Here is a 144,179-nt window from a genome sequence, read left to right on the forward strand (position 1 = left end):
ACAATCTTCCTCAGGGTCCGGTCTCCTCTTCTCGTTGTACAGCGTTTTCTGCCACATTGTTTCCTTCCAACAGACTTACCATTGAGGTGCCTTGATACAGCACTCTGGGAACAGCCTATTTGTTGAGAAATTTCTTTCTGGGTCTTACCCTCTTGCTTGAGGGTGTCAATGATGGCCTTCTTGACATCTGTCAGGTCGCTAGTCTTACCCATGATGGGGGTTTTGAGTAATGAACCAGGCAGGGAGTTTATAAAAGCCTCAGGTATCTTTTGCATGTGTTTAGAGTTAATTAGTTGATTCAGAAGATTAGGGTAATAAGTCGTTTAGAGAACCTTTTCTTGATATGCTAATTTATTGAGACAGGTTTTTTGGGTTATCAGGAGTTGTATGCCAAAATCATCAGTATTAAAACAATAAAAGACCTGACAAATTTCAGTTGGTGGATAATGAATCTATAATATATGAAAGTTTAATTGTAATCATTACATTATGGTAAATAATGAAATTTAACACTATATGCTAATTTTTTGAGAAGGACCTGTATTGCCTTTTAGGACAAAGATGCCTAGATGGTCCTCCTCAGCGTCCGAAAGAAAGGTTAACAGATGTCTCATGTGCAATGCCAGATTCCCAAAGAGCTACGACATGAAGCTCTGTGAAGGATGCATTTCCAAATTACTTAAGAAAGAACAAACTCTACTACTGGCCAGTATAAAAACCATGATTAGGGAAGAGGTACAGAGTACAGTTTCCCCTCTAATGCCGTCTCAATCCCCCATCCTAAGAGACCCAGATGGGACATGGACTCAAGTACAGAGGAAGGAGTAGTGTCTGGCTATTCTGATCCGAACTCTGGAGAAGGCGAGGGTTCCTCAGTAGTGGTTCCTAAGGAAATGAAAAGATATTTGTTTTCCTCTGAAAACACGGACGTACTCCTGCAAGCCATTAGGGGCACCATGAAAATTTAGAACACTGAACCACTGACGGTCCAGGATGAAATGTTTGGGGGCCTTAGAACCCGTAGGAACAGGATCTTTCCAGTTCATAATCATATAACAGCAATGATACTGGAAGAGTGGGAGGACGTAGGGAAAAAGCTAGTGATCCCAAGGCATTTTAAGGACCACCTCCCTTTTGATCCAGAAGAGACCAAGGTACGGGAGACGGTACCAAAAATTGACATACAATGCCTTGCGAAAGTATTCGGCCCCCTGGAACTTTTCAACCTTTTCCCACATATGCGTCAAACATAAAGATACCAAATGTAAATTTTTGGTGAAGAATCAACAAGTGGAACACAATTGTGAAGTTGAACTAAATTTATTGGTTATTTTAAATTTTTGTGGAAATTCAAAAACTGAAAAGTGGGGCGTGCAATATTATTCGGCCCCTATAACTTAATACTTTGTTGCGCCCCTTTTGCTGCGATTACAAGTCGCTTGGGGTTTGTCTCTATCAGTTTTGTACATCGAGAGACTGAAATTCTCGCCCGTTCTTCCTTGGCAAACAGCTCGAGCTCAGTGAGGTTGATGGAGATCGTTTGTGATCAGCAGTTTTCAGCTCTTCCCACAGATTCTCCATTGGATTAAGGTCTGGACTCTGACTTGGCCATTCTAACACCTGGATACGTTTATTTGTGAACCATTACATTGTAGATTTTGCTTTATGTTTGGGATCATTGTCTTGTTGGAAGACAAATCTCCGTCCCAGTCTCAGGTCTTTTGCAGACTCCAACAGGTTTTCTTCAAGAATGGTCCTGTATTTGGATCCATCCATCTTCACATCAATTTTAACCATCTTCCCTGTCCCTGCTGAAGAAAAGCAGGCCCAAACCATGATGCTGCCACCACCATGTTTGACAGTGGGGATGGTGTGTTCCAGGTGATGCGCTGTGTTGCCTTTACGCCAAACATATCGTTTGACATTGTTGCCAAAAAGTTTGATTTTGGTTTCATCTGACCAGAGCACCTTCTTCCACATGTTTGGTGTCTCCCAGGTGGCTTGTTGCAAAGTTTAAAGGGACTCTGGCACCTGAATTTGGAGGGAACAATCTTCAGCCATAGGAACGGGGTTTTCGGGTGTTTGATTCACCCTTTCCTTACCCGCTGGCTGCATGCTGGCTGCAATATTGGATTGAAGTTCATTCTCTGTCCTCCGTAGTACATGCCTGCACAAGGCAATCTTGCCTTGCGCAGGCGTGTACTATGGAGGACAGAGAATGAACTTCAATCCAATATTGCAGCTAGCATGCAGCTAGCGGGTAAGGAAAGGGTGAATCAAACACCCGAAAACCCCGCCCCTGTGACTGAAGATTGTTCCCTCCAAATTCAGGTGACAGAGTCCCTTTAAACAACACTTTTATGGATATGTTTGAGAAATGGCTTTCTTCTTGCCACTCTTCCATAAAGGCCAGATTTGTGCAGTGTACGACTGATTGTTGTCCTATGGACAGACTGTCCCACCTCAGCTGTAGATCTCTGCAGTTCATCCAGAGTGATCATGGGCCTCTTGGCTGCATCTCTGATCAGTCTTCTCCTTGTTTGAGATGAAAGTTTAGAGGGACGGCCGGGTCTTGGTAGATTTGCAGTGGTATGATACTCCTTCCATTTCAATATGATCGCTTGCACAGTGCTTCTTGGGATGTTTAATGTTTTGGAAATCATTTTGTATCCAAATCCGGCTTTAAACTTCTCCACAACAGTATCACGGACCTGCCTGTTGTGTTCCTTGGTCTTCATGATGCTCTCTGTGCTTCAAACAGAACCCTGAGACTATCACAGAGCAGGTGCATTTATACGGAGACTTTATCACACACAGGTGGATTATATCTATCATCATTAGGCATCTAGGACAACATTGGATCATTCAGAGATCCACAATGAACTTCTGCACTGAATGTAAAGGGGCCGAATAATATTGCACGTCCCTCTTTTCGGTTTTCGAATTTCCACAAAAACTTAAAATAACCAATAAATTACGTTCAAACTTCACAATTGGGCAGCACGGTGGCACAGTGGTTAGCACTGCAGCCTTGCAGCGCTGGAGTCCTGGGTTCTAATCCCACCCAGGACATCTGCAAAGAGTTTGTATGTTCTCTCCGTGTTTGCGTGGGTTTCCTCCGGCACTCCGGTTTCCTCCCACATTCCAAAGACATACTGATAGGGAATTTAGATTGTGAGCCCCATTGGGGACAGTGAAGATAATGTGTGCAAACTGTAAAGCGCTGCGGAATATGTTAGCGCTATATAAAAATAAAGATTATTATTATTATTATTATTATTATTAATTGTGTTCCACTTGTTGTTGATTCTTCACCAAAAATTAACGTTTGGTATCTTTATGTTTGAAGCATGATATGTGGGAAAAGGTTGAAAAGCTCCAGGGAGCGGAATACTTTCGCAAGGCACTGTACCTGTAGCAAGGGTTTCTAAGAAGACAGCTATTCCCTTTGAGGACTCCTCTGGCCTTAAGGATCTGATGGACAAAAGATCAGAGGACCTCCTTAAGAAGGCCTGGGAATCGTCTGCAGCTATTACGATAACAAACGCTCATCAGGAGGGCGTTAAACTAGAAGACGAGGGGACGGGAAGAAAAACATTAGACTCGACCAAAGAAGATCCAGGAAAACATACTCAGAAGGGAGGTAAGAACATTTCTAAAACAATCCACAGCGAGGAGATTGGAACAAAACAAAATCCTCTAAACTGCATGCTCGCAAACACCAGAAGCCTGACAAACAAGATGGAAGAACTAGAAGCAGAAATATCTACAGGTAACTTTGACATAGTGGGAATAACCGAGACATGGTTAGATGAAAGCTATGACTGGGCAGTTAACTTACAGGGTTACAGTCTGTTTAGAAAGGATCGTAAAAATCGGAGAGGAGGAGGGGTTTGTCTCTATGTAAAGTCTTGTCTAAAGTCCACTTTAAGGGAGGATATTAGCGAAGGAAATGAGGATGTCGAGTCCATATGGGTCGAAATTCATGGAGGGAAAAATGGTAACAAAATTCTCATTGGGGTCTGTTACAAACCCCCAAATATAACAGAAACCATGGAAAGTCTACTTCTAAAGCAGATAGATGAAGCTGCAACCCATAATGAGGTCCTGGTTATGGGGGACTTTAACTACCCGGATATTAACTGGGAAACAGAAACCTGTGAAACCCATAAAGGCAACAGGTTTCTGCTAATAACCAAGAAAAATTATCTTTCACAATTGGTGCAGAATCCAACCAGAGGAGCAGCACTTTTAGACCTAATACTATCTAATAGACCTGACAGAATAACAAATCTGCAGGTGGTCGGGCATCTAGGAAATAGCGACCACAATATTGTGCAGTTTCACCTGTCTTTCACTAGGGGGACTTGTCAGGGAGTCACAAAAACACTGAACTTTAGGAAGGCAAAGTTTGACCAGCTTAGAGATGCCCTTAATCTGGTAGACTGGGACAATATCCTCAGAAATAAGAATACAGATAATAAATGGGAAATGTTTAAGAACATCCTAAATAGGCAGTGTAAGCGGTTTATACCTTGTGGGAATAAAAGGACTAGAAATAGGAAAAACCCAATGTGGCTAAACAAAGAAGTAAGACAGGCAATTAACAGTAAAAAGAAAGCATTTGCACTACTAAAGCAGGATGGCACCATTGAAGCTCTAAAAAACTATAGGGAGAAAAATACTTTATCTAAAAAACTAATTAAAGCTGCCAAAAAGGAAGCAGAGAAGCACATTGCTAAGGAGAGTAAAACTAATCCCAAACTGTTCTTCAACTATATCAATAGTAAAAGAATAAAAACTGAAAATGTAGGCCCCTTAAAAAATAGTGAGGAAAGAATGGTTGTAGATGACGAGGAAAAAGCTAACATATTAAACACCTTCTTCTCCACGGTATTCACGGTGGAAAATGAAATGCTAGGTGAAATCCCAAGAAACAATGAAAACCCTATATTAAGGGTCACCAATCTAACCCAAGAAGAGGTGCGAAACCGGCTAAATAAGATTAAAATAGATAAATCTCCGGGTCCGGATGGCATACACCCACGAGTACTAAGAGAACTAAGTAATGTAATAGATAAACCATTATTTCTTATTTTTAGTGACTCTATAGCGACAGGGTCTGTTCCGCAGGACTGGCGCATAGCAAATGTGGTGCCAATATTCAAAAAGGGCTCTAAAAGTGAACCTGGAAATTATAGGCCAGTAAGTCTAACCTCTATTGTTGGTAAAATATTTGAAGGGTTTCTGAGGGATGTTATTCTGGATTATCTCAATGAGAAGAACTGTTTAACTCCATATCAGCATGGGTTTATGAGAAATCGCTCCTGTCAAACCAATCTAATCAGTTTTTATGAAGAGGTAAGCTATAGGCTGGACCACGGTGAGTCATTGGACGTGGTATATCTCGATTTTTCCAAAGCGTTTGATACCGTGCCGCACAAGAGGTTGGTACACAAAATGAGAATGCTTGGTCTGGGGGAAATTGTGTGTAAATAGGTTAGTAACTGGCTTAGTGATAGAAAGCAGAGGGTGGTTATAAATGGTATAGTCTCTAACTGGGTCGCTGTGACCAGTGGGGTACCGCAGGGGTCAGTATTGGGACCTGTTCTCTTCAACATATTCATTAATGATCTGGTAGAAGGTTTACACAGTAAAATATCGATATTTGCAGATGATACAAAACTATGTAAAGCAGTTAATACAAGAGAAGATAGTATTCTGCTACAGATGGATCTGGATAAGTTGGAAACTTGGGCTTAAAGGTGGCAGATGAGGTTTAACAATGATAAATGTAAGGTTATACACATGGGAAGAAGGAATCAATATCACCATTACACACTGAACGGGAAACCACTGGGTAAATCTGACAGGGAGAAGGACTTGGGGATCCTAGTTAATGATAAACTTACCTGGAGCAGCCAGTGCCAGGCAGCAGCTGCCAAGGCAAACAGGATCATGGGGTGCATTAAAAGAGGTCTGGATACACATGATGAGAGCATTATACTGCCTCTGTACAAATCCCTAGTTAGACCGCACATGGAGTACTGTGTCCAGTTTTGGGCACCGGTGCTCAGGAAGGATATAATGGAACTAGAGAGAGTACAAAGGAGGGCAACAAAATTAATAAAGGGGATGGGAGAACTACAATACCCAGATAGATTAGCGAAATTAGGATTATTTAGTCTAGAAAAAAGACGACTGAGGGGCGATCTAATAACCATGTATAAGTATATAAGGGGACAATACAAATATCTCGCTGAGGATCTGTTTATACCAAGGAAGGTGACGGGCACAAGGGGGCATTCTTTGCGTCTGGAGGAGAGAAGGTTTTTCCACCAACATAGAAGAGGATTCTTTACTGTTAGGGCAGTGAGAATCTGGAATTGCTTGCCTGAGGAGGTGGTGATGGCGAACTCAGTCGAGGGGTTCAAGAGAGGCCTGGATGTCTTCCTGGAGCAGAACAATATTGTATCATACAATTATTAGGTTCTGTAGAAGGACGTAGATCTGGGGATTTATTATGATGGAATATAGGCTGAACTGGATGGACAAATGTCTTTTTTCGGCCTTACTAACTATGTTACTATGTTACTATGTAAACATAGCAGCCACCTCAGTAACAGATTTCATGGCAGACATTTCAGCAGTCAATCCGCTTTGCAGCAAGAAATAATGCGTTCTCAAATGCGGCAAGGCAGGCCTTGAGGCTAAGATCATGGACAGGGGATACCCAGTCATTAAAAAAAGAAGTTATGCTCGATAACCTTCTCTGGCCTACACGTGTTCAGACCAGTTCTGGATGAGTTGCTTGAAAAAGCATCTGATAAAAAGAAGGGCTTCACCGAAGAAAAACCAGAGAGAATGCTGACCTTTCGGAGGACTCACTCTCATCCCAGGCAGGACTATAGCAGGTAGGGGAAGTCGGGCAGGTGGAGCTACCCCAAGGGTGGCAGAGGTAGAGGCTCCTTTCAGGACCATGAACCAGCAGACAATGATGCCAGAGGCATCGGTGGAAGACTTCAGTGCTTCCTGGGAGGCTGGCAGGAAAATTCCAAAAATCCATGGATTCTGCAGACAGTCGCTCAGGAGTACAGGATAGAGTTCATCCGGTCACCTCCCAGGAGATGCTGTCTAACTTCTACCCAGTCTCCAGCAGTCCACCAGAGACCCCTAAAAGATATAGCAGAACTTAAAAGAATTGCGAGTCATAATTCAGGTGCCACATTCCCAACAATTCCAGGGACATTATTCCAGTCTGTTTTTCATAAAAAACCAGGAGGGGAACACCGAACAACGATCAACCTGAAACCACTAAACCGGTGGGTGGTCTACAAACAGTTCAAAATGGAGTCACATGCGAACCGAGTGGGGCCGGGTGTCAGATGATGTACGTCACGGACCACTCCCGGCACTTTAACCCCCGGAACACTGCGATCAAACAAGATCGTAGCGTCCCTGTGGCATAGAGGAGCCCCCTTCCCTGCGCGCTTCCCTGAGACCCTCAGAACAACGCGATGTGATCATGTTGTTCTGAGGTTCTCCCTGCCTGCAGACTCCGGATCCAAGATGGCCGCAGGGTCCTTCCGGGTCCTGCAGGGAGGTGGCTTGTCAGTGCCTGTTGAGAGCAGGACCTGAGAAGCCTCCTTCACTGCCTGTGAGATCGCTGATCTGACACAGTGCTCTGCAAAGTGTCAGATCAGCGATCTGACTTTATACAGTGATGTCCCACCATGGGACAATGTAAAAAAGTAAAAAAAAATATTATACTGTATAAAAATATTTAAAAAAAATCCTAAATAAAAAAAAATATATATTGTTCCATTAAATACATTTCTTTATGTAAATACAAAAAAACCCACAATAAAAGTACACATATTTAGTATCGCCGCGTCAGTAACGACCCGACCTATAAAACTGTCCCACTAGTTAACGCCTTTAGTGAACCCCATAAAAAATAAAAAAAAACCAACAAGGCACAAAAACAACGCTATATTATTATACCGCCGAACAAAAAGTGGAATAACACGCGATCAAAAAGATGGATATAAATAACCATGGTACCGCTGAAAACGTCATCTTGCCCTGCAAAAAACGAGCCGCCATACAGCATCACAAAAAAAAAAAAAAAAGTTATAGCTCTCAGAATAAAGCGATGCAAAACAATTATTTTTAATTTAAAATAGCTTTTATTGCATAAAAGCGCCAAAACATAAAAATGATATAAATGAGGTATCGCTGTAATCGTACTGACCCGAAGAATAAAACTGCCTTATCAATTTTAACACACGCAGAACGGTATAAACGCCCCTCAAAAGATATTCATGAATTGCTGGTTTTTGTTCATTCTGCCTCCCAAAGAGCGTAATAAAAAGCGATCAAAAAATGTCATGTGCCCAAAAACGGTACCAATAAAAACGTCAACTCGTCCCGCAAAAAAAGACCTCACATGACTCTGTGGGCCAAAATATGGAAAAATTATAGCTCTCAAAATGTGGTGATGCAAAAACTATTTTTTGCAATAAAAAGCGTCTTTCAGTGTGTGACAGCTGCCAATCATAAAAATCCGCTAAAAAACCCGCTATAAAAGTAAATCAAACCCCACTTCATCATCCCCTTAGGGAAAAAATAATAATATAATTTTTTTTTAATTTATTTCCATTTATGGTTGGGGCTAAAGTAAGGATTAGTATTGGGATTTCATTCACAGTTGGGATTAGGGTTGAGATTAGGGGTGTGTCACGTTAGGGGTGTGGCTAGGGTTATGGTTGGGATTAGGGGTGTGTTGGTGTTGGGGGGGGTGTTGGCCTTAGGGTTGTGATTAGGGTTAGGGGTGTGGTTACGTTTAGGGTTGGGATTAGGGTTAGGGGTGTGTTGGGGTTAAGGTTGGAGTTAGAATTGGGGGATTTCCACTGTTTAGGCACATCATGGGCTCTCCAAACGCGACATGGCGTCTGATCTCAATGCTGCGTTGAAAAAGTCAAACGGTGCTCCTTCCCTTCCGAGCTCTGCCGTGCGCCCAAACAGTAGTTTATCCCCACATATGGGGTATCGGCGTACTCAGGACAAATTGGACAACAACTTTGGTGGTCCAATTTCTCCTGTGAACCTTGTGAAAATAAAAAAATTGGGGGTTAACAATCTTTTGTTGTGGAATAAAATGTTTTCTTTTCACGGTTCTGCGTTATAAACTTTAATGAAACACTTGGGTGCTCAAAGTTCTCACAACACATCTAGATAAGTTCCTTGGGGGGGTCTAGTTTCCAAAATGTGGTAACTTGCGGGGGGGTATCTGCTGTTTAGGCACTTCAGTGGCTCTGCAAACACAACATAACACCCGCAGACCATTCCATCAAAGTCTGCATTCCAAAACAGCGGTCCTGGCCTTCTGAGCTCTGCCATGCGTCCAAACAGTAGTTTCCCCCACATGAGGTATCAGCGTACTCAGGACAAATTGCTCAACAACTTTGGGGGTCTAATTTCTCCTGAGACCCTTGTAAAAATAAAAAATTGGGGGCTAAAATATTTTTGTGGAAAAAACATGATTTTATTTTTACGTCTCTACGTTATAAACTTCTGTGAAGCACTTGGGGGTTCAAAGTGCTCACCACACATCTAGATAAGTTTCTTGGGGGGGGGTCTAGTTTCCATAATGGTGTTACTTGTAGGGAGTTTCCACTGTTTAGGCACATCAGGGGCTCTCCAGACGCGACATAGTGTCCGATCTCAATTCCAGCCAATTCTGCATTGAAAAAGTCAAACGGTGTTCTTTCCCTTCCGAGCTCTGCCGTGCGCCCAAACAGTGGTTTACCCCCACATATGGGGTATCGGCGTACTCAGGACAAATTGCACAACAAATTTTGTGATTCATTTTCTCTTTTTACATTTGTGAAAAAAAAAAAAAAAACTGGTTCTGACAAAATGTGAAAAAAGTTAAATGTTCATTTTTGCCTTCCACATTGCTTCAGTTCCTGTGAAGCACGTAAAGGGTTAATAAACTTCTTGAATGTGATTTTGAGCACCTTGAGGGGTGCAGTTTTTAGAATACTGTCACTTTTGGGTATTTTCTATCATAAGGAAAGGAAGAAAAACTTAGTTCCAGCTCCAAATTCTTTAAAATTCCAACTTGATGCTTTATTAATTAAACGTAAAAACAGTGGCTGTAACGCTCTCCAGAGCACATCGGGAAACGAGCAACGCATTTCGATCTTTGCAGATCTTTATCAAAGCTACCAGTACATAGACAAAACTATTTTCTATCATATAGACCCCTCAAAGTGACTTCAAATGTGATGCGTCCCTAAAAAAAAAAAATGGTGTTGTAAAAATGAGAAATCGCTGCTCGACTTAACTCTTCTAACTTCCTAACAAAAAAAAATTTGTTTCCAAAATTGTGCTGATGTAAAGTAGACATGTGACAAAAAGGGCACATATAAGGGCATAAAAATTCAAAGTTTGAATATTGCAAAAATTTATAAATTTATCAGATTTCCGTTCTTTCATAAAAAAAAGTCATATCAAAGAAATGTTACCGCTAACATGAAGTACAATATGTCACAAAAAAACATTCTCAGAATCACCGGGATCCGTTAAAGTGTTTCAGAGTTATAACCTCATAAAGTGACAGTGGTCAGAATTGTAAAAATTGGCCCGGTCATTAAGCTGCAAATTGGCTCCGTCACTAAGGGGTTAATCAGCACTGACCAAATGTCAGTATTATTGAATTAATCGCATTGTATTGGTCAGAGCCTTCCCTCCAAGCACTAGGGGTGTCAAGTGTTCCTTTCTTCTTGGCCTTAGCTAGACCTCCTGGTGAGATATGGAGACACAATTTCTACTAGTCCCAAGGAAGTACCTGTTAACACCTAGGTGTGACTTGCTTTCAGGACAGATGTTACATTATCACTGGTCACACATATAACCCTAGACATATGTCACTACACACATGTAGATATATATACACACATATTTCACCACATCCCACTTTTCAGTTTTTGAATTTCCGCAAAAATGTAAAATAACCAATAAAATTTCGTTCAACTTCACAATTGTGTTCCACTTGTTGTTGATTCTTCACCAAAAATTTACATTTGGTATCTTTATGTTTGAAGCATGATATGTGGGAAAAGGTTGAAAAGTTCCAGTGGGCCGAATATTTTCGCAAGGCACTGTATGAATATTCACGGCTTCTCTATTCGTTCTTGCTTCCTGCTTCATTTATCCCCAGCTGGGATATTCTTTCTCCATTTCTCTTTGAGCCCCTATATTTTTGTCCTTAGTTTTGCAGGTCACCTCTTCTTCCTTCTCTCTCTCTCCGCTTTTACCTTCCTCTTTCTTTGTTCTCTGTGACATTTTCACTTACTTTCTCATATTCCCGCGCTCTAATCCCTATTGCGCATGTCTCGTTTCTTATGTTTGTGACTAGTGATGAGCGAGCGAGCTCAGATCCTGCACGTCTGGCGGCTGTTAGGTAATCCCCGCACGTTTCCCGGCTGTTAGGTAATCCCCACACGTCTCCCGGCTGTTAGGTAATCCCCACACGTCTCCCGGCTGTTAGGTAATCCCCACACGTCTCGCGGCTGTTAGGTAATCCCCACACGTCTCGCGGCTGTTAGGTAATCCCCGCACGTCTCGCGGCTGTTAGGTAATCCCCGCACGTCTCACGGCTGTTACGTAATCCCCGCACGTCTCGCGGCTGTTACGTAATCCCCGCACGTCTCGCGGCTGCTAGGTAACCCCCGCACGTCTCGCGGCTGTTAGGTAACCCCCGCACGACTCGCGGCTGTTAGGTAACCCCCGCACGTCTCGCGGCTGTTAGGTAATCCCCACACGTCTCGCGGCTGTTAGGTAATCCCCGCACGTCTCGCGGCTGTTAGGTAATCCCCGCACGTCTCGCGGCTGTTAGGTAATCCCCGCACGTCTAGCGGCTGTTAGGTAATCCCCGCACGTCTCGCGGCTGTTAGGTAATCCCCGCACGTCTCGCGGCTGTTAGGTAATCCCCGCACGTCTCGCGGCTGTTAGGTAATCCCCGCACGTCTAGCAGCTGTTTGGTAATCCCCTCACGTCTCGCGGCTGTTAGGTAATCCCTTCACGTCTCTCGGCTGTTAGGTAATCCCCGCATGTCTCACGGCTGTTTGGTAATCCCCTCACGTCTCGCGGCTGTTAGGTAATCCCCGCACATCTCGCGGCTGTTAGGTAATCTCCGCACGTCTCCCGGCTGTTAGGTAATCTCCGCACGTCTCCCGGCTGTTAGGTAATCCCCGCATGTCTCCCGGCTGTTAGGTAATCCCCACACGTCTAGCAGCTGTTTGGTAAGCCCCTCAGGTCTCACGGCTGTTAGGTAATCCCCGCACGTCTCGCGGCTGTTTGGTAATCCCTGCACGTGTCGCGGCTGTTAGACAATCCCTGCACATGTCGTGGCTTTCGAACAGCCACAAGACATGCAGCAGCGGGAACATATTATTGCACTAGGACACTAGTTTAGCACCCGAGCATGCTCAGATAACACCTTATCCGGGCATCACCATGCACCTCTGTTCGGCTTCTTTCGGCCTCGTTCGTTGTCCGCTCATGCACACAATGACATCAGCAAAGTCACACGACGAGTCAGTGGAAGTTCAGGTAACAAGTCACAGCCTCCTCTTCCCTTTAAAACCTGGAATCCACATCTGGAGACACCACGCAGCATGTCCATACACGCCACCCGCACCGAGGCACCAACGCAGCCACAACAGGTCCACCACGCGCCCTCTGCAGTCCGCTGGCATACACCCACGTTGTAGCATGTGTAGTTACACCCTCGGTCTTTTTTTTAATAACATGTTCTAGTGTCCAGATGCCCATGGTGGCCCCTACGGCTTTAATTAGCTTGTTCATTGTCCTTTATGGGAAACCACGGCCTGCGCCCCGTACCACTGTCACGGGATGAGGAGGAAGAGGAGTCCGATTCGTCTCTATCTTCAGATATTATGGAATGATCTGAGTCCGTTGTCTGTCGGTTCGATTCCTTCTCTCCTTCTGAATCAGTGTTTTGATGGACTCAACCTTGAAAAACATGGCAGCTATCTTCCAAAACAGCGCCACTCTGTTCTTCAGGTTGTATTTGGTATTACAGTCCATGAACAATAAACTGAGTTGAAATACCAGACACAACCTACAGCCAGGGGTGGCGCTGTTTGTGGAGGAAAAGCAGCCAATGTCTGCCAATCCCGTGAGAGCTGTGCCCCTGTGACACCCGGCTTTGCCAATATCAGATATACCGGATTGTTGGAACCTGACAACGGGGTGAAGACGTCTCCAGGCTGCCCGGAATGAGAGCGGACACTTTAGCATGAGGTCGGACGTCCAGGAGTGTTTATTGAGCGTTCTCTTTATTCCTTGAACAATTCATGGACATAACCGTCCGCTGTACACCGGGTTATAGAAAAGTCGCCGTCGACTCGTCCGGCACAATAATAAGAATAAAAAAAATAAATTAAAATTTGGATGGGATTGAATAAAAAGAAACTCCGAAGCCGGAAGCTTCCAACGTGACGGGTCCAACCTCTGTGCAGCTAATAAACTCGAGCAGACAACGAATTCACGGTGCGGCGAGAGTCAACCGGAAAGTTTACTAAAATCTTACCCAAACTACCCGACCCTGATTGGGGGCAAGATGGCAAGACAAGATGGGAGGAAATAAAGAAAAAGTTTCCAATTGAAAACCCCGGGCAGGTGGGATGGGAACTGCAGCGGAGGTGGACGGTCAGTGTGTCCCCCGCCGCTCCCCAGTGTACGGTAATGGAGGAGAACCCGAGGCGGCACAAGGTGGATGGTCAGTGTGTCCCCCGCCGCTCCCTGATGTAGGGTAATGGAGGAGAACCAGAGGTGGCAGAAGGTGGATGGTCAGTGTGTCCCCCGCCGCTCCCCAGTGTACGGTAATGGAGGAGAACCAGAGGTGGCAGAAGGTGGATGGTCAGTGTGTCCCCCGCCGCTCCCTGATGTAGGGTAATGGAGGAGAACCCGAGGCGGCACAAGATGGATGGTCAGTGTGTCCCCCGCCGCTCCACAGTGTGGGGTAATGGAGGAGAACCTGAGGCGGCACAAGATGGATGGTCAGTGTGTCCCCCGCCGCTCCCCAGTGTGGGGTAATGGAGGAGAACCCGAGGCGGCACAAGATGGATGGTCAGTGTGTCCCCCACCGCTCCCTGATGTAGGGTAATGGAGGAGAACCAGAGGTGGCAGAAGGTGGATGGTCAGTGTGTCCCCCGCCGCTCCCCAGTGTGGAGAAATGGAGGAGAACCAGAGGTGGCAGAAGGTGGATGGTCAGTGTGTCCCCCGCCGCTCCCCAGTGTGGGGTAATGGAGGAGAACCAGAGGTGGCACAAGATGGATGGTCAGTGTGTCCCCCGCCGCTCCCCAGTGTGGGGTAATGGAGGAGAACCCGAGGCGGCACAAGATGGATGGTCAGTGTGTCCCCCGCCGCTCCCCAGTGTGGGGTAATGGAGGAGAACCCGAGGCGGCACAAGATGGATGGTCAGTGTGTCCCCCACCGCTCCCTGATGTAGGGTAATGGAGGAGAACCAGAGGTGGCAGAAGGTGGATGGTCAGTGTGTCCCCCGCCGCTCCCCAGTGTGGGGTAATGGAGGAGAACCAGAGGTGGCAGAAGGTGGATGGTCAGTGTGTTCCCCGCCGTTTTCCAGTGTGGAGTAATGGAGGAGAACCCGTGGCGGCACAAGATGGATGGTCAGTGTGTCCCCCGCCGCTCCCCAGTGTATGGTAATGGAGGAGAACCCGAGGCGGCACAAGGTGGATGGTCAGAGTATCCCCCGCCGCTCCCCAGTGTGTGGTAATGGAGGAGAACCCGAGGCGGCACAAGATGGATGGTCAGTGTGTTCCCCGCCGCTCCCCAGTGTGTGGTAATGGAGGAGAACCCGAGGCGGCACAAGATGGATGGTCAGTGTGTCCCCCGCCGCTCCCCAGTGTACGGTAATGGAGGAGAACCCGAGGCGGCACAAGATGGATGGTCAGTGTGTTCCCCGCCGCTCCCCAGTGTACGGTAATGGAGGAGTACCCGAGGCGGCACAAGATGGATGGCCGGTGTGTCCCCCGCCGCTCCCCAGTGTACGGTAATGGAGGAGAACCCGAGGCGGCACAAGATGGATGGTCAGTGTGTTCCCCGCCGCTCCCCAGTGTACGGTAATGGAGGAGAACCCGAGGCGGCACAAGATGGATGGTCAGTGTGTTCCCCGCCGCTCCCCAGTGTACGGTAATGGAGGAGAACCCGAGGCGGCACAAGATGGATGGCCGGTGTGTCCCCCGCCGCTCCCTGGTGTGTGGTAATGGAGGAGAACCAGAGGTGGCAGAAGGTGGATGGTCAGTGTGTCCCCCGCCGCTCCCCAGTGTGGGGTAATGGAGGAGTACCCGAGGCGGCACAAGATGGATGGTCAGTGTGTCCCCCGCCGCTCCCCAGTGTGGGGTAATGGAGGAGAACCCGAGGCGGCACAAGGCGCTGACGCATTTCAGTGGTTGAGGGAAGAACTAAACACAGATTCCATGTTGTGCCAAATAAAAAATACAGACGATACGGCGCTATAAATAAATAATACAACAACCGGCAATTCTCCAGAGCGGCGACTAACACTGCGGAGAAAAGCGTCCCAGCAGCTCCAGGGGCTAAAACAAAAAAAAGGGAAAAAAAACCCCAAGAAAAATCCAGAGAGGGCGCCGCCGGCAACACTGCCTCCTCTCCAGATGGTGCCGGGAACTTGGGAAGTGGTGGAGACGGCTCATTCCAGCCCCAGGATATAGTTAATGCCCTGCACCAGTCCAATAATGACGGGCTGCCATGCCACCAGGTACCGTAACCAGTCCAGCAGCTGTCCGTACATGACGTGAGGCCGCTCCCAGCTGCACGCACGAGTCAAGGAGGCAAAATCTCTACCTGGAAAAATGCAGCCATGTATTTCTGATGCTGGACCGCCCCTTTAACCCCCACCACAATTATGTAGGATCTCGCCCCTCCACCCTCTGCTGTCAGTACAGGGTCCCCAATAATTCTCCCCTATGACCGTGTTCAGATGTGACGGACAGATCACCAGCAGAGACATCTGCGACGGAACAATACGCCGGTTACTTTCCATCACGTCTGACCACGGCCTCCACCACAGACCCCCGGAGCTTAGGATACGGGTTACTGAACATCCGCTTCAGGTCCACCTTCTCCTTGCAGTACGGACACGTCTGTTTCTTCCCCACGATGCACCAGCCACGGATACAGAACTCATGGAAGCTGAAGATGGTGACGTTAAGGCAAACACCAGCAGGTTAAGAGTACATACAGACACAGAACAAGCCCCCAGGATGCCCCCTCACCTCCCTGAACCCAACCCTCCGGCCACAGTGCCTCTCTGACCGCCACCCTCCAGCCCCAGAGCAGCCACAATCCCAAACACAACCCTGCAGGGCCCCAGCGCCTTTCCAGCCCCTTCTGACCCTCCAGCCCTGGAGCAGCAACAATCCCAAACCTTCTGAGCCCTGGGCGCCTTCTCATCCCCGAGTCTCTGGCCCCAGGCACCTTCCCAATCCCGACCCTCCCTATGCCCCCGTGCCTTCCCAACCTCGCCGCTGCAGGGCCTCGGCTCATTTCCAGCCCCTTCCGAACCTTGACCTTAAAGACCCTGGCATCCCCACAACCATTAGGGCCCCAGTGCCTCCCTGACACCAACCCTACAGGCCCCGGCACTAGTGCGTTCCCGACCCCAGCCAAGGTGCCTCTCTGACCCCGACCCACCAGGCCCTGGCGCCTCCCTGACCTCCAGCACCTTCCCACGCCAGACTTCTCCCTGACGCTAAGTGCTTTCGCCATATCTCCAGCCCAGGCGCCAACTTCGACCCTGTGAGGCCCCAGCACCTTTCGAACCTCGAGCCTCCGTGCCCCTGCACCCCCACGACCCTTAGGGCCCCGATGCATCTCCAAGCCACAGTGCCTTCCTGACCCCTCAGCCAAGGCGCCTCTCTGACCTCAACCCACCAGGTCCCTGCGTTTCTCTGACCCTGAGCACCTCCCCAACTCTCCAGCCCAAAAGCCTCCCTGACCCTCAGCACCTACCCGACCCTCTAACCCAGGCGCCTCCCTGACTCTCAGCATCTTCCCGACTCTCCAGCCCAGGTGCTTCCCTGACTCTCAACACCTTCCTGACCCTACAGCCCAGACGCCTCCCTGACCCTCAGCACCACCCTGACTCTCCAGCCCAGGCGCCTCCCTGACCCTCAGCACCTCCCCGACCCTCCAACCCAGGTGCCTCCCTGACCCTCAGCACCTCCCCGACCCTCCAACCCAGGTGCCTCCCTGACCCTCAGCACCTTCCTGACCCTACAGCCCAGGCGCCTCCCTGACCCTACAGCCCAGACGGCTCCCTGACCCTCCACACCCTCCTGACCCTACAGCCCAGGTGCCTCCCTGACCCTCAGCATCTTCCTGACCCTACAGCCCAGGCGCCTCACTGACCCTCAGCACCTCCCCGACTCTCCCGCCCAGGCAGCTCCCTGACCCTCAGCACCCTACAGACCAGGCGCATCCCTGACCCTCAGCACCTTCCCGACTCTCCAGCCCAGGCGCCTCCCTGACCCTACAGCTCAGGCGGCTCCCTGACCCTCCACACCCTCCTGACCCTACAGCCCAGGTGCCTCCCTGACCTTCAGCACCTTCCTGACTCTCCAGCCCAGGCGCCTCCCTGACCCTCCACACCCTCCTGACCCTACAGCCCAGGCACCTCCCTGACCCTCAGCACCTTCCTGACTCTCCAACCCAGGCGCCTCCCTTACCCTCAGCACCTTCCTGACTCTACAGCCCAGGCACCTCCCTGACCCTCAGCACCTTCCTGACCCTACAGCCCAGGCACCTCCCTGACCCTCAGCACCTTCCTGACCCTACAGCCCAGGCACCTCCCTGACCCTACAGCCCAGGCACCTCCCTGACCCTCAGCACCTTCCTGACCCTACAGCCCAGGCACCTTCCTGACCCTACAGCCCAGGCACCTCCCTGACCCTCAGCACCTTCCTGACCCTACAGCCCAGGCACCTTCCTGACCCTACAGCCCAGGCACCTCCCTGACCCTCAGCACCTTCCTGACCCTACAGCCCAGGCGCCTCCCTGACCCTACGACACATCTTAAGTCTCTCTTGCAACAGCTGTTCTACACCCCCAGCCATGGTCACCAGCCCATATTTCGCTGAGTTTAGCTGACATTCCCCCAGTATGCGGCGTGCCACGCTGGGTGTCTTTGGTGTGATGACCGTCCCCGTCCTCTCCAGCAGGGGGCAGAGCAGGTGTAAGGATACACGTGGTTGCAGGACAGTCTGTATGTGTTCTCGATGATTCCTTCTTCATTCACATCTACGAAGATCCTCTGTCCGCACACGGCGCACACGCTGTCTGAGAGGTGCTTGGTCGGCATCCCCGACGCACTGTAAAACTGAGCGGACAACACAAAGTCACCACAACCCTGCACTACAAGTCCCAGAATACAGCACGGAAGGTGCGGCCAGTAATGACTGCACAGAAATCAACAGAAAACTTACACCTATGGTGGATGCCATGTAATCTGCGCACATCTCCGCGAAGTCCCGGCCCAGCACCCCGTAATACAGTCCATAGAAGAGCAGGGAGATGCCGAAGTCCATGGCGTCCTCAGGTTTTATGCTGCAAGGCAAAAGCCAGAAGAGCATGAACAGTTACACCAATACGTCCCGTATGGTGGAGGATGGGGGGTGAAGGCGGCACGCGGTCAGAGCTCGGGGGGTGACGGCGGCACGCGGTCAGAGCTCGGGGGGTGACGGCGGCACGCGGTCAGAGCTCGGGGGGTGACGGCGGCACGCGGTCAGAGCTCGGGGGGTGACGGCGGCACGCGGTCAGAGCTCGGGGGTGACGGCGGCACGCGGTCAGAGCTCGGGGGTGACGGCGGCACGCGGTCAGAGCTCGGGGGTGACGGCGGCACGCGGTCAGAGCTCGGGGGTGACGGCGGCACGCGGTCAGAGCTCGGGGGTGACGGCGGCACGCGGTCAGAGCTCGGGGGTGACGGCGGCACGCGGTCAGAGCTCGGGGGTGACGGCGGCACGCGGTCAGAGCTCGGGGGTGACGGCGGCACGCGGTCAGAGCTCGGGGGTGACGGCGGCACGCGGTCAGAGCTCGGGGGGTGACGGCGGCACGCGGTCAGAGCTCGGGGGTGACGGCGGCACGCGGTCAGAGCTCGGGGGTGACGGCGGCACGCGGTCAGAGCTCGGGGGTGACGGCGGCACGCGGTCAGAGCTCGGGGGTGACGGCGGCACGCGGTCAGAGCTCGGGGGTGACGGCGGCACGCGGTCAGAGCTCGGGGGGTGACGGCGGCACGCGGTCAGAGCTCGGGGGTGACGGCGGCACGCGGTCAGAGCTCGGGGGTGACGGCGGCACGCGGTCAGAGCTCGGGGGGTGACGGCGGCACGCGGTCAGAGCTCGGGGGGTGACGGCGGCACGCGGTCAGAGCTCGGGGGGTGACGGCGGCACGCGGTCAGAGCTCGGGGGTGACGGCGGCACGCGGTCAGAGCTCGGGGGTGACGGCGGCACGCGGTCAGAGCTCGGGGGTGACGGCGGCACGCGGTCAGAGCTCGGGGGGTGACGGCGGCACGCGGTCAGAGCTCGGGGGTGACGGCGGCACGCGGTCAGAGCTCGGGGGTGACGGCGGCACGCGGTCAGAGCTCGGGGGTGACGGCGGCACGCGGTCAGAGCTCGGGGGTGACGGCGGCACGCGGTCAGAGCTCGGGGGTGACGGCGGCACGCGGTCAGAGCTCGGGGGTGACGGCGGCACGCGGTCAGAGCTCGGGGGTGACGGCGGCACGCGGTCAGAGCTCGGGGGTGACGGCGGCACGCGGTCAGAGCTCGGGGGTGACGGCGGCACGCGGTCAGAGCTCGGGGGTGACGGCGGCACGCGGTCAGAGCTCGGGGGTGACGGCGGCACGCGGTCAGAGCTCGGGGGTGACGGCGGCACGCGGTCAGAGCTCGGGGGTGACGGCGGCACGCGGTCAGAGCTCGGGGGTGACGGCGGCACGCGGTCAGAGCTCGGGGGTGACGGCGGCACACGGTCAGAGCTCGGGGGTGATGGCGGCACGCGGTCAGAGCTCGGGGTTGATGGCGGCACGCGGTCAGAGCTCGGGGGGTGATGGCGGCAAGCGGTCAGAGCTCGGGGGGTGATGGCGGCAAGCGGTCAGAGCTCGGGGGTGATGGCGGCACGCGGTCAGAGCTCGGGAGTGATGGCGGCACGCGGTCAGAGCTCGGGAGTGATGGCGGCACGCGGTCAGAGCTTGGGGGGTGATGGCGGCACGCGGTCAGAGCTCGGGAGTGATGGCGGCACGCGGTCAGAGCTCGGGGGGGGGGGAGGGGGTTGGCGGCACGCGGTCAGAGCTTGGATGCCGCATTCTCCATAAGATTCCCAGGGCTTCAGGCTCCACACTGCCCCTGGTGTACAGCAGCAGACATAGCAAGCCTGCTCTAAGTGGCAGAGAGGAGACCTCTAGTGGAGAGAAGACGTATCGCATCTGAAGATCAAGAAATCAATTGTTCGAAGATTCTGCTCCAGAAAATGAGAAATGTCGGCAGACACAGACTTACCGGAACAACAGGTTCAGACCGAAGAGCGTAAACATCACAGCCATGTATCCCACAATGCCCGTGGCATAGCTCATCTTATACAGCAGCAAGAACCATTTATACACCAGCCTGGAAGGGAAAGTACAGAAAGCAGAATAGTGAGTGCAGCTCTGGGGTATAATACAGGATGTAACTCAGGATCAGTAATGTAATGTATGTACACAGTGACTGCACCAGCAGAATAGTGAGTGCAGCTCTGGAGTATAATACAGGATGTAACTCAGAATCAGTAATGTAATGTATGTACACAGTGACTGCACCAGCAGAATAGTGAGTGCAGCTCTGGGGTGTAATACAGGAGGTAACTCAGGATCAGTAATGTAATGTATGTACACAGTGACTGCACCAGCAGAATAGTGAGTGCAGCTCTGGAGTATAATACATTACTGATCCTAAGTTACATCCTGTATGTACACAGTGACTGCACCAGCAGAATAGTGAGCGCAGCTCTGGAGTATAATACAGGATGTAACTCAGGATCAGTAATGTAATGTATGTACTCAGTGACTTCCCCAGCAGAATAGTGAGTGCAGCTCTGGAGACTAGAAAAATATTTAGAATTGAGAGTCCTCAGCGGTTGATACCTTTTAATGGCTAACTGAAAAGATGGTAACAAATTGCAGCTTTCTAGACTACACAGGTCTCTTCATCAGGCAAAGACTGAAAGAAACCTGTAAAACCTGTCCATTTATAATGACCACGGACAAGATAAAGATCCCCAACTCACATCAGGACTACAAGATCCCAGGTACTTTCAGCTGCGTCACTTCTAATGTGGTGTACCTAATTATTTGTACTAAATGTCCAACTGGGGGTCTGTATGTGGGGGAGACAGGGCAGAAACTGAGAACAAGGATGAACTCTCATCTCCACACAATAAGAGAAAAATGAATGGATCTATCTGTGGCCACATATTTGTCTCCCAAATCATAACATTATAGACATGAAATTACTTGTGTTAAAAGGTAACTTCAATTTTCAGAGAGACAGAAGAGTCTGGGAATATAAACTAATGATGACCTTTGACAGTCTCAGTGCAGGAATGAATGTGTCGCACGGATTTATGTCTTTTTACATCAACTAAGGAACTTGCCCCTCAGACTATGAGGGGTCATCACGACAGAACCAGACCCCAATCAGAGGATGTCACGATATGGTATGAAATATCATATAAGTAGTTTCTCTTGCTAGCAGGCTGTGGGCTAAACCCCCCCCCCCCTTCCCTTTCACTCAGCCAAGAGCTTTCCTTTCCAAGGTATGGGGGAAGATGAGTTTATTACCTCTAGATCGGAGAGCAAAGGTATTTACGACGGGCATCGCTGCAGTGGAAAGTGACAGGCTAGAACTGGATTATAAGTCTCTAGAATCCATGGAAGTTCTTTGTTCTGTTTTTGTAAGATATTACGCAAACCATTTAAGATAAGAACAGGAAAATACATATTCTTAATCTCCCTCGGTGGATCTATCCACCACGATAAACCTGAGCTTCTAACTCCATCTGGTAAAGAAGTAGGGATTTCTCTGTAAATATGTATCACAGATAGGACATATTTGATCTCATTAGAATGCCCACGTTAATCCGAGATGAATGCTGGGTTTGTTATGACTATGACATGTTTTGTAGCGGAGTTATAGAAATTAGATAAAAGTTAGGGTAAAATTAGTTAACTGAAGAGGTAGGAGGGACGAGGTGATCCAACCCCTTTCTGGGATGTCACAGGCTGCAGCTATAACTGTCTGCCCAGATCCCAGCAGTTTCTTCTTGCCTTATTCCTGGAGAGCCCTTAGCACGTCCAATGAACTGGGACGTATGGGAGCTCCACTAGCCTGGTTGCTAGCAATGCAACCAACTGAGAACATGTGAGTGTTATCTTTTCTCCTTTAATCCCCTTTATGTTATAACTACCTTGTACATATTTGCAATTGTCTCATTTGTAACATCTTGGTAAAATATTTTGATAAAGCACTGCCTAAATTTTGTGGGGTATATTATGTAATACCAGTTCTTTCTCCATGCTCTAAAACCGTACCCTAAGTCTTCTGAAGGGAATTACGCTACTGTGTAGGGTTAGCTTCGGACCCGTTTAATCAAAGCTGGTGGCAGCGATACCGTGTGCAGGCTTTTGGGGTGATGTTGTAGCGACTGCGGCGTTGATAATTATTGTTCCTGCCTGAGTGGGAGTAGTTTATCGCGTCGCTGCAGCGTGCCCAATAGCCAGTACATAGCAGGCAGCCTTTCTGGCGACTAATTACCCTAGGTGCAGTACCTAATCTGACCTGAGAGTAAGGGGGGCGCCAGAGAGCTGCAAGTGTTAAGTGGAACTGTAAGCGGGATATACATAAATCCCTGCAGTTCGTGGTATATTGAAGTGCAGTGGGATACCTACAATAAGCCCCTGCTGTAAACTAAGAGGTCAATAGCCTTGTGTGTGTTTTTTCATCACATTGTGAAGTGGAGGGATAAATAAGATAAGCCCCCCTGAACATGTGATAGCCGTCTGTTGGCCTAAAGTCACCCCGACCCGTGACGTAGGGGTGACGGTCACAGTGTGAATCGTGACAGAGGACAATAAAACATTTCTTATCTACGAACTGGTCCAATATTTATGGACATAACTGTTTATCACTCATGGTAATTCTGCTTCATGTCACCTGTCTTATCCATGTTTTTTTTTTTCCTGTGCTATGTTGTGCATAAATATGTGATTCTTCAGAATTTGTTTTAGTCTTTGCCTGATGAAGAGACCTGTGTAGTCTCTGAAGCTGCAATTTGTTCCCATCTTTTCAGTTAGCCATTAAAAGGCATCAACCACTGAGGACTCTCAATTCTAAATATTTTTCTATCTACTGGCTAACACGGTACCAAGATATATATCTTTCCTGTATCGCACTGGAGGCTGTAATACAGGATCATTATAAGTAATGTATGGAGACAGTTAACCCTTCATGTGCTGTGTAATGTTACAGAGAGGCGGACATGCCGCTGAATGACCCATCTCATTTCTGGTCGCCTGGTCCCTGCACCACCCTGTACCTAGAAGGGTCTCCGCTTGCAGCCTGCGGCGCTCACCTGGGGGTGGTTTGTTCCAGTGGTTTCCTTGTGGCTTTGTAGGTGATAAATGCGGTGACCAGAGAGAAGAGGATCCAGATTCCCAGGAATCTCCACCAGTGCAGCTTCACTGTGAAATACACAGGAACGATCCACATCTGGAACAGCGTCACCATCTGCGAGAGGCGAGAACACACAGAGCCCAAGATGTGATCAACCAACCGGTCACATCCAGAGCTGCAGTTATGGCAAACCTCCAGCTGAGCAGAGGCTGCAGCTCCAGATGTGACTGGAGTATAACAGCTGTCGGCGGTGTCCAGGCTGCAGACCACTGCTCTGACTCCTGCCCCAGACTGGCACAGGACGCGTCACCTCATGGGGCCGGTGCGGGCAGCGACGGGGGTCCGTGAGCTGCACAGCGCTGCAGACACCCCCCTCTTACCGTACGTGAGCTCTTACATTGTAGGAGCGCGGGTGTCGCTGCTTCCACTGCACCAGCAGCAGCTGCGCCACCACCAGCGTGGCGATGAGGATGAGGACCATCTCCGCGTGCATCGCCTCGTGGCCACGGTGTTTGGCGTGCATCCTGGCGTGCTCCACCCTGCAATCACACAGACGTAATAGCACAGCATCTACTACTGCCGACAACCCCTGCACATCCTGCGCAAGAGGCGGTCAGCCCCGTCCACCACGGCCTGGTCCGTACAGTCACTGCCGCATATAAAGGGAATAACGATGTCTCACCTCCATCGCTCCTCCGGGGCGAGGTCAGACAGGTCCACCTGCTGGGAAGAAAGCGACAGTGAAGCCCCCGAAACAGAGAGGTCCGAGCGTCCTCCTACATGAGACCCCACTGCCAAGTATTAAGACGCAGCACATTATAACAGAGGATCATCACAAGCTCCGGAGCCAGAAGGGTACAGCGCAGTTCACACTCCACAATCAGCAGAGGGAGAGCAAACATCCCCAGCGACAAGACAACAACCAGCAGCGTCCTCACTACCACACTCATCCGCTCAGACACAGCAGAGATCGGAGCACAACCAGCAGCGTCCTCACTACCACCCTCATCCGCTCAGACACAGCAGAGATCGGAGCACAACCAGCAGCATCCTCACTACCACCCTCATCCACTCAGACACAGCAGAGATCGGAGCACAACCAGCAGCGTCCTCACTACCACCCTCATCCACTCAGACACAGCAGAGATCGGAGCACAACCAGCAGCGTCCTCACTACCACCCTCATCCACTCAGACACAGCAGAGATCGGAGCACAGCCAGCAGCGTCCTCACTACCACCCTCATCCACTCAGACACAGCAGAGATCGGAGCACAGCCAGCAGCGTCCTCACTACCACCCTCATCCACTCAGACACAGCAGAGATCGGAGCACAACCAGCAGCGTCCTCACTACCACCCTCATCCACTCAGACACAGCAGAGATCGGAGCACAACCAGCAGCATCCTCACTACCACCCTCATCCACTCAGAGACAGCAGAGATCGGAGCACAACCAGCAGCATCCTCACTACCACCCTCATCCACTCAGACACAGCAGAGATCGGAGCAAAACCAGCAGCGTCCTCACTACCACCCTCATCCACTCAGAGATAGCAGAGATCGGAGCACAACCTGCAGCGTCCTCACTACCACCCTCATCCACTCAGAGATAGCAGAGATCGGAGCACAACCAGCAGCGTCCTCACTACCACCCTCATCCACTCAGAGATAGCAGAGATCGGAGCACAACCAGCAGCGTCCTCACTACCACCCTCATCCACTCAGAGACAGCAGAGATCGGAGCACAACCAGCAGCATCCTCACTACCACCCTCATCCACTCAGAGATAGCAGAGATCGGAGCACAACCTGCAGCGTCCTCACTACCACCCTCATCAACTCAGAGACAGCAGAGATCGGAGCACAACCAGCAGCGTCCTCACTACCACCCTCATCCACTCAGAGACAGCAGAGATCGGAGCACAACCAGCAGCGTCCTCACTACCACCCTCATCCACTCAGAGATAGCAGAGATCGGAGCACAACCTGCAGCGTCCTCACTACCACCCTCATCCACTCAGAGATAGCAGAGATCGGAGCACAACCAGCAGCGTCCTCACTACCACCCTCATCCACTCAGAGATAGCAGAGATCGGAGCACAACCTGCAGCGTCCTCACTACCACCCTCATCCACTCAGAGACAGCAGAGATCGGAGCACAACCAGCAGCATCCTCACTACCACCCTCATCCACTCAGAGATAGCAGAGATCGGAGCACAACCTGCAGCGTCCTCACTACCACCCTCATCCACTCAGAGACAGCAGAGATCGGAGCGCAACCAGCAGCGTCCTCACTACCACCCTCATCCACAGCAGAGATCGGAGCACAACCAGCAGCATCCTCACTACCACCCTCATCCACTCAGAGACAGCAGAGATCGGAGCACAACCAGCAGCATCCTCACTACCACCCTCATCCACTCAGAGACAGCAGAGATCGGAGCACAACCAGCAGCATCCTCACTACCACCCTCATCCACTCAGAGATAGCAGAGATCGGAGCACAACCTGCAGCATCCTCACTACCACCCTCATCCACTCAGAGATAGCAGAGGTCGGAGCACAACCAGCAGCGTCCTCACTAACACCCTCATCCACTCAGAGACAGCAGAGAACGGAGCACAACCAGCAGCATCCTCACTACCACCCTCATCCACTCAGAGATAGCAGAGATCGGAGCACAACCTGCAGCGTCCTCACTAACACCCTCATCCACTCAGACACAGCAGAGATCGGAGCACAACCAGCAGCATCCTCACTACCACCCTCATCCACAGCAGAGATCGGAGCACAACCAGCAGCGTCCTCACTACCACCCTCATCCACTCAGACACAGCAGAGAACGGAGCACAACCAGCAGCATCCTCACTACCACCCTCATCCACTCAGAGACAGCAGAGATCGGAGCACAACCTGCAGCGTCCTCACTACCACCCCCATCCGCTCAGACACAGCAGAGATCGGAGCACAACCAGCAGCATCCTCACTACCACCCTCATCCACTCAGACACAGCAGAGATCGGAGCACAACCAGCAGCAACCTCACTACCACCCTCATCCACTCAGACACAGGAGAGATCGGAGCACAACCAGCATCGTCCTCACTAACACCCTCATCCACTCAGAGACAGCAGAGAACGGAGCACAACCAGCAGCGTCCTCACTACCACCCTCATCCACTCAGAGACAGCAGAGATCGGAGCACAACCAGCAGCATCCTCACTACCACCCTCATCCACTCAGAGACAGCAGAGATCGGAGCACAACCAGCAGCATCCTCACTACCACCCTCATCCACAGCAGAGATCGGAGCACAACCAGCAGCATCCTCACTACCACCCTCATCCACAGCAGAGACAGCAGAGATCGGAGCACAACCAGCAGCATCCTCACTACCACCCTCATCCACAGCAGAGATCGGAGCACAACCAGCAGCGTCCTCACTACCACCCTCATCCACTCAGACACAGCAGAGAACGGAGCACAACCAGCAGCATCCTCACTACCACCCTCATCCACTCAGAGACAGCAGAGATCGGAGCACAACCTGCAGCGTCCTCACTACCACCCCCATCCGCTCAGACACAGCAGAGATCGGAGCACAACCAGCAGCATCCTCACTACCACCCTCATCCACTCAGACACAGCAGAGATCGGAGCACAACCAGCAGCAACCTCACTACCACCCTCATCCACTCAGACACAGGAGAGATCGGAGCACAACCAGCAGCGTCCTCACTACCACCCTCATCCACTCAGACACAGCAGAGAACGGAGCACAACCAGCAGCATCCTCACTACCACCCTCATCCACTCAGAGACAGCAGAGATCGGAGCACAACCTGCAGCGTCCTCACTACCACCCCCATCCGCTCAGACACAGCAGAGATCGGAGCACAACCAGCAGCATCCTCACTACCACCCTCATCCACTCAGACACAGCAGAGATCGGAGCAAAACCAGCAGCAACCTCACTACCACCCTCATCCACTCAGACACAGGAGAGATCGGAGCACAACCAGCAGCGTCCTCACTACCACCCTCATCCACTCAGACACAGCAGAGAACGGAGCACAACCAGCAGCATCCTCACTACCACCCTCATCCACTCAGAGACAGCAGAGATCGGAGCACAACCTGCAGCGTCCTCACTACCACCCCCATCCGCTCAGACACAGCAGAGATCGGAGCACAACCAGCAGCATCCTCACTACCACCCTCATCCACTCAGACACAGCAGAGATCGGAGCACAACCAGCAGCAACCTCACTACCACCCTCATCCACTCAGACACAGGAGAGATCGGAGCACAACCAGCAGCGTCCTCACTACCACCCTCATCCGCTCAGACACAGCAGAGATCGGAGCACAACCAGCAGCGTCCTCACTACCACCCTCATCCACAGTAGAGATCGGAGCACAACCAGCAGCGTCCTCACTACCACCCTCATCCACTCAGAGACAGCAGAGATCGGAGCACAACCAGCAGCAACCTCACTACCACCCTCATCCACTCAGACACAGGAGAGATCGGAGCACAACCAGCAGCGTCCTCACTACCACCCTCATCCGCTCAGACACAGCAGAGATCGGAGCACAACCAGCAGCGTCCTCACTACCACCCTCATCCACTCACAGCAGAGATCGGAGCACAACCAGCAGCATCCTCACTACCACCCTCATCCACAGCAGAGATCGGAGCACAACCAGCAGCGTCCTCACTACCACCCTCATCCACTCAGAGACAGCAGAGATCGGAGCACAACCAGCAGCGTCCTCACTACCACCCTCATCCACTCAGACACAGCAGAGATCGGAGCACAACCAGCAGCGTCCTCACTACCACCCTCATCCGCTCAGACACAGCAGAGATCGGAGCACAACCAGCAGCGTCCTCACTACCACCCTCATCCACTCAGAGACAGCAGAGATCGGAGCACAACCAGCAGCGTCCTCACTACCACCCTCATCCACTCAGAGACAGCAGAGATCGGAGCGCAACCAGCAGCATCCTCACTACCACCCTCATCCACTCAGACACAGCAGAGATCGGAGCACAACCTGCAGCATCCTCACTACCACCCTCATCCACTCAGACACAGCAGAGATCGGAGCACAACCAGCAGCATCCTCACTACCACCCTCATCCACTCAGAGACAGCAGAGATCGGAGCGCAACCAGCAGCATCCTCACTACCACCCTCATCCACTCAGACACAGCAGAGATCGGAGCACAACCTGCAGCGTCCTCACTACCACCCTCATCCACTCAGAGACAGCAGAGATCGGAGCAAAACCAGCAGCATCCTCACTACCACCCTCATCCACTCAGAGACAGCAGAGATCGGAGCGCAACCAGCAGCATCCTCACTACCACCCTCATCCACTCAGACACAGCAGAGATCGGAGCACAACCAGCAGCGTCCTCACTACCACCCTCATCCACTCAGACACAGCAGAGATCGGAGCACAACCAGCAGCGTGTCCTCACTACCACCCTCATCCACAGCAGAGATCGGAGCACAGCCAGCAGCGTCCTCACTACCACCCTCATCCACTCAGAGACAGCAGAGATCGGAGCAAAACCAGCAGCATCCTCACTACCACCCTCATCCACTCAGAGACAGCAGAGATCGGAGCACAACCAGCAGCGTCCTCACTACCACCCTCATCCTCTCACAGCAGAGATCGGAGCACAACCAGCAGCGTCCTCACTACCACCCTCATCCACTCAGAGACAGCAGAGATCGGAGCACAACCAGCAGCGTCCTCACTACCACCCTCATCCACTCAGACACAGCAGAGATCGGAGCACAACCAGCAGCATCCTCACTACCACCCTCATCCACTCAGAGACAGCAGAGATCGGAGCACAACCAGCAGCGTCCTCACTACCACCCTCATCCACTCAGAGACAGCAGAGATAGGAGCACAACCAGCAGCGTCCTCACTACCACCCTCATCCACTCAGAGACAGCAGAGATAGGAGCACAACCAGCAGCGTCCTCACTACCACCCCCATCCACTCAGACACAGCAGAGATCGGAGCACAACCAGCAGCGTCCTCACTACCACCCTCATCCACTCAGAGACAGCAGAGATAGGAGCACAACCAGCAGCGTCCTCACTACCACCCTCATCCACTCAGAGACAGCAGAGATAGGAGCACAACCAGCAGCGTCCTCACTACCCCCCTCATCCTCTCAGACACAGCAGAGATCGGAGCACAACCAGCAGCATCCTCACTACCACCGTCATCCACTCAGATACAGCAGAGATCGGAGCACAACCAGCAGCATCCTCACTACCACCGTCATCCACTCAGATACAGCAGAGATCGGAGCACAACCAGCAGCGTCCTCACTACCACCCTCATCCACTCAGATACAGCAGAGATCGGAGCACAACCAGCAGCGTCCTCACTACCACCCTCATCCACTCAGAGACAGCAGAGATCGGAGCACAACCAGCAGCGTCCTCACTACCACCCTCATCCACTCAGAGACAGCAGAGATCGGAGCACAACCAGCAGCGTCCTCACTACCACCCTCATCCTCTCACAGCAGAAAGATCGGAGCACAACCAGCAGCGTCCTCATTACCACCCTCATCCACTCAGACACAGCAGAGATCAGAGCACAACCAGCAGCATCCTCACTACCACCCTCATCCACACAGACACAGCAGAGATCGGAGCACAACCAGCAGCGTCCTCACTACCTCCCTCATCCACTCAGACACAGCAGAGATCGGAGCACAACCAGCAGCGTCCTCACTACCACCCTCATCCGCTCAGACACAGCAGAGATCGGAGCACAACCAGCAGCGTCCTCACTACCACCCTCATCCACTCAGACACAGCAGACATCGGAGCACAACCAGCAGCGTCCTCACTACCACCCTCATCCACTCAGAGACAGCAGAGATCGGAGCACAACCAGCAGCGTCCTCACTACCACCCTCATCCACTCAGACACAGCAGACATCGGAGCACAACCAGCAGCATCCTCACTACCACCCTCATCCACTCAGACACAGCAGAGATCGGAGCACAACCAGCAGCATCCTCACTACCACCCTCATCCACTCAGACACAGCAGAGATCGGAGCACAACCAGCAGCGTCCTCACTACCACCCTCATCCACTCAGACACAGCAGAGATCGGAGCACAACCAGCAGCATCCTCACTACCACCCTCATCCACTCAGACACAGCAGAGATCGGAGCACAACCAGCAGCATCCTCACTACCACCCTCATCTACTCAGACACAGCAGAGATCGGAGCACAACCAGCAGCGTCCTCACTACCACCCTCATCTACTCAGACACAGCAGAGATCGGAGCACAACCAGCAGCATCCTCACTACCACCCTCATCCACTCAGACACAGCAGAGATCGGAGCACAACCAGCAGCATCCTCACTACCACCCTCATCCACTCAGACACAGCAGAGATCGGAGCAAAACCAGCAGCGTCCTCACTACCACCCTCATCCACTCAGAGACAGCAGAGATCGGAGCACAACCAGCAGCGTCCTCACTACCACCCTCATCCACAGCAGAGATCGGAGCACAACCAGCAGCGTCCTCACTACCACCCTCATCCACTCAGACACAGTAGAGATCGGAGCACAACCTGCAGCGTCCTCACTACCACCCTCATCCACTCAGACACAGCAGAGATCGGAGCACAACCTGCAGCGTCCTCACTACCACCCTCATCCACTCAGACATCGGAGCACAACCAGCAGCGTCCTCACTACCACCCTCATCCACTCAGACATCGGAGCACAACCTGCAGCGTCCTCACTACCACCCTCATCCACTCAGACATCGGAGCACAACCAGCAGCATCCTCACTACCACCCTCATCCACTCAGAGACAGCAGAGATCGGAGCACAACCAGCAGCATCCTCACTACCTCCCTCATCCACTCAGACAGCAGAGATCGGAGCACAACCAGCAGCATCCTCACTACCACCCTCATCCACTCAGACACAGCAGAGATCGGAGCACAACCAGCAGCATCCTCACTACCACCCTCATCCACTCAGAGACAGCAGAGATCGGAGCACAACCAGCAGCGTCCTCACTACCACCCTCATCCACTCAGAGACAGCAGAGATCGGAGCACAACCAGCAGCATCCTCACTACCTCCCTCATCCACTCAGACACAGCAGAGATCGGAGCACAACCAGCAGCGTCCTCACTACCACCCTCATCCACTCAGAGACAGCAGAGATCGGAGCACAACCAGCAGCGTCCTCACTACCACCCTCATCCACTCAGACACAGCAGAGATCGGAGCACAACCAGCAGCGTCCTCACTACCACCCTCATCCACTCAGACACAGCAGAGATCGGAGCACAACCAGCAGCGTCCTCACTACCACCCTCATCCGCTCACAGCAGAGATCGGAGCACAACCAGCAGCATCCTCACTACCACCCCCATCCGCTCACAGCAGAGATCGGAGCACAACCAGCAGCGTCCTCACTACCACCCTCATCCACAGCAGAGATCGGAGCACAACCAGCAGCGTCCTCACTACCACCCTCATCCACTCAGAGACAGCAGAGATCGGAGCACAACCAGCAGCGTCCTCACTACCACCCTCATCCACAGCAGAGATCGGAGCACAACCAGCAGCGTCCTCACTACCACCCTCATCAACAGCAGAGATCGGAGCACAACCAGCAGCGTCCTCACTACCACCCTCATCCACTCAGAGACAGCAGAGATCGGAGCACAACCAGCAGCGTCCTCACTACCACCCTCATCCACTCAGAGACAGCAGAGATCGGAGCACAACCAGCAGCGTCCTCACTACCACCCTCATCCACTCAGAGACAGCAGAGATCGGAGCACAACCAGCAGCATCCTCACTACCACCCTCATCCACTCAGACACAGCAGAGATCGGAGCACAACCAGCAGCGTCCTCACTACCACCCTCATCCACTCAGAGACAGCAGAGATCGGAGCACAACCTGCAGCGTCCTCACTACCACCCTCATCCACTCAGACACAGCAGACATCGGAGCACAACCAGCAGCATCCTCACTACCACCCTCATCCTCTCACAGCAGAGATCGGAGCACAACCAGCAGCATCCTCACTACCACCCTCATCCACTCAGACACAGCAGAGATCGGAGCAAAACCAGCAGCATCCTCACTACCACCCTCATCCACTCAGAGACAGCAGAGATCGGAGCACAACCAGCAGCGTCCTCACTACCACCCTCATCCACTCAGACACAGAAGAGATCGGAGCAAAACCAGCAGCATCCTCACTACCACCCTCATCCGCTCAGACACAGCAGAGATCGGAGCACAACCAGCAGCGTCCTCACTACCACCCTCATCCACTCAGACACAGCAGAGATCGGAGCACAACCAGCAGCATCCTCACTACCACCCTCATCCACTCAGAGACAGCAGAGATCGGAGCACAACCAGCAGCGTCCTCACTACCACCCTCATCCACTCAGAGACAGCAGAGATCGGAGGACAACCAGCAGCATCCTCACTACCACCCTCATCCACTCAGACAGCAGAGATCGGAGCACAACCAGCAGCGTCCTCACTACCACCCTCATCCACTCAGACACAGCAGAGATCGGAGCACAACCAGCAGCATCCTCACTACCACCCTCATCCACTCAGAGACAGCAGAGATCGGAGCACAACCAGCAGCGTCCTCACTACCACCCTCATCCACTCAGAGACAGCAGAGATCGGAGGACAACCAGCAGCATCCTCACTACCACCCTCATCCACTCAGACAGCAGAGATCGGAGCACAACCAGCAGCATCCTCACTACCACCCTCATCCACTCAGACAGCAGAGATCGGAGCACAACCAGCAGCGTCCTCACTACCACCCTCATCCACTCAGACACAGCAGAGATCAGAGCACAACCAGCAGCGTCCTCACTACCACCCTCATCCTCTCACAGCAGAGATCGGAGCACAACCAGCAGCATCCTCACTACCACCCTCATCCACTCAGACACAGCAGAGATCGGAGCAAAACCAGCAGCGTCCTCACTACCACCCTCATCCACTCAGAGACAGCAGAGATCGGAGCACAACCAGCAGCGTCCTCACTACCACCCTCATCCACTCAGACACAGTAGAGATCGGAGCACAACCTGCAGCGTCCTCACTACCACCCTCATCCACTCAGACACAGCAGAGATCGGAGCACAACCAGCAGCATCCTCACTACCACCCTCATCCACTCAGACACAGCAGAGATCGGAGCACAACCAGCAGCATCCTCACTACCACCCTCATCCACTCAGACAGCAGAGATCGGAGCACAACCAGCAGCATCCTCACTACCTCCCTCATCCACTCAGACAGCAGAGATCGGAGCACAACCAGCAGCATCCTCACTACCACCCTCATCCACTCAGAGACAGCAGAGATCGGAGCGCAACCAGCAGCGTCCTCACTACCTCCCTCATCCACTCAGACAGCAGAGATCGGAGCACAACCAGCAGCATCCTCACTACCACCCTCATCCACTCAGAGACAGCAGAGATCGGAGCACAACCAGCAGCATCCTCACTACCTCCCTCATCCACTCAGACAGCAGAGATCGGAGCACAACCAGCAGCATCCTCACTACCACCCTCATCCACTCAGAGACAGCAGAGATCGGAGCGCAACCAGCAGCGTCCTCACTACCACCCTCATCCACTCAGGGACAGCAGAGATCGGAGCACAACCAGCAGCATCCTCACTACCTCCCTCATCCACTCAGACACAGCAGAGATCGGAGCACAACCAGCAGCATCCTCACTACCACCCTCATCCACTCAGACACAGCAGAGATCGGAGCAAAACCAGCAGCGTCCTCACTACCACCCTCATCCTCTCACAGCAGAGATCGGAGCACAACCAGCAGCATCCTCACTACCACCCTCATCCACTCAGACATCGGAGCACAATCAGCAGCGTCCTCACTACCTCCCTCATCCACTCAGACACAGCAGAGATCGGAGCACAACCAGCAGCATCCTCACTACCACCCTCATCCACTCAGACAGCAGAGATCGGAGCACAACCAGCAGCATCCTCACTACCACCCTCATCCACTCAGACACAGCAGAGATCGGAGCACAACCAGCAGCGTCCTCACTACCACCCTCATCCACTCAGACACAGCAGAGATCGGAGCACAACCAGCAGCGTCCTCACTACCACCCTCATCCACTCAGACACAGCAGAGATCGGAGCACAACCAGCAGCGTCCTCACTACCACCCTCATCCACTCAGAGACAGCAGAGATCGGAGCACAACCAGCAGCGTCCTCACTACCACCCTCATCCACTCAGACACAGCAGAGATCGGAGCACAACCAGCAGCGTCCTCACTACCACCCTCATCCACTCAGACATCGGAGCACAACCAGCAGCGTCCTCACTACCACCCTCATCCACTCAGACACAGCAGAGATCGGAGCACAACCTGCAGCGTCCTCACTACCACCCTCATCCACTCAGACATCGGAGCACAACCAGCAGCGTCCTCACTACCACCCTCATCCACTCAGACACAGCAGAGATCGGAGCACAACCAGCAGCATCCTCACTACCACCCTCATCCACTCAGACACAGCAGAGATCGGAGCACAACCAGCAGCATCCTCACTACCACCCCCATCCACTCAGAGACAGCAGAGATCGGAGCACAACCAGCAGCGTCCTCACTACCACCCCCATCCACTCAGACACAGCAGAGATCGGAGCACAACCTGCAGCGTCCTCACTACCACCCTCATCCACTCAGACATCGGAGCACAACCAGCAGCGTCCTCACTACCACCCTCATCCACTCAGAGACAGCAGAGATCGGAGCACAACCAGCAGCGTCCTCACTACCACCCTCATCCACTCAGAGACAGCAGAGATCGGAGCACAACCAGCAGCGTCCTCACTACCACCCTCATCCACTCAGACACAGCAGAGATCGGAGCACAACCAGCAGCGTCCTCACTACCACCCTCATCCACTCAGAGACAGCAGAGATCGGAGCACAACCAGCAGCGTCCTCACTACCACCCCCATCCACTCAGAGACAGCAGAGATCGGAGCACAACCAGCAGCGTCCTCACTACCACCCTCATCCACTCAGACACAGCAGAGATCGGAGCACAACCAGCAGCGTCCTCACTACCACCCTCATCCACTCAGAGACAGCAGAGATCGGAGCACAACCAGCAGCATCCTCACTACCTCCCTCATCCACTCAGACACAGCAGAGATCGGAGCACAACCAGCAGCGTCCTCACTACCACCCTCATCCACTCAGACACAGCAGAGATCGGAGCACAACCAGCAGCGTCCTCACTACCACCCTCATCCACTCAGACACAGCAGAGATCGGAGCACAACCAGCAGCGTCCTCACTACCACCCTCATCCACTCAGACAGCAGAGATCGGAGCACAACCAGCAGCATCCTCACTACCACCCTCATCCACTCAGACACAGCAGAGATCGGAGCACAACCAGCAGCATCCTCACTACCACCCTCATCCACTCAGACAGCAGAGATCGGAGCACAACCAGCAGCGTCCTCACTACCACCCTCATCCACTCAGAGACAGCAGAGATTGGAGCACAACCAGCAGCATCCTCACTACCACCCTCATCCACTCAGAGACAGCAGAGATCGGAGCACAACCAGCAGCGTCCTCACTACCACCCTCATCCACTCAGACACAGCAGAGATCGGAGCACAACCAGCAGCGTCCTCACTACCACCCTCATCCACTCAGAGACAGCAGAGATCGGAGCGCAACCAGCAGCGTCCTCACTACCACCCTCATCCACTCAGACACAGCAGAGATCGGAGCACAACCAGCAGCATCCTCAATACCACCCTCATCCACTCAGAGACAGCAGAGATCGGAGCACAACCAGCAGCGTCCTCACTACCACCCTCATCCACAGCAGAGATCGGAGCACAACCAGCAGCGTCCTCACTACCACCCTCATCCACTCAGAGACAGCAGAGATCGGAGCACAACCAGCAGCGTCCTCACTACCACCCTCATCCACTCAGATACAGCAGAGATCGGAGCACAACCAGCAGCATCCTCACTACCACCCTCATCCACTCAGAGACAGCAGAGATCGGAGCACAACCAGCAGCGTCCTCACTACCAACCTCATCCACTCACACACAGCAGAGATCGGAGCACAACCAGCAGCGTCCTCACTACCACCCTCATCCACTCAGAAACAGCAGAGATCGGAGCACAACCAGCAGCGTCCTCACTACCACCCTCATCCACTCAGACACAGCAGAGATCGGAGCACAACCAGCAGCATCCTCACTACCACCCTCATCCACTCAGACACAGCAGAGATCGGAGCACAACCAGCAGCGTCCTCACTACCACCCTCATCCACTCAGAAACAGCAGAGATCGGAGCACAACCAGCAGCATCCTCACTACCACCCTCATCCACTCAGACACAGCAGAGATCGGAGCAAAACCAGCAGCGTCCTCACTACCACCCTCATCCACTCAGACACAGCAGAGATCGGAGCACAACCAGCAGCTTCCTCACTACCACCCTTATCCACAGCAGAGATCGGAGCACAACCAGCAGCGTCCTCACTACCACCCTCATCCACAGCAGAGATCGGAGCACAACCAGCAGCGTCCTCACTACCACCCTCATCCACTCAGACACAGCAGAGATCGGAGCACAACCAGCAGCGTCCTCACTACCACACTCATCCACAGCAGAGATCGGAGCACAACCAGCAGCGTCCTCACTACCACCCTCATCCACTTAGACACAGCAGAGATCGGAGCACAACCAGCAGCGTCCTCACTACCACCCTCATCCACTCAGAGACAGCAGAGATCGGAGCACAACCAGCAGCATCCTCACTACCACCCTCATCCACTCAGACAGCAGAGATCGGAGCACAACCAGCAGCGTCCTCACTACCACCCTCATCCACTCAGACACAGCAGAGATCGGAGCACAACCAGCAGCGTCCTCACTACCAACCTCATCCACTCAGACACAGCAGAGATCGGAGCACAACCAGCAGCGTCCTCACTACCACCCTTATCCACTCAGAGACAGCAGAGATCGGAGCACAACCAGCAGCGTCCTCACTACCACCCTCATCCACAGCAGAGATCGGAGCACAACCAGCAGCGTCCTCACTACCACCCTCATCCACTCAGAAACAGCAGAGATCGAAGCACAACCAGCAGCGTCCTCACTACCACCCTCATCCACTCAGACACAGCAGAGATCGGAGCACAACCAGCAGCGTCCTCACTACCACCCTCATCCACTCAGACATCGGAGCACAACCAGCAGCATCCTCACTACCACCCTCATCCACTCAGACAGCAGAGATCGGAGCACAACCAGCAGCGTCCTCACTACCACCCTCATCCACTCAGACACAGCAGAGATCGGAGCACAACCAGCAGCATCCTCACTACCACCCTCATCCACTCAGAGACAGCAGAGATCGGAGCACAACCAGCAGCGTCCTCACTACCACCCTCATCCACTCAGACACAGCAGAGATCGGAGCACAACCAGCAGCATCCTCACTACCACCCTCATCCACTCAGAGACAGCAGAGATCGGAGCACAACCAGCAGCGTCCTCACTACCACCCTCATCCACTCAGAGACAGCAGAGATCGGAGCACAACCAGCAGCATCCTCACTACCACCCTCATCCACTCAGAGACAGCAGAGATCGGAGCACAACCAGCAGCGTCCTCACTACCACCCTCATCCACTCAGACACAGCAGAGATCGCAGCACAACCAGCAGCATCCTCACTACCACCCTCATCCACTCAGAGACAGCAGAGATCGGAGCACAACCAGCAGCGTCCTCACTACCACCCTCATCCACTCAGACACAGCAGAGATCGCAGCACAACCAGCAGCATCCTCACTACCACCCTCATCCACTCAGAGACAGCAGAGATCGGAGCACAACCAGCAGCGTCCTCACTACCACCCTCATCCACTCAGACACAGCAGAGATCGCAGCACAACCAGCAGCATCCTCACTACCACCCTCATCCACTCAGACACAGCAGAGATCGGAGCACAACCAGCAGCGTCCTCACTACCACCCTCATCCACTCAGACACAGCAGAGATCGGAGCACAACCAGCAGCGTCCTCACTACCACCCTCATCCGCTCACAGCAGAGATCGGAGCACAACCAGCAGCATCCTCACTACCACCCCCATCCGCTCACAGCAGAGATCGGAGCACAACCAGCAGCGTCCTCACTACCACCCTCATCCACAGCAGAGATCGGAGCACAACCAGCAGCGTCCTCACTACCACCCTCATCCACAGCAGAGATCGGAGCACAACCAGCAGCGTCCTCACTACCACCCTCATCCACTCAGAGACAGCAGAGATCGGAGCACAACCAGCAGCGTCCTCACTACCACCCTCATCCACAGCAGAGATCGGAGCACAACCAGCAGCGTCCTCACTACCACCCTCATCCACAGCAGAAATCGGAGCACAACCAGCAGCGTCCTCACTACCACCCTCATCCACTCAGAGACAGCAGAGATCGGAGCACAACCAGCAGCGTCCTCACTACCACCCTCATCCACTCAGAGACAGCAGAGATCGGAGCACAACCAGCAGCGGTCCTCACTACCACCCTCATCCACTCAGACAGCAGAGATCGGAGCACAACCAGCAGCGTCCTCACTACCACCCTCATCCACTCAGAGACAGCAGAGATCGGAGCACAACCAGCAGCATCCTCACTACCACCCTCATCCACTCAGACACAGCAGAGATCGGAGCAAAACCAGCAGCATCCTCACTACCACCCTCATCCACTCAGACACAGCAGAGATCGGAGCACAACCAGCAGCGTCCTCACTACCACCCTCATCCACTCAGACACAGAAGAGATCGGAGCAAAACCAGCAGCGTCCTCACTACCACCCTCATCCACTCAGACACAGCAGAGATCGGAGCACAACCAGCAGCATCCTCACTACCACCCTCATCCACTCAGAGACAGCAGAGATCGGAGCACAACCAGCAGCGTCCTCACTACCACCCTCATCCACTCAGACACAGCAGAGATCAGAGCACAACCAGCAGCGTCCTCACTACCACCCTCATCCACAGCAGAGATCGGAGCACAACCAGCAGCGTTGTCACTACCACCCTCATCCACTCAGACACAGCAGAGATCAGAGCACAACCAGCAGCGTCCTCACTACCACCCTCATCCTCTCACAGCAGAGATCGGAGCACAACCAGCAGCATCCTCACTACCACCCTCATCCACTCAGACACAGCAGAGATCGGAGCACAACCAGCAGCATCCTCACTACCACCCTCATCCACTCAGACACAGCAGAGATCGGAGCACAACCAGCAGCATCCTCACTACCACCCTCATCCACTCAGAGACAGCAGAGATCGGAGCACAACCAGCAGCGTCCTCACTACCACCCTCATCCACTCAGACACAGCAGAGATCAGAGCACAACCAGCAGCGTCCTCACTACCACCCTCATCCTCTTACAGCAGAGATCGGAGCACAACCAGCAGCATCCTCACTACCACCCTCATCCACTCAGACACAGCAGAGATCGGAGCAAAACCAGCAGCGTCCTCACTACCACCCTCATCCACTCAGAGACAGCAGAGATCGGAGCACAACCAGCAGCGTCCTCACTACCACCCTCATCCACTCAGAGACAGCAGAGATCGGAGCACAACCAGCAGCGTCCTCACTACCACCCTCATCCACTCAGACACAGCAGAGATCGGAGCACAACCTGCAGCGTCCTCACTACCACCCTCATCCACTCAGAGACAGCAGAGATCGGAGCACAACCAGCAGCATCCTCACTACCACCCTCATCCACAGCAGAGATCGGAGCACAACCAGCAGCGTCCTCACTACCACCCTCATCCACTCACAGCAGAGATCGGAGCACAACCAGCAGCGTCCTCACTACCACCCTCATCCACTCAGACACAGCAGAGATCGGCGCACAACCAGCAGCATCCTCACTACCACCCTCATCCACTCAGAGACAGCAGAGATCAGAGCACAACCAGCAGCATCCTCACTACCACCCTCATCCACTCAGACACAGCAGAGATCGGAGCACAAACAGCAGCATCCTCACTACCACCCTCATCCACTCACAGCAGAGATCGGAGCACAACCTGCAGCGTCCTCACTACCACCCTCATCCACTCAGACATCGGAGCACAACCAGCAGCATCCTCACTACCACCTTCATCCACTCAGAGACAGCAGAGATCGGAGCACAACCAGCAGCATCCTCACTACCACCCTCATCCACTCAGACAGCAGAGATCGGAGCACAACCAGCAGCATCCTCACTACCACCCTCATCCACTCAGAGACAGCAGAGATCGGAGCACAACCAGCAGCGTCCTCACTACCACCCTCATCCACTCAGAGACAGCAGAGATCGGAGCACAACCAGCAGCGTCCTCACTACCACCCTCATCCACTCAGACACAGCAGAGATCGGAGCACAACCTGCAGCGTCCTCACTACCACCCTCATCCACTCAGAGACAGCAGAGATCGGAGCACAACCAGCAGCGTCCTCACTACCACCCTCATCCACTCAGACACAGCAGAGATCGGAGCACAAACAGCAACGTCCTCACTACCACCCTCATCCACTCAGAGACAGCAGAGATCGGAGCACAACCAGCAGCGTCCTCACTACCACCCTCATCCACTCAGACACAGCAGAGATCGGAGCACAACCTGCAGCGTCCTCACTACCACCCTCATCCACTCAGACATCGGAGCACAACCAGCAGCGTCCTCACTACCACCTTCATCCACTCAGAGACAGCAGAGATCGGAGCGCAACCAGCAGCATCCTCACTACCACCCTCATCCACTCAGACACAGCAGAGATCGGAGCACAACCAGCAGCGTCCTCACTACCACCCTCATCCACTCAGAGACAGCAGAGATCGGAGCACAACCAGCAGCGTCCTCACTACCACCCTCATCCACTCAGACACAGCAGAGATCGGAGCACAACCAGCAGCATCCTCACTACCACCCTCATCCACTCAGAGACAGCAGAGATCGGAGCACAACCAGCAGCGTCCTCACTACCACCCCCATCCACTCAGAGACAGCAGAGATCGGAGCACAACCAGCAGCATCCTCACTACCACCCTCATCCACTCAGAGACAGCAGAGATCGGAGCACAACCTGCAGCGTCCTCACTACCACCCTCATCCACTCAGACACAGCAGAGATCGGAGCACAACCAGCAGCATCCTCACTACCACCCTCATCCGCTCAGAGACAGCAGAGATCGGAGCACAACCAGCAGCGTCCTCACTACCACCCTCATCCACTCAGAGACAGCAGAGATCGGAGCACAACCAGCAGCGTCCTCACTACCACCCTCATCCACTCAGACACAGCAGAGATCGGAGCACAACCAGCAGCGTCCTCACTACCACCCTCATCCACTCAGAGACAGCAGAGATCGGAGCACAACCAGCAGCATCCTCACTACCACCCTCATCCACTCAGAGACAGCAGAGATCGGAGCACAACCAGCAGCGTCCTCACTACCACCCTCATCCACTCAGAGACAGCAGAGATCGGAGCACAACCAGCAGCGTCCTCACTACCACCCTCATCCACTCAGAGACAGCAGAGATCGGAGCACAACCAGCAGCGTCCTCACTACCACCCTCATCCACTCAGACACAGCAGAGATCGGAGCACAACCAGCAGCGTCCTCACTACCACCCTCATCCACTCAGACACAGCAGAGATCGGAGCACAACCAGCAGCATCCTCACTACCACCCTCATCCACTCAGCGACAGCAGAGATCGGAGCACAACCAGCAGCGTCCTCACTACCACCCTCATCCACTCAGACACAGCAGAGATCGGAGCACAACCAGCAGCATCCTCACTACCACCCTCATCCACTCAGAGACAGCAGAAATCAGAGCGCAACCAGCAGCGTCCTCACTACCACCCTCATCCACTCAGACACAGCAGAGATCGGAGCACAACCAGCAGCATCCTCACTACCACCCTCATCCACTCAGAGACAGCAGAGATCGGAGCACAACCAGCAGCGTCCTCACTACCAAACTCATCCACTCAGACACAGCAGAGATCGGAGCACAACCAGCAGCGTCCTCACTACCACCCTCATCCACTCAGACACAGCAGAGATCGGAGCACAACCAGCAGCGTCCTCACTACCACCCTCATCCACTCAGACACAGCAGAGATCGGAGCACAACCTGCAACGTCCTCACTACCACCCTCATCCACTCATCCACAGCAGAGATCGGAGCACAACCAGCAGCGTCCTCACTACCACCCTCATCCACTCAGACACAGCAGAGATCGGAGCACAACCAGCAGCATCCTCACTACCACCCTCATCCACTCAGAGACAGCAGAGATCGGAGCACAACCAGCAGCGTCCTCACTACCACCCTCATCCACTCAGAGACAGCAGAGATCGGAGCACAACCAGCAGCGTCCTCACTACCACCCTCATCCACTCAGACACAGCAGAGATCGGAGCACAACCAGCAGCATCCTCACTACCACCCTCATCCACTCAGAGACAGCAGAGATCGGAGTACAACCAGCAGCGTCCTCACTACCACCCCCATCCACTCAGAGACAGCAGAGATCGGAGCACAACCAGCAGCATCCTCACTACCACCCTCATCCACTCAGAGACAGCAGAGATCGGAGCACAACCTGCAGCGTCCTCACTACCACCCTCATCCACTCAGACACAGCAGAGATCGGAGCACAACCAGCAGCATCCTCACTACCACCCTCATCCGCTCAGAGACAGCAGAGATCGGAGCACAACCAGCAGCGTCCTCACTACCACCCTCATCCACTCAGAGACAGCAGAGATCGGAGCACAACCAGCAGCGTCCTCACTACCACCCTCATCCACTCAGACACAGCAGAGATCGGAGCACAACCAGCAGCGTCCTCACTACCACCCTCATCCACTCAGAGACAGCAGAGATCGGAGCACAACCAGCAGCATCCTCACTACCACCCTCATCCACTCAGAGACAGCAGAGATCGGAGCACAACCAGCAGCGTCCTCACTACCACCCTCATCCACTCAGAGACAGCAGAGATCGGAGCACAACCAGCAGCGTCCTCACTACCACCCTCATCCACTCAGAGACAGCAGAGATCGGAGCACAACCAGCAGCGTCCTCACTACCACCCTCATCCACTCAGACACAGCAGAGATCGGAGCACAACCAGCAGCGTCCTCACTACCACCCTCATCCACTCAGACACAGCAGAGATCGGAGCACAACCAGCAGCGTCCTCACTACCACCCTCATCCACTCAGACACAGCAGAGATCGGAGCACAACCAGCAGCATCCTCACTACCACCCTCATCCACTCAGACACAGCAGAGATCGGAGCACAACCAGCAGCGTCCTCACTACCAAACTCATCCACTCAGACACAGCAGAGATCGGAGCACAACCAGCAGCGTCCTCACTACCACCCTCATCCACTCAGACACAGCAGAGATCGGAGCACAACCAGCAGCGTCCTCACTACCACCCTCATCCACAGCAGAGATCGGAGCACAACCAGCAGCATCCTCACTACCACCCTCATCCACTCAGACACAGCAGAGATCGGAGCACAACCAGCAGCATCCTCACTACCACCCTCATCCACTCAGAGACAGCAGAGATCGGAGCACAACCAGCAGCGTCCTCACTACCACCCTCATCCACTCAGACACAGCAGAGATCGGAGCACAACCAGCAGCGTCCTCACTACCACCCTCATCCACTCAGACAGCAGAGATCGGAGCACAACCAGCAGCGTCCTCACTACCACCCTCATCCACTCAGACACAGCAGAGATCGGAGCACAACCAGCAGCGTCCTCACTACCACCCTCATCCACTCAGACACAGCAGAGATCTAAGCACAACCAGCAGCATCCTCACTACCACCCTCATCCACTCAGAGACAGCAGAGATCTAAGCACAACCAGCAGCATCCTCACTACCACCCTCATCCACTCAGACAGCAGAGATCGGAGCACAACCAGCAGCATCCTCACTACCACCCTCATCCACTCAGACACAGCAGAGATCGGAGCACAACCAGCAGCATCCTCACTACCACCCTCATCCACTCAGACACAGCAGAGATCGGAGCACAACCAGCAGCATCCTCACTACCACCCTCTTCCACTCAAACACAGCAGAGATCGGAGCACAACCAGCAGCGTCCTCACTACCACCCTCATCCACTCAGAGACAGCAGAGATCGGAGCACAACCAGCAGCATCCTCACTACCACCCTCATCCACTCAGAGACAGCAGAGATCGGAGCACAACCAGCAGCGTCCTCACTACCACCCTCATCCACTCAGAGACAGCAGAGATCGGAGCACAACCAGCAGCATCCTCACTACCACCCTCATCCACTCAGACACAGCAGAGATCGGAGCACAAACAGCAGCATCCTCACTACCACCCTCATCCACTCACAGCAGAGATCGGAGCACAACCAGCAGCATCCTCACTACCACCCCCATCCACTCAGACATCGGAGCACAACCAGCAGCATCCTCACTACCACCTTCATCCACTCAGAGACAGCAGAGATCGGAGCACAACCAGCAGCATCCTCACTACCACCCTCATCCACTCAGACAGCAGAGATCGGAGCACAACCTGCAGCGTCCTCACTACCACCCTCATCCACTCAGAGACAGCAGAGATCGGAGCACAACCAGCAGCGTCCTCACTACCACCCTCATCCACTCAGACACAGCAGAGATCGGAGCACAACCTGCAGCGTCCTCACTACCACCCTCATCCACTCAGACATCGGAGCACAACCAGCAGCGTCCTCACTACCACCTTCATCCACTCAGAGACAGCAGAGATCGGAGCGCAACCAGCAGCATCCTCACTACCACCCTCATCCACTCAGACACAGCAGAGATCGGAGCACAACCAGCAGCGTCCTCACTACCACCCTCATCCACTCAGAGACAGCAGAGATCGGAGCACAACCAGCAGCGTCCTCACTACCACCCTCATCCACTCAGACACAGCAGAGATCGGAGCACAACCAGCAGCATCCTCACTACCACCCTCATCCACTCAGAGACAGCAGAGATCGGAGCACAACCAGCAGCGTCCTCACTACCACCCCCATCCACTCAGAGACAGCAGAGATCGGAGCACAACCAGCAGCATCCTCACTACCACCCTCATCCACTCAGAGACAGCAGAGATCGGAGCACAACCAGCAGCATCCTCACTACCACCTTCATCCACTCAGAGACAGCAGAGATCGGAGCACAACCAGCAGCATCCTCACTACCACCCTCATCCACTCAGACAGCAGAGATCGGAGCACAACCAGCAGCATCCTCACTACCACCCTCATCCACTCAGAGACAGCAGAGATCGGAGCACAACCAGCAGCGTCCTCACTACCACCCTCATCCACTCAGAGACAGCAGAGATCGGAGCACAACCAGCAGCGTCCTCACTACCACCCTCATCCACTCAGAGACAGCAGAGATCGGAGCACAACCTGCAGCGTCCTCACTACCACCCTCATCCACTCAGACATCGGAGCACAACCAGCAGCATCCTCACTACCACCTTCATCCACTCAGAGACAGCAGAGATCGGAGCACAACCAGCAGCATCCTCACTACCACCCTCATCCACTCAGACAGCAGAGATCGGAGCACAACCAGCAGCATCCTCACTACCACCCTCATCCACTCAGAGACAGCAGAGATCGGAGCACAACCAGCAGCGTCCTCACTACCACCCTCATCCACTCAGAGACAGCAGAGATCGGAGCACAACCAGCAGCGTCCTCACTACCACCCTCATCCACTCAGACACAGCAGAGATCGGAGCACAACCTGCAGCGTCCTCACTACCACCCTCATCCACTCAGACATCGGAGCACAACCAGCAGCGTCCTCACTACCACCTTCATCCACTCAGAGACAGCAGAGATCGGAGCGCAACCAGCAGCATCCTCACTACCACCCTCATCCACTCAGACACAGCAGAGATCGGAGCACAACCAGCAGCGTCCTCACTACCACCCTCATCCACTCAGAGACAGCAGAGATCGGAGCACAACCAGCAGCGTCCTCACTACCACCCTCATCCACTCAGACACAGCAGAGATCGGAGCACAACCAGCAGCATCCTCACTACCACCCTCATCCACTCAGAGACAGCAGAGATCGGAGCACAACCAGCAGCGTCCTCACTACCACCCCCATCCACTCAGAGACAGCAGAGATCGGAGCACAACCAGCAGCATCCTCACTACCACCCTCATCCACTCAGAGACAGCAGAGATCGGAGCACAACCTGCAGCGTCCTCACTACCACCCTCATCCGCTCAGAGACAGCAGAGATCGGAGCACAACCAGCAGCATCCTCACTACCACCCTCATCCGCTCAGAGACAGCAGAGATCGGAGCACAACCAGCAGCGTCCTCACTACCACCCTCATCCACTCAGACACAGCAGAGATCGGAGCACAACCAGCAGCGTCCTCACTACCACCCTCATCCACTCAGAGACAGCAGAGATCGGAGCACAACCAGCAGCATCCTCACTACCACCCTCATCCACTCAGAGACAGCAGAGATCGGAGCACAACCAGCAGCGTCCTCACTACCACCCTCATCCACTCAGAGACAGCAGAGATCGGAGCACAACCAGCAGCGTCCTCCCTACCACCCTCATCCACTCAGAGACAGCAGAGATCGGAGCACAACCAGCAGCGTCCTCACTACCACCCTCATCCACTCAGACACAGCAGAGATCGGAGCACAACCAGCAGCGTCCTCACTACCACCCTCATCCACTCAGACACAGCAGAGATCGGAGCACAACCAGCAGCATCCTCACTACCACCCTCATCCACTCAGCGACAGCAGAGATCGGAGCACAACCAGCAGCGTCCTCACTACCACCCTCATCCACTCAGACACAGCAGAGATCGGAGCACAACCAGCAGCATCCTCACTACCACCCTCATCCACTCAGAGACAGCAGAGATCAGAGCGCAACCAGCAGCGTCCTCACTACCACCCTCATCCACTCAGACACAGCAGAGATCGGAGCACAACCAGCAGCATCCTCACTACCTCCCTCATCCACTCAGACACAGCAGAGATCGGAGCACAACCAGCAGCATCCTCACTACCACCCTCATCCACTCAGAGACAGCAGAGATCGGAGCACAACCAGCAGCGTCCTCACTACCAAACTCATCCACTCAGACACAGCAGAGATCGGAGCACAACCAGCAGCGTCCTCACTACCACCCTCATCCACTCAGACACAGCAGAGATCGGAGCACAACCAGCAGCGTCCTCACTACCACCCTCATCCACAGCAGAGATCGGAGCACAACCAGCAGCATCCTCACTACCACCCTCATCCACTCAGACACAGCAGAGATCGGAGCACAACCAGCAGCATCCTCACTACCACCCTCATCCACTCAGAGACAGCAGAGATCGGAGCACAACCAGCAGCGTCCTCACTACCACCCTCATCCACTCAGACACAGCAGAGATCGGAGCACAACCAGCAGCGTCCTCACTACCACCCTCATCCACTCAGACAGCAGAGATCGGAGCACAACCAGCAGCATCCTCACTACCACCCTCATCCACTCAGACACAGCAGAGATCTAAGCACAACCAGCAGCATCCTCACTACCACCCTCATCCACTCAGACACAGCAGAGATCGGAGCACAACCAGCAGCGTCCTCACTACCACCCTCATCCACTCAGACAGCAGAGATCGGAGCACAACCAGCAGCATCCTCACTACCACCCTCATCCACTCAGACAGCAGAGATCGGAGCACAACCAGCAGCATCCTCACTACCACCCTCATCCACTCAGACACAGCAGAGATCGGAGCACAACCAGCAGCATCCTCACTACCACCCTCATCCACTCAGACACAGCAGAGATCGGAGCACAACCAGCAGCATCCTCACTACCACCCTCATCCACTCAGACACAGCAGAGATCGGAGCACAACCAGCAGCGTCCTCACTACCACCCTCTTCCACTCAAACACAGCAGAGATCGGAGCACAACCAGCAGCGTCCTCACTACCACCCTCATCCACTCAGAGACAGCAGAGATCGGAGCACAACCAGCAGCATCCTCACTACCACCCTCATCCACTCAGAGACAGCAGAGATCGGAGCACAACCAGCAGCGTCCTCACTACCACCCTCATCCACTCAGAGACAGCAGAGATCGGAGCACAACCAGCAGCATCCTCACTACCACCCTCATCCACTCAAACACAGCAGAGATCGGAGCACAACCAGCAGCGTCCTCACTACCACCCTCATCCACTCAGACACAGCAGAGATCGGAGCGCAACCAGCAGCATCCTCACTACCACCCTCATCCACTCAGAGACAGCAGAGATCGGAGCACAACCAGCAGCATCCTCACTACCACCCTCATCCACTCAAACACAGCAGAGATCGGAGCACAACCAGCAGCATCCTCACTACCACCCTCATCCACAGCAGAGATCGGAGCACAACCAGCAGCATCCTCACTACCACCCTCATCCACTCAAACACAGCAGAGATCGGAGCACAACCAGCAGCATCCTCACTACCACCCTCATCCACTCAGAGACAGCAGAGATCGGAGCACAACCAGCAGCGTCCTCACTACCACCCTCATCCACAGCAGAGATCGGAGCACAACCAGCAGCGTCCTCACTACCACCCTCATCCACAGCAGAGATCGGAGCACAACCAGCAGCGTCCTCACTACCACCCTCATCCACTTAGACACAGCAGAGATCGGAGCACAACCTGCAGCGTCCTCACTACCACCCTCATCCACTCAGAGATAGCAGAGATCGGAGCACAACCAGCAGCGTCCTCACTACCACCCTCATCCACAGCAGAGATCGGAGCACAACCAGCAGCGTCCTCACTACCACCCTCATCCACTCAGAGACAGCAGAGATCGGAGCACAACCAGCAGCGTCCTCACTACCACCCTCATCCACAGCAGAGATCGGAGCACAACCAGCAGCGTCCTCACTACCACCCTCATCCACTTAGACACAGCAGAGATCGGAGCACAACCTGCAGCGTCCTCACTACCACCCTCATCCACTCAGACACAGCAGAGATCGGAGCACAACCAGCAGCATCCTCACTACCACCCTCATCCACTCAGACACAGCAGAGATCGGAGCACAACCTGCAGCATCCTCACTACCACCCTCATCCACTCAGACACAGCAGAGATCGGAGCACAACCAGCAGCGTCCTCACTACCACCCTCATCCACTCAGAGACAGCAGAGATCGGAGCACAACCAGCAGCGTCCTCACTACCACCCTCATCCACTCAGACACAGCAGAGATCGGAGCACAACCTGCAGCGTCCTCACTACCACCCTCATCCACTCAGAAACAGCAGAGATCGGAGCACAACCAGCAGCGTCCTCACTACCACCCTCATCCACAGCAGAGATCGGAGCACAACCAGCAGCGTCCTCACTACCACCCTCATCCACTCAGACACAGCAGAGATCAGAGCACAACCAGCAGCGTCCTCACTACCACCCTCATCCTCTCACAGCAGAGATCGGAGCACAACCAGCAGCGTCCTCACTACCACCCTCATCCACTCAGACACAGCAGAGATCGGAGCACAACCAGCAGCGTCCTCACTACCACCCTCATCCACAGCAGAGATCGGAGCACAACCAGCAGCGTCCTCACTACCACCCTCATCCACTCAGACACAGCAGAGATCAGAGCACAACCAGCAGCGTCCTCACTACCACCCTCATCCTCTCACAGCAGAGATCGGAGCACAACCAGCAGCGTCCTCACTACCACCCTCATCCACTCAAACACAGCAGAGATCGGAGCACAACCAGCAGCGTCCTCACTACCACCCTCATCCACTCAGAGACAGCAGAGATCGGAGCACAACCAGCAGCGTCCTCACTACCACCCTCATCCACTCAGACACAGCAGAGATCGGAGCACAACCAGCAGCGTCCTCACTACCACCCTCATCCACTCAGAGACAGCAGAGATCGGAGCACACCCAGCAGCTTCCTCACTACCACCCTCATCCACTCAGACACAGCAGAGATCGGAGCACAACCAGCAGCATCCTCACTACCACCCCCATCCACTCAGAGACAGCAGAGATCGGAGCACAACCAGCAGCATCCTCACTACCACCCTCATCCACAGCAGAGATCGGAGCACAACCAGCAGCATCCTCACTACCACCCTCATCCACTCAAACACAGCAGAGATCGGAGCACAACCAGCAGCATCCTCACTACCACCCTCATCCACTCAGAGACAGCAGAGATCGGAGCACAACCAGCAGCGTCCTCACTACCACCCTCATCCACAGCAGAGATCGGAGCACAACCAGCAGCGTCCTCACTACCACCCTCATCCACAGCAGAGATCGGAGCACAACCAGCAGCGTCCTCACTACCACCCTCATCCACTCAGACAGCAGAGATCGGAGCACAACCAGCAGCGTCCTCACTACCACCCTCATCCACTCAGACACAGCAGAGATCGGAGCACAACCAGCAGCGTCCTCACTACCACCCTCATCCACTCAGAGACAGCAGAGATCGGAGCACAACCAGCAGCGTCCTCACTACCACCCTCATCCACTCAGACAGCAGAGATCGGAGCACAACCAGCAGCGTCCTCACTACCACCCTCATCCACTCAGACACAGCAGAGATCGGAGCACAACCAGCAGCATCCTCACTACCACCCTCATCCACTCAGACACAGCAGAGATCGGAGCGCAACCAGCAGCATCCTCACTACCACCCTCATCCACTCAGAGACAGCAGAGATCGGAGCACAACCAGCAGCGTCCTCACTACCACCCTCATCCACTCAGAGACAGCAGAGATCGGAGCACAACCAGCAGCGTCCTCACTACCACCCTCATCCACTCAGACAGCAGAGATCGGAGCACAACCAGCAGCATCCTCACTACCACCCTCATCCACTCAGACAGCAGAGATCGGAGCACAACCAGCAGCATCCTCACTACCACCCTCATCCACTCAGACACAGCAGAGATCGGAGCACAACCAGCAGCGTCCTCACTACCACCCTCATCCACTCAGACACAGCAGAGATCGGAGCACAACCAGCAGCTTCCTCACTACCACCCTCATCCACTCAGAGACAGCAGAGATCGGAGCACAACCAGCAGCATCCTCACTACCACCCCCATCCACTCAGAGACAGCAGAGATCGGAGCACAACCAGCAGCATCCTCACTACCACCCTCTTCCACTCAGAGACAGCAGAGATCGGAGCACAACCAGCAGCGTCCTCACTACCACCCTCATCCACTCAGAGACAGCAGAGATCGGAGCACAACCAGCAGCATCCTCACTACCACCCTCATCCACTCAAACACAGCAGAGATCGGAGCACAACCAGCAGCGTCCTCACTACCACCCTCATCCACTCAGACACAGCAGAGATCGGAGCGCAACCAGCAGCATCCTCACTACCACCCTCATCCACTCAGAGACAGCAGAGATCGGAGCACAACCAGCAGCATCCTCACTACCACCCTCATCCACTCAAACACAGCAGAGATCGGAGCACAACCAGCAGCATCCTCACTACCACCCTCATCCACAGCAGAGATCGGAGCACAACCAGCAGCATCCTCACTACCACCCTCATCCACTCAAACACAGCAGAGATCGGAGCACAACCAGCAGCATCCTCACTACCACCCTCATCCACTCAGAGACAGCAGAGATCGGAGCACAACCAGCAGCGTCCTCACTACCACCCTCATCCACAGCAGAGATCGGAGCACAACCAGCAGCGTCCTCACTACCACCCTCATCCACAGCAGAGATCGGAGCACAACCAGCAGCGTCCTCACTACCACCCTCATCCACTTAGACACAGCAGAGATCGGAGCACAACCTGCAGCGTCCTCACTACCACCCTCATCCACTCAGAGACAGCAGAGATCGGAGCACAACCAGCAGCGTCCTCACTACCACCCTCATCCACAGCAGAGATCGGAGCACAACCAGCAGCGTCCTCACTACCACCCTCATCCACTCAGAGACAGCAGAGATCGGAGCACAACCAGCAGCGTCCTCACTACCACCCTCATCCACAGCAGAGATCGGAGCACAACCAGCAGCGTCCTCACTACCACCCTCATCCACTTAGACACAGCAGAGATCGGAGCACAACCTGCAGCGTCCTCACTACCACCCTCATCCACTCAGACACAGCAGAGATCGGAGCACAACCAGCAGCATCCTCACTACCACCCTCATCCACTCAGACACAGCAGAGATCGGAGAACAACCTGCAGCATCCTCACTACCACCCTCATCCACTCAGACACAGCAGAGATCGGAGCACAACCAGCAGCGTCCTCACTACCACCCTCATCCACTCAGAGACAGCAGAGATCGGAGCACAACCAGCAGCGTCCTCACTACCACCCTCATCCACTCAGACACAGCAGAGATCGGAGCACAACCTGCAGCGTCCTCACTACCACCCTCATCCACTCAGAAACAGCAGAGATCGGAGCACAACCAGCAGCGTCCTCACTACCACCCTCATCCACTCAGACACAGCAGAGATCGGAGCACAACCAGCAGCGTCCTCACTACCACCCTCATCCACTCAGACACAGCAGAGATCAGAGCACAACCAGCAGCGTCCTCACTACCACCCTCATCCTCTCACAGCAGAGATCGGAGCACAACCAGCAGCATCCTCACTACCACCCTCATCCACTCAAACACAGCAGAGATCGGAGCACAACCAGCAGCGTCCTCACTACCACCCTCATCCACTCAGAGACAGCAGAGATCGGAGCACAACCAGCAGCATCCTCACTACCACCCCCATCCACTCAGAGACAGCAGAGATCGGAGCACAACCAGCAGCATCTTCACTACCACCCTCATCCACTCAAACACAGCAGAGATCGGAGCACAACCAGCAGCGTCCTCACTACCACCCTCATCCACTCAAACACAGCAGAGATCGGAGCACAACCAGCAGCATCCTCACTACCACCCTCATCCACAGCAGAGATCGGAGCACAACCAGCAGCATCCTCACTACCACCCTCATCCACTCAAACACAGCAGAGATCGGAGCACAACCAGCAGCATCCTCACTACCACCCTCATCCACTCAGAGACAGCAGAGATCGGAGCACAACCAGCAGCGTCCTCACTACCACCCTCATCCACTCAGACACAGCAGAGATCGGAGCACAACCAGCAGCATCCTCACTACCACCCTCATCCACTCAGACACAGCAGAGATCGGAGCGCAACCAGCAGCATCCTCACTACCACCCTCATCCACTCAGAGACAGCAGAGATCGGAGCACAACCAGCAGCATCCTCACTACCACCCTCATCCACTCAAACACAGCAGAGATCGGAGCACAACCAGCAGCGTCCTCACTACCACCCTCATCCACTCAGAGACAGCAGAGATCGGAGCACAACCAGCAGCATCCTCACTACCACCCTCATCCACTCAGAGACAGCAGAGATCGGAGCACAACCAGCAGCATCCTCACTACCACCCTCATCCACTCAAACACAGCAGAGATCGGAGCACAACCAGCAGCGTCCTCACTACCACCCTCATCCACTCAGAGACAGCAGAGATCGGAGCACAACCAGCAGCATCCTCACTACCACCCTCATCCACTCAGAGACAGCAGAGATCGGAGCACAACCAGCAGCGTCCTCACTACCACCCTCATCCACTCAGAGACAGCAGAGATCGGAGCACAACCAGCAGCATCCTCACTACCACCCTCATCCACTCAGACACAGCAGAGATCGGAGCACAACCAGCAGCATCCTCACTACCACCCTCATCCACTCAGACACAGCAGAGATCGGAGCGCAACCAGCAGCATCCTCACTACCACCCTCATCCACTCAGACACAGCAGAGATCGGAGCACAACCAGCAGCGTCCTCACTACCACCCTCATCCACTCAGACATCGGAGCACAACCAGCAGCGTCCTCACTACCACCCTCATCCACTCACAGCAGAGATCGGAGCACAACCAGCAGCGTCCTCACTACCACCCTCATCCACAGCAGAGATCGGAGCACAACCTGCAGCGTCCTCACTACCACCCTCATCCACTCAGACACAGCAGAGATCGGAGCACAACCAGCAGCGTCCTCACTACCACCCTCATCCACTCAGACACAGCAGAGATCGGAGCACAACCAGCAGCATCCTCACTACCACCCTCATCCACTCAGAGACAGCAGAGATCGGAGCAAAACCAGTAGCGTCCTCACTACCACCCCCATCCACTCAGACACAGCAGAGAACGGAGCAAAACCAGCAGCGTCCTCACTACCACCCTCATCCACTCAGAGACAGCAGAGATCGGAGCACAACCAGCAGCGTCCTCACTACCACCCTCATCCACTCAGAGACAGCAGAGATCGGAGCGCAACCAGCAGCGTCCTCACTACCACCCTCTTCCACTCAGACACAGCAGAGATCGGAGCAAAACCAGCAGCGTCCTCACTACCACCCTCATCCACTCAGAGACAGCAGAGATCGGAGCACAACCAGCAGCGTCCTCACTTCCACCCTCATCCACTCAGAGACAGCAGAGATCGGAGCAAAACCAGCAGCGTCCTCACTACCACCCTCATCCACTCAGAGACAGCAGAGATCGGAGCACAACCAGCAGCGTCCTCACTACCACCCTCATCCACTCAGAGACAGCAGAGATCGGAGCACAACCAGCAGCGTCCTCACTACCACCCCCATCCACTCAGACACAGCAGAGATCGGAGCACAACCAGCAGCGTCCTCACTACCACCCTCATCCACTCAGACACAGCAGAGATCGGAGCACAACCAGCAGCATCCTCACTACCACCCCCATCCGCTCAGACACAGCAGAGATCGGAGCACAACCAGCAGCGTCCTCACTACCACCCTCATCCACTCAGAGACAGCAGAGATCGGAGCACAACCAGCAGCGTCCTCACTACCACCCCCATCCGCTCACAGCAGAAAGATCGGAGCACAACCAGCAGCGTCCTCACTACCACCCTCATCCACTCAGAGACAGCAGAGATCGGAGCAAAACCTGCAGGGTCCTCACTACCACCCCCATCCACTCACAGCAGAAAGATCGGAGCACAACCAGCAGCGTCCTCACTACCACCCTCATCCACTCAGACACAGCAGAGATCGGAGCACAACCAGCAGCGTCCTCACTACCACCCTCATCCACAGCAGAGATCGGAGCACAACCAGCAGCGTCCTCACTACCACCCTCATCCACTCAGAGACAGCAGAGATCGGAGCACAACCAGCAGCGTCCTCACTACCACCCTCATTCACTCAGACATCGGAGCACAACCAGCAGCGTCCTCACTACCACCCTCATCCACTCAGAGACAGCAGAGATCGGAGCACACCCAGCAGCATCCTCACTACCACCCTCATCCACTCAGAGACAGCAGAGATCGGAGCACAACCAGCAGCATCCTCACTACCACCCTCATCCACAGCAGAGATCGGAGCACAACCAGCAGCATCCTCACTACCACCCTCATCCACTCACAGCAGAGATCGGAGCACAACCAGCAGCGTCCTCACTACCACCCTCATCCACTCAGAGACAGCAGAGATCGGAGCACACCCAGCAGCATCCTCACTACCACCCTCATCCACTCAGACACAGCAGAGATCGGAGCACAACCAGCAGCGTCCTCACTACCACCCTCATCCACAGCAGAGATCGGAGCACAACCAGCAGCATCCTCACTACCACCCTCATCCACTCACAGCAGAGATCGGAGCACAACCAGCAGCGTCCTCACTACCACCCTCATCCACTCAGAGACAGCAGAGATCGGAGCACAACCAGCAGCGTCCTCACTACCACCCTCATCCGCTCACAGCAGAAAGATCGGAGCACAACCAGCAGCGTCCTCACTACCACCCTCATCCACTCAGACACAGCAGAGATCGGAGCACAACCAGCAGCATCCTCACTACCACCCTCATCCACTCAGAGACAGCAGAGATCGGAGCACAACCAGCAGCATCCTCACTACCACCCTCATCCACTCAGAGACAGCAGAGATCGGAGCACAACCAGCAGCATCCTCACTACCACCCTCATCCACTCAGACACAGCAGAGATCGGAGCACAACCAGCAGCATCCTCACTACCACCCTCATCCACTCAGACACAGCAGAGATCGGAGCACAACCAGCAGCGTCCTCACTACCACCCTCATCCACAGCAGAGATCGGAGCACAACCAGCAGCGTCCTCACTACCACCCTCATCCACTCAGAGACAGCAGAGATCGGAGCACAACCAGCAGCGTCCTCACTACCACCCTCATCCACTCAGACACAGCAGAGATCGGAGCACAACCAGCAGCATCCTTACTACCACCCTCATCCACTCAGACACAGCAGAGATCGGAGCACAACCAGCAGCGTCCTCACTACCACCCTCATCCACTCAGACACAGCAGAGATCGGAGCACAACCAGCAGCATCCTCACTACCACCCTCATCCACTCAGACACAGCAGAGATCGGAGCACAACCAGCAGCGTCCTCACTACCACCCTCATCCACTCAGACACAGCAGAGATCGGAGCACAACCAGCAGCATCCTCACTACCACCCTCATCCACAGCAGAGATCGGAGCACAACCAGCAGCGTCCTCACTACCACCCTCATCCACTCAGACACAGCAGAGATCGGAGCACAACCAGCAGCATCCTCACTACCACCCTCATCCACTCAGACACAGCAGAGATCGGAGCACAACCAGCAGCGTCCTCACTACCACCCTCATCCACTCAGACACAGCAGAGATCGGAGCACAACCAGCAGCATCCTCACTACCACCCTCATCCACTCAGACACAGCAGAGATCGGAGCACAACCAGCAGCATCCTCACTACCACCCTCATCCACTCAGACACAGCAGAGATCGGAGCACAACCAGCAGCGTCCTCACTACCACCCTCATCCACTCAGACACAGCAGAGATCGGAGCACAACCAGCAGCGTCCTCACTACCACCCTCATCCACTCAGACACAGCAGAGATCGGAGCAAAACCAGCAGCATCCTCACTACCACCCTCATCCACTCAGACACAGCAGAGATCGGAGCACAACCAGCAGCATCCTCACTACCACCCTCATCCACTCAGACACAGCAGAGATCGGAGCACAACCAGCAGCGTCCTCACTACCACCCTCATCCACTCATCCACAGCAGAGATCGGAGCACAACCAGCAGCGTCCTCACTACCACCCTCATCCACTCAGACACAGCAGAGATCGGAGCACAACCAGCAGCATCCTCACTACCACCCTCATCCACTCAGACACAGCAGAGATCGGAGCACAACCAGCAGCGTCCTCACTACCACCCTCATCCACTCAGAGACAGCAGAGATCGGAGCACAACCAGCAGCGTCCTCACTACCACCCTCATCCACTCAGACACAGCAGAGATCGGAGCACAACCAGTAGCATCCTCACTACCACCCTCATCCTCTCAGACACAGCAGAGATCGGAGCACAACCAGCAGCGTCCTCACTACCACCCCCATCCACTCAGACACAGCAGAGATCGGAGCACAACCAGCAGCGTCCTCACTACCACCCTCATCCACTCAGAGACAGCAGAGATCGGAGCACAACCAGCAGCATCCTCACTATCACCCCCATCAGCTCAGAGACAGCAGAGATCGGAGCACAACCAGCAGCGTCCTCACTACCACCCTCATCCTCTCAGACACAGCAGAGATCGGAGCACAACCAGCAGCGTCCTCACTACCACCCCCATCCACTCAGACACAGCAGAGATCGGAGCACAACCAGCAGCGTCCTCACTACCACCCTCATCCACTCAGAGACAGCAGAGATCGGAGCACAACCAGCAGCGTCCTCACTACCACCCTCATCCACTCAGACACAGCAGAGATCGGAGCACAACCAGCAGCGTCCTCACTACCACCCTCATCCGCTCACAGCAGAGATCGGAGCACAACCAGCAGCGTCCTCACTACCACCCTCATCCACTCAGAGACAGCAGAGATCGAAGCACAACCAGCAGCATCCTCAATACCACCCTCATCCACTCACAGCAGAGATCGGAGCACAACCAGCAGCGTCCTCACTACCACCCTCATCCACTCAGAGACAGCAGAGATCGGAGCACAACCAGCAGCGTCCTCACTACCACCCTCATCCGCTCACAGCAGAGATCGGAGCACAACCAGCAGCGTCCTCACTACCACCCTCATCCACTCAGACACAGCAGAGATCGGAGCACAACCAGCAGCATCCTCACTACCACCCTCATCCACTCAGAGACAGCAGAGATCGGAGCACAACCTGCAGCGTCCTCACTACCACCCCCATCCGCTCAGAGACAGCAGAGATCGGAGCACAACCAGCAGCATCCTCACTACCACCCTCATCCACTCAGACACAGCAGAGATCGGAGCACAACCTGCAGCATCCTCACTACCACCCTCATCCACTCAGACACAGCAGAGATCGGAGCACAACCAGCAGCGTCCTCACTACCACCCTCATCCACTCAGACAGCAGAGATCGGAGCACAACCAGCAGCGTCCTCACTACCACCCTCATCCACTCAGACACAGCAGAGATCTAAGCACAACCAGCAGCATCCTCACTACCACCCTCATCCACTCAGAGACAGCAGAGATCGGAGCACAACCAGCAGCTTCCTCACTACCACCCTCATCCACTCAGAGACAGCAGAGATCGGAGCACAACCAGCAGCGTCCTCACTACCACCCTCATCCACTCAGAGACAGCAGAGATCGGAGCACAACCAGCAGCGTCCTCACTACCACCCTCATCCACTCAGAGACAGCAGAGATCGGAGCACAACCAGCAGCATCCTCACTACCACCCTCATCCACTCAGACACAGCAGAGATCGGAGCACAACCAGCAGCGTCCTCACTACCACCCTCATCCACTCAGACACAGCAGAGATCGGAGCACAACCAGCAGCATCCTCACTATCACCCACATCCACTCAGAGACAGCAGAGATCGGAGCACAACCAGCAGCGTCCTCACTACCACCCTCATCCGCTCAGACACAGCAGAGATCGGAGCACAACCTGCAGCATCCTCACTACCACCCTCATCCACTCAGACACAGCAGAGATCGGAGCACAACCTGCAGCGTCCTCACTACCACCCTCATCCACTCAGACACAGCAGAGATCGGAGCACAACCAGCAGCATCCTCACTACCACCCTCATCCACTCAGACACAGCAGAGATCGGAGCACAACCAGCAGCGTCCTCACTACCACCCTCATCCACTCAGACACAGCAGAGATCGGAGCACAACCAGCAGCGTCCTCACTACCACCCTCATCCACTCAGACACAGCAGAGATCGGAGCACAACCAGCAGCGTCCTCACTACCACCCTCATCCACTCAGAGACAGCAGAGATCGGAGCACAACCTGCAGCGTCCTCACTACCACCCTCATCCACTCAGACACAGCAGAGATCGGAGCACAACCAGCAGCGTCCTCACTACCACCCTCATCCACTCAGACACAGCAGAGATCGGAGCACAACCAGCATCGTCCTCACTACCACCCTCATCCACTCAGAGACAACAGAGATCGGAGCACAACCAGCAGCGTCCTCACTACCACCCTCATCCACTCAGAGACAGCAGAGATCGGAGCACAACCAGCAGCGTCCTCACTATCACCCCCATCCGCTCAGAGACAGCAGAGATCGGAGCACAACCAGCAGCATCCTCACTACCACCCTCATCCACTCAGACACAGCAGAGATCGGAGCACAACCAGCAGCGTCCTCACTACCACCCTCATCCACTCAGACACAGCAGAGATCGGAGCACAACCAGCAGCGTCCTCACTATCACCCACATCCGCTCAGAGACAGCAGAGATCGGAGCACAACCTGCAGCGTCCTCACTACCACCCTCATCCACTCAGACACAGCAGAGATCGGAGCACAACCAGCAGCGTCCTCACTATCACCCACATCCGCTCAGAGACAGCAGAGATTGGAGCACAAACAGCAGCGTCCTCACTACCACCCTCATCCACTCAGACACAGCAGAGATCGGAGCACAACCTGCAGCGTCCTCACTACCACCCTCATCCACTCAAACACAGCAGAGATCGGAGCACAACCAGCAGCGTCCTCACTACCACCCTCATCCACTCAGACACAGCAGAGATCGGAGCACAACCAGCAGCGTCCTCACTACCACCCTCATCCACTCAGAGACAGCAGAGATCGGAGCACAACCAGCAGCGTCCTCACTATCACCCACATCCGCTCAGAGACAGCAGAGATCGGAGCACAACCTGCAGCGTCCTCACTACCACCCTCATCCACTCAGACACAGCAGAGATCGGAGCACAACCTGCAGCGTCCTCACTACCACCCTCATCCACTCAGACACAGCAGAGATCGGAGCACAACCAGCAGCGTCCTCACTACCACCCTCATCCACTCAGACACAGCAGAGATCGGAGCACAACCAGCAGCGTCCTCACTACCACCCTCATCCACTCAGACACAGCAGAGATCGGAGCACAACCAGCAGCGTCCTCACTATCACCCACATCCGCTCAGAGACAGCAGAGATCGGAGCACAACCTGCAGCATCCTCACTACCACCCTCATCCACTCAGAGACAGCAGAGATCGGAGCACAACCAGCAGCGTCCTCACTACCACCCTCATCCACTCAGACACAGCAGAGATCGGAGCACAACCAGCAGCGTCCTCACTACCACTCTCATCCACTCAGACACAGCAGAGATCGGAGCACAACCAGCAGCGTCCTCACTACCACCCTCATCCACTCAGACACAGCAGAGATCGGAGCACAACCAGCAGCATCCTCACTATCACCCCCATCCGCTCAGAGACAGCAGAGATCGGAGCACAACCAGCAGCGTCCTCACTACCACCCTCATCCACTCAGACACAGTAGAGATCGGAGCACAACCTGCAGCATCCTCACTACCACCCTCATCCACTCAGACACAGCAGAGATCGAAGCACAACCAGCATCGTCCTCACTACCACCCTCATCCACTCAGAGACAGCAGAGATCGAAGCACAACCAGCATCGTCCTCACTACCACCCTCATCCACTCAGACACAGCAGAGATCGGAGCACAACCTGCAGCATCCTCACTACCACCCTCATCCACTCAGACACAGCAGAGATCGGAGCACAACCTGCAGCATCCTCACTACCACCCTCATCCACTCAGACACAGCAGAGATCGGAGCACAACCAGCAGCGTCCTCACTACCACCCTCATCCACTCAGAGACAGCAGAGATCGGAGCACAACCAGCAGCATCCTCACTACCACCCTCATCCACTCAGACATCGGAGCACAACCAGCAGCGTCCTCACTACCACCCTCATCCACTCAGACACAGCAGAGATCGAAGCACAACCAGCAGCGTCCTCACTACCACCCTCATCCACTCAGACACAGCAGAGATCGGAGCACAACCAGCAGCATCCTCACTATCACCCCCATCCGCTCAGAGACAGCAGAGATCGGAGCACAACCTGCAGCGTCCTCACTACCACCCTCATCCACTCAGACACAGTAGAGATCGGAGCACAACCTGCAGCATCCTCACTACCACCCTCATCCACTCAGACACAGCAGAGATCGAAGCACAACCAGCATCGTCCTCACTACCACCCTCATCCACTCAGAGACAGCAGAGATCGAAGCACAACCAGCATCGTCCTCACTACCACCCTCATCCACTCAGACACAGCAGAGATCGGAGCACAACCTGCAGCATCCTCACTACCACCCTCATCCACTCAGACACAGCAGAGATCGGAGCACAACCTGCAGCATCCTCACTACCACCCTCATCCACTCAGACACAGCAGAGATCGGAGCACAACCAGCAGCATCCTCACTACCACCCTCATCCACTCAGACACAGCAGAGATCGGAGCACAACCAGCAGCGTCCTCACTACCACCCTCATCCACTCAGAGACAGCAGAGATCGGAGCACAACCAGCAGCGTCCTCACTACCACCCTCATCCACTCAGACACAGCAGAGATCGGAGCACAACCAGCAGCGTCCTCACTACCACCCTCATCCACTCAGACACAGCAGAGATCGGAGCACAACCAGCAGCGTCCTCACTACCACCCTCATCCACTCAGACACAGCAGAGATCGGAGCACAACCTGCAGCGTCCTCACTACCACCCTCATCCACTCAGACACAGCAGAGATCGGAGCACAACCAGCATCGTCCTCACTACCACCCTCATCCACTCAGAGACAGCAGAGATCGGAGCACAACCAGCAGCGTCCTCACTACCACCCTCATCCACTCAGAGACAGCAGAGATCGGAGCACAACCAGCAGCGTCCTCACTACCACCCTCATCCACTCAGACACAGCAGAGATCGGAGCACAACCTGCAGCATCCTCACTACCACCCTCATCCACTCAGACACAGCAGAGATCGGAGCACAACCAGCAGCATCCTCACTACCACCCTCATCCACTCAGAGACAGCAGAGATCGGAGCACAACCAGCAGCATCCTCACTACCACCCTCATCCACTCAGAGACAGCAGAGATCGGAGCGCAACCAGCAGCGTCCTCACTACCACCCTCATCCGCTCACAGCAGAGATCGGAGCACAACCAGCAGCGTCCTCACTACCACCCTCATCCACTCAGAGACAGCAGAGATCGGAGCACAACCTGCAGCATCCTCACTACCACCCTCATCCACTCAGACACAGCAGAGATCGGAGCACAACCTGCAGCATCCTCACTACCACCCTCATCCACTCAGACACAGCAGAGATCGGAGCACAACCAGCAGCGTCCTCACTACCACCCTCATCCGCTCACAGCAGAGATCGGAGCACAACCAGCAGCGTCCTCACTACCACCCTCATCCACTCAGAGACAGCAGAGATCGGAGCACAACCTGCAGCATCCTCACTACCACCCTCATCCACTCAGACACAGCAGAGATCGGAGCACAACCTGCAGGATCCTCACTACCACCCTCATCCACTCAGACACAGCAGAGATCGGAGCACAACCAGCAGCATCCTCACTACCACCCTTATCCACTCAGACACAGCAGAGATCGGAGCACAACCAGCAGCGTCCTCACTACCACCCTCATCCGCTCACAGCAGAGATCGGAGCACAACCAGCAGCGTCCTCACTACCACCCTCATCCACTCAGAGACAGCAGAGATCGGAGCACAACCTGCAGCATCCTCACTACCACCCTCATCCACTCAGACACAGCAGAGATCGGAGCACAACCAGCAGCGTCCTCACTACCACCCTCATCCACTCAGACACAGCAGAGATCGGAGCACAACCAGCAGCATCCTCACTACCACCCTTATCCACTCAGACACAGCAGAGATCGGAGCACAACCAGCAGCGTCCTCACTACCACCCTCATCCGCTCACAGCAGAGATCGGAGCACAACCAGCAGCGTCCTCACTACCACCCTCATCCACTCAGAGACAGCAGAGATCGGAGCACAACCTGCAGCATCCTCACTACCACCCTCATCCACTCAGACACAGCAGAGATCGGAGCACAACCAGCAGCATCCTCACTACCACCCTCATCCACTCAGACACAGCAGAGATCGGAGCACAACCAGCAGCGTCCTCACTACCACCCTCATCCACTCAGACACAGCAGAGATCGGAGCACAACCAGCAGCGTCCTCACTACCACCCTCATCCACTCAGAGACAGCAGAGATCGGAGCACAACCAGCAGCATCCTCACTACCACCCTCATCCACTCAGAGACAGCAGAGATCGGAGCGCAACCAGCAGCATCCTCACTACCACCCTCATCCACTCAGAGACAGCAGAGATCGGAGCACAACCAGCAGCGTCCTCACTACCACCCTCATCCACTCAGACACAGCAGAGATCGGAGCAAAACCAGCAGCATCCTCACTACCACCCTCATCCACTCAGAGACAGCAGAGATCGGAGCACAACCAGCAGCATCCTCACTACCACCCTCATCCACTCAGACACAGCAGAGATCGGAGCACAACCAGCAGCGTCCTCACTACCACCCTCATCCACTCAGACACAGCAGAGATCGGAGCAAAACCAGCAGCATCCTCACTACCACCCTCATCCACTCAGAGACAGCAGAGATCGGAGCACAACCAGCAGCATCCTCACTACCACCCTCATCCACTCAGACACAGCAGAGATCGGAGCACAACCTGCAGCGTCCTCACTACCACCCTCATCCACTCAGACACAGCAGAGATCGGAGCACAACCTGCAGCGTCCTCACTACCACCCTCATCCACTCAGACACAGCAGAGATCGGAGCACAACCTGCAGCGTCCTCACTACCACCCTCATCCACTCAGACACAGCAGAGATCGGAGCACAACCAGCAGCATCCTCACTACCACCCCCATCCACTCAGACACAGCAGAGATCGGAGCACAACCTGCAGCGTCCTCACTACCACCCTCATCCACTCAAACACAGCAGAGATCGGAGCACAACCAGCAGCATCCTCACTACCACCCTCATCCACAGCAGAGATCGGAGCACAACCAGCAGCATCCTCACTACCACCCTCATCCACTCAGAGACAGCAGAGATCGGAGCACAACCAGCAGCATCCTCACTACCACCCTCATCCACTCAGAGACAGCAGAGATCGGAGCGCAACCAGCAGCATCCTCACTACCACCCTCATCCACTCAGAGACAGCAGAGATCGGAGCACAACCAGCAGCGTCCTCACTACCACCCTCATCCACTCAGACACAGCAGAGATCGGAGCAAAACCAGCAGCATCCTCACTACCACCCTCATCCACTCAGAGACAGCAGAGATCGGAGCACAACCAGCAGCATCCTCACTACCACCCTCATCCACTCAGACACAGCAGAGATCGGAGCACAACCAGCAGCGTCCTCACTACCACCCTCATCCACTCAGACACAGCAGAGATCGGAGCAAAACCAGCAGCATCCTCACTACCACCCTCATCCACTCAGAGACAGCAGAGATCGGAGCACAACCAGCAGCATCCTCACTACCACCCTCATCCACTCAGACACAGCAGAGATCGGAGCACAACCTGCAGCGTCCTCACTACCACCCTCATCCACTCAGACACAGCAGAGATCGGAGCACAACCTGCAGCGTCCTCACTACCACCCTCATCCACTCAGACACAGCAGAGATCGGAGCACAACCTGCAGCGTCCTCACTACCACCCTCATCCACTCAGACACAGCAGAGATCGGAGCACAACCTGCAGCGTCCTCACTACCACCCTCATCCACTCAGACACAGCAGAGATCGGAGCACAACCTGCAGCGTCCTCACTACCACCCTCATCCACTCACAGCAGAGATCGGAGCACAACCAGCAGCATCCTCACTACCACCCTCATCCACTCAGACACAGCAGAGATCGGAGCACAACCTGCAGCGTCCTCACTACCACCCCCATCCACTCAGACACAGCAGAGATCGGAGCACAACCTGCAGCGTCCTCACTACCACCCTCATCCACTCACAGCAGAGATCGGAGCACAACCAGCAGCATCCTCACTACCACCCTCATCCACTCAGACACAGCAGAGATCGGAGCACAACCAGCAGCGTCCTCACTACCACCCTCATCCACTCAGACACAGCAGAGATCGGAGCACAACCAGCAGCATCCTCACTACCACCCTCATCCACTCACAGCTCGACCAGGGAATGGACATCTAACTTCATGCTGTAGATTTAACCTTCTCAGCGCTGATTAGATCTCTGCTTGCTGTCCGCAAATGAAAATGTTCCAGCTGACATCCAGAGGCTGAAAATACTTCCTGCCCCAATCCTGCTCTCAGCTGAGGGTTTGTTACAGTTGTATCTAGTCTGGATAATCCTCTGTCACCAACTGATACATTGTAACAAACAAACTACTAGGAGAACATGTATCCCCTTCCCCGCTGACAGACAGGTGCAGGGTCACGCTCCCCCGCAGTGACCGAACTCCCAACCCTCCAAGAGGATTGTCGGAGCTGCATCCACCTGTAACAAACCTTCAGCTGTGAGGAGTATTAGGACTGTTCAGGTTCTGCCACCATTCACTGCAAGCAGAGATCATGAGCGTTAGGCGGGGTGGGGGGGGGAGGGCGAGGAGGATGAGGGGTCTGTAGGGAGTGACAGGACCGAGGGAGGGGGATGAAGGGGCAGTGGAGAGTGACAGCACCGGGGGAGGGGGGAGTGACAGCACCGGGGGAGGGGGAGGAGGGGTCAGTGGAGAGTGACAGCACCGGGGGAGGGGGGAGTGACAGCACCGGGGGAGGAGGATGAGGGGTCAGTGGGGAGTGACAGGACCGGGGGAGGGGGGGATGATGAGGGATCTGTAGGGAGTGACAGGACCGGGGGATGAACGGGCAGTGGGGAGTGACAGCAGCTGGGGGGAAAGGGATGAAGGGTCAGTGGGGAGTGACAGGACCGGGGGATGAGGGGTCAGTCGTGAGTGACAGGACCGGAGAAGAGGAATGAGGGGTCAGTAGGGAGTGACAGGACCGGGGGAGGGGGATGAGGGGTCAGTGGTGAGTGTCAGGACCGGCGGAGGGGGATGAGGGCCGTGGTGAGTGTCAGGACCGGGGGAGGGGGATGAGGGCCGTGGTGAGTGTCAGGACCGGGGGATGAGGGGGCAGTGGGGAGTGACAGGACTGGGGGAGGGGAATAAAGGGTCAGTGGGGAGTGACAGGACCGGGGGAGGGTAATGAAGGGTCAGTGGGGAGTGACAGGACCGGGGGAGGGGGATGAAGGGGCAGTGGGGAGTGACAGGACTGGGGGAGAGGAATGAAGGGTCAGTGGGGAGTGACAGGAACGGGGGAGGGGGATGAGGGGTCAGTGGGGAGTGACAGGACCGTGGGAGAGGAATGAGGGGTCAGTGGGGAGTGACAGGACCGTGGGAGAGGAATGAGGGGTCAGTGGGGAGTGACAGCAGCGAGGGATGAGGGGTCAATGGGGAGTGACAGGACAGGGGGAGAGGAATGAGGGGTCAGTGGGGGTGACAGGACCGGGGGATGAGGGGTCAGTGGTGAGTGACAGGACCGGGGGAGAGGAATGAGGGGTCAGTGGGGAGTGACAGTAGAGGAGGGGAATGAAGGGTCAGTGGGGAGTGACAGGACCGGGGAAGGGGAATGAGGGGTCAGTGGGGAGTGACAGCAGCGGGGGATGAGGGGGTCAGTGGGTGAGTGACAGGACCGGGGGAGGGGGATGAAGGGTCAGTGGGGAGTGACAGGACTGGGGGAGGGGAATGAGGGGTCAGTGGGGAGTGACAGTAGAGGAGGGGAATGAAGGGTCAGTGGGGAGTGACAGGACTGGGGGAGAGGGATAAGGGGTCAATGGGGAGTGACAGGAGCGGGGGATGAGGGGTCAGTGGTGAGTGACAGGACCGGAGGAGAGGAATGAGGGGTCAGTAGGGAGTGACAGGACCAGGGGAGGGGAAAGTAGGGTCAGTGGGGAGTGACAGGACTGGGGGAGGGGGATGAGGGGGGAGTGGTGAGTGATGGGACCGGGGGAGGGGGATGAAGGATCAGTGGGGAGTGACAGGACCGGGGGAGGGGAATGAAGGGTCAGTGGGGAGTGACAGCACAGGTGGAGGGGGAAGAGAGGTCTGTAGGGAGTGAAAGGACCGGGGGAGGGGGATAAAGAGTCAGTGGGGAGTGACCACAGCGGGGGAGGGGGATGAGGGGTCAGGAGGGAGTGACAGGACCGAGGGAGGGGAATGAAGGGCCAGTGGGGAGTGACAGGACCAGGGGAGGGGGGTCAGTGGAGAGTGACAGGACCGGGGGAGGGGGGTCAGTGGAGAGTGACAGGACCGGGGGAGGGGGGTCAGTGGAGAGTGACAGGACCGGGGGAGGGGGGTCAGTGGAGAGTGACAGGACCGGGGGAGGGGGGTCAGTGGAGAGTGACAGGACCGGGGGAGGGGAATGAAGTGTCAGTGGGGGGTGACAGGACCGGGGGAAGGGGATGAGGGGTCAGTGGTGAGTGACAGGACCGGGGGAGAAGAATGAGGGACAGTGGGGAGTGACAGGACCGGGGAAGGGGAATGAGGGACAGTGGGGAGTGACAGGACCGGGGAAGGGGAATGAGGGGTCAGTGGGGAGTGACAGCAGCGGGGGATGAAGGGTCAGTGGTGAGTGACAGGACCGGGGGAGAGGAATGAGGGGTCAGTGGGGAGTGACAGAATCGGGGGATGAGGGGTCAGTGGTGAGTGACAGGACCGGGGGAGGGGGATGAAGGGTCAGTGGGGAGTGACAGGACCGGGGGAGGGGGGTGAAGAAGCAGTGGGGAGTGACAGGACCGGGGGAGGGGGATGAAGGGTCAGTGGGGAGTGACAGGATCGGGGGAGGGGAATGAAGGGTCAGTGGGGAGTGACAGGACCGGGGGAGAGGGATAAGGGGTCAATGGGGAGTGACAGGACCGGGGGATGAGGGATCAGTGGTGAGTGACAGGACCGGGGGATGAGGGGTCAGTGGTGAGTGACAGGACCGGGGGATGAGGGGTCAGTGGTGAGTGACAGGACCGGGGGATGAGGGGTCAGTGGTGAGTGACAGGACCGGGGGATGAGGGGTCAGTAGTGAGTGACAGGACCGGGGGATGAGGGGTCAGTGGTGAGTGACAGGACCGGGGGATGAGGGGTCAGTGGTGAGTGACAGGACCGGGGGATGAGGGGTCAGTGGTGAGTGACAGGACCGGGGGATGAGGGGTCAGTGGTGAGTGACAGGACCGGGGGATGAGGGGTCAGTGGTGAGTGACAGGACCGGGGGATGAGGGGTCAGTGGTGAGTGACAGGACCGGGGGATGAGGGGTCAGTGGTGAGTGACAGGACCGGGGGATGAGGGGTCAGTGGTGAGTGACAGGACCGGGGGATGAGGGGTCAGTGGTGAGTGACAGGACCGGGGGATGAGGGGTCAGTGGCGAGTGACAGGAACGGGGGATGAGGGGTCAGTGGTGAGTGACAGGACCGGGGGAGGGGGATGAGGGGACAGTGGTGAGTGATGGGACCGGGGGAGGGGAATGAAGGGTCAGTGGGGAGTGACAGCAACGGGGGAGGGGGATGAGGGGTCAGTGGGGAGTGACAGGACCGGATGAGAGGGATGAGGGATCAGTGGTGAGTGACAGGACCGGGGGAGAGGAGTGAGGGGTCAGGAGGGAGTGAAGGGCCAGTGGGGAGTGACAATACCGGGGGACGGGGGTCAGTGGAGAGTGACAGGACCGGGGGAGGGGGGTCAGTGGAGAGTGACTGGACCGTGGGAGGGGGATGAGGGGTCAGTGGGGAGTGACAGGACCGGGGGAGAGGGATGAGGGGTCAGTGGGGAGTGACAGACAGGACCGGGGGAGAGGGGTGAGTGGGGAGTGACAGGACCAGGGAAGGGGAATGAGGGGTCAGTGGGGAGTGACAGCAGCAGGGGATAAGGGGTCAGTGGTGAGTGACAGAATCGGGGGATGAGGGGGTCAGTGGGTGAGTGACAGGACCGGGGGAGGGGGATGAAGGGTCAGTGGGGAGTGACAGGACTGGGGGAGGGGAATGAGGGGTCAGTGGGGAGTGACAGTAGAGGAGGGGAATGAAGGGTCAGTGGGGAGTGACAGGACCGGGGGAGGGGAATGAGGGGTCAGTGGGGAGTGACAGTAGAGGAGGGGAATGAAGGGTCAGTGGGGAGTGACAGGACTGGGGGAGAGGGATAAGGGTTCAATGGTGAGTGACAGGACCGGAGGAGAGGAATGAGGGGTCAGTAGGGAGTGACAGGACCAGGGGAGGGGAAAGTAGGGTCAGTGGGGAGTGACAGGACTGGGGGAGGGGGATGAGGGGGGAGTGGTGAGTGATGGGACCGGGGGAGGGGGATGAAGGATCAGTGGGGAGTGACAGGACCGGGGGAGGGGAATGAAGGGTCAGTGGGGAGTGACAGCACAGGTGGAGGGGGAAGAGAGGTCTGTAGGGAGTGACAGGACCGGGGGAGGGGGATAAAGAATCAGTGGGGAGTGACCACAGCGGGGGAGGGGGATGAGGGGTCAGGAGGGAGTGACAGGACCAAGGGAGGGGAATGAAGGGCCAGTGGGGAGTGACAGGACCAGGGGAGGGGGGTCAGTGGAGAGTGACAGGACCGGGGGAGGGGGTTCAGTGGAGAGTGACAGGACCGGGGGAGGGGGGATCAGTGGAGAGTGACAGGACCGGGGGAGGGGGGTCAGTGGAGAGTGACAGGACCGGGGGAGGGGAATGAAGTGTCAGTGTGGGGTGACAGGACCGGGGGAAGGGGATGAGGGGTCAGTGGTGAGTGACAGGACCGGGGCGGGGGAGAAGAATGAGGGACAGTGGGGAGTGACAGGACCGGGGAAGGGGAATGAGGGGTCAGTGGGGAGTGACAGCAGCGGGGGATGAAGGGTCAGTGGTGAGTGACAGGACCGGGGGAGAGGAATGAGGGGTCAGTGGGGAGTGACAGAATCGGGGGATGAGGGGTCAGTGGTGAGTGACAGGACCGGGGGAGGGGGATGAAGGGTCAGTGGGGAGTGACAGGACCGGGGGAGGGGGGTGAAGAAGCAGTGGGGAGTGACAGGACCGGGGGAGGGGGATGAAGGGTCAGTGGGGAGTGACAGGATCGGGGGAGGGGAATGAAGGGTCAGTGGGGAGTGACAGGACTGGGGGAGAGGGATAAGGGGTCAATGGGGAGTGACAGGATCGGGGGATGAGGGATCAGTGGTGAGTGACAGGACCGGGGGATGAGGGGTCAGTGGTGAGTGACAGGACCGGGGGATGAGGGGTCAGTGGTGAGTGACAGGACCGGGGGATGAGGGGTCAGTGGTGAGTGACAGGACCGGGGGATGAGGGGTCAGTGGCGAGTGACAGGAACAGGGGATGAGGGGTCAGTGGTGAGTGACAGGACCGGGGGAGGGGGATGAGGGGACAGTGGTGAGTGATGGGACCGGGGGAGGGGAATGAAGGGTCAGTGGGGAGTGACAGCAACGGGGGAGGGGGATGAGGGGTCAGTGGGGAGTGACAGGACCGGATGAGAGGGATGAGGGATCAGTGGTGAGTGACAGGACCGGGGGAGAGGAGTGAGGGGTCAGGAGGGAGTGAAGGGCCAGTGGGGAGTGACAATACCGGGGGACGGGGGTCAGTGGAGAGTGACAGGACCGGGGGAGGGGGGTCAGTGGAGAGTGACAGGACCGTGGGAGGGGGATGAGGGGTCAGTGGGGAGTGACAGGACCGGGGGAGAGGGGTGAGTGGGGAGTGACAGGACCAGGGAAGGGGAATGAGGGGTCAGTGGGGAGTGACAGCAGCAGGGGATAAGGGGTCAGTGGTGAGTGACAGGACCGGGGGAGAGGAATGAGGGGTCAGTGGGGAGTGACAGAATCGGGGGATGAGGGGGTCAGTGGGTGAGTGACAGGACCGGGGGAGGGGGATGAAGGGTCAGTGGGGAGTGACAGGACTGGGGGAGGGGAATGAGGGGTCAGTGGGGAGTGACAGTAGAGGAGGGGAATGAAGGGTCAGTGGGGAGTGACAGGACCGGGGGAGGGGAATGAGGGGTCAGTGGGGGAGTGACAGTAGAGGAGGGGAATGAAGGGTCAGTGGGGAGTGACAGGACCGGGGGAGGGGAATGAAGGGTCAGTGGGGAGTGACAGGACTGGGGGAGAGGGATAAGGGGTCAATGGGGAGTGACAGGAGCGGGGGATGAGGGGTCAGTGGTGAGTGACAGGACCGGAGGAGAGGAATGAGGGGTCAGTAGGGAGTGACAGGACCAGGGGAGGGGAAAGTAGGGTCAGTGGGGAGTGACAGGACTGGGGGAGGGGGATGAGGGGGGAGTGGTGAGTGATGGGACCGGGGGAGGGGGATGAAGGATCAGTGGGGAGTGACAGGACCGGGGGAGGGGAATGAAGGGTCAGTGGGGAGTGACAGCACAGGTGGAGGGGGAAGAGAGGTCTGTAGGGAGTGACAGGACCGGGGGAGGGGGATAAAGAGTCAGTGGGGAGTGACCGCAGCGGGGGAGGGGGATGAGGGGACAGTAGGGAGTGACAGAATCGGATGAGAGGGATGAGGGGTCAGTGGTGAGTGACAGGACCGGGGGAGAGGAGTGAGGGGTCAGGAGGGAGTGACAGGACCGAGGGAGGGGAATGAAGAGCCAGTGGGGAGTGACAGGACCAGGGGAGGGGGGTCAGTGGAGAGTGACAGGACCGGGGGAGGGGTGTCAGTGGAGAGTGACAGGACCGGGGGAGGGGGTCAGTGGAGAGTGACAGGACCGGGGGAGGGGAATGAAGTGTCAGTGGGGGGTGACAGGACCGGGGGAGGGGGATGAGGGGTCAGTGGTGAGTGACAGGACCGGGGGAGAAGAATGAGGGATCAGTGGGGAGTGACAGGACCGGGGGAGAGGAATGAGGGGTAAGTGGGGAGTGACAGAATCGGGGGATGAGGGGTCAGTGGTGAGTGACAGGACCGGGGGAGGGGGATGAAGGGTCAGTGGGGAGTGACAGGACCGGGGGAGGGGGGTGAAGAAGCAGTGGGGAGTGACAGGACCGGGGGAGGGGGATGAAGGGTCAGTGGGGAGTGACAGGATCGGGGGAGGGGAATGAAGGGTCAGTGGGGAGTGACAGGATCGGGGGAGGGGAATGAAGGGTCAGTGGGGAGTGACAGGACTGGGGGAGAGGGATAAGGGGTCAATGGGGAGTGACAGGACCGGGGGATGAGGGGTCAGTGGTGAGTGACAGGACCGGGGGATGAGGGGTCAGTGGTGAGTAACAGGACCGGGGGATGAGGGGTCAGTGGTGAGTGACAGGACCGGGGGATGAGGGGTCAGTGGTGAGTGACAGGACCGGGGGATGAGGGGTCAGTGGTGAGTGACAGGACCGGGGGATGAGGGGTCAGTGGTGAGTGACAGGACCGGGGGATGAGGGGTCAGTGGTGAGTGACAGGACCGGGGGATGAGGGGTCAGTGGTGAGTGACAGGACCGGGGGATGAGGGGTCAGTGGTGAGTGACAGGACCGGGGGAGGGGAAAGTAGGATCAGTGGGGAGTGACAAGACTGGGGGAGGGGGATGAGGGGACAGTGGTGAGTGATGGGACAGGGGGAGGGGAATGAAGGGTCAGTGGGGAGTGACAGCAACGGGGGAGGGGGATGAGGGGTCAGTGGGGAGTGACAGGACTGGGGGAGAGGAGTGAGGGGTCAGGAGGGAGTGAAGGGCCAGTAGGGAGTGACAAGACCGGGGGACGGGGGTCAGTGGAGAGTGACAGGAGCGGGGGAGAGGGGTCAGTGGAGAGTGACAGGACCGTGGGAGGGGGATGAGGGGTCAGTGGGGAATGACAGGACCGGGGGAGAGGGGTGAGTGGGGAGTGACAGGACCGGGGGAGAGGGATGAGGGGTCAGTGGGGAGTGACAGAAAGGACCGGGGGAGAGGGATGAGGGGTCAGTGGGGAGTGACAGACAGGACCGGGGAAGAGGGGTGAGGGGTCAGTGGGGAGTGACACGACCGGGGAGGGGAATGAAGGGTCAGTGGGGAGTGACAGGACCGGGGGAGGGGGGGGGAGGGGTCAGTGGGGAGTGACAGGACCGGGGGAGAGGGATGAGGGGTCAGTGGGGAGTGACACAGGACCGGGGGAGAGGGGTGAGGGGTCAGTGGGGAGTGACACGACCGGGGAGGGGAATGAAGGGTCAGTGGGGAGTGACAGGACCGGGGGAGAGGGATGAGGGGTCAGTGGGGAGTGACAGAAAGGACCGGGGGAGAGGGGTGAGGGGTCAGTGGGGAGTGACACGACCGGGGAGGGGAATGAAGGGTCAGTGGGGAGTGACAGGACCGGGGGAGGGGGGGAGGGGTCAGTGGGGAGTGACAGGACCGGGGGAGGGGGGGGAGGGGTCAGTGGGGAGTGACAGGACCGGGGGAGAGGGATGAGGGGTCAGTGGGGAGTGACAGACAGGACCGGGGGAGAGGGATGAGGGGTCAGTGGGGAGTGACAGACAGGACCGGGGGAGAGGGGTCAGTGGGGAGTGACAGCAGCGGGGGAGAGGGGTGAGGGGTCAGTGGGGAGTGACAGGACCGGGGAAGTGGGGTGAGGGGTCAGTGGGGAGTGACAGGACCGGGGGAGGGGGATGTGGAGTCAGTAAGAGGTGACAGCATATGGCATTGGGTGGTCTTGAGGTGAAGTGGATGGAGGAGTGGGCGCAGTGTGACAGACATGGTGGTGTGCGGGGGTCTGTGCCCACCCGGCCTCTCCTCACCTCCTCCGCTGCCTCCCTCAGCCCGGCTTCCCCGACTTCCACCTCCAGCACCGCCGCAGCCATCTTTCGCCACGACTGCTTGTTCCGGGAGACATGAACCAATCAGAGAACATCTTCCGGCGCCGCCGCGCATCCAATCACAGGGCACACAGCAGGTTCCCGGCACGTGACCCCTGACCACGACTGATGACGTCACGAGGCAGCCATGTTGGTACACCCAGGCCGGTTCACCTTGTTACCGAGGTGTGAATGGCGTTTTCTGTGCGTTACTTTGCTGGAGACCAATTCATTGTACAATCATCAGCCGGACTGTGTTCTGCATCATGGCGCCGAGTCCGGAGACAAACGGAGACCCTGAGTGCGGGCTCTGGTGGGCGGGGTGTGGAGGCGTGGCATAGGGGACGTCGGGGGCGTGGCTGCGGGCTGAGCGCGGGGATTTCAGCCTTGTACAGCTGTGGAGGCGCAGACTCCGGGGCAGGTGCGTAATAACAGGGTCCTGGAGTGTCAGCGGTGCAGGGACCCCCGGGGTCATCGTGTGCGACCCCCGACTCAATGCAGGAGTCACTAACCCATCCCAGACAGATGTCTGTCCAGCCTGTGTGTGAAGAATTCCATTGAAGGAGAACTCACCACCTCTCATGGCCGCCTGTTCCACTCATTCACGCCCTCACTAGTCGGTGTCGTCCTCAGACTCCGGGGTCCGGTGTGTGGTCGGTGCCGTCCTCAGAGACTCCGGGGTCCGGTGTGTGGTCGGTGTCCTCAGAGACTCCGGGGTCCGCTGTGTGGTCGGTGCCGTCCTCAGAGACTCCGGGGTCCGGTGTGTGGTCGGTGCCGTCCTCAGAGACTCCGGGGTCCGGTGTGTGGTCGGTGTCGTCCTCAGAGACTCCGGGGTCCGCTGTGTGGTCGGTGTCCTCAGAGACTCCGGGGTCCGCTGTGTGGTCGGTGTCGTCCTCAGAGACTCCGGGGTCCGGTGTGTGGTCGGTGCTGTCCTCAGACTCCGGGGTCCGCTGTGTGGTCGGTGCCGTCCTCAGAGACTCCGGGGTCCGGTGTGTGGTCGGTGTCGTCCTCAGAGACTCCGGGGTCCGGTGTGTGGTCGGTGCCGTCCTCAGAGACTCCGGGGTCCGGTGTGTGGTCGGTGTCCTCAGAGACTCCGGGGTCCGCTGTGTGGTCGGTGTCGTCCTCAGAGACTCCGGTGTGTGGTCGGTGTCGTTCTCAGAGACTCTGGGGTCCGGTGTGTGGTCGGTGTCGTCCTCAGAGACTCCGGGGTCCGGTGTGTGGTCGGTGCCGTCCTCAGACTCCGGGGTCCGGTGTGTGGTCGGTGCCGTCCTCAGAGACTCCGGGGTCCGGTGTGTGGTCGGTGTCGTCCTCAGAGACTCCGGGGTCCGGTGTGTGGTCGGTGCCGTCCTCAGACTCCGGGGTCCGCTGTGTGGTCGGTGCCGTCCTCAGAGACTCCGGGGTCCGGTGTGTGGTCGGTGTCGTCCTCAGAGACTCCGGGGTCCGGTGTGTGGTCGGTGCCGTCCTCAGAGACTCCGGGGTCCGCTGTGTGGTCGGTGTCGTCCTCAGAGACTCCGGGGTCCGGTGTGTGGTCGGTGCCGTCCTCAGAGACTCCGGGGTCCGCTGTGTGGTCGGTGTCGTCCTCAGAGACTTCGGGGTCCGCTGTGTGGTCGGTGTCCTCAGAGACTCCGGGGTCCGCTGTGTGGTCAGTGTCGTCCTCAGAGACTCCGGGGTCCGGTGTGTGGTCGGTGTCGTCCTCAGACTCTGGGGTCCGCTGTGTGGTCGGTGTCGTCCTCAGAGACTCCGGGGTCCGGTGTGTGGTCGGTGCTGTCCTCAGAGACTCCGGGGTCCGGTGTGTGGTCGGTCTCATCCTCAGACTCCGGGGTCCGGTGTGTGGTCGGTGCTGTCCTCAGAGACTCTGGGGTCCGGTGTGTGGTCGGTGTCGTCCTCAGAGACTCCGGGGTCTGCTGTGTGGTCGGTGTCGTCCTCAGAGGGTCCGGGGTCCGGTGTGTGGTCGGTGTCGTTCTCAGAGGGTCCGGTGTGTGGTCGGTATCGTCCTCAGAGACTTCGGGGTCCGGTGTGTGGTCGGTGTCGTTCTCAGAGACTCCGGGGTCCGGTGTGTGGTCGGTGTCGTCCTCAGAGACTCCGGGGTCCGGTGTGTGGTCGGTGTCGTCCTCAGAGACTCCGGGGTCCGGTGTGTGGTCGGTGTCGTCCTCAGAGACTCCGGGGTCCGGTGTGTGGTCGGTCTCGTCCTTAGACTCTGGGGTCCGGTGTGTGGTCGGTGTCATCCTCAGAGACTCCGGGGTCCGGTGTGTGATCGGTGTCGTCCTCAGAGACTCCGGGGTCCGGTGTGTGGTCGGTCTCGTCCTTAGACTCTGGGGTCCGGTGTGTGGTCGGTGTCATCCTCAGAGACTCTGGGGTCCGGTGTGTGGTCGGTGTCGTCCTCAGAGACTCCGGGGTCTGCTGTGTGGTCGGTGTCGTCCTCAGAGGGTCCGGGGTCCGGTGTGTGGTCGGTGTCGTTCTCAGAGGGTCCGGTGTGTGGTCGGTGTCGTCCTCAGAGACTTCGGGGTCCGGTGTGTGGTCGGTGTCGTTCTCAGAGACTCTGGGGTCCGGTGTGTGGTCGGTGTCGTCCTCAGAGACTCCGGGGTCCGGTGTGTGGTCGGTGTCGTCCTCAGAGACTCCGGGGTCCGGTGTGTGGTCGGTGTCGTCCTCAGAGACTCCGGGGTCCGGTGTGTGGTCGGTCTCGTCCTTAGACTCTGGGGTCCGGTGTGTGGTCGGTGTCATCCTCAGAGACTCCGGGGTCCGGTGTGTGATCGGTGTCGTCCGTCCGCGTTCTCTCTCTCCTTCCCCGGCTGCAGATGTTTCTTCTCACTGCTGTAGGCGCCGTGTTCACACCTGACCTGTTCCCGCTGGATTCCCTTTTTCTCTGGTGACTGTGATTTCCGGCCTCATTGTCTTTTTCCCTTTTATTGCAGAGTCCAGGAGCCGCGTCCCCAGGATGGCGCCGGTCACAATCCGTCACATCGTGTCCTTCAGCTCACAGGTGCGCGGCTGCTGGCAGTGACTGTGAGCACAACATGGCGCGCTGTCTAAACCCACCGGGATTGTGGTCGCCCTAAGGTGGGCCGAGAGCTGCTCCTGGTACAGGTGGATGCCGGCAGTGTAGCACAGCTGACCTCTGCAGCTCCTGAGGCCGCGCCCAACGTGTCCATGATTTGTTTAAGCAATAGTTCTTATTTTTAGGGCTAAACCTCGGTCTCTCAGGCTCACACGACTCACTTGTTGCTTAATTTTTTTTGTTTTTTTAATTGAGCAAAACCCCCCTAATATTTCCATCTTCTGGTGTGTTACTTTTGGCCACTAGATGGCAGCACATACACTGCAGGCTGATTAACAGGACCCGCTCGCTTTACTGCCTGCTGTGACAGTATTTTTTTTTTCGTGTTTATGATCCCAGTTTCGCTCTTCACGTGGCCCCGACGTTCTGCTCTCCTATTTGTATCGCAGGAGCCTCGACGCGCAGGTTAAACGCTTCTCTTTCCACCTGTTGCAGGACCCCAAACATCCGGTGGAGAATCTCCTGATGGACAACCTCACCCAGCCGTGGCTCAGCTGTCCCCGGGACCGCAGCCGGCAGCTCCGGGTGGAGTTACAGTTGGACCGAGCCTGTCACATCGGCTACATTGATATAGGTGCCGCAGTTGGAGCAGATCTTGGTGTTCCAGCTTGTGTGTGACTGGGTGTCTCTACTCATGTGTTGTGTCCTCCCCCGTGAACAGGAAACAGTGGTTCGGCCTTCCTACAGATCGACGTGGGACGTTCCATCTGGGCTCTGGATAAGGGGTTCACCACTCTCCTCCCCACGACCACGCTGATGCCACCAGCAGACGCCAGACTGATGAAGAACCACAGAGGGGTGCGGATGTTCAAAGAGGGTAAAGGAAAATGGTGACAGCAGCTCTAGATGTGACTGGTGCAGAAAATGTAATTTTTTATGTATTGCAGCTTTAGGTGTGACTGTAGTACGGCAACATGTAAAAGTTTGGGCACCCCTGGTCAAAATTACTGTTGTTGTGAACTGTGCTGGCCAAAAGAGGAGATGGAAGCTGCAGATGTGAAGACACGAGAGCTCCTCACAATGCATGGAGGTCTCCACCCTAAGTCTAACACCCAAAGATTGTACGCCAGCAGAAAGGAGGGTGGTGGAGGCCTGATAAGCATCCAAGCCACCATCACGGATGAAACCAGGAGTATCCAGGAATACATCAGGAAAATGGCTGCAAAAGATGAGATGCTGAGAGCCTAAGACAGCAACAGATCTGGAAGGAGCAGGACCATGAAGCACCGTGGCAAGACAAGCCGCTGCATGGGACGCACCATCGACAGATAATGGAGGCGGCCGACATGCAGAAAGCTGGACTCCGAGACAGAGGCACTGATCATAGCGGCAATAGAGCGAGCACCAAGGACCGGATCCATAGGAGCCGGAATGTACAAGACAAGACCCAAGGTGCGGACTATGCAAAGAAACCTCAGAAACCGTCCAGCACACAATGGCAGGACGCAAAATGCAGGAGCAGCGTCTACCGAACGCCACAACCAAGGAGCGGGAACTGTATACAGGAACATCTGCACAGCGTATGGGCTACGTCCAGGCGGGAGACCCCTGAGAAATGGTGGAGAACGAAAGGGCTAAAATCCTGTGGGACCTAAAGACCCAGATGGATAAGCAGGTGTTGGCGAACCAACCAGACATTGTGATAGACAAGGACCAGAGGACAGCAATGATAATAGATGAGGCAGCAACATCAGAAAGAAGGAATATGAGAAGCTGGAGAAACACCAGGGCCTCGGAGGAGAACTGGAGAAGGTGTGGAGGCAGCAGTGATTCCAGTGGTGATCGGAGCACGTGGAGCAGTGACCCCCTAAGAGGAAGAATGGCTGCAACAGATCCCAGGAGCAACATCTGAGCTCTGTCCAGAAACAGCTAAGATCCTGCGCAGAACCCTCAAACTCCCAGGAGGACTCGAGAATAAGGAAGGACAACAAAGACCACCCCCATTTGGGGTGAGAAGGAATATATATATATATTAGATGGTGGCCCGATTCTAACGCTTTGGGTATTCTAGAATATGCATGTCCACGTAGTATATTGCCCAGTCACGTAGTATATTGCCCAGCCACATAGTATATTGCCCAGCCACGTAGTATATTGCCCAGCCAGGATTGTAACAGGTTAAAAAATAAACATATACTCATCTTTCCGAGGGCCCCTTGTAGTCCACGGCAGCTTCCGGTCCCAGGGTTGGTATGAGCGCAGGACCTGTGATGACGTCGTGGTCACATGACCGTGACGTCATGGCAGGTCCTTCTCCCATACCATCTTTGCCACCGTAACCTGCAACGGAAGATGGCGGCCGGCGCGAGCGACTACGGAGGGTGAGTATAGCAGGTTTTTTTTTTTTTTTTTAATTATTTTTAACATTACATTTTTTACTATTGATGCCGCATAGGCAGCGTCAATAGTAAAAAGTTGGGGACACACAGGGTTAATAGCGGAGGTAACGGAGTGCATTACCCGCTGCATAGCGCGGTCCGTTACCGCCGGCATTAACCCTGTGTTAGCAGTGACCGGAGGGGAGTATGTGGGCGCCGGGCACTGACTGCGGGGAGGAAGGAGCGGCCATTTTCTTCCGGACTGTGCCCGTCGCTGATTGGTCGCGGCAGCCATGACAGACAGCTGGCGAGACCAATCAGCGAATGAATATCCGTGACAGACAGACGGATATATATATACAGTGGGGCAAAAAAGTATTTAGTCAGTCAGCAATAGTGCAAGTTCCACCACTTAAAAAGATGAGAGGCGTCTGTAATTTACATCATAGGTAGACCTCAACTATGGGAGACAAACTGAGAAAAAAAAATCCAGAAAATCACATTGTCTGTTTTTTTAACATTTTATTTGCATATTATGGTGGAAAATAAGTATTTGGTCAGAAACAAACAATCAAGATTTCTGGCTCTCACAGACCTGTAACTTCTTTTTTAAGAGTCTCCTCTTTCCTCCACTCATTACCTGTAGTAATGGCACCTGTTTAAACTTGTTATCAGTATAAAAAGACACCTGTGCACACCCTCAAACAGTCTGACTCCAAACTCCACTATGGTGAAGACCAAAGAGCTGTCAAAGGACACCAGAAACAAAATTGTAGCCCTGCACCAGGCTGGGAAGACTGAATCTGCAATAGCCAACCAGCTTGGAGTGAAGAAATCAACAGTGGGAGCAATAATTAGAAATGGAAGACATACAAGACCACTGATAATCTCCCTCGATCTGGGGCTCCACGCAAAGTCCCACCCCGTGGGGTCAGAATGCTCACAAGAACGGTGAGCAAAAATCCCAGAACCACGCGGGGGGACCTAGTGAATGAACTGCAGAGAGCTGGGACCAATGTAACAAGGCCTACCATAAGTAACACACTACGCCACCATGGACTCAGATGCTGCAGTGCCAGACGTGTCCCACTGCTTAAGCCAGTACATGTCCGGGCCCGTCTGAAGTTTGCTAAAGAGCATTTGGATGATCCAGAGGAGTTTTGGGAGAATGTCCTATGGTCTGATGAAACCAAACTGGAACTGTTTGGTAGAAACACAACTTGTCGTGTTTGGAGGAAAAAGAATACTGAGTTGCATCCATTAAACACCATACCTACTGTAAAGCATGGTGGTGGAAACATCATGCTTTGGGGCTGTTTCTCTGCAAAGGGGCCAGGACGACTGATCCGGGTAGAATGGGGCCATGTATCATGAGATTTTGAGTGCAAACCTCCTTCCATCAGCAAGGGCATTGAAGATGAAACGTGGTTGGGTCTTTCAACATGACAATGATCCAAAGCACACCGCCAGGGCAACGAAGGAGTGGCTTTGTAAGAAGCATTTCAAGGTCCTGGAGTGGCCTAGCCAGTCTCCAGATCTCAACCCTATAGAAAACCTTTGGAGGGAGTTCAAAGTCCGTGTTGCCAAGCGAAAAGCCAAAAACATCACTGCTCTAGAGGAGATCTGCATGGAGGAATGGGCCAACATACCAACAACAGTGTGTGGCAACCTTGTGAAGACTTACAGAAAACGTTTGACCTCTGTCATTGCCAACAAAGGATATATTACAAAGTATTGAGATGAAATTTTGTTTCTGACCAAATACTTATTTTCCACCATAATATGCAAATAAATTGTTAAAAAAACAGACAATGTGATTTTCTGGATTTTTTTTCTCAGTTTGTCTCCCATAGTTGAGGTCTACCTATGATGTAAATTACAGACGCCTCTCATCTTTTTAAGTGGTGGAACTTGCACTATTGCTGACTGACTAAATACTTTTTTGCCCCACTGTATATATATATATACCCCGTATAATCCAACTGGATTGAAAATCTCGGCGTATACACGGTAATTTCATCTTTTATATTTTCAAAATTACAAAAAGGACAATTGGCTGACGCAAAGGTTTGTGCACCCTTGGATATAGGTGTGCTCAGATAACTTTCAGACCTTAATTAGCCTGTTAAGGTTATGGCTTCTTCACTATCATTGTTAGGAAAGGCAGTGATGGAAATTTCCCAGCTTTATAAAAACCCAGCCTCCTCTAACCAAAAAACAGCAGCCTTGGATTCTTCTAAACGGCTGCCTAGCATTCTGAAAAGGAAAATGGTGGAGCCCACAAAGCAGTAGAAGGCTATAAGAAGATGGAAAAGGGTTTTCATGTTGCCTTTTCCTCATTTAGTAATGTAGTTAAAAAATGGCAGTTACCAGAAGCAGTGGAGGTCAAGATAAGGTCTGGAAGACCAAGGAAAATTTCATCAAGAGCTGCTCATAGGATTGGTAGAGAAGCAAATCAGAACTCCCACTTGGCTGCAAAAGACCTTCAGAAAGATCGAGCAGACTCTGGAGTTGTGGAACATTGTTCTACTGCTCAGAGACATCTAAACAAGCCTGATTCATTTTGGAAACAAGTCCTGTGGACCCATGAGGATAAAATAGAACTCTGACCACAATGATAAAAGGTGGAGAAAAAAGGGCACAGAATGTCCGGAAAATAACATCCCGCCAACCATTAAGCATGGGGGAGGATCATTCTTTGCACTCTGTGGCAGCCAATAGCGTGGGGAAAATTTCATGGGTAGAGTGAAGAATGGATTCAATGAAATTTCAACAAATTCTTGAAGCAAACAAAAAAACATCTGTAAAAAAAAGGTGAGAAGAGGATGGCTGCTACACATGGAGAATGGTCCTAAACACACGTCGCAATCCACAATAGACGACCACAAAAGGCGCAAGATGAAGGTTTTACAATGGCCCTCACAGTCCCCTGATCTCAGCATCATTGAAAATCTGTGGCGAAACTTCAAAACCGCAGAGTAAGCAAGACGCCCAGGAATCTCACAGAACTGGAGGAATTCTCCAGGGAAGAACGGAGGAAAAGCCCTCACAGAAGAACTGAAAGACTCTTGTCTGGATACAGAAAGCGATTACAGGCTGATACTTGGAAAAGGAGGCGCTACTAGGTACTAACCATGCAGGATGGACAAACTTTTGCATCAGCCCGATTTCCTTTTTGTAAATTTTAAAATGTAAAAGATGAAAAAAATAAAATATATATAATTTTATTTAACCCCTTCCCGACCTTTGACGCATACGCTGCGTCATGAAAGTCGGTGCCATTCCGACCCATGACGCAGCATATGCGTCATGGAAAGATCGCGTCCCTGCAGATCAGGTGAAAGGGTTAACTCCCATTTCACCCGATCTGCAGGGACAGGGGGAGTGGTAGTTTAGCCCAGGGTGGCTACGATCGCTCTGATTGGCAGTTTCACTTTCAACAGCCAATCAGTGCGATTTATAATATTTCACCTAAAAAAATGGTGAACTATTACAATCCAGCCATGGCCAATGCTGCAATATCATCGGCCATGGCTGGACACACTAATGTGCACCCACCCCACCCCTCCGATCGCCCCCCCAGCCCCCCGATCTGCGGTCTGCTCCCCTCGGTCCTGTGCTCCGCTCCCCCGTCCTCCTGCCCGCTCCCCCCGTGCTCCAATCACACCCCCCGTGCTCCAATCACACCCCCCGTGCTCCAATCAAACCCCCCCGCACTCCGATCCCCCCTCCGCACAGCGATTTTCCCCCCCCGCACAGCGATTCCCCCCCCCCCCCCCCCCCGCACAGCGATTTTCCCCCCCCGTGCTCCGATCCACCCGCCCGCACAGGGATCCCCCACTCCGTGCTCCAATCCACCCCCCCGTGTTCCGGTCCACCCCCCCCCCCCCGTGCTCCGACGCCCCCCCCGTGCCCTGATCTCCCCCCCCTTATACTTACCTGGCCTCCCGGGGACCGTCCGTCTTCTTTCCTGGGCGCCACCATCTTCCAAAATGGCGGGCGCATGTGCAGTGCGCCCGCCGAATCTGCCGGCCGGCAGATTCGTTCCAGAGTGAATTTTGATCACTGAGATAGGTTATATCTCAGTGATCAAAATAAAAAAAATAATAAATGACCCCCCCCCCCCTTTGTCACCCCCATAGGTAGGGACAATAAAAAAAATATATTTTTTTTTTTTCCACTAAGGTTGGGGTAAGAACTAGGGTTAGGGTTAGGGTTAGGGTTTCGGTATGTGCACACGTATTCTGGTCCTCTGTGGATTTTTCCGCTGCGGATTTGATAAATCCGCAGTGCTAAACCGCTGCGGATTTACCATGTTTTTTCTGCGCATTTCAATGCGGTTTTACAACAGCGATTTTCTATTTGAGCAGTTGTAAAACCGCTGCGGAATCCGCAGAAAGAAGTGACATGCTGTGGAATGTAAACCGCTGCGTTTCCGTGCAGTTTTTCCGCAGCATGTGTACAGCGATTTTTGTTTCCCGTAGGTTTGCATTGAACTGTAAACTCATGGGAAACTGCTGCGGATCCGCAGCGTTTTCTGCAGCATGTGCACATACCTTTAGAATTAGGCTATGTGCACATGGTGCGGATTTGGCTGCTGATCCGCAGCAGTGTTCCATCAGGTTTACAGTACCATGTAAACCTATAGAAAACCAAATCCGCTGTGCCCATGGTGCGGAAAATACCGCGCGGGAACGCTGCGTTGTATTTTCCGCAGCATGTCAATTCTTTGTGCGGATTCCGCAGCGTTTTACACCTGTTCCTCAATAGGAATCCGCAGGTGAAATCCGGACAAAAAACACTGGAAATCCGCGGTAAATCCGCAGGTAAAACGCAGTGCCTTTTACCCGCGGATTTTTCAAAAATGGTGCTGAAAAATCTCATACGAATCCGCAACGTTGGCACATAGCCTTAGGGTTAGGGTTGGAATTAGGGTTGTGATTAGGGTTAGGGGTGTGTTGGGGTTAGTGTTGGAGTTAGAATTGAGGGGTTTCCACTGTTTAGGCACATCAGGGGGTCTCCAAACGCAACATGGCGCCACCATTGATTCCAGCCAATCTTGTATTCAAAAAGTCAAATGGTGCTCCCTCACTTCCGAGCCCCGACGTGCACCCAAACAGTGGTTTACCCCCACATATTGGGTACCAGCATACTCAGGACAAACTGCGCAACAATTATTGGGGTCCAATTTCTCCTGTTACCCTTGTGAAAATAAAAAAATGCTTGCTAAAACATCATTTTTGAGGAAAGAAAAATGATTTTTTATTTTCACGGCTCTGCGTTGTAAACGTCTGTGAAGCACTTGGGGGTTCAAAGTGCTCACCACATATCTAGATAAGTTCCTTGGGGGGTCTAGTTTCTAAAATGGGGTCATTTGTGGGGGGTTTCTACTGTTTAGGCACACCAGGGGCTCTGCAAACGCAACGTGACGCCCGCAGACAATTCCATCAAAGTCTGCATTTCAAAAGTCACTACTTCCCTTCTGAGCCCCGACGTGTGCCCAAACAGTAGTTTACCCCCACATATGGGGTACCAGCATACTCAGGACAAACTGGACAACAACTTTTGGGATCCAATTTCTCCTGTTACCCTTGGGAAAATAAAAAATTCTGGGCTAAATAATTATTTTTGAGGAAAGAAAACGTATTTATTATTTTCACGGCTCTGCATTATAAACTTCTGTGAAGCACTTGGGGGTTCAAAGTGCTCACCACACATCTAGATAAGTTCCTTTCGGGGTCTAGTTTCCAAAATGGGGTCACTTGTGGGGGGTTTCTACTGTTTAGCCACATCAGGGGCTCTGCAAACGCAACGTGACGCCCACAGAGCATTCCATCAAAGTCTGCATTTCAAAACGTCACTACTTCAATTCCGAGCCCCCACGTGTGCCCAAACAGTGGTTTACCCCCACATGTGAGGTATTGTTGTACTCGGGAGAAATTGCCCAACAAATTTTATGATCCATTTTATCCTACTGCCCATGTGAAAATGAAAAAATTGAGGCTAAAATAATTTTTTTGTGAAAAAAAAAAGTACTTTTTCATTTTTGCGGATCAATTTGTGAAGCACCTGGGGGTTCAAAGTGCTCACTATGCATCTAGATAAGTTCCTTGGGGCGTCTAGTTTCCAAAATGGGGTCACTTGTGGGGGAGCTCCAATATTTAGGCACACGGGGGCTCTCCAAACGTGACATGGTGTTCGCTAAAGAGTGCAGCCAATTTTTGATTCAAAATGTCAAATGGCGCTCCTTCCCTTCCAAGCCCTGCCGTGCGCCCAAACAGTGGTTTACCCCCACATATGAGGTATCAGCGTACTCAGGACAAATTGCACAACAACTTTCGTGGTTCAGTTTCTCCTTTTACCATTGGGAAAATAAAACAAATTGTTGCTAAAAGATAATTTTTGTGACTAAAAAGTTAAATGTTCATTTTTTCCTTCCATGTTGCTTCTGCTGCTGTGAAGTGTTATGGCTGGCAATCAGGCAACACAGCATGCAGTAATCAGCGCACATACAGAGATCTGGCAATAACCCAAAACAATAGGACGAGCTCTGAGACGTGGAATCTCTGTAGACTGCAGTACCTGATCTATCCTCACACAACTGGAAGCAGCAGTGGATTGCGCCTATCAACTACCTATGCAACTCGGCACTGCCTGAGGAGCTGACTAGCCTGAAGATAGAAATACAAGCCTGACTTACCTCAGAGAAATACCCCAAAGGAATAGGCAGCCCCCACATATAATGACTGTTAGCAAGATGAAAAGACAAACGTAGGAATGAAATAGATTCAGCAAAGTGAGGCCCGATATTCTAGACAGAGCGAGGATAGCAAAGAGAACTATGCAGTCTACAAAAAACCCTAAAACGAAAACCACGCAAAGGGGCAAAAAGACCCACCGTGCCGAACTAACAGCACGGCGGTGCACCCCTTTGCTTCTCAGAGCTTCCAGCAAAAGATAATAACAAGCTGGACAGAAAAAACAGAAAACAAACTAGAAGCACTTATCTAGCAGAGCAGCAGGCCCAAGGAAAGATGCAGTAGCTCAGATCCAACACTGGAACATTGACAAGGAGCAAGGAAGACAGACTCAGGTGGAGCTAAATAGCAAGGCAGCCAACGAGCTCACCAAAACACCTGAGGGAGGAAGCCCAGAGACTGCAATACCACTTGTGACCACAGAAGTGAACTCAGCCACAGAATTCACAACAGTACCCCCCCCTTGAGGAGGGGTCACCGAACCCTCACCAGAACCCCCAGGCCGACCAGGATGAGCCACATGAAAGGCACGAACAAGATCTGGGGCATGGACATCAGAGGCAAAAACCCAGGAATTATCTTCCTGAGCATAACCCTTCCATTTGACCAGATACTGGAGTTTCCGTCTAGAGACACGAGAATCCAAAATCTTCTCCACAATATACTCCAATTCCCCCTCCACCAAAACAGGGGCAGGAGGCTCCACAGATGGAACCATAGGTGCCACGTATCTCCTCAACAACGACCTATGGAATACATTATGTATGGAAAAGGAGTGGGAGGGTCAGACGAAAAGACACCGGATTGAGAATCTCAGAAATCCTATACGGACCAATAAAACGAGGTTTAAATTTAGGAGAGGAAACCTTCATAGGTATATGACGAGAAGATAACCAAACCAGATCCCCAACACGAAGTCGGGGTCCCACACGGCGTCTGCGATTAGCGAAAAGCTGAGCCTTCTCCTGGGACAAGGTCAAATTGTCCACTACCTGAGTCCAGATCTGCTGCAACCTGTCCACCACATAATCCACACCAGGACAGTCCGAAGACTCAACCTGTCCTGAAGAGAAACGAGGATGGAACCCAGAATTGCAGAAAAATGGAGAGACCAAGGTAGCCGAGCTGGCCCGATTATTAAGGGCGAACTCAGCCAACGGCAAAAATGACACCCAATCATCCTGGTCAGCGGAAACAAAACATCTCAGATATGTTTCCAAGGTCTGATTGGTTCGTTCGGTCTGGCCATTAGTCTGAGGATGGAAGGCCGAGGAAAAAGATAGGTCAATGCCCATCCTACCACAAAAGGCTCGCCAGAACCTCGAGACAAACTGGGAACCTCTGTCAGAAACAATATTCTCAGGAATGCCATGTAAACGAACCACATGCTGGAAGAACAAAGGCACCAAATCAGAGGAGGAAGGCAATTTAACCAAGGGCACCAGATGGACCATTTTAGAAAAGCGATCACAGACCACCCAAATGACAGACATCTTTTGAGAAACGGGAAGGTCAGAAATGAAATCCATCGAAATATGTGTCCAAGGCCTCTTCGGGACCGGCAAGGGCAAAAGCAACCCACTGGCACGTGAACAGCAGGGCTTAGCCCTAGCACAAATTCCACAGGACTGCACAAAAGCACGCACATCCCGTGACAGAGATGGCCACCAGAAGGATCTAGCAACCAACTCCCTGGTACCAAAGATTCCTGGATGACCGGCCAGCACCGAACAATGAAGTTCAGAGATAACTTTACTAGTCCACCTATCAGGGACAAACAGTTTCTCGGCCGGACAACGATCAGGTTTATTAGCCTGAAATTTCTGCAACACTCTCCGCAAATCAGGGGAGATGGCAGACACAATGACTCCTTCCTTGAGGATACTCGCCGGCTCAGATAACCCCGGAGAGTCGGGCACAAAACTCCTAGACAGAGCATCCGCCTTCACATTTTTAGAGCCCGGAAGGTATGAAATCACAAAATCAAAACGAGCAAAAAATAACGACCAACGGGCCTGTCTAGGATTCAAGCGCTTGGCAGACTCAAGATAAGTAAGGTTCTTATGATCAGTCAATACCACCACGCGATGCTTAGCACCCTCAAGCCAATGACGCCACTCCTCGAATGCCCACTTCATGGCCAGCAACTCTCGGTTGCCCACATCATAATTACGCTCAGCAGCAGAAAATTTCCTGGAAAAGAAAGCACATGGTTTGAACACTGAGCAACCAGAACCTCTCTGTGACAAAACCGCCCCTGCACCAATCTCAGAAGCATCAACCTCGACCTGGAACGGAAGAGAAACATCAGGTTGACACAACACAGGGGCACAGCAAAAACGACGCTTCAACTCCTGAAAAGCTTCCACGGCAGCAGAAGACCAATTAACCAAATCAGCACCCTTCTTGGTCAAATCGGTCAATGGTCTGGCAATGCTAGAAAAATTACAGATGAAGCGACGATAAAAATTAGCAAAGCCCAGGAATTTCTGCAGACTTTTTAGAGATGTCGGCTGAGTCCAATCCTGGATGGCCTGAACCTTAACCGGATCCATCTCGATAGTAGAAGGGGAAAAGATGAACCCCAAAAATGAAACTTTCTGCACACCGAAGAGACACTTTGATCCCTTCACGAACAAGGAATTAGCACGCAGTACCTGGAAAACCATTCTGACTTGCTTCACATGAGACTCCCAATCATCTGAGAAGATCAAAATGTCATCCAAGTAAACAATCAAGAATTTATCCAGATACTCACGGAAAATGTCATGCATAAAAGACTGAAAAACAGATGGAGCATTGGCAAGTCCGAACGGCATCACCAGATACTCAAAATGACCCTCGGGCGTATTAAATGCCGTTTTCCATTCATCTCCTTGCCTGATTCTCACCAGATTATACGCACCACGAAGATCAATCTTAGTAAACCAACTAGCCCCCTTAATCCGAGCAAACAAGTCAGAAATCAATGGCAAGGGATACTGAAACTTAACAGTGATCTTATTAAGAAGGCGGTAATCAATACACGGTCTTAGCGAACCATCCTTCTTGGCTACAAAAAAGAACCCTGCTCCCAATGGTGACGACGATGGGCGAATATGTCCCTTCTCCAGGGACTCCTTCACATAACTGCGCATAGCGGTGTGTTCAGGTACGGACAAATTAAATAAACGACCCTTAGGGAATTTACTACCAGGAATCAAATCGATAGCACAATCACAATTCCTATGCGGAGGAAGGGCATCAGACTTGGACTCTTCAAATACATCCTGAAAGTCCGACAAGAACTCTGGGATGTCAGAAGGAATGGATGACGAAATAGACAAAAATGGAACATCACCATGTACTCCCTGACAACCCCAGCTGGTTACCGACATAGAGTTCCAATCCAATACTGGATTATGGGTTTGTAGCCATGGCAACCCCAACACGACCACATCATGCAAATTATGCAGTACCAAAAAGCGAATAACTTCCTGATGTGCAGGAGCCATGCACATGGTCAGCTGGGCCCAGTACTGAGGCTTATTCTTGGCCAAAGGTGTAGCATCAATTCCTCTCAACGGAATAGGACACCGCAAAGGCTCCAAGAAAAATCCACAACGTTTAGCATAATCCAAATCCATCAGATTCAGGGCAGCGCCTGAATCCACAAACGCCATGACAGAATATGATGACAAAGAGCACATTAAGGTAATGGACAAAAGGAATTTGGACTGTACAGTACCAATAACGGCAGAGCTATCGAACCGCCTAGTGCGTTTAGGACAATTAGAAATAGCATGAGTAGAATCACCACAATAGAAACACAGTCTGTTCAGACGTCTGTGTTCGTGCCGTTCTACTTTAGTCATAGTCCTGTCGCACTGCATAGGCTCAGGCTTACTCTCAGACAATACCGCCAGATGGTGCACAGATTTACGCTCGCGCAAGCGACGACCGATCTGAATGGCCAAGGACATAGACTCATTCAAACCAGCAGGCATAGGAAATCCCACCATTACATCCTTAAGAGCCTCAGAGAGACCCTTTCTGAACAAAGCCGCTAGTGCAGATTCATTCCACAGAGTGAGTACTGACCATTTTCTAAATTTCTGACAATATACTTCTACATCATCCTGACCCTGGCATAAAGCCAGCAGATTTTTCTCAGCTTGATCCACTGAATTAGGCTCATCGTAAAGCAATCCCAGCGCCTGGAAAAATGCATCAACATTACTCAATGCAGAATCTCCTGGTGCAAGAGAAAACGCCCAGTCCTGTGGGTCGCCGCGCAAAAAAGAAATAATAATCAAAACCTGTTGAATAGGATTACCAGAAGAATGAGGTTTCAAGGCCAAAAATAGCTTACAATTATTTCTGAAGCTCAGGAACTTAGTTCTGTCACCAAAAAACAAATCAGGAATCGGAATTCTTGGTTCTAGCATCGATTTCTGATCAATAGTATCTTGAATCTTTTGTACATTTACAACGAGATTATCCATTGAGGAGCACAGAGCCTGAATATCCATGTCCACAGCTGTGTCCTGAAGCACTCTAATGTCTAGGGGAAAAAAAAGACTGAAGACAGAGCTAAGAAAAAAAAATGATGTCAGGATTTCTTTTTTCCCTCTATTGGGAATCATTGAATGGCTCCTTGTACTGTTATGGCTGGCAATCAGGCAACACAGCGTGCAGTAATCAGCGCACATACAGAGATCTGGCAATAACCAAAAACAATAGGACAAGCTCTGAGACGTGGAATCTCTGTAGACTGCAGTACCTGATCTATCCTCACACAACTATAAGCAGCAGTGGATTGCGCCTATCAACTACCTATGCAACTCGGCACTGCCTGAGGAGCTGACTAGCCTGAAGATAGAAATACAAGCCTGACTTACCTCAGAGAAATACCCCAAAGGAATAGGCAGCCCCCCACATATAATGACTGTTAGCAAGATGAAAAGACAAACGTAGGAATGAAATAGATTCAGCAAAGTGAGGCCCGATATTCTAGACAGAGCGAGGATAGCAAAGAGAACTATGCAGTCTACAAAAAACCCTAAAACGAAAACCACGCAAAGGGGCAAAAAGACCCACCGTGCCGAACTAACAGCACGGCGGTGCACCCCTCTGCTTCTCAGAGCTTCCAGCAAAAGACAATAGCAAGCTGGACAGAAAAAACAGAAAACAAACTAGAAGCACTTATCTAGCAGAGCAGCAGGCCCAAGGAAAGATGCAGTAGCTCAGATCCAACACTGGAACATTGACAAGGAGCAAGGAAGACAGACTCAGGTGGAGCTAAATAGCAAGGCAGCCAACGAGCTCACCAAAACACCTGAGGGAGGAAGCCCAGAGACTGCAATACCACTTGTGACCACAGAAGTGAACTCAGCCACAGAATTCACAACAGTGAAGCACCTGAAGGGTTAATAAACTTCTTGAATGTGGTTTTGAGTACCTTGAGGGGTGCAGTTTTTAGAATGGTGTCACTTTTGGGTATTTTCAGCCATATAGACCCCTCAAACTGACTTCAAATGTGAGGTGGTCCCTAAAAAAAATGGTTTTGTAAATTTCGTTGTAAAAATGACAAATCGCTGGTCAAATTTTAACCCTTATAACTTCCTAACAAAAAACAATTTTGTTTCCAAAATTGTGCTGATGTAAAGTAGACATGTGGGAAATGTTATTTATTAACTATTTTGTGTCACATAACTCTCTGGTTTAACAGAATAAAAATTCAAAATGTGAAAATTGCAAAATTTTCAAAATTTTCGCCAAATTTCCGTTTTTATCACAAATAAACGCAGAATTTATTGACCTAAATTTACCACTAACATGGAGCCCAATATGTCACGAAAAAACAATCTCAGAACCGCTAGGATCCGTTGAAGCGTTCCTGAGTTATTACCTCATAAAGGCACACTGGTCAGAATTGCAAAAAACGGCAAGGTCTTTAAGGTCAAAATAGGCTGGGTCATGAAGGGGTTAATACTTTATTTTATTTTTTGCCTAAAGTACCAAGGAGACGCGTCATCTGTAACTTTAGGCCTTTTACAGATTATTTCATCTTCAACTCACTTGACTGTTCACAATAACAGTGATTCTGACCAGCAGAGGATAAACGGTTACATGCCACTGTAGATGTGAGTGGAGTATAATGTGTGAATTTACAGAATGCAGCTCTGGAGGTGACTGGAGTGTATGAATATTTTCAGTGGATGCAGCTCTGGAGGTGACTGGAGTGTGTACTGCTCTGGGGGGACTGCAGGTTTTTCTATAGAGCAGACTCCCCTCCTCTGTACAATCTCTGGTGATTTCCGTCCTCGGCAGGAGACTTCCTCGCAGGAGCCGCCCTGGAGAAGTGGGACCGTGTCCGTGTCACCTGCACGCAGCCCTTCAACAAGCAGGAGCAGTTCGGCCTGTCGTTCATCCGCGTCCGCTCCGCCCCGGATGAAGAGGATGAGGAGCGGCTCGAAGGCTCTGGGGTACGTCGTGTGGTGTAGGAAGGACGACCCGGCTACATCCCTCGTTAATGACATGGAACTACATCTCCCAGCATGCCTTTTGTTTCCAGAGGGGCTGACACATCTGACCCCGGATGATGGATCTCCCTCCGTAGGAGACTGAATCCACTGCAGGGGACTGTAGATCTTTCGGCTCACTCCATTGTGCTCTCGGCAGCGGCCCCACTTCGTTGTGCTCTCGGCGGCGGCCCCACTCCGTTGTGCTCTCGGCGGCGGCCCCCCTCCGTCGTGCTCTCGGCCGCGGCCCCCTCCGTTGTGCTCTCAGCGGCCCCACTCCGTTGTGCTCTCGGCGGCGGCCCCACTGCGTTGTGCTCTCGGCAGCGGCCCCACTCCGTTGTGCTCTCGGCGGCGGCCCCACTGCGTTGTGCTCTCGGCGGCGGCCCCACTCCGTTGTGCTCTCGGCGGCGGCCCCACTCCATTGTGCTCTCGGCCGCGGCCCCCTCCGTTGTGCTCTCAGCGGCCCCACTCCGTTGTGCTCTCGGCGGCGGCCCCACTGCGTTGTGCTCTCGGCAGCGGCCCCACTCCGTTGTGCTCTCGGCAGCGGCCCCACTCCGTTGTGCTCTCGGCGGCGGCCCCACTGCGTTGTGCTCTCGGCGGCGGCCCCACTCCGTTGTGCTCTCGGCGGCGGCCCCACTCCATTGTGCTCTCGGCCGCGGCCCCCTCCGTTGTGCTCTCAGCGGCCCCACTCCGTTGTGCTCTCGGCGGCGGCCCCACTGCGTTGTGCTCTCGGCAGCGGCCCCACTCCGTTGTGCTCTCGGCGGCGGCCCCACTGCGTTGTGCTCTCGGCGGTGGCCCCACTCCGTTGTGCTCTCGGCGGCGGCCCCACTCCATTGTGCTCTCGGCCGCGGCCCCCTCCGTTGTGCTCTCAGCGGCCCCACTCCGTTGTGCTCTCGGCGGCGGCCCCACTGCGTTGTGCTCTCGGCAGCGGCCCCACTCCGTTGTGCTCTCGGCGGCGGCCCCACTGCGTTGTGCTCTCGGCGGCCCCACTCCGTTGTGCTCTCGGCGGCGGCCCCACTGCGTTGTGCTCTCGGTGGCGGCCCCCCTCCGTCGTGCTCTCAGCGGCCCCCCTCCGTCGTGCTCTCAGCGGCCCCACTGCGTTGTGCTCTCGGCGGCGGCCCCACTCCGTTGTGCTCTCGGCGGCGGCCCCACTCCATTGTGCTCTCGGCCGCGGCCCCCTCCGTTGTGCTCTCAGCGGCCCCACTCCGTTGTGCTCTCGGCGGCGGCCCCACTGCGTTGTGCTCTCGGCAGCGGCCCCACTCCGTTGTGCTCTCGGCGGCGGCCCCACTGCGTTGTGCTCTCGGCGGCCCCACTCCGTTGTGCTCTCGGCGGCGGCCCCACTGCGTTGTGCTCTCGGTGGCGGCCCCCCTCCGTCGTGCTCTCAGCGGCCCCACTCCGTTGTGCTCTCGGCAGCGGCCCCACTCCGTTGTGCTCTCGGCGGCGGCCCCACTCCGTTGTGCTCTCGGTGGCGGCCCCCCCTCCGTTGTGCTCTCGGCGGTGGCCCCACTCCGTTGTGCTTTTGGCGGCGGCCCCCTCCGTCGTGCTTTTGGCGGCGGCCCCCTCCGTCGTGCTTTTGGCGGCGGCCCCCCTCCGTTGTGCTCTCGGCGGCGGCCTCCCTCCGTCGTGCTCTCGGCGGCCCCACTCCGTCGTGCTCTCGGCAGCGGCCCCACTCCGTTGTGCTCTCGGCAGCGCTGCCGTTAGTCGAGCTCCAGACTGTCTGTTACCCATCACTACTCTCCTCTCCTTACAGGGCGGCCGCTCCTGTCCGGTCTCTCCCCTACACTCCGGAGAGCAGCCCACCCTGGACGCTCAGGACCCCTTGGCCCGGTACGTACCCGCTGGGCGCATTGGGATCTCGCGGTCTGTGGGTGCAGTCAGCAGCGTCCCTCCTGGTGCTCTGTCCCTCCGCCATTCTTTACACTGCAGCTCTTCTGCAGGTTGTACAGCCGGACACATTGATCCCAGGTTCGTTGCTTTGCTGGAGATGGCGGTTATTGCACCTTTGGTCTGTGCCCTGTGCTTTACCCTGCGGCCTTTCTTCATCGCGGTAGTGAGACCCTGTGTATTTCTTCATGTGTGAGGACCCTGATTAATCTCAGCCCACCTGCGAGCTGTTATTTCTGGGGGTCCTGGGATTTAATCCTCTGCCTCCTCATGTCGTGTCTCTACCTCTAGGAGTCAGAAGCTGCGAGACAAGCTGCAGAGCGCGGCCTCCCCTCCCCCGGCCTCCATGAGCCGCTCCGCACGCATGCTCCTGCTGTCTGCAGCCAAGTCCCGAAAACGCCGCCCTCCAATTACTGCAGCTCCGAGCCCCCCCATCCCGCCATGTTGTGGGGACAGTGGCAGCCGGCAGGGGGATAGCCCGGTGTCCTCCGGTAAGTATCCGCCTGTGGAGGACTGACATCTGGGGGATCAGTGGGACCCCCACAACTCCTGTCTGGCACATTAGATCAGAAGGGAACGGCCCCTTTAAATTAAAACATTTTTGCAAACTTCTGTTTCCCCGGTGCGGTGGCCCCATCACAGCTCCCGGCTTTTATACGGGGGTCTGCCTGATCATTTACGTTACCATAACCCTCCATTTTCTGGCTTCTCCTGCAGGATCTTGTCCTGAGACCCCCATGACGAGACTCCACCCCTCAAAGAAGGAACATGAGACCACTAATAGCCGACTGAAAATGGAGGAGGCCCGAAGAAGGTAGGACGTCTCCAGAGACCCCTGCTAGGGCTCTAACACCCCCAATGTGACGAGCTCCTAAAGGGGGTCTCCACCCACAGCGCGTCACCTCCCCGGCCCCCCGTACTGTCCGGGTGTTCCCACATCAGTCATAGGACGTAATTCATGGCTTCCCCCATAGCTCCGTTCTGATCGGGAATCTCAGGATCTTTGGGGGTCCGGGCGATTAGGGGCTGATTACAATATGGAGAGAACTTGGCACCTTTGTGTTGAAAGACCCCTTGTAGGAGGATCCGGCACCTGGCTGCCCCCGTCCCTCGCCTTCTGATGCTGCAGAGCTCCAGGGGTTATACTGCGATGTGCCCGCCTCCGGGGGTCCTCACTGCTGACAGCAGGCACATTGCAGCACGAGGCGGGGGGCTGCTCCTCTCACAGGGAGCCGTGTGACCGTAACTAACAAGCTGATAATGTCTCCTTTATCAGGAAGAGAGTGCAGACTCGTACCAGCGAGAGACATCGGACACCAAGGAGAGAGCGGGACAGTCCGAGCACCGCGCAGCGCTCCCCCGGGACCGACACCAACACGTGTCCGATCTGTGCAGGTGAGAACGGGGGGCACATGTCCATTATATGGTTATTACAGGCCACGTCTCCCCCCGCTCAGCTCCTGCTCCACGCTGCCTCCTGTACGGGGGCACATGTCCATTATATGGTTATTACAGGTCACTTCTCCCCCTCTATACACATCAGTGCAGATTATACGTCTGATGACACATTTTATATCTGTTCTCAGGACACTTTCCCCCCGCTCAGCTCCTGCTCCACGCTGCCTCCTGTACGGGGGGCACATGTCCATTATATGGTTATTACAGGCCACGTCTCCCCATCTATACACATCAGTGCGGATTATACCTCTGATGACACATTATATATCTGTTCTCAGGACACTTTCCCCCCGCTCAGCTCCTGCTCCACGCTGCCTCCTGTGGTGAATCATCGGTATCGCACTGCGTCGTCCTCTCCTCTTCTGACGATGACTGGGATGACGCCCTGCAGCTGTCGGCCGCTCCGCACCGGCCCGAGTCCTGGGTTCAGTGCCCGCTGTGTGGTTTCACTTTCCAGGAGGATGAGATTGAAGGACACGCCAGCAGGTGCGGAGAGTAGCGGTGACATCCCCGATGCGTCTTGTTTGCAGATCTCTGGACTCCACACGAACGTGGCCACTGCTCTTTGCCGGGTGCTGCTCCTGCCTGCAGCCATTACCCTCCTACATCTTCTCCTGTGCCCACCACTCCCGAACTATAGACAGAATGTGCACAAAACAATGGGCAGCTGCTCTATTCGTTTGTTTGGGTTTTAGGACTTATGCAAAGAAGTATTTAATTAATGGAAATAAATCTTTCCTCCCTTGTTACCCATCATTCTATTCTATATTAACGCCACGTTTAGTGACCGCTCTACTCAGTATTGTAAGTACAAAATAAGACTCCCATAAAGTGTCGCATGTGTAGTGACCACGGGGCAGTCCTGTGATGCACTGGCATGTGTAGTGACCACGGGGCAGTCCTGTGATGCAGTGGCCACGGGTTAGTCCTGTGATGCACTGGCATGTGTAGTGACCACGGGGCAGTCCTGTGATGCAGTGGCCATGGGTCAGTCCTGTGATGCACTGGCACGTGTAGTGACCACGGGGCAGTCCTGTGATGCAGTGGCATGTGTAGTGACCACACACGACGAAGGGTGCCTGTTTTCTGCAGTTTTAGGCACAGGACTTATTTCATGAACTCCAGGGAGGCTGCAGTAATGGAAAAGGACAATGAAGTTTATATGAATAGGGGCCAGGGCTGACTTATGACTTGTGCAGTTTCTGTAGGTGGAAGGCAACATGTGACATGGAAGGAAATATTGTATTTGTCGGACCATAAGACACACACCTAGGTTTTAGAGGAGTAAATAAGAAAAAAAATTGAAGCAAAAAATGTGGTCAATTCTGTACTTATAATCCCCTATCCTGGTAGGCATGGCCCCCATCAGAAAAACATAAACCATCCTACTTGCCCTCCTCCTTTCCTTTGCAGCGTCCTGTGCCAGCTGCTGATTTATGCTTGTAAGCAGCGCATGGCAGTGACGTCATGTGCTGCTTACAAGTCGAGGACAACTACCGGAATACTCACTGCTCTCCACGCCGGGGCTATGGGTGTGTGGAGCAGTGAATATTAATTTCTCTTTAATAGCGAGCACAGTGTCAGCCGCAGCCGCCGACTTCCTGCAGCTGCCCGTCTCGCGTGTGCCCACTACTAAAGGGAATGAATATTTACAGCATTGCACGCCTTTGGGAGTGGAGAGCAGTGAATATTCGTTGCCTTAAGTAGCGAGGACACATGAACATCAGGCAGCTGCAGGAAGATGGCTGCTGCTGCTAACAGCGTGTCCGCTGTTAAAGAAAAATTAATATTCACTGCTCTCCTCTCCCATGGGCGTGGAATGCAGTGAATATTAATTTATCTTTAGCAGCGGGCACAGGAGTTGGCCACAGCCTCCTGCGACCCACTGCTCCACCGCTGCTGCTCCCACAACGGCCAGACAGGGCCAGCGTCAGCACCCGGCACACCGGGCAAATGCCGGGGCCCTAGAGAGAGAGGGGGGCCCTCTCACGCTGTCATAGATACAGCTGGGAGAGCAGAGCAGGAGATAACATGCTCTCTCCGCCCACAAAGTCACTGCTGGCTGCGTTCTCTTAACCCCTATGTGCCAGCTCTGACACAAGCATCTTCTCAGTCAGTGCAGCCAGGCAGGCACACATAGGGGTTAAGAGAAGGCAGCCAGTGTGACATTGTTTGTAGGCGGAGAGAGCACGTTCTCTGCTCTGATCTCCGCCCCTGGCTGGCTGCAGTGCTGATGAAGTTATGAGGCAGATTCAGGAGGAGCTCCTACCAGTGCCTGAGTGAGTGCTATATACTACGTGGGCTGCTATATACTATGTGGGCTGCTATATACTACATTGGCTGCTATATACTACGTGGGCTGCTCTGCTATATACTACGTGGGCTGCTCTGCTATATACTACGTGGGCTGCTATATACTACGTGGGCTGCTATATACTACGTGGGCTGCTCTGCTATATACTACGTGGGCTGCTATATACTACGTGGGCTGCGCTGCTATATACTACGTGGGCTGCGCTGCTATATACTACGTGGGCTGTACTGCTATATACTACGTGGGCTGCTATATACTACGTGGGCTGCTATATACTATGTGGGCTGCTATATACTACGTGGGCTGCGCTGCTATATACTACGTGGGCTGCTATATACTACGTGCCGTGGGCTGCTATATACTTTAAACATTAAACATTAGACTTGAACAAAGAAGATCCAGGAAAACATACTCAGAAGGGAGGTAAGAAAATCCTCTAAACTGCATGCTCGCAAACGCCAGAAGCCTGACAAACAAGATGGAAGAACTAGAAGCAGAAATATCTACAGGTAACTTTGACATAGTGGGAATAACCGAGACATGGTTAGATGAAAGCTATGACTGGGCAGTTAACTTACAGGGTTACAGTCTGTTTACAAAGGATCGTAAAAATCGGAGAGGAGGAGGGGTTTGTCTCTATGTAAAGTCTTGTCTAAAGTCCACTTTAAGGGAGGATATTAGCGAAGGAAATGAGGATGTCGAGTCCATATGGGTCGAAATTCATGGAGGGAAAAATGGTAACAAAATTCTCATTGGGGTCTGTTACAAACCCCCAAATATAACAGAAACCATGGAAAGTCTACTTCTAAAGCAGATAGATGAAGCTGCAACCCATAATGAGGTCCTGGTTATGGGGGACTTTAACTACCCGGATATTAACTGGGAAACAGAAACCTGTGAAACCCATAAAGGCAACAGGTTTCTGCTAATAACCAAGAAAAATTATCTTTCACAATTGGTGCAGAATCCAACCAGAGGAGCAGCACTTTTAGACCTAATACTATCTAATAGACCTGACAGAATAACAAATCTGCAGGTGGTCGGGCATCTAGGAAATAGCGACCACAATATTGTGCAGTTTCACCTGTCTTTCACTAGGGGGACTTGTCAGGGAGTCACAAAAACACTGAACTTTAGGAAGGCAAAGTTTGAACAGCTTAGAGATGCCCTTAATCTGGTAGACTGGGACAATATCCTCAGAAATGAGAATACAGATAATAAATGGGAAATGTTTAAGAACATCCTAAATAGGCAGTGTAAGCGGTTTATACCTTGTGGGAATAAAAGGACTAGAAATAGGAAAAACCCAATGTGGCTAAACAAAGAAGTAAGACAGGCAATTAACAGTAAAAAGAAAGCATTTGCACTACTAAGGCAGGATGGCACCATTGAAGCTCTAAAAAACTATAGGGAGAAAAATACTTTATCTAAAAAACTAATTAAAGCTGCCAAAAAGGAAACAGAGAAGCACATTGCTAAGGAGAGTAAAACTAATCCCAAACTGTTCTTCAACTATATCAATAGTAAAAGAATAAAAACTGAAAATGTAGGCCCCTTAAAAAATAGTGAGGAAAGAATGGTTGTAGATGACGAGGAAAAAGCTAATATATTAAACACCTTCTTCTCCACGGTATTCACGGTGGAAAATGAAATGCTAGGTGAAATCCCAAGAAACAATGAAAACCCTATATTAACCCCTCTGTGACCTTAGACGTACTATCCCGTCGAGGTGCCCTGGGCTTATCTGACCCTGGACGGGATAGTACGTCATAGCTGATCGGCCGCGCTCACGGGGGGAGCGCGGCCGATCGCGGCCGGGTGTCAGCTGCTTATCGCAGCTGACATCCGGCACTATGTGCCAGGAGCGGTCACGGACCGCCCCCGGCACATTAACCCCTGGCACACCGCGATCAAAGATGATCGCGATGTGCCGGCGGTGCAGGGAAGCACCGCGCAGGGAGGGGGCTCCCTGCGGGCTTCCCTGAGACCCCCGGAGCAACGCGATGTGATCGCGTTGCTGCGAGGGTCTCACCTCCCTCCCTGCTTCCTCCAGCCTCGGATCCAAGATGGCCGCGGATCCGGGTCCTGCAGGGAGGGAGGTGGCTTCACAGAGCCTGCTCAGAGCAGGCACTGTGAAGCCTGCAGCGCTGCATGTCAGATCAGTGATCTGACAGAGTGCTGTGCACACTGTCAGATCACTGATCTGTGATGTCCCCCCCTGGGACAAAGTAAAAAAGTTAAAAAAAAAATTTCCAAATGTGTAAAAAAAATAAAAAAAAATATTCCAAAATAATGAAAAAAAAAATATATATATTATTCCCATAAATACATTTCTTCATCTAAATAAAAAAAAAACCAATAAAAGTACACATATTTAGTATCGCCGCGTCCGTAACGACCCGACCTATAAAACTGTCCCACTAGTTAACCCCTTCAGTAAACACCGTAAGAAAAAAAAAAAAAAAACGAGGCAAAAAACAACGCTTTATTATCATACCGCCGAACAAAAAGTGGAATAACACGCGATCAAAAGGACAGATATAAATAACCACGGTACCGCTGAAAGCGTCATATTGTCCCGCAAAAAACGAGCCGCCATACAGCATCATCAGCAAAAAAATAAAAAAGTTATAGTCCTGAGAATAAAGCGATGCAAAAATAATTATTTTTTCTGTAAAATAGTTTTTATCGTATAAAAGCGCCAAAACATAAAAAAATGATATAAATGACGTGTCGCTGTAATCGTACTGACCCGAAGAATAAAACTGATTTATCAATTTTACCAAACGCGGAACGGTATAAACGCCTCCCCCAATAGAAATTCATGAATAGCTGGTTTTTGGTCATTCTTCCTCACAAAAATCAGAATAAAAAGCGATAAAAAAATGTCACGTGCCCGAAAATGTTTTCAATAAAAACGTCAACTCGTCCCGCAAAAAACAAGACCTCACATGACTCTGTGGACCAAAATATGGAAAAATTATAGCTCTCAAAATGTGGTATTGCAAAAAATATTTTTTGCAATAAAAAGCGTCTTTCAGTGAGTGACGGCTGCCAATCATAAAAATCCGCTAAAAAACTCGCTATAAAAGTAAATCAAACCCCCCTTCATCACCCCCTTAGTTAGGGAAAAATAAAAAAATATATATTTATTTCCATTTTCCCATTAGGGCTAGGGTTAGGGTTAGGGCTAGGGTTAGGGCTAGGGTTAGGGTTAGGGCTAGGGTTAGGGCTAGGGTTAGGGCTAGGGTTAGGGCTAGGGTTAGGGCTAGGGTTAGGGTTGGGGCTACAGTTAGGGTTGGGGCTAAAGTTAGGGTTAGGGTTTAGATTACATTTACAGTTGGGAATAGGGTTGGGATTAGGGTTAGGGGTGTGTCAGGGTTAGAGGTGTGGTTAGGGTTACTGTTGGGATTAGGGTTAGGGGTGTGTTTGGATTAGGGTTTCAGTTATAATTGGGGGGTTTCCACTGTTTAGACACATCAGGGGCTCTCCAAACACGACATGGCGTCCGATCTCAATTCCAGCCAATTCTGCGTTGAAAAAGTAAAACAGTGCTCCTTCCCTTCCGAGCTCTCCTGTGTGCCCAAACAGGGGTTTACCCCAACATATGGGGTATCAGCGTACTCAGGACAAATTGGACAACAACTTTTGTGGACCAATTTCTCCTGTTACCCTTGGGAAAATACAAAACTGGGGGCTAAAAAATAATTTTTGTGGGAAAACAAAAATATTTTTTATTTTCACGGCTCTGCGTTATAAACTGTAGTGAAACACTTGGGGGTTCAAAGTTCTCACAACACATCTAGATAAGTTCATTGAGGGGTCTAGTTTCCAATATGGGGTCACTTGTGGGGGGTTTCTACTGTTTAGGTACATTAGGGGCTCTGCAAACGCAATGTGACGCCTGCAGACCAATCCAATATGCAAATTAGAGGGTGCACTCCAGCTGTATATATCAGTATAAAGGGGGTGCAGGGCTAAGTCCAATAACAACTATAACCAGAAAAAAGACAGAAAGAATGGACTAAAACAAGCTCGCACAACCCTGAGGTATAGAAAAAATAATAAACACGTTTATTGAATCACCACAACATGATCTAAAAACACTTAAAAACTCACAACAAGTGTGTACAAAACACCCCCATAACACAATAAAGTATCTATAGCAAATATACATATATGTATGAGATATCATGCATAGCCGGACATGTGGTTAAATACATTACAGTGGGGTAATAATCATGACCATAAATCAGGGAAATATATAAATGCATACAATCATTGCATACCCAACTGGTAACTAAATATCCCTAATGGACCTAAAATACTCTAAGGATCCAAATAATGCCCACTGTGTGATGTAAATGTGGAAGAAAAAAGTCAAAATAGAAAGATAAGACTTCTATGGAGCAAAAAACCAGACAGCATAACGCCAGAGATACTCAGCTGTGTCTAAGACGGTATAGCCGGGAGCAATATGCTGCTGGGCTGTAAATCGCTCCAAAGGTCCACATATCACACATGCCCGGCAAGGTCAAAAAAGAAGAAGAGGGGGTGTGAGGAGGAGACCCCACGCGTATCGCCGCCGCAGCGGCTTCGTCAGGGGAAGTGGGTCATGTGGTAAAACACTCACGTATATATAGAGACCATAATCAATCAGGCGGAGAGGACACCGGTGTGTCGCCAGGATGCAGGAGAAATAGACCGGAAGTCGACCGCCGGCCGTGGGAGGAGGGAGACAGAGCAGAGTAGAGAAATCTCCATGGAGAAGAGCGCATGCGCAGACGCGGCTCAAACAATGAGCCGCACTGCGCAAGCGCCGGGCACAGGCAGAGCCCGCAGACAATAAAGAAAGCAGCGGTAAACTCCCGGGCTAAGCGATGTGAATTGGGAGCTAGAGTGCGACTCGATACAGAAATAACTCAAGCCAACTAGAGTGTGGCCAGAGGGAACCTGTATGGGACATAAATGTATAATTAATGCATATAAGATAAACAATACACATGTACAAAACTACACAGCGGGTCACACAATTGCCCAGTGATAACTCTAAGGCGAACAAAGAGGCTGAAAAAGAACACATCAAATATCCCGGCAAAACGTAGATATCGAACAGACGCTGTTCGTTAATATGCCACAGTATAATCGGGCTGCAGAGATCCGCATATGTCAGTCCCGTAGTGGAAAAGAATAGATACATTCTGCTCCATATGAACCAGATGAATCTGTTGATATTTTCTATTTTATGGAAGCCAAATAGAAGTTCCTGAAGATCACTGCAGTGCAGTTCGAAGTAAAATCTCCAGTGTCCAACTTGATGTAGCCAAAGACAATGTCCGTCATGTGTTGATCCAATCCACTGTGATCCGAAGATATTGATCATAAATGTTCATACAGGGGGGGGGGGGGAACTAGCTTGTTGGTCCACTTATTATATGAAAATTCCAGTCACAGTGGCAACTAGTACACAAGAGGATCTCTCGTATCACAGGTCATAGATAAGGTGAACCGTCCATCCAACGAAGAAGGGTTCATGGACCAGGGAATATCAGCCAACTGTAATCGAACATAACTCAATGTCCTGTTGATCCCCTCATATATAGGAAGGTGGAAGAACGAGAAAAGGTGCTAGTATGAAACGAATATTAATGATGAGTATCTGGAGGTCATGTACAGGAGAAGCCGTCCGTCCCGTTGCAGGGTCAATAGTATCCAAAACGAGGAGGTCACATATTGGCAGGCAACTAAAGATGAAGAAAAATATATTTATAAATATGCAGAAAGTAAAAAGGGAATTAAAAATGGAAATAAAAGATAAGGAATGAAACCTGCTGCAGATAATGTCCCGAAACAATAAAGGGAATAGCCATTCCCCACAAACCTCTGTTAACCCAGAAACCCTGTAAACAGTAACTCCTCATTCAGGCCGAAGGGAGTCACTGATTGTAATGAAAAAATCCAACGGGATTCAAGTTGTAAAAGAAATTTGCGTTTGTCCCCCCCTCTCTCGTTGGGGGTAAGTTTTTGTAAACCGACTATTTTTAAATGAGTTGAGGAGCCTCCATGTTTGGCCAGAAAATGTTCGGCCACCGGTGTGAGGATTTTACCCTTCCTTAAATCTGAACCCGCTAGATGCACGGTGGAAATGTGCTTCTGGGCTCGCTTCCTCAACTCCTGGGTGGTCTGCCCAACATACACCATCTTACAGGGGCAAATAAGAGCATAGACCACATCTCTAGATTTACAATTGATGTATGTTTTTAGGGGATGGCTATTGGACAGGGTTGGGTGAATGAAGGCATCACGGGTCGGGACCATGTGGGGACACACAGTACAATCACCACATGGAAATGAACCCCGAAGTGTAATGCCTCTATTCAACCTCATCGTAGATCTTTTGAAATGACTCCTGGTAAGTAGGTCCCTCAAGTTAGGTGCCCGTCTTGCTGTCATGAGGGGTCTATTGCTGGTGACCTCCATCGTTTGGGTATCGGCTTGGAGAATTTGCCAGTGTTTAGATAGAATATCACTGACCTGTTTCCAGCTATTATTGAAATCCGTGATGAATCTGGTTTGCGTTTCCTGGTTTTGTCTACTGGAAGATAAAAGTGCCCTCTGGTTTTGTTCCCTCGCTCTTTGATAGGCAGTGGAGATAACCCGTTTAGGATAACCCCTTTTGGCGAACCGATCCGACAGCTCACGGGCCTGAATAGAAAAATCACGATCAAGCGTACAATTGCGTCTCACGCGTAGAAATTGTCCAGTGGGAACACCCACCTTAGTGTGCCATGGATGAAAGCTTGAGAACTCCAGAAGCGCGTTTGTTGCTGTGGATTTACGAAATAAATTCGTCGCCAGATGTTGCTCATGTGGGAATATCCTTAGATCCAGAAAGGTAATGTCACTGGTGGAAATAGAATACGTGAGAAAGATGTTATGTGGATTGGTGTTTAGATGGTCTAAAAATAAGACACATTCCTCTCTAGTGCCCTTCCACAGGATGAACACATCGTCTATAAAGCGATACCAGGCGTACACGTGGGCAGCGAAAGATGTTAGAGGATATACAAACTTTTCTTCCCACCAGCCCAAAAAGATATTAGCATAGGCTGGTGCGCATTTCGCGCCCATCGCCACGCCTGATCGCTGTAAGTAATAGACCCTGTCAAAAAGAAAAAAGTTATGATGGAGGACAAATGTTAATAAATCGAGGAGGAACGAATCGTGCCCCCTATCGGTGGACTGTTTCTTGCTCAAAAAATGAGCAACTGCCTCAGTCCCATCCTTATGATCAATGTTCGAATAAAGTGATTCCACATCACAAGTGACGAGTAGAAAGTTAGAAGGAAGTTCAACCTGGCCACAGATTTCAATGAAATGTGAGGAATCACGAATAAAGGAAGGAAGGGAAGAGGCAATTGGTTGGAGAAAGAAATCCAAGTACTCACCCGCCCTCTCACACATGCTGCCGATACTTGAGACGATGGGTCTGCCCGGGGGCCTGATGCTGTCCTTATGAATTTTCGGCAACATGTAAAATGTTGCCGTGACCGGGCTGTCCACCCATAGATATTGCTTTTCCTGTGTGGAGATGATACCATGCTGTGAAGCCCTACACAGTAGACGTTGAAATTTCGAAAGGAAAACAGAGGTCGGATCAGAGGGAAGCTTTTGATAATACTGGGTGTTGGCCTGCAGACCAATCCATCTAAGTCTGCATTCCAAATGATGCTCCTTCCCTTCCGAGCCCTCCCATGCGCCCAAACGGTGGTTCCCCCCCACATATCGGGTATCAGCGTACTCAGGACAAATTGGACAACAACATTTAGGGTCCAATTTCTCCTGCTAACCTTGGAAAAATACAAAACTGGGGGCTAAAATATAATTTTTGTGGAAAAAAAAATATTTTTTATTTGCACGGCTCTGCGTTATAAACTGTAGTGAAATACTTGGGGGTTCAAAGCTCTCACAACACATCAAGATGAGTTCCTTAGGGGGTCTACTTTCCAAAATGGTGTCACTTGTGGGGGGTTTCTACTGTTTAGGTACATTAGGGGCTCTGCAAACGCAATGTGACGCCTGCAGACCATTCCATCTAAGTCTGCATTCCAAATGGCGCTCCTTCCCTTCCAAGCCCTCCCATGCGCCCAAACGGTGGTTCCCCCCCACATATGGGGTATCAGCGTACTCAGGACAAATTGGACAACAACTTTTGGGGTCCAATTTCTCCTGTTACCCTAGGGAAAATACAAAACTGGGGGCTAAAAAATAATTTTTGTGGGAAAAAAATTTTGTTTTATTTTTATGGCTCTGCATTATAAACTTCTGCGAAGCCCTTGGTGGGTCAAAGTGCTCACCACACATCCAGATAAGTTCCTTAGGGGGTCTACTTTCCAAAATGGTGTCACTTGTGGGGGGTTTCAATGTTTAGGCACATCAGTGGCTCTCCAAACGCAACATGGCGTCCCATCTCAATTCCTGTCAATTTTGCATTGAAAAGTCAAACGGTGCTCCTTCCCTTCCGAGCTCTCCCATGCGCCCAAACAGTGGTTTACTGCCACATATGGGGTATCAGCGTACTCAGGACAAATTGGACAACAACTTTTGAGGTCCAATTTCTTCTCTTACCCTTGGAAAAATAAAAAATTGGGGGCAAAAATATAATTTTTGTGAAAAAATATGATTTTTTATTTTTACGGTTCTGCATTATAAACTTCTGTGAAGCACTTGGTGGGTCAAAGTGCTCACCACACCTCTAGATAAGTTCCTTAGGGGGTCTACTTTCCAAAATGGTGTCACTTGTGGGGGGGTTTCAATGTTTAGGCACATCAGTGGCTCTCCAAACGCAACATGGCGTCCCATCTCAATTCCTGTCAATTTTGCATTGAAAAGTCAAACGGCGCTCCTTCCCTTCCGAGCTCTCCCATGCGCCCAAACAGTGGTTTACTGCCACATATGGGGTATCAGCGTACTCAGGACAAATTGGACAACAACTTTTGAGGTCCAATTTCTTCTCTTACCCTTGGAAAAATAAAAAATTGGGGGCAAAAATATAATTTTTGTGAAAAAATATGATTTTTTATTTTTACGGTTCTGCATTATAAACTTCTGTGAAGCACTTGGTGGGTCAAAGTGCTCACCACACATCCAGATAAGTTCCTTAGGGGGTCTACTTTCCAAAATGGTGTCACTTGTGGGGGGTTTCAATGTTTAGGCACATCAGGGGCTCTCCAAACGCAACATGGCGACCCATCTCAATTCCAGTCAATTTTGCATTGAAAAGTCAAACGGCGCTCCTTCCCTTCCGAGCTCTCCCATGCGCCCAAACAGTGGTTTACTGCCACATATGGGGTATCAGCGTACTCAGGACAAATTGGACAACAACTTTTGGGGTCCATTTTCTCCTGTTACCCTTGGTAAAATAAAACAAATTGGAGCTGAAGTAAATTTTTTGTGTAAAAAAGTTAAATGTTCATTTTTATTTAAACATTCCAAAAATTCCTATTAAACACCTGAAGGGTTAATAAACTTCTTGAATGTGGTTTTGAGCACCTTGAGGGGTGCAGTTTTTAGAATGGTGTCACACTTGGGCATTTTCTATCATATAGACCCCTCAAAATGACTTCAAATGAGACGTGGTCCCTAAAAAAAAATGGTGTTGAAAAAATGAGAAATTGCTGGTCAACTTTTAACCCTTATAACTCCCTAACAAAAAAAAAATTGGTTCCAAAATTATGCTGATGTAAAGGAGACATGTGGGAAATGTTACTTATTAAGTATTTTGTGTGACATATCTCTGTGATTTAATTGCATAAAAATTCAAAGTTTGAAAATTGCGAAATTTTCAAAATTTTCGCCAAATTTCCGTTTTTTTCACAAATAAACGCAGGTACTATCAAAGAAATTTTACCACTATCATGAAGTACAATATGTCACGAGAAAACAATGTCAGAATCACCAGGATCCGTTGAAGCGTTTCGGAGTTATAACCTCATAAAGGGGCAGTGGTCAGAATTGTAAAAATTGGCCTGGTCATTGACGTGCAAACCACCCTTGGGGGTAAAGGGGTTAAGGGTCACCAATCTAACCCAAGAAGAGGTGCGAAACCGGCTAAATAAGATTAAAATAGATATATCTCCGGGTCCGGATGGCATACACCCACGAGTACTAAGAGAACTAAGTAATGTAATAGATAAACCATTATTTCTTATTTTTAGTGACTCTATAGCGACAGGGTCTGTTCCGCAGGACTGGCGCATAGCAAATGTGGTGCCAATATTCAAAAAGGGCTCTAAAAGTGAACCTGGAAATTATAGGCCAGTAAGTCTAACCTCTATTGTTGGTAAAATATGTGAAGGGTTTCTGAGGGATGTTATTCTGGATTATCTCAATGAGAATAACTGTTTAACTGCATATCAGCATGGGTTTATGAGAAATCGCTCCTGTCAAACCAATCTAATCAGTTTTTATGAAGAGGTAAGCTATAGGCTGGACCACGGTGAGTCATTGGACGTGGTATATCTCGATTTTTCCAAAGCGTTTGATACCGTGCCGCACAAGAGGTTGGTACACAAAATGAGAATGCTTGGTCTGGGGGAAAATGTGTGTAAATGGGTTAGTAACTGGCTTAGTGATAGAAAGCAGAGGGTGGTTATAAATGGTATAGTCTCTAACTGGGTCGCTGTGACCAGTGGGGTACCGCAGGGGTCAGTATTGGGACCTGTTCTCTTCAACATATTCATTAATGATCTGGTAGAAGGTTTACACAGTAAAATATCGATATTTGCAGATGATACAAAACTATGTAAAGCAGTTAATACAAGAGAAGATAGTATTCTGCTACAGATGGATCTGGATAAGTTGGAAACTTGGGCTGAAAGGTGGCAGATGAGGTTTAACAATGATAAATGTAAGGTTATACACATGGGAAGAGGGAATCAATATCACCATTACACACTGAACGGGAAACCACTGGGTAAATCTGACAGGGAGAAGGACTTGGGGATCCTAGTTAATGATAAACTTACCTGGAGCAGCCAGTGCCAGGCAGCAGCTGCCAAGGCAAACAGGATCATGGGGTGCATTAAAAGAGGTCTGGATACACATGATGAGAGCATTATACTGCCTCTGTACAAATCCCTAGTTAGACCGCACATGGAGGACTGTGTACAGTTTTGGGCACCGGTGCTCAGGTAGGATATAATGGAACTAGAGAGAGTACAAAGGAGGGCAACAAAATTAATAAAGGGGATGGGAGAACTACAATACCCAGATAGATTAGCAAAATTAGGATTATTTAGTCTAGAAAAAAGACGACTGAGGGGCGATCTAATAACCATGTATAAGTATATAAGGGGACAATACAAATATCTCGCTGAGGATCTGTTTATACCAAGGAAGGTGACGGGCACAAGGGGGCATTCTTTGCGTCTGGAGGAGAGAAGGTTTTTCCACCAACATAGAAGAGGATTCTTTACTGTTAGGGCAGTGAGAATCTGGAATTGCTTGCCTGAGGAGGTGGTGATGGCGAACTCAGTCGAGGGGTTCAAGAGAGGCCTGGATGTCTTCCTGGAGCAGAACAATATTGTATCATACAATTATTAGGTCCTGTAGAAGGACGTAGATCTGGGGATTTATTATGATGGAATATAGGCTGAACTGGATGGACAAATGTCTTTTTTCGGCCTTACTAACTATGTTACTATGTTACTATGTTACTACATGGGCTGCGCTGCTATATACTACGTGGGCTGCTCTGCTATATACTACGTGGGCTGAGCTGCTATATACTATGTGGGCTGCTATATACTATGTGAGCAGTGTTATATACTATGTGGGCTGCTATATACTACGTGAGCAGTGTTATATACTACATGGCTGTGTTTATATGCGATCATGAATCGGGGTATGTGTTAAAGGGGGGCCCACTGAGACTATTTCGCCCGGGGCCCTCAAAAACCTGGAGCCGGCCCTGCGGCCAGAGCAAGTACATCCGGACTATAAGACGCACCCCCCCCCCCCCATTTTCCTCCACTTTTTTGGAGGAAAAAACTGCGTCTTCTAGTCTGAAAATTACGGTACATCAGCATTGATATCTTGAAGAAACAGTTGTAGTTGCCCAACTATCTGAGAACAGACATTCTATAGTGAGAAAGATTGTGGCAAACATTCAAGTGCATTGACGAATGTTCCCATGAGCGATTGTCCCATCAAATTGGTCCAAACTTTAGACTACATAATGCTCAGAAAAATAAAACCACAAGACCTACAGCTCAGAGTCTAAAGGCCTACAGAGGACTAGTGACTGAGGAATTTCCTGCATCCAGGGATAATGTCTTGAACCTTTTTTTTTTCTTTAAAAATGTGTGGATGATAAAAATAATGGAAACGCTGTGTAATAACTTCAAGATGGGTTTTTAATCCCAGGCCAGCACCAGCCCACCACAGGGTCGCTCACTTTAGTGGGGGACTGTGCTTTAAACAGACACAACACGGGAGTCGCCTCTGTTGGACAAACCCTCCACCGTAAGATGGGGATTGAAGAATAAACATTAAACTCTATCAAGTCCCCTTTTCTGGTTTTAGTAATAACAGAAGGTGAAACCAGAAAGGCTTTGTATGTCCGGAGCGGGCTGGAGGCTCGACTTAGTACGTTGTGCCTTACATAGATGACCTGTATTGTAGAACATGACCACAACTGAATCGCTGCTGACAGGTTCTCATCCTTTTCTTCAAATTCCAAGACTCCTTGGAGGACGTTGAGTTTTCTCTCCCGAGGCGTCACGGTGGGCCTTGGCATGGGCACATCAGTATACATTACGAGTGACCCGTATTACGAGTGACCGCTTATTACAGTGATGAATATGCGGCTCCACCTCTGTTGGAGGTGGAGCCGCATATTCATCACTGTAATGTGCGGCACCACGTGACCGCTCATACAGGAAGAGCTGCGACGCTGAGAGGATGGAAGCGCCGAGGGGAGCCGGGTAAGTATTTTAATGCCAGCGGGCGGGCGTACAGGGGGAGGGAGGGGGGAGATTACCAGGAACTTTATTTTAAACACACAAAAAAAAAAAACAATGATTTTTCATTCCTTCTCTCCAGCGAACGCTGCTGGAGAGAAGATATGAATGGCCGCTTCAGCACCACAAGCAGGGGGGACAGCGCTTACTTTAGCGCTGTCTCCTGCACGGCACACGGACTGCACACGGACAGCATCCGTGTACGGTACGTGTTTTACATGGACCCATTGACTTTAATGGGTCCGTGTGATCCGTGCGCTCCCACGAACACTGACATGTCTCCGTGTTTTCCAAACGGACACACGGTCCGTGAAAACACGCTGACATGTGCAGAGACACATTGATTTTAATGTGACTACATGAGTCAGTGTCTCCAGTACGTGAGGAAACTGTCACCTCACGTACCGGAGCCACTGACGTGTGAAACCAGCCTAATCTTGTCTCCACGCACGCCGCCAATTTTGCCTTTTTAGCAATCAACCATTTGTCTTCTGATACACAACTCGGCCATTAACCATCTGTTTGCTGCAAGTCCTGGATTGACTGTATATTATTTCCAGTGTTTATCCGGATTCCTGACTGTATTTTCTGTTGCTTCTTGTTTTGCTTGTCTGCCTTTTTGTCTACACTCTGCAGTCCTGGCCCTTGCTGATACACGTTCTGTTTTGTCACTCTGACCTACAGCTTACTGATTCCAGCTCTCCAGAAACAGTGGTAGATAAGAAAAAGGGGAATGAGAAAGAGAAACGTGAAAAGGCCTATTTATTTTGTAAGCTACACACAATATCGAATCTCAGTAGGAAAGAAAAGACCAGAAGGTGAAGCTCTGAGACAGGAACGAGCGAAACTTCATCCTCAGATTCTAGTCAAAACAGTCAGTGAATAAAATCTTTGGGTTTTTCAGACGGTCAACTATTTCTATCAAGATTCTAAGACCTTATTTTCGGTAATCTGTTTCCCAGACATCGACCTGTTATAAGAAATAGGACTGGTGGCACTGATGTGGCTAGTAAGCCCATTGTTTAAGCACATAATTATTTTTGGATCTTTCATTGATAACAACTCTATAGTATAATGCACCCCCTAATATAATGCACCCCCATAGGCAGCCTCTATAGCATAATGCACCCACCATAGGCAGCCTCTATAGCATTATGCACCCGCCATAGGCAGCCTCTATAGCATAATGCACCCGCCATAGGCAGACTCTATAGTGTAATGCACCCCCCATAGGCAGCCTCTATATTATAATGCACCCCCCATAGGCAGACTCTATAGTATAATGCAGCCCCCATAGGGAGACTATAGTATAATGCAGCCCCTAATATAATGCACCCCCATAGGCAGCCTCTATAGCACAAGGCACCTGCCATAGGTAGCCTCTATAGCAGTGTTCCCCAACTCTGGTCCTCAAGAGCCACCAACAGGTCATGTTTTCAGCATTTCCTTAGTATTTTACAGGTGATGTAATTATCACCTGTGCAATACTAAGGAAATCCTGAAAACATGACCTGTTGGTGGCTCTTGAGGACCGGAGTTGGAACACTGCTCTATAGTATAATACACTCCCTAGGCAAACTCTATAGCATAATGCAGCCCCCAATATAATGTACCACCATAGGCAGCCTCTATAGTATAATGCAACCCTATAGGCAGGCTCTATAGTGTAATGCAGCCTCTAATATAATGCACCCCCAAAAGCAGCCTCTATAGCATAATGCAGCCCCATAGGCAGCCTCTATAGTATAATGTACCCCCATAGGCAACCTCTATAGTATAATGCACCCCCATAGGCAGACTGTATAGTATAATGCACCCCCCATAGGCAGACTGTATAGTATAATGCACCCCCATAGGCAGACTAGGGTAATGCAGCCCCTAATATGCACCCCCATAGGCAGCTTCTATAGTATAATACACCCCCATAAGCAGCCTCTATAGTATAATGCACCCCATAGGCAGCCTCTATAGTGTAATGTAGCCCCTGATATAATACACCCCCATAGGCAGCCTCTATAGTATAATGCACCGCCACAGGCAGCCTCTATAAAATAATGTAGCCCCTAATATAATGCTCCCCCATAGGCAGCCTCTATAGTATAACATAGCCCCACAGACAGCCTTTATTGTGTAACGCAGCCCCTAATATAATGCACCCCCATAGGTAGCCTCTATAGTATAATGCACCCCATAGGTAGCCTCTATTGTATAATGCACCACCATAGGCAGCCTCTATTGTGTAATGTACCCCATAGACAGCCTATATAGTGTAGTGCACCCCCATATATTTGGACAATCACGTGCAGCATAGTAAATCAGATTAGAAGTATTACAATAGATTTAGTGCTTGATTTGAAATTGGAGCAAACTGCACAGATTTAATAGAGGTTGTGGTGAAATATGTTTCTATATCTATATGTGTGTAATGACATATGTCTAGGGTTATATGTGTGACTAGTGATAATGTAACATCTGTCCTGAAGGCAAGTTGCACCTTTGTGTTAATAGGTACTTCCTTGGGACTAGTAGAAATTGTGCATCCATATCTCACCAGGAGGTCTAGCTAGGGCCAAGAAGAAGGTAACATTTGGCACCTCCTAGGTCTTGGAGGGGAGATGTTAATTGCGGCCTGAGGGTACCTATTCCTGAGAACCTTTTCACAAGTGTCTCAAGAGAAAAATAATATATTCATTAGTAGCGCAGCGGTGGCCAATCTGAAAGCCAGCAATTATGATATTAACCTGAGGGGCCGGTATAGAAACCTGACCTCCAGACCAAAGTTATAAATTTAGGCTGCAGACAGAGAATTGTGTTCACATGATGGCAGCCTGAGAAGCTGGTGTGATCCAATCTACATTCGTCCTACCCTCAGGGAGCAGAAGCAACTACCAGTTAGATAATTTCTGTAAGTTTCTCCTCTTTATTTTATACTGTTTTGCATAAGTTGTATGTCTTTTTATTATCATTTTTATACCTTTTTCTTATTGTAAGTATTGAACCTTTTGTTATTAAAGTATAAAACTTTAACAAGTTGAACCTTGAATGTTCTAAAAGAATCCATAACCTAAGGTGTGTGAGCCTTATGAGTGATAGGCACATTTTTATTAGTATTCTTATTTCTGGGACTCATCGCCCGTGTGTTCGGTGAGTGGTGGCAGTGCAGCGCCCCAGAGTCCTGGTCGTTGCAGTAATGTCGCTCTGCCACTAAGGGGAGTGATGTTATGTCTGATTGCACTAAAGGAGTTCACCTGACCAGGTATCACAGTCACACATTACACTTCACACTCCAGCCACCAGGGGGAGCAAAAGGCACTATGTATTAGGCCACTCCTCACACTTTGGTAAAACTGGGAGCCTGGGAGAGCTCCTGTGAGGACCTGTCAGGGGTGGGTTCCTGGCAGGTACCTAGCAGAAGGACAGATTGCTACGGAGCCGCGCCTGCACTACCTTGCGGCAGCATCCTAAGGAAGGATACGAAGCGAAGGATATTGTGGAGAAAAGAGAAACGAAATCGCAGCACAAGGAGATATCCAGTAGGAGTCATGCCCCGAGATCGGCAACATCCTACTGAACGCCGAGGAAGTAACAGACTTCAAGCATTACTTCAAACAGCGGCAGGGCAGTTGATTATAGGTTGGCTGTCTACCTTCCATCACCTAAGCAGACATAGGGGCAAATGTGGAGAGGGGCGTCTCTAGGGTCCCAGAATAGCTCCGAGCCTTCCCGTCAAACGGGTGCGTCCTAGCCAGATATACTTGGGGGACGGAGAGAGAAAACGAATACGAAAGTTGTGAGGACTATCCCGAATGCTCAGCAGGGAAGGACTACAACACACAGGCACTAGTTGGTAGGCACTGATTTCCACCTGCAATGGGAACTCTGGAGGTGCCTTCGGACCGGCCGGTCTCAGCCAGCCCTGTTAACCGTGCTCTGGATTGCGGATCCCGAAGTCTTCAGTAAAAAGGTAAACAGACTGCAACCCTGTGTCCTCGTTATTAACTGCGCCTCACATCATCGCCACCTACACTACTGGGAAGCCCTGGGGATATACTTCACCTGTGGGAAGGTATACCATCGAGCTGCCATTCCATCACCCCAGTGGACCCCTAAGCAGTGTCGGTCACCCTGACCGAACACCACAGGTGGCGTCACGAACCCTTGACAAACTCTCATCACCCTTTTATTGGACGCCCCTTAGCAGGGTCATGGACCGGGTCCAGCCACCGTGACAACCCCAGCACCGAGACAGAGAGGCAGAGAGGACCGGTACCGAGTACCCCGCGGCCCTGCGTCTGGGGGCGCTCCAGCAGTGTGTATGAGCGGGTGTGTGGCCTGGGTCGATGTGTGAGTTATGCTCCCATTACAGCATAGGACAGAGGTTGAATGCTGGACTGAGAGTGGGGAGATAGATTAACCCTTGCAGGCACAACCCCAAGTCACGTGTGAGCAGGCACGTGATGAATTAGTGACACCACGGAGAAGGGATCCGTGACAATTGGTGGCAGGGCGGTGGGATAGAATTATTTCTATTAGTGCATTAGTGAATGGTTTAAGCAATTATTCCCTGTACTAAAGAATTGGTATCCTTGCGAGGAGTGCACCAGTTCTTCAAAGTTCACCTCGGTGCTTACTTAGACATACTTGCAAACAGTTTCCCTTCCTCGTTTTTCTTTTCTATCTTTTATTTGGCAAAGGCTGTTCATCGATATGGCAGCCCAGTACAAGAAGCAGAGCCAGGAAGCTCTGACCGGCCTCTGTGAGCAGAGAGGGATAGAGACAGCCGATAGATCCAAGGAGCTGCTGATACGCGCCTTGGTCGAGCAGGACATAGAGCAAAGTGCTGGAACATCTGGGCAAGGAGAGAGCCCACCTCAGAGAGACTCAGCAATGCCAGCTCTAGCACCGGACATGCCTGATGGAAATGTCAGCAATGCCAGTGCTGAGGAGCCTACGGACTGTACTTTGCAAATGGATTTACAACTGCTGGGAATAAGTGATCCCAATCTGCGCATGCAGCTTATTCTACAGCACCGACAGGCTGAGGGGGAGGCTGCAGAACGCCGGGACCGACAGGCTGAGAGAAAGGCTGCAGAACGCCGGGACCGACGGGCTGAGAGGCTGCAGAACGCCGGGAGGAGAGAGCTTTCCAGCTTCAGGTGGCTCAAATAGAATTGGGTATCAGTCCTCAGATAACCCCCTCCCAGGACATAAATCCAAGGAGACCACATCCTGAAAACTTCCCTGTGATGGAGATGGATACGGACTTAGATACTTTCCTTCGGGGGTTTGAAAAAACCTGCAGGCAGTACCATCTACCCCGTGAGCAGTGGGCACAGTATCTAACCCCAGGGTTGAGAGGCAAACCCCTGGATGTTTTTGCTGGCCTCCCACCAGAGCTAGATGCGAACTATGAGGCCATAAAAGAGGCCCTGATCAGGAAATACAACCTTACACCAGAAGTGTATCGTAGAAAGTTCCGGAACCTACAACGTGGATCAACTAACATCTATGTGGATGTTGTGAGCACCTTGAGGACCACATTCCACCAATGGATTAGGGGACTCTCTGTTAACAGTTTTGAGGACTTAACGGATCTTATGGTCAAGGATCAATTTCTTCACATGTGCCCCACGGATGTACGACAATTTGTGTGTGATCGGGAGCCACAAACTGCGGATCAGGCTGCAAGGATTGCGGACTGCTATGTGGCTAACAAGATGCCATCGGGATTCAGCTGGAGGGGAGGTAAGCCAAACGGGGACCCTTCTCCCTCTGCCGGCCGATCACCAGTGCTGTCCAAGCCCACCTTCTATGGGGCCCTGGGGAATAGACACTCTCTAGGTGATGCATGCCGGTGCTTCTCCTGCAACAAAGTGGGACATGTTAGCGCTGTCTGCCCTGATAGGGAGAAACGCCCAACTACCACCACAAAGCCGTCTGTGCCCCCACCGTCTGTCCTCTTTGTAGCCGGCTCTGATGCGAGGGCGAATGAGAAATGTCAATCTGTCACTGTTGGCAATAAAGTCACCATTGGTCTCAGAGACACTGGGGCAGAGGTAACCCTGGTGCGTCCAGCCATGATAACCCCTGCCGATATCATACCAGGAAAGACTATGTCTATAACCAGGATTGGAGGGGTCGCCCTGCTGTGCCCATGGCCCGTGTGTACCTGGACTGGGGAGCAGGGAAGGGACTGAGGGAAGTGGGAGTATCAGAGGCAATTCCCACCAATGTGTTGCTAGGCACGGACCTGGGGAGGATGGTGTCCCGCTATGTTCCTCCCTTGCAAGTAAATGATGCAGAGAAGGTGGAAGAAAATGTGACCCACCTGAGATCCCGTATGAGGAGGCAAAATGTCCAAATGCACAGGACTGTAATTATGTGGCAGCTGTGACCCGGAGTCAGGCTGCGTCTCAGGCCCAGAGATTAGAGGATGAGTCTCAGACAGAACTGCCAGGACAGGAGGCCCATACTGTGGCCCCGGAGCCTCCATACATGGCAGACCCACCAAGGTCCCTGATAACAGACACTGAAAACTCAGCTTCAGACCAGGGCCTGGCAGTCACACTAGGCCAGGGCCTGCAGGCTGACAGTCAGAGCTTCCAGGAGGCCCTGCAGACAGACCGTCAGAGCTTCGAGGAGGTCCTGCAGACAGATGTCAGTCTGGAGGAGCTCAGGTGTCTTGCAGACCAACCCCCTGCTGCTTCTGACAAAGAGAGAGAGTATACTGGGACCAGGGCAGACTGTATACAGAGACTATCCCCACGGATACTACAGAATCTTTGGACTATGAACGGCGCTTGATCATCCCTTATCCATATAGGGAACATTTATTGAGGATTGCCCATGAAAGCTCGCCTGACACATAACTTCTTTTGGCCCAAGATGGGGACAGATATTGCCAATTACTGCCGATCGTGCGTAGTTTGTCAGAGAGTTGGGAAGTCTGGGAATATACAGAACGCTCCATTGATACCACTGCCTGTGATCGATGAGCCTTTCCAGCGAGTGGCTTTGGATATCATAGGGCCACTTGCAATCCCTAGTATGCTACACGATACCCGGAAGCTGTGGCACTATCCTCCATCCGAGCAGACAAAGTGGCGGATGCTTTACTAACTGTGTTCTCTCGTGTGGGTTTCCCCAGGGAAATGTTGACCGATCAGGGAACCCAGTTCATGTCTGATCTGATGGAAAGCCTCTGTGAAAGAATACAAGTACAGCATCTTGTGGCCAGTGCCTATCATCCCCAAACCAACAGACTCTGCGAGCGCTTCAATGGAACATTAAAGCAAATGCTCAAAATGTTGGTGGAGACTGAAGGGCGAGACTGGGAGCGGTACCTCCCCCATCTGCTGTTTGCCTACAGAGAGGTACCCGAGGCGTCTACTGGATTCTTCCCCTTTGAACTGGTCTATGGGAGGAGGGTCAGGGGGCCACTTGATTTGATTAAGGACTTTTGGGAGGATGACCCCAGAACTACTGAAATCTCAGTGGTTGAATATGTACTGCGGCTCAGAGAGAGAATGCAAAAACTGAGCAACCTGGCCCATGAGAACGTGACCCAGGCACAAACAAACCAGAAGGTCTGGTACGACCATAATGCCAGACTGAGGGCCTACGAGGAAGGGCAGAAGGTTTGGGTGTTGGTCCCCATGTTACAGAATAAATTGCAGGCCGCATGGGAGGGACCATATACTGTACATAAGCGGATGAATGATGTTAATTATGTGGTGACACTAGATGAGCATGCAAAGCGTCAGAAAGTGTTTCATGTAAATATGCTGAAGTGACAGGGAGACCTGTGTCTTACCTGTCTGTAGCCGGCCTGAAGAGGGGGAGGCTGATCTGTTACTGGATGTGGGGGCCGGGACTCAGTACATGGAGTCCCTGGAGTCAGCAGAGTTTAACCCTGAGCTATCCCACAGTCAGAGGTCTGAGCTGATGGGGGCGTTCAGCGAGTTCACCGAAGTGTTCACAGGGGAGCCTGGGAGGACACACTTAGCAGTTCACCATGTGGACACTGGTACTAATCCCCCAGTACGGCAGTCGGCGTACTGTGTGTCAGCAGAGGTGAAGGCACACATGAGGGAACAGGTAGAGGAGATGCTGAAACTCAAGGTGATACAAAAATCCCACAGTGCCTGGGCCTCGCCTGTGGTTCTTGTCCCAAAAAAGGACCGTACTACCGTACCGGTTCTGTGTAGACTACAGGAAATTAATTGTACTGACTACATGTGAGGTCTACCCCGTGCCGAGGATAGATGAGCTGTTAGAGCAGCTAGCTAAAGCATCGTACCTCACCATCATGGACCTGAGTAGGGGATACTGGCAGATACCCCTGACCAGAGATGCTCAGGAGAGGTCTGCCTTTATAACGCCATTCGGGCTGTTTGAGTTTCTGGTGATGCCCTTTGGTATGAAGAATGCCCCTGCCACCTTCCAGAGGTTGGTCAATCACTTATTGGAAGGATGTGATGGTTTTGCCGTCGCTTATCTTGATGATATAGCCATCTTTAGTGATTCTTGGGAGGAACACCTTGTACATCTCTCTCAGGTGTTGCAAAAGCTTAAAACTGCAGGTCTTTTAAGCCAGGGAAGTGTCAGGTAGCCATGCGGGAAGTACAATACCTAGGACACCGGGTGGGGGGAGGACTGCCAAAACCTGAGCCAGGGTAGGTAGAAGCCATTACAGCCTGGGCCACCCCACGAACCAAGGAACAGGTACTGTCCTTCCTGGGTACGGCTGGCTACTATAGGAGGTTTGTACCAAACTACAGGGCTCTGGCCAAACCGTTAACCGATCTGACCAGGAAGAGACTTCCTCAAATTGTCTCCTGGAGTCCTCAGTGTGAGGAATCATTTTCTGCCCTAAATTCGGCATTGGTTAGTTCACCCGTCCTGCAGGCCCCAGATTTCACTCGCCGGTTTGTAGTGCAGACAGATGCCAGCACCTATGGGCTAGGTGCAGTTGTCAGCCAGGTGAACCAACAAGGAGAGGAACACCCAATTCTGTACCTAAGCAGGAAACTCTTGCCCAGAGAAGTGGCTTATGCCACCATTGAAAAAGAATGTTTGGCAATTGTGTGGGCTCTGCAGAAGCTACAACCATACCTCTATGGGCGCAACTTCACCGTGATCACAAATCATAACCCATTGAGTTGGCTCAACAGAGTAGTTGGGGACAATGGGAAATTGTTTGGAGTTTGATACTTCAGCAATATGATTTCACAATTCAGCACAAGAAGGGAGTTGATCATGGCAATGCCGATGGCCTTTCTCGCCAAGATGGGACGGAACCAGATACGTGCTCGGGAGCTGACCTGTAAGTCAACCCCCATGCACGTTCATAAGGAGGGAGGTGTGGTGAAATATGTGTATATATATATCTAAATGTGTGTAGTGACATATGTCTAGGGTTATATGTGTAACTAGTGATAATGTAACATCTGTCCTGAAGGTAAGTCGCACCTAGGTGTTAATAGGTACTTCCTTGGGACTAGTAGAAATTGTGTCTCCATATCTCACCAGGAGGTCTAGCTAGGGCTATGAAGAAGGTAACGTTTGGCACCTCCTAGTGCTTGGAGGGGAGATGTTAATTGCAGCCTGAGGGTACCTATTCCTGAGAACCTTTTGACGAGTGTCTCAAGAGAAAAATAATATATTCATTAGTAACGCAGCGGTGGCCAATCAGAAAGCCAGCAATTATGATATTAACCTGAGGGGCCGGTCTAGAAACCTGACCTCCAGACGAAAGTTATAAATTTAGGCTGCAGACAGAGAATTGTGTTCACATGATGGCAGCCTGAGAAGCTGGTGTGATCCAATATACATTCGTCCTACCCTCAGGGAGCAGAAGGGACTACCAGTTAGATAATTTCTGTAAATTTCTATTAATTTTCATACTGTTTTGCATAAGTTGTATGTCTTTTTATTATCATATTTTATACCTTTTTCTTATTGTAAACATTTAAACTTTTGTTATTAAAGTATAAAACTTTAACAAGTTGAACCTTGAATGTTCTAAAAGAATCCATAACCTAAGGTGTGTTAGCCTTATGAGTGATAAGCATATTTTTATTAGCATTCTTATTTCCGGGACTCATCGCCCGTGTGTTCAGTGAGTGGTGGCAGCGTGTATGAGCGGGTGTGTGGCCTGGGTCGGCGTGTGATTTATGCTCCCATTACAGCATAGGACAGAGGTTGAATGCTGGACTGAGAGTGGGGAGATAGATTAACCCTTGCAGGCACAACCCCAAGTCACATGTGAGAGCAGGCACGTGACGAATTAGTGACACCACGGAGAAGGGATCTGTGACAGAGGTGTTGCCTCAGAAATTGCAGAACGGATAATGGCAAGTATGTGGACCACTAGAGCTAAATGGATTCTGTAATGCAATGGCAGACATATCACCGATGTACAGTGGGGCAAAAAAGTATTTAGTCAGTCAGCAATAGTGCAAGTTCCACCACTTAAAAAGATGAGAGGCGTCTGCAATTTACATCATAGGTAGACCTCAACTATGGGAGACAAACTGAGAAAAAAAAATCCAGAAAATCACATTGTCTGTTTTTTTAACAATTTATTTGCATATTATGGTGGAAAATAAGTATTTGGTCAGAAACAAAATTTCATCTCAATACTTTGTAATATATCCTTTGTTGGCAATGACAGAGGTCAAACGTTTTCTGTAAGTCTTCACAAGGTTGCCACACACTGTTGTTGGTATGTTGGCCCATTCTTCCATGCAGATCTCCTCTAGAGCAGTGATGTTTTTGGCTTTTCGCTTGGCAACACGGACTTTCAACTCCCTCCAAAGGTTTTCTATAGGGTTGAGATCTGGAGACTGGCTAGGCCACTCCAGGACCTTGAAATGCTTCTTACGAAGCCACTCCTTCGTTGCCCTGGCGGTGTGCTTTGGATCATTGTCATGTTGAAAGACCCAGCCACGTTTCATCTTCAATGCCCTTGCTGATGGAAGGAGGTTTGCACTCAAAATCTCACGATACATGGCCCCATTCATTCTTTCATGTACCCGGATCAGTCGTCCTGGCCCCTTTGCAGAGAAACAGCCCCAAAGCATGATGTTTCCACCATCATGCTTTACAGTAGGTATGGTGTTTGATGGATGCAACTCAGTATTCTTTTTCCTCCAAACACGACAAGTTGTGTTTCTACCAAACAGTTCCAATTTGGTTTCATCAGACCATAGGACATTCTCCCAAAACTCCTCTGGATCATCCAAATGCTCTCTAGCAAACTTCAGACGGGCCCGGACATGTACTGGCTTAAGCAGTGGGGCACGTCTGGCACTGCAGGATCTGAGTCCATGGTGGCGTAGTGTGTTACTTATGGTAGGCCTTGTTACATTGGTCCCAGCTCTCTGCAGTTCATTCACTAGGTCCCCCCGCGTGGTTCTGGGATTTTTGCTCACCGTTCTTGTGATCATTCTGACCCCACGGGGTGGGATTTTGCGTGGAGCCCCAGATCGAGGGAGATTATCAGTGGTCTTGTATGTCTTCCATTTTCTAATTATTGCTCCCACTGTTGATTTCTTCACTCCAAGCTGGTTGGCTATTGCAGATTCAGTCTTCCCAGCCTGGTGCAGGGCTACAATTTTGTTTCTGGTGTCGTTTGACAGCTCTTTGGTCTTCACCATAGTGGAGTTTGGAGTCAGACTGTTTGAGGGTGTGCACAGGTGTCTTTTTATACTGATAACAAGTTTAAACAGGTGCCATTACTACAGGTAATGAGTGGAGGAAAGAGGAGACTCTTAAAGAAGAAGTTACAGGTCTGTGAGAGCCAGAAATCTTGATTGTTTGTTTCTGAGCAAATACTTATTTTCCACCATAATATGCAAATAAATTGTTAAAAAAACAGACAATATGATTTTCTAGATTTTTTTTTCTCAGTTTGTCTCCCATAGTTGAGGTCTACCTATGATGTAAATTACAGACGCCTCTCATCTTTTTAAGTGGTGGAACTTGCACTATTGCTGACTGACTAAATACTTTTTTGCCCCACTGTAGTTAGGAAAATTCCAGAAATGATAAATAGGTAAAAAATAGTTGCATCATGTGACTGTTCCCATGTAAATGTATCAATATGGCAGTACACGAAGAAACTCCTGGTAACATAGAAAACTGAAAAAATGGAGTGCTGAATTCATAAGTATAAAAAATATATACATTTTATTTTGTCAAAATCATTAATAAAGGAAATAAATACAGTCATGGCCAAAAGTATTGACACCCCTGCAATTCTGTCATATAATACTCATTTTCTTCCTGAAAATGATGGCAAACACAAATTCTTTGGTATTATTATCTTCATTTAATTTGTCTTAAATGAAAAAACACAAAAGAGAATGAAGCAAAAGCAAAACATTGATCATTTCACTCAAAACTCCAAAAATGGGCCAGACAAAAGTATTGGCACCCTCAGCCTAATACTTGGTTGCACAACCTTTAGCCAAAATATCTGCGCCCAACTGCTTCCGGTAACCATCAATGAGTTCTTACAATGCTCTGCTGGAATTTTAGACCATTCTTCTTTGGCAAACTGCTCCAGGTCCCTGATATTTGAAGGCTGCCTTCTCCAAACTGCCATTTTTAGGTCTCTCCACAGGTGTTCTATGGGATTCAGGTCTGGACTCATTGCTGCCACCTTAGAAGTCTCCAGTGCTTTCTCTCAAACCATTTTCTAGTGCTTTTTGAAGTGTGTTTGGGGTCATTGTCCTGCTGGAAGACCCATGACCTCTGAGGGAGACCCAGCTTTCTCACACTGGGCCCTACATTATGCTGCAAAATTTTTCAGGGAACCTCAGCCATGTTTGACTGTAGGGACCGTGTTCAACCCGTACTATCTGAATGAAAAGGGACTGTATGGTAGGAGACCCAGGAAGACCCCACTTCTTACCCCGAGACATAAAAAAGCCAGGCTGGAGTTTGCCAAAACTCACCTGAAAAAGCCTAAAATGTTTTGGAAGAATGTTCTCTGGTCAGATGAGACAAAAGTAGAGCTTTTTGGGCAAAGGCATCAACATAGAGTTTACAGGAGAAAAAAAGAAGCATTCAAAGAAAAGAACACGGTCCCTAAAGTCAAACATGGCGGAGGTTCTCTGATGTTTTGGGGTTGCTTTGCTGCCTCTGGCACTGGACTGCTTGACCGTGTGCATGGCATTATGAAGTCTGAAGACTACCAACAAATTTTGCAGCCTAATGTAGGGCCCAGAGTGAGAAAGCTGGGTCTCCCTCAGAGGCAGGGCTGCCACTAGAAATTTTGGGGCCCCATACTGGCAAAATTTTCGGGGCCCCCTTGAAACGCCGCCCAGGCTCCACCCCAGCCCCGCCTCCAGGCTCCACTCCACGAACTGTCCACAGTCCCACCGCCATCTCTTGGAAAATCTCCACTTCTCACCTATCACACATTGACAGTTCCCATCACCAGATCACACATATAGCCGGCAGCTTTTGTTTTGGCCAAAAGATTTTTTAAGCCGCCACCATAACACGGTAGACACTTTTGGCCGGGCCCTACTCTACTGTAACCTATTAAATATTTGTTAAAATATGCAATACAATTTAGGTATTTGTTTTATTTATTTTTCAATTTTTAAAATGACCTATAATACTACATAAAAGGAACAAATACCACAGCACTATGACCAGATGACATATTACCACCACAGTGATCGAATAATATAAAATACAAGGAACAAATACCGCTACACCATGACCAGACCGCATATTACCACCAATGACTGAATACTACAATACTGATCAGTAATAAAAAAAAAAAACCCACAATACTATCACCATCAGTGCCATTATGCACAGGAGATCTGTAATTAGTAAGCAGTGTCTGTGTACAGGTAATGGGAGCCAATCTATATATAATGTATAGGTAATACAGTGATCACTGGTGACATTGTACACAGGACCTCTGTATATAGTATACAGTGTATGGTGTCAGTGTATAGGTAACACTGACTCACCAGTGACGTCTCTAGGTGAAGTCCTTCATCTTTCATCCAGCACAGACCGCCATCACTTCATCCAGCCAGGACTCGTCTCTGCAGGAAATAAAACCGTTATCTCGAGTTCCGCTTGTAGAACACATTACTTAATTTTCCCAACTTCTACATTACACCACATGTAGAAGGCAACATAGTATCACTCTACACAGTAACAGGACCGCCCCCCCATTTAAAACAGTATACTCAAAAAATAAAATAAATACATCACTGCAATAATAATATCCTTTAATTAGCCCCTATGGTAATATTCGCCATCCTAGCCCCCGTGTGTCTCATTCCAGGCTCCAGCCATATGTTCTCCCATCCTGCCCTCATGAGTATCCATTCTGCCCCATATGATCTCCCCATCCTGCCCCATCTGTCTCCATCATATCCATCCTGCCCCATCTGTCTCCAATCTTGCCCCATCTGTTTCCAATCCTGCCCCATCTGTGTCCAGCACTCTGCCCCATCTCTGTTCAGCACTCTGCCCCATCTCTGTCCAGCACTCTGCCCCATCTCTGTCCAGCACTCTGCCCCATCTCTGTCCAGCACTCTGCCCCATCTCTGTTCAGCACTCTGCCCCATCTCTGTCCAGCACTCTGCCCCATCTCTGTCCAGCACTCTGCCCCATCTCTGTCCAGCACTCTGCCCCATCTCTGTCCAGCACTCTGCCCCATCTCTGTCCAGCACTCTGCCCCATCTCTGTCCAGCACTCTGCCCCATCTCTGTTCAGCACTCTGCCCCATCTCTGTCCAGCACTCTGCCCCATCTCTGTCCAGCACTCTGCCCCATCTCTGTCCAGCACTCTGCCCCATCTCTGTCCAGCACTCTGCCCCATCTCTGTTCAGCACTCTGCCCCATCTCTGTCCAGCACTCTGCCCCATCTCTGTCCAGCACTCTGCCCCATCTCTGTCCAGCACTCTGCCCCATCTCTGTCCAGCACTCTGCCCCATCTCTGTCCAGCACTCTGCCCCATCTCTGTCCAGCACTCTGCCCCATCTCTGTCCAGCACTCTGCCCCATCTCTGTTCAGCACTCTGCCCCATCTCTGGTCAGCACTCTGCCCCATCTCTGTCCAGCACTCTGCCCCATCTCTGTCCAGCACTCTGCCCCATCAGTGTCCAGCACTCTGCCCCATCAGTGTCCAGCACTCTGCCCCATCTCTGTCCAGCACTCTGCCCCATCTCTGTTCAGCACTCTGCCCCATCTCTGTCCAGCACTCTGCCCCCCCGTGTCCAGCTTTCTGCCCCCCCTGTGTCCAGCTTTCTGCCCCCCCTGTGTCCAGCTTTCTGCCCCGCCTGTGTCCAGCTTTCTGACCCCCCCCCTGTGTCCAGCTTTCTGACCCCCCTGTGTCCAGTTTTCTGACCCTCCCCCCCTGTGTCCAGCTTTACTGCTCCCCCCCCTGTGTCCAGCTTTACTGCCCCCCCGTGTCCAGCTTTACTGCCCCCCCTGTGTCCAGCTTTACTGCCCCCCCCTGTGTCCAGCTTTACTGCCCCCCCTGTGTCCAGCTTTACTGCCCCCCCTGTGTCCAGCTTTACTGCCCCCCCCTGTGTCCAGCTTTACTGCCCCCCCCGTGTCCAGCTTTACCGCCCCCCCCTGTGTCCAGCTTTACCGCCCCCCCCTGTGTCCAGCTTTACCGCCCCCCCTGTGTCCAGCTTTACTGCCCCCCCCCGTGTCCAGCTTTACTGCCCCCCCCTGTGTCCAGCTTTACTGCCCCCCCTGTGTCCAGCTTTACTGCCCCCCCCTGTGTCCAGCTTTACTGCCCCCCCCCTGTGTCCAGCTTTACTGCCCCCCCTCCCTGTGTCCAGCTTTACTGCCCCCCCTCCCTGTGTCCAGCTTTACTGCCCCCCCTCCCTGTGTCCAGCTTTACTGCCCCCCCCTCCCTGTGTCCAGCTTTACTGCCCCCCCTGTGTCCAGCTTTACTGCCCCCCCCGTGTCCAGCTTTACTGCCCCCCCTGTGTCCAGCTTTACTGCCCCCCCTGTGTCCAGCTTTACTGCCCCCCCTCCCTGTGTCCAGCTTTACTGCCCCCCCCCTCCCTGTGTCCAGCTTTACTGCCCCCCCCTGTGTCCAGCTTTACTGCCCCCCCTGTGTCCAGCTTTACTGCCCCCCCCTGTGTCCAGCTTTACTGCCCCCCCCTCCCTGTGTCCAGCTTTACTGCCCCCCCCCCGTGTCCAGCTTTACTGCCCCCCCTGTGTCCAGCTTTACTGCCCTGGCCCCCCCCCCATCCCCGCATCGCCGCTCTCAAAAAAAAAAGTTCTGCTTACCTGCCGCGCTCCTCTCTCCACGCAGCTGCACCGTGCACTCGCCGGCGACTGACAATGACGTCAGACGCCGGCGACCTGCACGCTGCGGCTGGCGGCTGTTAACTATTGACGTGCGGGCGCGGGCCTGCACGTCAATAGCGTTAAACAGCTGTAGCGCCGGCCGCCGCTAAGGGCCCGGTTCAGCCTGCGGCTGCTGGTAGGGGCCCGGTGAGCAGGTAAGAGGGGGCCCGATGCTGGCCCCCTCTGCTCACCGGGCCCCATACGCCAGTCACGGCTGTAATGCCCTGATGGCGGCCCTGCTCAGAGGTCATGGGTCTTCCAGCAGGACAATGACCCAAAACACACTTCAAAAAGCACTAGAAAATGGTTTGAGAGAAAGCACTGGAGACTTCTAAGGTGGCCAGCAATGAGTCCAGACCTGAATCCCATAGACACCTGTGGAGAGATCTAAAAATGGCAGTTTGGAGAAGGCGCCCTTCAAATATCAGGGACCTGAGCAGTTTGCCAAAGAAGAATGGTCTAAAATTCCAGCAGAGCATTGTAAGAAACTCATTGATGGTTACCGGAAGCGGTTGGTCGCAGTTATTTTGGCTAAAGGTTGTGCAACCAAGTATTAGGCTGAGGGTGCCAATACTTTTGTCTGGCCCATTTTTGGAGTTTTGTGTGAAATGATCAATGTTTTGCTTTTTGCTTCATTCTCTTTTGTGTTTTTTCATTTAAGACAAATTAAATGAAGATAATAATACCAAAGAATTTGTGTTTGCAATCATTTTCAGGAAGAAACTGAGTATTATCTGACAGAATTGCAGGGGTGTCAATACTTTTGGCCATGACTATTTATAGGGGCTGGGGATGGACACATGAGCACATGTTGGGATTTAGGCTCTTCTCTGTCTGTTCTGTTGGAAACAATTTTGGCGGCAGACAGGACAGGTGCGGTTTTCGCGTAGCCATGTTGTAATGCAGCTCTGATGATAAAGATGTCCGCAGGGCAGCACAATAAGCTGCTCACCTACTTCATAATCACATTGGCAGATGACACAAGAAGGAATCTCCTCCTGGCCTGTGGCGCTCCTGGTAGGAAGGCGTTCTATTTGCCGTATCCTTCTCATTCCTCTCCGCCGTCCTCTCCTCCGCAGGGGTGCAACCTGCAGTGGTGTTGTATCCTCAACAAATTCGGATCCGTCCTGATTCTCGGCATCTATGCCGGCAGACGGTGGAATAAAACTTGGCTGAGGATCCGCACGGGAGGTGGTTGCTGTTTCATTTCCACCATTCCTGTTATTGCTGCTGCTTGGTGTTGAAGCCTCAATAGAGCTGGGATAGTCGGGGAGCATGCTCTGTGGTGAAGCCTCAATAGAGCTGGGATAGTAAGGGAGCATGCTCTGTGATGAAGCCTCAATAGAGCTGGGATAGTCAGGGAGCATGCTCGGTGATGAAGCCTCAATAGAGCTGGGATAGTAAGGGAGCATGCTCGGTGATGAAGCCTCAATAGAGCTGGGATAGTAAGAAAGCATGCTCGGTGATGAAGCCTCAATAGAGCTGGGATAGTCAGGGAGCATGCTCGGTGATGAAGCCTCAATAGAGCTGGGATAGTCAGGGAGCATGCTCGGTGATGAAGCCTCAATAGAGCTGGGATAGTCAGGGAGCATGCTCGGTGATGAAGCCTCAATAGAGCTGGGATAGTCGGGGAGCATGCTCGGTGATGAAGCCTCAATAGAGCTGGGATAGTCGGGGAGCATGCTCGGTGATGAAGCCTCAATAGAGCTGGGATAGTCGGGGAGCATGCTCGGTGATGAAGCCTCAATAGATATGGGATAGTCGGGGAGCATGCTCGGTGGTGAAGCCTCAATAGAGCTGGGATAGTCGGGGAGCATGCTCAGTGGTAAAGCCTCAATAAAGCTGGGATGGTCAGAGAGCATGCTCAGTGAAGAAGCCTCAGCAGAGCTGGGATGGTAAGGGAGCATGCTCGGTGGTGAAACCTCAGGATAGCTGGGATGGTCAGGGAGCGGCCTATGTGGCGAACGGCTCCTGTGTCTCGTCTCCTCTGGTACTGAGCTCCTGGATGGGTCTCTAGCTCTTCTTCTTCTTCCCTCTGGAGGAGGTACAGAATCTCTGTAATCTTCTGTAAGCCGCCTCCTCGCCATTTCTCTCCTTCCTTCTCCTCTCTGAGAAGACCTGAGTCTTCCGACCACGGGGCTCTGATCTGAAGAGAAAAACCATGTATTATAATTTCAGAAAATGTCATAAATGACAGATACAAATGTATCTAATTATCTATTATCCTTCTATTATCTATCTATCTATCTATCTATTATTTCTCTATAACTTTCTATTAGTCCGGTACACCGCTCTGCACACAGCCAAGAATAATCTAAGCACTTTGACCCCTGTTGTGAGCGATGTGTGCTGGTCTGAGGGCCCGGACCCCACCGATCATCACCATTACAATACACAGAGTTAATAGTTTAGTTCCCCATTTAATATTGTCCCCAGTATACGGGCAGAAATATTTCTAACTCCTCTTATGAAAAGAACTAGAGCGTGGAAACTGTTGTTTCTGGGATAACGACAAAAAGACCCCGGTGTAATCCCCCCACACACCCCTTACATTGTAAAGGTTCACTTACTTCGGTTTTCTGGCCGGTTCATCCATGCAGTGTTGTCCATGATCAGCTGCCTTAATTCCCGAGAACTCATGGTTTCTCACTCCTCAAAAGTGTTCAGTAAAGTTCTCTTCCGGCGCACAATAGTCGCGGATCTCACAGCGCAGCGCAACACGCAGAACTCACTCAGTAGGCGAGAAGCCCTGCAAAATAATCCACAAATGAAAAAAAAAGTTATAGGACAATAAACAGCAAAAGCCAAAAAGTAGTGACCATAAATAGTATGGAAGGTCGAGAAGATGAAGCCGCAAAACATCGAAAAAGTTTTTACATGGGAACTGCCCCGGCAACAAATTGTATAAATCAATAGTATAAGTGATTATAAGAAACCGTGTAACATATTATATCAGAGAAATCGGCTTTAATCTATTCTTATGGGTCAATTCCTCCCCTCCCCCGTCTCCTGATCTTATTAACTCTGAATAAACTGCTGTAATCCGTCTTGCTCAGAACAGAGGTTTCACAAGTTAGGAGAGAGAGGAGGAGCACGGCCAGGAGGAAGCACAGAATCATTGTCCTGCAGGATTCTAGCAGGTGTATTAGCTTATACCAGAGCTGGATTCACAGCTACAATGCTCAGTACTGCTATATAATTTCCTCCATGCCTCTGTACTACCTGAGGAAAGGTGTAAAATACATTTTGTATGGGAGACACTGATTCAAAGACAAATGCAAATTAGAGATAGTGACTGTAGGGTGAAACCTGGAGAACAATACAAAATACCATGCAAGCCATATAATAGCAGGAAATGGCGCTATTCCTCTCATCATGTTCACACATTGCAACTTATTCTTCAATGTTACATAAAAGTATCGTTACCCTCTAACTACTTTACTCTTCTTGTAAATCCAAGAAATGTGATGACACTAGTAGTGCTACAGAATTCAGCTGGGATCTTAGTAATCGACAGGGATCTTCTTGTCAGGATCTCAGCGCTGTGATCGTTTATCAACCCTAAAAGGAACAATAGATCGGTCAGATTTTACTCTTTTATTCTTATACAGGAAATGTTTGTTATATTAACCCCCGAATACTTACAGTAATATCTGGTGAATTCCCCAATAGAAAAAGATTTCTTATCTGAAACCAAAGTTGAACTGTGAGTTTTTCAACCTCCACAAGCAAAACTTTGATAACGTTCAACCAGTAGAGTCAAACCTACAATAGAAGTAACAGATGAGTTTTCGCCATTTTTTTTCCCCCAGTTCTGTGTGTACAGGATGGTGTACCCGATCACCACAACCCTCATCATGGACTCAGGGATTATTACAGATCTAACACTAATCATCTCTGGCTTTAGGCCATGTTCACACGATCAGTATTTTATATCAGTACTTGGCAGCAAAACCATTGTGCCATAATACATCATACCATGTGACATATTACGTGGTGCCGACAGCCGTGGTCCGGCCGACTCCACTTATGTAATTAGTGTAAGAAGATGGATCCCGGCAGCGGCTCCTCCGCCATTATACTCACTCTAATAAAGATGTCCGGCTCTGCGGGGTCCTGTACACGCTGACGTTCTCTTCTCAGCTTATGTAGGTGGTGACCGACGTCCCTCTGTGGTCCTGGACCAGACAGTCAGGAACTGAGGTCCCTCTGTGGTCCTGGACCAGACAGTCAGGAGGGAGATCTGAAGGGGAGGAGAAAACATTGGAGCCATATTACATGTTTGCCATATCCCTGGTGCAGCCCGCCTTGCCCCATACAGGTAGAGCGCTGGCTGCCATTATTATTACTACTATTTATTAATAAATGGAACCGGTCTCCTGATTCCTGCAGCCCGAGCCCCAGGACCATGAATTACAGCAAGGTACATTATGTATTATGAAGAGCGAGCCGGGAGCCATTGCCGGACACAGGACTAGTCCAGCACCGCAGCGGCCGTCTGCTTCCAGCTCTGCAGCTGGTGATTGACAGGTCTCTCCCTCGCGTGGACATAAGCCCTCAGCCTTTTTATGCCATTAAAGGTCACTTTGTGGCATTTCTGAAGTCGGAGCTCAGAGCAGACGCCTCCTGTAATGTTTGTTTTCGGCAGGATCCCTACAAGGACACTAATGCCGGTACAGAGGGCCGTTCACCTCCTCATGGGAGGACTCCGCAGAACTTACTGGCCCTAATTATATGGAAAGAACAAGCTGTGTGAAAGGCGCTCCCTCTCTCACCCCATCGGCACTCCCATGACACGATCGCGGGGAGCCGATGGTACTCATGGCAGCCAGAGGTCAAATAATGACATGATGCAGATGTAAAGTAGACATGTGCAGGGGCCCACATAGAAATCATGAGGCCCCATAGAAAAAGCCTGAATAGGCACTTTTATCACCCTCAAAAGAAAAATCCCAAAACAATTGACCGCTGCTGTTACATCCAGGCGTGCATGTATTAAGGCCCCTTCACACTAAACGACGCTGCAGCGATACCGACAACGATCTGGATCGCTGCAGCGTCGCTGTTTGGTCGCTGGAGAGCTGTCACACAGACAGTTCTCCAGCGACCAACGATCCCGAGGTCCCCGGTAACCAGGGTAAACATCGGGTTACTAAGCGCAGGGCCGCGCTTGGTAACCCGATGTTTACCCTGGTTACTATCCTAAAAGTAAAAAAAAAAAAAAATGCTTCATACTTACCTTCCGCTGTCTGTCCCCGGCGCTCTGCTTCTCTGTACTGGCTGTGAGCACAGCGGTCGGAAAGCAGAGCGGTGACGTCACCGCTCTGCTTTCCGGCCGCTGTGCTCACAGTGAGTGCAGGAAAGCTGACGGCGAGGGGACAGACAGCTGAAGGTAAGTATGAAGCGTTTGTTTTTTTACTTTTAGGATGGTAACCAGGGTAAACATCGGGTTACTAAGCGCGGCCCTGCGCTTAGTAACCCGATGTTTACCCTGGTTACCAGCGAAGACATCGCTGAATCGGTGTCACACACGCCGATTCAGCGATGTCAGCGGGAGAGCCAGCGACCAAAGAAAGTTCTGGCCCTCTAGCCCCGACCAACGACATCACAGCAGGATTCTGATCGCTGCTGCGTGTCAAACTGAATGATATCGCTAGCGAGGACGCTGCAACGTCACGGATCGCTAGCGATATCGTTTAGTGTGAAGGTACCTTTAGTTATAGGCCAAACATTGTATACGTAAGAGATTGTCAGGAAATACAAGACAATGTACATTTTATAGCGAGGCTTGGATTTTCCTTCTCATTTGAGTGAAATAGAACACTTACATCCAAGATATGTTCCTTGTAGCCGTCAGATAAGTAGTACGGCAAGATGGGAAGGTAAAGCCGGAGGACAACCTGAGACAGCAAAACACATAGAAAGTATTCACTTTACATAGGAACTGAACCATCAACACATTGTATAAATCAATAGTATAAGTGAGTATAAGACACTGTGTGATATATCTTATCAGAGAAATTAGCTTCATTCTACTCTTATCAGTCAGTTCTTCCCTCCCCCGTCTCCTGAGTTCATTAACTCTGAATAAACGGCTGTAATCCATCTTGCCCAGCACAGCAATGTAATAAGTTAGGAGGCAGAGGAGGAGCCCAGCCAGGAGGAAGCACAGAATCATTGTCCTGCAGGATTCTAGCAGGTATATTAGCTTATAACAGAGCTGGATTCACAGCTACAATGCTCGGTACTGATATATAATTTCCTCCATGGCTCTGTGCTGCCTAAGGAAAGAGGTAAAATACTTTTTGTGCGGGAGACACTGATTCAAAGAGAAATGCAATTTAGAGATAGTGACTGTAGGGTGAAACCTGGAGAACAATACAAAATACCATGCAAGCTATATAATGGCCAGAAATGGCGCTATTCCTCACATCATGTTCACACAATGCAACTTAGACTTAAATGTTACATAAAAGTATTGTTACCCTCTAACTACTTTACTCTGCTTGTAAATCCAAGAAATGTGATGTCACTAGTAGTGCTACAGAATTCAGCTGGGATCTTAGTAATCGACAGGGATCTTCTTGTCAAGACTTTAGCTCTGTAGTCGTTTATCAACCCTAAAATGAGCAATAGATCGGTCAGATTTTATTCTTTTATTTTTAGGCAGGAAATGTTTGTTATAAGCTCAGAATACTTACAGTAATATCTGGTGAATTCCCGATGGAAAGGAGATTTCTAATCCAGAACAAAGTTTACACTTGAGCTTTCAACGCTCCACAAGTAAAACTTTGAGAACCTTCCAGCAGTAGAGCGTTATTCCACCTGTAATATAAGGAACAGATGAGTTTTTACCATTTTATTTCCCAGTTCTGTGTGTAGAGCCCGGGTCGGACTGGCCATGGGCGTAGGGAGCAGTGAATATTCATTTCTCTTTAGCCGCAGCAGTCGGCTCCTTCCTCCTGTCACCTGCTGCTCCACCTCTGCTGCCCCTCAGCGTGCACCGAATTCAACTGTATCGGCATCATCGATACAATAATAGAGGAGAGGGCATCAGATGACGTTCCCTGCCCCATCATTGCCCCCTGCCTCTGACACAGCCGATGCGCGATGACGTCACTTCACACTGTGTCCTGGGCAGACAGCAGTGCAGCTGCTGAGACTGGAGCAGAGTCTGGAACCGCGGGGGAATGAGGAGGAGAGGTGAGGATTGTGGGTTTTATATATATATCAGTTAGTACTGGTGGCCATAAGACTGTAGGACTGTGGGGCTGTATTATATTGTATGGAGAGGCTACATTATGTTCTATGTGGGGCTGCATTATACCGTATGAGGGGGCTACATTACATTCTACGGGGGACTGCATTATACCTTATGAGATGGCTGCTTTATACCCTATGAGGGGGCTGCATTATATCCTGTGAGGTGGCTGATTTACTCTGAAGGAGCTGCATTACACCCTATGAGGGGCTGCATTATACCCTATGAGGGGGCTACATTATATTCTATGGGGGCTGCATTATACCCTATGAGAGGGCTGCTGTATACCCTATGAGGGGGCTGCATTATACCCTATGAGGGAGATGCATTATACTCTATGAGGGGGCTGCTTTATACTTTGAGGCAGCTGGATTATACCCTATGAGAGAGCTACATTATACTCTGAGGGGGCTGCATTATACCCCATGAGGGAGCTACATTATACCCTATGAGGGGGCTGCATTATGCTCTGAGGGGGCTGCATTATACCCTATGAGGGGGCTGCATTATACTCTATGAGGGGGCTACATTATACCATATGAGGGGGCTGAATTATTCCCTATGAGGGGGCTGCATTAAACCCTCTCAGAGGGCTACATTATATTCTGAGGGGGCTGCATTGTCCCGTATGAGGGGGCTGCATTATACCGTATGAGGTGGCTACATTATACTCTGAGAGGGTTGCATTTAACCCTATGAAGGGGCTACATTATACACTATGAGGGGGCTGCATTATATCCTATGGGGGGCTGCATTATACCCTATGTGGATGCTAAATTATATCCTCTGAGGGGACTGCATTATACCATATGGGGGCTGCATTATACCCTATGAGAGAGCTACATTATACCCTATGAGGGTGCTGCATTGTACCCTATGAGAGGGCTACATTATATTCTATGGGGGTTGCATTATACTGTTTGAGGGATCTACATTATATTATATGGGGGCTTCATTGTACCCTATGAGGAAGATGGATTATGCTCTTCATTATACCCTATGAGGGGAATACATTACACTCTGAGGGGGCTGCATTGTACCCTATGAGGGAGCTACATTATACCCTATGAGGGGGCTGCATTATACCCTATGAGGGAGCTACATTATATTACATGAGGGGACTGCATTATACCCTATGAAGGGGCTGCTTTTTACTCTATGAGTGGGTTGCATTATACTCTATGAGGGGCTGCATTATACTATACTAGATTGTGGCCCGATTCTAACGCATCGGGTATTCTAGAATATGCATGTCCCCGTAGTATATGGACAATGATGATTCCAGAATTCGCGGCAGACTGTGCCCGTCGCTGATTGGTCGAGGCAACCTTTATGACATCATCGTCGCCATGGCAACCATTATGACATCATCGTCGCTGTGCCCGTCGCTGATTGGTCGAGGCCTGGCGGCCTCGACCAATCAGAGACGCGGGATTTCCAGGACAGACAGACAGACAGACAGACGGAAAAACCCTTAGACAATTATATACAGTGGGGCAAAAAAGTATTTAGTCAGTCAACAATAGTGCAAGTTCCACCACTTAAAAAGATGAGAGGCGTCTGTAATTTACATCATAGGTAGACCTCAACTATGGGAGACAAACTGAGAAAAAAAAATCCAGAAAATCACATTGTCTGTTTTTTTAACATTTTATTTGCATATTATGGTGGAAAATAAGTATTTGGTCAGAAACAAAATTTCATCTCAATACTTTGTAATATATCCTTTGTTGGCAATGACAGAGGTCAAACGTTTTCTGTAAGTCTTCACAAGGTTGCAACACACTGTTGTTGGTATGTTGGCCCATTCCTCCATGCAGATCTCCTCTAGAGCAGTGATGTTTTTGGCTTTTCGCTTGGCAACACGGACTTTCAACTCCCTCCAAAGGTTTTCTATAGGGTTGAGATCTGGAGACTGGCTAGGCCACTCCAGGACCTTGAAATGCTTTTTACGAAGCCACTCCTTCGTTGCCCTGGCGGTGTGCTTTGGATCATTGTCATGTTGAAAGACCCAGCCACGTTTCATCTTCAATGCCCTTGCTGATGGAAGGAGGTTTGCACTCAAAATCTCACGATACATGGCCCCATTCATTCTTTCATGTACCCGGATCAGTCGTCCTGGCCCCTTTGCAGAGAAACAGCCCCAAAGCATGATGTTTCCACCACCATGCTTTACAGTAGGTATGGTGTTTGATGGATGCAACTCAGTATTCTTTTTCCTCCAAACATGACAAGTTGTGTTTCTACCATACAGTTCCAGTTTGGTTTCATCAGACCATAGGACATTCTCCCAAAACTCCTCTGGATCATCCAAATGCTCTCTAGCAAACTTCAGACGGGCCCGGACATGTACTGGCTTAAGCAGTGGGACACGTCTGGCACTGCAGGATCTGAGTCCATGGTGGCGTAGTGTGTTACTTATGGTAGGCCTTGGTCCCAGCTCTCTGCAGTTCATTCACTAGGTCCCCCCGCGTGGTTCTGGGATTTTTGCTCACCGTTCTTGTGATCATTCTGACCCCACGGGGTGGGATTTTGCGTGGAGCCCCAGATCGAGGGAGATTATCAGTGGTCTTGTATGTCTTCCATTTTCTAATTATTGCTCCCACTGTTGATTTCTTCACTCCAAGCTGGTTGGCTATTGCAGATTCAGTCTTCCCAGCCTGGTGCAGGGCTACAATTTTGTTTCTGGTGTCCTTTGACAGCTCTTTGGTCTTCACCATAGTGGAGTTTGGAGTCAGACTGTTTGAGGGTGTGCACAGGTGTCTTTTTATACTGATAACAAGTTTAAACAGGTGCCATTACTACAGGTAATGAGTGGAGGAAAGAGGAGACTCTTAAAGAAGAAGTTACAGGTCTGTGAGAGCCAGAAATCTTGATTGTTTGTTTCTGACCAAATACTTATTTTCCACCATAATATGCAAATAAAATGTTAAAAAAACAGACAATGTGATTTTCTGGATTTTTTTTTCTCAGTTTGTCTCCCATAGTTGAGGTCTACCTATGATGTAAATTACAGACGCCTCTCATCTTTTTAAGTGGTGGAACTTGCACTATTGCTGACTGACTAAATACTTTTTTGCCCCACTGTATATAGATTAGATTGTGGCCCGATTCTAACGCATCGGGTATTCTAGAATATGCATGTCCCCGTAGTATATGGACAATGATGATTCCAGAATTCGTGGCAGACTGTGCCCGTCGCTGATTGGTCGAGGCAACCTTTATGACATCTACGTTGATACTGTGCCCGTCGCTGATTGGTCGAGGCCTTGCGGCCTAGACCAATCAGAGACGCAGGATTTCCATTATGACATCATCGTCGCCATGCTGTGCCCGTCGCTGATTGGTTGAGGCCGCCAGGCCTCGACCAATCAGAGACGCGGGATTTCCAGGACAGACAGACAGACGGAAAAACCCTTAGACAATTGAATATATAGACTAGATTGTGGCCCGATTCTAACGCATCGGGTATTCTAGAATATGCATGTCCCCGTAGTGTATGGACAATGATGATTCCAGACTGTGTCCGTCGCTGATTGGTCGAGGCAACCTTTATGACATCATCATCGCCATAGCAACCATTATGACATCTACGTCGATACTGTGCCCATCGCCGGATCAGAGACGCGGGATGTCTACGTCCTTTATGACATCATCGTCGATGTGCCCGTCACTGATTGGTCGAGGCCTGGTGGCCTCGACCAATCAGAGACGTGGGATTTCTACGTCGATGCTGTGCCAGTCGCTGATTGGTCGAGGCCTAGCGGCCTCGACCAATCAGAGACGCGGGATTTCCAGGACAGACAGACAGACAGACAGACGGAAAAACCCTTAGACAATTATATATATAGATGAAGGCTGCATTATATTCTACAAGGGGGCTACATTATATTATATGAGGGGGCTACATTATACTCTATGAGAGGGGATGCATTATACTCTATGAGGGGGCTGCATTAAATTCTATGAGGGGGGGGGCTACATTAGATTCTATGAGAGGGATACCCCAACCCCTGCTATATCATTAACACATCTACTACCTTATATTATACCCTGATATTAGTGTGTTCTTGTATTTATTTCTATGTAGTGACATAGTGGGTCCAAGAATGATTTTCTCTGGTGGGCCCAAGGTGCTCTGGTCCGACGCTGTGTGCAGCTATCGTATACTCGGTCACCACAAACCTATTAATTTACACAAGTTTTATTTCAGATCTAAACCAAATAATTTTCAGCTTTAGGCCACGTTCACATGCTCAGTATTGGGTCAGTATTTTACAGCAGTAAGAAATGCCTTAATGGCCATCAGACACCCGACAATCAGCCAACAAGTAGCCGATTGATAATGGTTAAATATGGCAGGTTGTCAGGTGCAATCATGGCCTAACTCAGTGGTTGGTGCCGACAGCCGTGGTCCAGCCTCCTCCACTTATCTAATTAGTGTAAGAAGATGGACCCCGGCGGCGGCTCCTCCGCCATTTTACTCACTCTAATAAAGATGTCTGGCTCTGCGGGGTCCTGTACACGCTGATGTTCTCTTCTCAGCTTATGTAGGTGTTGACTGATGTCCCTCTGTGGTCCTGGACCAGACAGTCAGGAACTGAGGTCCCTCTGTGGTCCTGGACCAGACAGTCAGGAGGGAGATCTGAAGGGGAGGAGAAAACATTGGAGCCATATTACATGTTTGCCATATCCCTGGTGCACCCCACCCTGCCCCATACAGGTAGAGCGCTGGCTGCCATTATTATTACTACTATTTATTAATAAAGGAAATATCCCCTCAACAACTCGTGATTTGTACAATAATAAGTTATATAAGAAAAATGCCAGTACGCATGATCAAACTAGATCCAGTTTTAAAGGGACACTGTCACCTGAATATGGAGGGAACAATCTTCAGCCATGGAGGCGGGGTTTTGGGGTTTTTGATTCACCCTTTCCTTACCCGCTGGCTGCATGCTGGCTGCAATATTATATTGAAGTTCATTCTCTGTCCTCCGTAGTACATGCCTGCACAAGATAATCTTGCATTGCGCAGGCATGTACTATGGAGGACCGAGAATGAACTTCAATCCAATATTGCAGCCAGCATGCAGCCAGCGGGTAAGGAAAGGGTGAATCAAACACCCAAAAACCCCGCCTCCATGGCTGAAGATTGTTCCCTCCAAATTCAGGTGACAGTGTCCCTTTAAGTGTATAAAACAAGACCGCACCTCGGTGGGGGTAGGGACTTTTCCAGACTCTTCAAGTGGACGCACTTTGGTCTGTGATGCACGCCGGAATTTTTCCTCCACCTGCCGAGGTCCCCCGTCAGGAGGAGTGATGCTACAATATCCGGTAATGTATTGATGCTTACTATCTCTATATATATATAGTTGTATAATAAAGATGTTGATCATTGCATGTCAGAACTTTTGAACTAATCTTGTGCCAAAGGTCAATATAAATCTTTTTTTGATCATAATTAATAAATTTTATAATCTTGTGGCGTAGTCGGCAGGATCATTTTGTAGTTTTGAAGTTTTGTTATATTTCTTTTTCTGTAAGGTATATTTAAAAAAAAATGTATACCATATAGTGATTAAAGTATACACATTCTGTGTGCAAAAAAAAAAAAAAAAAAAGAAGTGTTTAAAAAGCGTAAGGAAAAAGCTGAAGAAGTTGTCGAGGTTCCCGGCTGGATCGCAGCCCCGTACAACATTTTGGCACAGGAGTTGGTAAATTCGGGTCTGGCAGAGCAATGGTCAAGTAAGCTCAAGGGAAGTGAACCCACTGATGTTGTTGAAGTACTCAGGGGGTCCCCACAAAGGCGGGTGATGCAGTGTCGCTTGGGCGACGTATGTGGATCCTACTCAGTGCATATCGTATTATGCATGAGAGGAATTTGCAAATGCAGAAAAAGTGTTCCCAGTTGGAACAAAAGGTGGTAGAATTAGGAGGGCAGAAAGTGGTGTTGGATTGCAATACCCGCCTTCTCAAAGATAAGTTGGAACACTATCAGGGTGTAGCAGAAAAAGCTGCCATCAAAGTTGCTCAAAATAAATACCGTAAACGAAAAGGAAAAATCAATAAGGAAAAAGTATATAAAAGTATAGCCGCTGCATCTGTAAATTGGGACCCGGATAAATGGGACGGGGATGTGTGGGATACCTCATCATCAGACGATTGGGAGGACCCACCAGCTCCTGTTGTTGATCATCCAAATGGTTCATCAAAATTAAAAGCTAATCCTATTCAAAGGCGTATGGAACGTACGGAAAATGAAATAATCCAGGAGCAAGCCCGTGATGCAGCTGGTCACCTTCAATTTGGAGATGACGGACAGCCCATTATGGTGGAACGAGGTGTTCCCCATACTCGAACCAGGATCTCGACTGAGGATTATACTCAAAATGAAGTAGATAGCATCTTAACCCAGTTTAAACAAAAACCCGGAGAAACAGAAATTGCATGGTTGGTTAGGATGCATGATTATGGAGGAACAGGAATAAGATTGGATTCTCAGGATGTCTCTAAATTTGTTACTTTATCTCGAGATCCTGTGATTCAAAGATATTTTAAAAATTATTTTAGAGAAAATGAACACGACCAACTACAAAATATTGTAATGATTGTAGCACGGGCTGTACTGGATAATTATCCTACGGAGACTGATATTCCAGTTAATGATAAACCATGGTATACTCTCCGTGATGGCATTGAAAGGTTAAAAGACGAAGCTATGCGGAGTGCACTTTCAGTGCTTGCTGTGGAAGAAGAATATATTGACTATCCAATGACGGCTAGTATGAGGAGTAGGTTGGGGAAGACCGCCCCTCCCGCATACAAGGCTGTGATATTAACCCTAACAGTAGCTATGACAGGAGAGCCAGTGAGTAGAGTAATTTCTCGAATGAGGGAATTGCAGGATATGGGTGACTGGAAAGCTGCAGCCCAGACATCCTCTCCTCAAAATACCTCCCAAAAGCATCCCGGTAACAGCAAACCTTATAATCCGGAATGGAAAAAAGAAGGGACTCCATCAAATTCAACGGAGCGGGTGTCCCGAAGAGAAATGTTTCAAGCATTGTTGAAAGCAGGAGTGAGTAAGGAATCTATTGATGGTAAGCAGACAGGTGAACTATGGAAGCTGTACAAACAAAAGGTGTTGTCAGCTAAGAAAGTAAGCACTGCCCCAACAACCCCGGCAGTAGAAACCGAGAAGAAGGAGGAGAAGACTAAAAGGTCTGAACCTCCAAAGAAAGGGTCATGGGAAGATTTTAAAAATATCTACCCATGGGAAGAACTGGCGGCAGCAGTCACCACCAGAATAAATAAGGATGACAGTCCCAGAGATTTTCATGGCAGAAGGAGTTACTCGGATGAGGAAGATTCAGCATAGGTAGCCAGCCAAACCTCCGTATGGGCCCGAAGGGACGCACGTCCCTATGTAAATTTGAGTATTCATTGGAAGGGGGGAAATGTGCAAAGAGTCCCCGCTCTAATAGATACGGGGGCAGAGGCTACCTTAATATATGGAAATCCCAACAAATTCAAGGGCCCTAAAATAAAAATAGCTGGATTAGGAGGTCAAGTTATTACAGGGGTACAGACACATGTAGCTCTAAAAATAGGTAATTTACCTATTAGAAAATATAGGGTGCTGGTGGTACCCATTCCAGAATATATCTTGGGGATTGATATCCTTAAAGGTATGACGTTGAACTTGCACAAAGGAAAATTCTCCTTCGGAATAAAATCAAATGCAATACAGATGAGGCCGGTAGTAGTAGGAAAAGTCAAAATGCCGCCAGTACATGTGCCTCCGGCTACCAAAATGGTGGCGATGAAACAGTATACCAGGAGGACACAAAGAAATAACTGAAACAATTAAA

The 144,179-nt window shown here is 51.9% G+C and overlaps 2 protein-coding genes and 1 pseudogene across 5 annotated transcripts; 2 read left to right on the forward strand and 1 right to left on the reverse strand.

The window, feature by feature from the left end:
• Window positions 1–13,331: 13,331 nt before the first annotated feature.
• Window positions 13,332–75,427, reverse strand: RNF121 (ring finger protein 121). 2 transcript variants are annotated; one of them, XM_069759523.1, is made up of 9 exons: window positions 75,331–75,427; window positions 24,455–24,495; window positions 24,170–24,311; window positions 23,732–23,886; window positions 20,623–20,730; window positions 18,561–18,681; window positions 18,321–18,454; window positions 16,168–16,269; window positions 13,332–15,887 (listed from the first exon to the last, which is right to left on the reverse strand). In XM_069759523.1, the coding sequence occupies exons 1-9, from the start codon at window positions 75,391–75,393 to the stop codon at window positions 15,767–15,769; spliced, it is 987 nt and encodes a 328-aa protein (XP_069615624.1). In that variant the 5' UTR covers window positions 75,394–75,427; the 3' UTR covers window positions 13,332–15,766. The 2 variants fall into 2 exon arrangements, with proteins under 2 accessions (XP_069615624.1, XP_069615625.1); XM_069759524.1 differs by having other exon boundaries at window positions 24,455–24,492; window positions 75,331–75,418.
• A 93-nt stretch (window positions 75,428–75,520) lies between these two features.
• Window positions 75,521–98,119, forward strand: XNDC1N (XRCC1 N-terminal domain containing 1, N-terminal like). Of its 3 annotated transcripts, none has more exons than XM_069759520.1 (10): window positions 75,521–75,808; window positions 78,300–78,367; window positions 78,878–79,016; window positions 79,104–79,259; window positions 93,831–93,985; window positions 95,772–95,848; window positions 96,197–96,396; window positions 96,623–96,719; window positions 97,182–97,300; window positions 97,642–98,119. In XM_069759520.1, the coding sequence occupies exons 1-10, from the start codon at window positions 75,580–75,582 to the stop codon at window positions 97,860–97,862; spliced, it is 1,461 nt and encodes a 486-aa protein (XP_069615621.1). In that variant the 5' UTR covers window positions 75,521–75,579; the 3' UTR covers window positions 97,863–98,119. The 3 variants fall into 3 exon arrangements, with proteins under 3 accessions (XP_069615621.1, XP_069615622.1, XP_069615623.1); XM_069759521.1 differs by having other exon boundaries at window positions 75,545–75,573; XM_069759522.1 differs by having other exon boundaries at window positions 75,752–75,808; window positions 78,300–78,444.
• Window positions 98,120–117,406: 19,287 nt separating this feature from the next.
• LOC138671836 (uncharacterized) lies at window positions 117,407–119,093 on the forward strand (annotated as a pseudogene).
• Window positions 119,094–144,179: the final 25,086 nt, after the last annotated feature.

The sequence above is a fragment of the Ranitomeya imitator genome, chromosome 3 (assembly GCF_032444005.1).
Source record: "Ranitomeya imitator isolate aRanImi1 chromosome 3, aRanImi1.pri, whole genome shotgun sequence".
NCBI lineage: Eukaryota > Metazoa > Chordata > Amphibia > Anura > Dendrobatidae > Ranitomeya > Ranitomeya imitator.

Excerpts from the sequence above, each read along its gene's own strand:
- XNDC1N (XM_069759520.1), top strand. The coding sequence starts at position 75,580 with ATGGCGTTTTCTGTGCGTTACTTTGCTGGAGACCAATTCATTGTACAA. Across the intron at positions 95,849-96,196 it reads GCTCAGGACCCCTTGGCCCG|GAGTCAGAAGCTGCGAGACA; the intron begins GTACGTACCCGC and ends CTCTACCTCTAG. Across the intron at positions 97,301-97,641 it reads CACGTGTCCGATCTGTGCAG|GACACTTTCCCCCCGCTCAG; the intron begins GTGAGAACGGGG and ends ATCTGTTCTCAG.
- RNF121 (XM_069759523.1), bottom strand. The coding sequence starts at position 75,393 with ATGGCTGCGGCGGTGCTGGAGGTGGAAGTCGGGGAAGCCGGGCTGAGG. Across the intron at positions 20,731-23,731 it reads CTGGAACAAACCACCCCCAG|GCTGGTGTATAAATGGTTCT; the intron begins GTGAGCGCCGCA and ends TTTCCCTTCCAG. Across the intron at positions 16,270-18,320 it reads AGACTGTCCTGCAACCACGT|CTTCCATGAGTTCTGTATCC; the intron begins GTATCCTTACAC and ends CACCATCTTCAG.